A 121,896-nucleotide genomic window follows, 5' to 3' on the forward strand; every position below is an offset into this window, starting at 1 on the left:
CAAGAACCAGTGGAAATTTATTTTTTTCAGCACCATTGCAATTTCAAGTGGTCACTAAATGAATGGTTGTAACTTGGGGATTACCTGTACATGCATTGAGTAGCCAAGCTATGTATCATCAGTAAAATCAACTTTTATTGGAAACATTTGCTTTTCAGAATCTCTCTGTCCAACCTTATAAACATAACCATCCATAAAGTTTGGTATTAAAAATAAATACCCAGTTGTTCCAATTAAAGAAAAAAACAAATGAATGTGTTTCTTTTAAAAGGAAAAGGAGAGAGAGAAAAATACATAGAGGCTATGTGGAAAAGATTGCAGAGTAATTGAAAATTAGAAGAAAATACAAATTACTTCTTCACCAGAACAAACTTCTCACTTTTATACTCTTATATCATTTTTATTTTATGTAAGACATCAAAAGTAGTTTTTTTTTTAAAAAAAATTGTGGTTGGATAGAAATACATTAAATAATAAATACACTCACTATTTGACTTTGGGTTAGAACAAATACAAAGATTGCTTTGCTAAAACTGTTGTGAAACTTTTATTTGCTCTACTCTAAATCATCTGGCACTTTCACAATTCTTATATTTAACTTATTATAGAATCACATTGCAGAAACTCAGAGACCCGTATAAGGAGTGCAACAAAGCGCTGTTATCATGTGATTTTCTATTCCTATACTATGCCACAAATAAGATGAGTCTTAAAGTTTCCAACTTGCATTTTTGTTTTCTGTCAACTCTGCATCTGATATCTTTTGCAGTGGAATTTGAACAAGCTAATTTAGAGGGATAGAACCAAGATCACATGACATGTTATTGCTGCTTCATAAAGCCTTAGTAAGGCCACACTTAAGAATAAAGTGTAAGGCTACATTTAAGAATAATAACTGCATCCAGTTTTAGTCACCATATCATATTAAAAAAAAAGATGTAGAGACTCTGGAAAGAGTGCAGAAAAAAGCAACAGATGATTAGGGGGCTGGAGGCCAAAACATAAGAAGAATGGTTGCTGGAATTGTGTATATCTAATCCAGTGAAAACAAAAATTAGGAGCGACATGATAGCAGTGTTCCAATATTTGAGGGGCTGCCACAAAGAAGTCAATCTATTCTCCAAAACTCCAAAGAAGGCAAGACAAGAAAAAATGGATGGAAATTAATCAAGGAGAGAAGCAACCCAGAACAAATTAGAAATTTCCTAACAGTGAGGACACTCAACCAGTTGAACTGCTTGCCCCCAGAAGTTGTAAATGCTCCAACAATACTAGAGGTTTTTAAGAAGAGATTGGATAACCATTTGTTGGAAACGGTATAGGATTTTTTTGCCTAAGCAGGGGGTTGGACTAGAAGACCTCCAAGGTCCCTTCCCTGGATAATGTGGCAAACAGCACACAGTAGAAAGACTGAGGGATATAAATAATAAATAATAAAAATAATAAAGGGAGACCACCTTTCTTCTGAATTGGTTTGAAGAGGAACTGAGCAAATGCAGAAATGTTGCTTCCTTTATTTTGTTCCTCTTTTTTTGCTGTAGTAAACAAATTGTAATGACCTCCTTACATCCCTAAAGCATTTGAACTCTTATTCTACATTTAAGTCAAGACTGAGGGGGTTTCATCAAATTAAATGACTCACAACCTCCCTGGCCTGTTTTGGAGAGAGTTTAAGATTGAAAACAATGTGGAATAAATACAGCTTCTTCTGTCCTTTCATTATTTCCAGGTAAAATTCCAAGGCACTACGTTCTTCGGCTATGTCGGTTTATGGACAGGACAAAGTCCACACAAGTTTTCCATCTCTGGGAATGAACGAGGTAAAGCAAATTTTATTTTTATCCACATAAGCTGATAATTTGCTGACTCACTTGCCTGATTCTGATAACTAAGACCAGTTTTGTAGCATTTGTAAAGGAATGTCTGTTAGATCAGGGGTCTCCAACCTTGGGAACTTTAAGACTTCAACTTCAACTCCCAGAATTCCTCAGCTCAGCAAAGCTGGCTGATGAATTCTGGGAGCTGAAGTCCACAAGTCTTAAAGTTCCCAAGGTTGGAGACCCCTGTGTTAGATCATTCTTCCAGAGAAGGCAGGTTGAAACTTTGGAGGGAAATTAAGAGATGCAGCACTCCTTAAAACTTCCAGAACAGAATAACAGAACGGGATTTGGGGGTACAGAATAGAATATAGAATAACAGAGTTGGAAGGGACCTTGGAGGTCTTCTAGCCCAACCCCCTGCACAAGCAGGAGACCCTATACCATTTCTATCCAACCTCTTCTTAAAAACCTCCAGCGATGGGGAACCCACAACTTTTGGAGGCAAAGCCATTCCACTGGTTAATTGTTCTCCCTCCCTCCCTGGAGATTCCACCATATAACATATAAATATGACCCCTGGTGGCGCAGCAATTAGAAATACAGCGTTGCAGGCTGGTCGGGAGAAATCCATTTTGATCTTCATATATATGCTCCTTTAACATTCTTTTTAGTCTACTTGCTATAATAGAAGTGAATATTTTGTAATCAGTATTTAACAGTGAAATCAGCCTATAATTATGTATATATCGGGGATCCGAATCCTCCTTCGGGATCAGCGAAATCAATGCCCCCCTCCATGAGTCCGGCATCCTGGCTGCCAATAATACGTCATTAAAAACTTCCACCATAAGAGGTCCTATTTGTTCTGCTATTGCCTTGTACAGCTCCCCTGGAATCCCATCTGGTCCCGGGGATTTATTGTTTTTCTGGTTCTCTGTTGCTGATTTCAATTCAAACCAAGTAATGTCTTTGTTTAATAATTTTTCCATTTCTTCCCCAATTGCTTTATCCTTCACTTCATCTAAATAGTTTCTTATTCTATCTTCGTTAACTTCTTCCTTTTTATATAACTCTTCAAAATACTTATGGGCAATTTCTTTTTTCTGTTCTATCTCCTGTTGTATATCCCCCTTTCCATCTATTAGCTGGTATATCAATCTCTTTTCTTTCCTTTTTTTTAGTCTATATGATAGCCATCTCCCTGGCTTATTAGCATGCTCCCTGGCTTATTAGCATGCTCAAAATAAGTTTGTCTAGTCTAGTTTCTCCCGACCAGACAAATCAGGAACAACTTAAGAATAGTACTAGATGAATAGTACTAGACCTGGGGCGCAGCACAAGCAGCTGGGAAGGACGCCAAACTCAGAGAGGAACAATAAACGAAGATATTTCCATGCTTTGTTTCCAGTACTTGCCCGTACGCATGTCCGTCCTCTTATCCAGTTGTCACAGCTGCAGCCCATGAAAAGGATCAGGGCCCTCTCCTCCCCAGTAGAACACATCTCTCCCTTATCCTGTCCTCCCTGCATGCCCTAGGATGGAGAGGGGATGGGCCTGGGTCCTCCTCTGACTGCTCAGTCGGCCTCTGCCCTTCCCCAGCCTCCTCCACAACCTCCGGAGCCACATTTCCACTCCCTGTCAGCTGTTCCTCCTCTCCCTCAGAGTCAGGCTCCACCAGGGGCATGACAGTCTGCTCCAATTCCAGCTTGCCTTCCTCCACAGATTCGGGCTTTGACGGGCGGCATGACAGGATGCTGCAATGGTCATAAGTGTGAAAAAGGTCCCAAGTCACTTTTTTTCAGCACTGTTGTAACTTTGAATGGTCACTAAATGAATCCCCACAGTCACGGGATCAAAATTTGGGTGCTGGACAAATGACTCACTTTTATGACAGTTGTAGCATCCATGTGATACAAATTGAGGCCTTCCCAGCTGGCTTCTGACAGGCCAAGTCAAGGAGAGAAGCTGGATTTGCTTCACAATTACACAGTTCCCTTAGCAACCACAGGGATTCCTTTAACAACCATGCCAAGACGTTCGTAAAATGAGGCATGACTCCATAACCCCCAAATTCTGGATCCTATTGTGGCTCTAAGTGAAGGATTATCTGTAGTCTTGGCGTTAATTTAGTGATCGAATCTACATACGTATCTTTGATTTTGGGGATTGGTTTTACATTGGAAATAACTGGTTTCTCTAAGGCGTTTTTCATGTTTATATTCTAAAAGCGTGTTGAGATTCTTAGTTCCCCAGGTCATGGTTTGTCCCCAAAGTGCTTTTTCAAGAGGCAACTGGACTTTCTTGTTTTTTCTTTTGAAGACGTTTCACTTCTCATCCCAGAAGCTTCTTCAGCTCTGACAGGATGATGAGGAAGATTTATATTCCTTGCAGACAGCTGGTCATTTGCATCATTTTAGAGGGTTGTTGAAGCACCTGGAGGTGTTAGGATTCCAGCAACCCCAATTAAATCTTGAGCCAAACTTCCAAAATTTCAAAGGATTTATTGGGAGTTAACATGTCGGCATGACCTGGATCTAGCCGACTGTGAGACACATAATTCACTGTCACCCTTGACCCTGGTTTTCCCCCCAGCCCTCTGGGTGTATCATAATTCATATTCCCCAATGCAACACATCCATAGCCAAGAGTCATCAATCATGTGGGATTCAAATTTTTTTACTACTGGTTCTGTCGGCATAACTTGGTGGGCGTGGCTTGGTGGGTGTGGCAGGGAAAGGATACTGCAAAATCCCCATTCCCTCCCTACCCCGCTAGCCTGCTTTCCAGCTCCGTTCTCCTGTGCAGGGCAACCAAAGAAGACCCAGCCGATCAGCTGGGACTCAATGGGAGGCAGAGAAGAGATGAGGTTGGCGGGGCCAGTCAGAGGTGGTATTTTGAACTACTCAAAATTTCCGCTACCGGTTCTCGGAACTACTCAAAATTTCTGCTACCAGTTCTCCAGAACTGGTCAGAACCTGTTGAATACCACCTCTGATGTTCTCCAATTAGAGCAAGAGTCTTCAAACGTGGCGAGTTTAAGACTTGTGGACTTCAACTCCCAGAATTCCTGAGCTAACATGACCGGAGGAGGAATTATGGGAGTTGAAGTCCACAAGTCTTAAAGCTGCCAAGTTTGGAGACAGTCTGAAAAATATGAATGAATGCACTTTCGATTCCAAAATGCTGCGCTGCTGTTTCCAACTACTTCCTCCCCACTCCGCTTTCCGTTGGCGACTATAAAACAGGCATAAAAATGTTTTTTTGAGTTGACAGGAAGGTTTATCTGTGTCCTCGGGGTCACCTGAGTAATGCAAGTGGTTCCTGCAGTCTGTTTATAATTTATATAAATTATGTTTATATTCTGTTTTACAGATGTTGGCTACTGGTGGGAGAATGCCATGGCAGCCTTTTTGGCTCGATTCAGTCCAGCCAGCTGGCTTATCAGAAGTGTATGTAACTTTTTTAAAAAAATATGTATATACATGTGGTCCTTGACTTACAACTGTAATGGAGCCCAAAATTTCTGTGGCTAAGTGAGACATTTGTGAGGTGAATTTTGCCTCATGGCATGACCTTTCTTTCCGGGGAGGCCCTGCGGGCCAGATCTAAGCACCCCGCCGGCCAGATCCAGCCGCTGGGCCTTGAGTTTGACCCGCCCTGTACTACAGTATGGCTAACAGAATTTTATCTAAATTTGGGAATAATTCATGCAATCTTTTTTTTTTTTGTAGACTCTAAGCGAAGCGGAAGACTTTGAAACGGCTTTCTATATGCTCGCCAAGATACCCATTATAGCCAATGTGTATTATATCATTGGAGGCTCGACATCCAAACAAGGGGCAGTAATTACAAGAAAAAGAATAGGCCCAGTAGATGTTTGGCCTTTGGATCCTTTAAATGGGGCGTAAGTTGCACAGAATCTGAGTTTTATAAGGCAAATGGCAAGCAATTTACCAATTGGTATGGATGACGGGAGCATAATTTGTTGTTGTAAGCTGCCTTAGCTATCCCATGGTCGGATAAGTGGCAAATAAATTTAGCAAATATATAAGAGCTTTATGGGAGTGGGGTGGGGGGGTAATGATGGCTCAGTGGTTAAAGATGCTGAGCTTGTCAGCTGGAAAGCTGACAGTCCGGGTTCGAGACCCAAGCGCCACGTGATGGGATGAACTCCCGTTCCTTGCCTTGGCTCCCGCCCACCTAGTTGTCCGAAAGCAGGCAAATGTGAGTAGATAAATAGGTACCACTTTGGTGGGAAGGTACGAGTGTTCACTGCACCTTGGCGTATAGCAGGGGTCTCAAACACAATTTACCTGGGGGCCGCTGGAGGCAGAGTCTGGGTGAGGCTGGGCCGCATAATATTATACTTTATATTATACTTTATATTTATATTATACACTAATATTATATTTTCATATCACGGTGGGGGCCACAGGATATCGTCCTGCGGGATGCAATTGGCCCACGGGCCGCGAGAATGAGACCTCTGGCGTATAGTCATTCTGGCTGCATGGCCACGGAGAGATGTCTTTGGACAATTATGGCTCTCTCGGCTAAGAAACGGAGATGAACACCACCCCCCAGAATCAGACACGAAACCTTTAAGTTTACCTTTAAATGCTCCTTTATGACTTTTAACTGGGATTTGTAGCAAAATAGCACAGACTGGTGCTGTGTGTTACTTAATGATACAAAACAAAAATTGAACAATAAGAAAGTGGGAGATGGTGAGTTCTAGTCTCTCCATAGGCGTTAAAGGCCCCTGGGTGGTTTTGGGCCAATCACCAGGAGACAGTGAGTTCTAATCCCACCTTAGCCGTGAATGCCGCCTGGGTGACTTTGGACCAATCACCAGGAGACAGTGAGTTCTAGTCCCACCTTAGGCGTGAAAGACAGCTGGGTGATTTTGGGCCAATCCCTAGGAAACGGTGAGTTCTAGTCCCACCTTAGCTGTGAATGCCATCTGGGTGACTTTGGGCCAATCCCCATGATCCCATGAGGTCTACTCCCACCTTAGCCACGAAACACCTGTCACTCTCTCTCAGCCCAACCCACCTCACAGGGCTGTTGTTGTGGGGAAAACTGAAGGGAGGTGTGCTAGATACGAGTTATTTGTAAAAACAATAAAGGTGGAACACAAACAAATAAATGTTCTAACATGGCAGCTTTTAAATATATTTTCTGTTTGAAAGGTGGTACCGAGTGGAGACCAATTATGACCACTGGACCAACCCACCGATTTATGATGATCGAAGGTATGTTTTTCTGGAAAGGTGCCCCTATCAAGGTGGTTTGTTTTTTTGTAGAAATAAAAACAGTGTCACAATGTAACCCACTTAGGCCTGAAACCCGCTTAGGCCTGTGCTGGGGTAAATATAATGGCTAAAAATAAAAAAATAAAAAAAAAATAGTTTAGGATCAAGCAGGGTTTTGGTGAAGAGGACATAGCCAGGGTGGACTGCTACGGGTTCGCACGTGTTCGGGAGATTCTCTAGCTAAGATTGTGCGCAGTTTGGTGAACCAGTAAATCCCACCCCTGGCTGGCCCTGCCCACCCCACCCTGCCCCTCCCGGGAGTCCCCACGTGGCCCGTTTTGGATCCCAGGAAAGTGCAAGGCCTGCCCGGAGGCTTGGGGAGGGTGAAAAACAGGCCTCCCGGAGGTTCTGGAAGCCCAGAAATGGGCCCGTTTCCAGCCTCTGGAGGGCCTCCGGAGCCCGGGGGAGGCCATTTTTGCCCTCCCAGAGACTCGAGGAAAGCCTCCGGAGCCCGGGAGGTCAAAAAACAGGCCTCCTGGAAGTTCTGGTAGGCCAGAAATGGGCCCGTTTCCAGCCTTCGGAGTCCTCCGGAACCCGGGGGGGAGGCCGTTTTCACCTTCCTGGAGGTTCGAGGAAAGCCTCCGGAGCCCGGGGAGGGTGAAAATGTCCCCCCCTCATGGTGCAGGAGGCTGTCTAGGCCACACCCACCATGGCCGTGCCCACCCAGCAACCAGGCAGAGAACCAATGGCTGAAACTTTTGAAGCCCACCCCTGGACATAGCTGCTTTTAATGTCACGAGTAGAATCAGAGAATCCAGGCTAGAAACTAGGAGACTGTAAATTCTATTTCTGTTAGGCAGGGATCTCCAACCTTAGCAACTTTAAGACTAGCGGACTTCAACTCCCAGCTTTGCTGGCTGAGGAACTCTGGGAGTTGAAGTCCGCTAGTCTTAAAGTTGCCAAGGTTGGAGACCCCTGCTCTTAGGCACGGAACCAAATGGGTAGCCTTGCGCCAGTCCCTCACTCTCAACCTTAGGAAGAACGCAACGGCAAGACACTTCTGAAAAACTTGGCCAAAAAGACCTTCAGGGATTTGTCCTGGTATAAGCAGTCCTCGATTTATGACCACAATGGAACCCAACATTTCTGTTGCTAAGCGAGACAGTCGTGAAGTGAGTTTTGCTCCTTTTTATGATTTCTCTTGCCGCAGTTGTTAAATTAGTAGCACGGTTACTAATCCGGCTTCCGCATTGATTTTGCTTGTCCAAAAGGGTCACAAAAGGAGATCACATGATCCCGGGATTACTGCATCTGTCATAAATACGAGTCAGCTGCCAAGCATCCGAATGTTGATCATGTGCCCATGGGGATGCTGCGACGGTCGTTAAGTGTGAAAAACGTTCATAAGTCGCTTTTTTTTCAGTGCCGTGGTAACTTCGAACGGTCGCTAAATAAATTGTTGTAAGTTGAGGACAAACTGTAGTGGCCAGGAGTCAAGACTGACTCAAGGGTACACCCGTACGCACCCCCACAAAAGTATAATGGGCTCTACAGCAGGGGTCCCCAACCGCCGGTCCGCGGACCGTGCACCGGGCCGCTGAACAAGCCTTACCGGGCCGCTGGTTGCTGGCGCCGCCATCTTTTTTGTAAAAAAAGCAATTTTTCAATCAAAAAGATGGCGGCGCCAAGCGCTGGTGAGTTTTTCCGGTAGAAAGCCATTTCTACCCGAAAAGCTCACCAAGCGCTGGCGCCATGATTTTTGACGAAAAATCACTCGTGACGTCACTGGAAGTGATTTTTCGTCAAAAAGATGGCGGCGCCAGCTGACGCGGAACCGGGCATGGCGCCCAGCTGACGCCGGAACCGGGCCGCGGCGTCGAAAAGGTTGGGGATCCCTGCTCTCTACAGGTTGTTTTAAACCGTATGTGTGAATCTGGAGGTTCATACATCAGTTTTAATCTACAGTGATAGGATCAGGGGTGAGCTACTACTACCAGTTCGCCCCGGTTCAGGCAAACCCGTAGCTAACCGGTAGCTAATTTTATGGCCAGTTCGGCGAACCAGTGGTTCCGACGACTGGCTGGCCCCGCCACGCCTATCCCTCCCCTCTCAGGAGTCTCCACGCGGATCCCAGGTAAATGCAGGGCTCGCGCAGAGGCTCAAGGAAGGTGAAAAATGGGCTCCTGGAAGTTAGGGAGGGCCGGAAATGGGCCCGTTTCTGGCCTCCAAGAGGACCTCTGGAGCCTGGGGCGGCCATTTTCACCCTCCCGGAGGCTCAATGAAAGCTTCCGGAGCCCAGGGAGGGTGAAAATGTGCCCCCCCCCATGATGCAGGAGGCCGGCTAGGCCACGCCCACTTTGGCCACGCCCACCCAGCAACTGGGCAGAGAATCGCTTGCTAAGACTTTTGAAGCCCACCCCTGGATATGATTCAGTCTAAAGAAATCTTGATATCCCTCCCAGTATGGATTTAGCTTTGGTTCTGGGTAAACCATAAAAAGCATTCAGTGATTTTTCGCATAGTTTTGATAACATATCATTTTTATTTTCTAACATGCAAAACTCAAGCCAAAATATAGTTTTTCCTAAAGAGAAGAAAGGGGGGAAATTCTTGAGAGGGAAGTATTTTTGGAAGCCCGTGTAGGAAGTAAAGAACTGTATTTTCTATAACTGGGAAACATGGATGGGGTGCGGAAGGGAAAATATGTGGACTTCTACCTACAGTATAAAATAATTCAGCTCTGTAAAATCTTGGTGTACACAGCAATGGACGCAACTTTTTAAAATCCAGGTTTGCACACTTGACTTGTGAAATCGGTTATATTGGTCCCACTAATATTTTCTTTTTTTGTTCTGCAGGACTCCAGCTATTAAAGCACTAAATGCGACAGGACAGGAAAATATCAATCTTAATTCCCTATTTAAGGCAAGTTTAAATCATGCTCCTTTTTTCTGTTGTCAATGAAGGAAGCTGGATTCGCTTAATGACCATATGATTCACTTAACAACTTCAGTGATTTGCTTAATAACCGTGAAAAAAATCAATTTTCCTTTTTATAATTTTATAATTTTTAGAATTATAAATCCCTCTCCCACCTGCAAATTTACATATCAAGCTTTCAAACTTTTTTACTTATAAAAAGCCATCGTAGGACAAGATAGATTTTAAAAACTTAATTATTGCTCTTAGCCATGGTACGCCTTTAATTTACAATGTCACGAAATACCCCTACAATACATGACAGCATTACTATCCCAATGCATCTTTTCTTCATTTGAAGTTTCACACTTATTGCAGTTAACTAGATGAATGAGTGAGTGATTGAGTGAGTGAGTGAGTGAGTGAGTTGGAAGGGACCTTGGAGGTCTTCTAGTCCAACCCCCTGCTTAGGCAAGAAACCCTGTACACAATTGTTCTCACTGTTAGGAAGTTTTCCCTTAATTTCCTATTACTTCTCTCCTCCTCCTCCTTCTGAAGGCAAGGAAAAGTGTCCCCTCCCTTAGCAAACCTGCCAGCATGCCACGATATGAACACCCAGAAGCAAATGCAGAGAGAGGGAGACAGAGAGACAGAGACAAAGACAGAGAGACAAAGACAGAGAGAGAGAGACAGAGACAGACAGATAGAGAGAGACACACACAGAGAGAGACAGAGAGAGAAAGAGAGACAGAGACAAAGACAGAGAGACAGAGAGAGAGACAGAGAGACAAAGACAGAGAGAGAGAGAGAGAGAGAGAGAAAGAGAGACGGATACACAGAGAGAGAGAGAGAGAGAGAGAGAGAGAGAGACAGAGAGAGAGAGAGACACAGAGAGAGAAAGAGACACACACAGAGAGAGACAGAGAGAAAGAGAGGGAGGGAGGGAGAGAGGGAGAAAGAGACAGAGACACACACAGAGAGAAAGAGTGGCACACACAGAGAGAGACACACACAGAGACAGAGAGAGAAACACAGAGAGAGACAGAGACAGAGAAAGAGACAGAGAGAGGGAGAGACAGAAAATAGACACACACATACAGAGAAAGAAAGAAAGAGACACATAGAGAAAGACGACAGAGAGAGAGACACAGAGAGAGAGAGAGAGAGACAAATACAGAGAGAGACAGAGACAGACAGACAGAGAGAGAGAGACACACACACAGAGAGAGAAAGAGACACACACAGAGAGAGACAGAGAGAGAAAGAGAGGGAGGGAGGGAGAGAGGGAGAAAGAGACAGAGACACACACACAGAGACAGAGAGAGAAACACAGAGAGAGACAGAGACAGAGAAAGAGAAAGAGACAGAGAGAGGAGAGACAGACAGAGAGAGAAATAGACACACACATACAGAGAAAGAAAGAAAGAGACACATAGAGAAAGACGACAGAGAGAGAGACACAGAGAGAGAGAGACAGAGAGACAAATACAGAGAGAGACAGAGACAGAACAGACAGAGAGAGAGAGAGAGAGAGAGAGACACAGAGAGAGAAACAGAGAGAAAGAGAGAGAGGGAGAGACAGAGAGAGAGAAAGAGAGACGGATACACAGAGAGAGAGAGAAACAGAGGGAGAGGGAGAGACAGACAGAGAGAAAGAGACACACACACAGAGAGACAGAGAGAGAAAGAGACACACACAGAGAGAGACAGAGAGAGAAAAGAGAGGGCGGGAGGGAGAAAGAGACAGAGACACACACAGAGAGAAAGAGTGACACACACACACAGACACACACACACAAACAGACAGAGAGAGAGACACAGAGAGAGACAGAGAGAGGGAGAGACTGAGAGAGAAATAGACACACACATACAGAGAGAGAAAGAGAGACAGAGACACACAGAGAAAGACCAACAGAGAGAAAGACGACAGGGAGAGAGACAGAGACAGAGAGAAAGAGCACCAGCTGCATGGCTCTGCTGTCAATTTCTGAAGGACCCTAGTCCAACCAGGTCATCTAGTCCAACCCTTCGCCCAACAGCAACAGTAACCCGGTTGTTAAGTGAATCTGGCTTCCCCATTGACCTTGCTTGTCAGAAGGTCGCAAAAGGGGATCACGTAACCGTGGGACAGTGCAACCGTCATAAGAACGAGCCAGTTGCCAAGCATCCAAATATTGATCATGTGACCATAGGGATACTGCAACGGTCATAAGTGTGGAAAAAACAGTCATAAGTCACTTTTTTCGGCGCTGTTGTACTTTGAACAGTCGCTAAATGAACTGTTGTAAAACGAGGACTACCTCTATTCTGCACAGCTGCACTGGTTAATCTTGGCTTAGTATATTTGGAGTCTACTGGTATTCATTGTTCAAAAATCTAAATGCATGACCATCTTGTATTTTATTTTTTTCCAGGTATTCTCGACCAAACCTATATTAAACAAGTAAGGGTTTGTTTGTTTGTTTTTTAAAGTAAAATGCATTCATTTTGGATTTCACACAGTGGCCCCCAACCTTTTGGGCACCAGGGACCGGTTCTGTGGAGAGAAATTTTTTTCGTGGGCTGGAGGGGCCGTGGTTTCACATGTTGCTGCTCTGACCTAGCTCCCAAACATGACAAACCCTTTGAAGTTAAACAATAATTCCTTTATTAGGAGCCCTGACAAAAAAAGTTCCTCTCACACAGCAGCAGGCTAACTGTCATGCCCTTGTTAGAGTCGGACTCTGAGGGAGAGGAGGAATAGCCGTCAGGGAGTGGAGGTGTAGCTCCGGAGGTTGTGGAGGAGGCTGGGGAAGGGCAGTGGCCGGCTGGGCAGTCAGAGGAAGAACCAGGCCCATCCCCTCTGCATCTAGGACATGCAGAGAAGGAAACAACTTGGCATATGAGAGAGGAAGCGGCCATGATCCCCCTCATTGGTTGCAGCTGGAGAGAATAGTATATAAGAGAGACGGTTAAAGCACAGTGTTGCCAGAAGCAAAGCGTGTTTTATTTTGGGTTGAAGTCATCTTGGTTGGCGTCCTTCCAACAGACTGTGCCTTGTTATCTCCTTGAATTTGGTTATTACTTATCCTGGCCCCTTGTGGAATTTCCTTCATTGTGGTTTGTTTGGTTTTTTTATTTCACCTTTATCTGCTCATTAAGTTCGGACTGTGTTGCTTTCTTTTGAAGACTATTTTTGAATAAGTTTTATCTCCAACTGAGAATTATTGAACAGTGGGGCCAAGTTGGAGGCATTAAAGGACATTTATTTACATTTTGGATTTTGTTACGTTTGGGTTACACTCCAGATCATCACACTAACAAGTGTGGGATCCAGATTTCAACTCTAGGAAATCCATCGCTAATTTAAATATATATATATATATATATGAATCCCTGAAAAATCCAGTTGTCCTTTGCAAAAAATGGAATTCGGCTGAGTTCACACATCATCATCTTCTTCTTCCTAGTATATTCCTACAGGTGCAGGGTCTGCTTTTTGGATCATGGAACTCCACTTTGCGTGGTCAGCTATGTCTCCATGGCGCAGGCCTGCAGCTTGCATATCTTTGTTGATAATGTCTTGCCATCTCTGTTTTGAATGCCCGCGAGGCAGGGGTAGGATGCTGCCGGTATAACAACTGGTTCAGTGATCACACGCTTTGTCTGTGCACGCACCTGATGCATGCTTTGCACATGCGTGAACATCAGTGCAAAAATCCTTACCTGCTATGGGGAAGCAACACAGCTGAGGAGCGGCAGTCTGCTCTTCCACGCTGATCAGCTGGGACGATAAAGGTCAGTACAGCGCAGGGGTAAACAGGCGGGGCCAGCTGATCGTTGGAGCAAACCAGTTTTCTCCCAGCTGGTCTTCGGAGCTAGGGGTTCACCCGAACCGGTCCAAACCGGCAGAATCCCACCCCTGCTGCGAGGTCGCTGGCCATTGACTTCTAGTTGGTAGGCAGTCTTGGCCATGGTGTAAAGTGTTGCTCTCAGGACATGTCCACGCCAGCGGAGTTGGCCTTCTCTCATCTAATTGGTGCCACACCAAAACGTTGTTGAATGGTGTCATTTGTGATGTGGTCAAGAAGGGAGATGCCCGATGTCCAACCGAGCATTTGCATTTCCATGGCATGCAGAGAGCTTTGGGTCCCTGTTATTGCTGCCCAGCATTCAGTACCATACACTGCAACAGGGTGGATGCTTGTCTTGAAAATCTTAGATTTAAGACGGGTTGGCATTCTCCTGTCACATAACACACCGGCTGAATTTGGTAACTTTGTGATTTATGGCATCACGTTTATTGCCCAAATAATTGTCAGACAAACGCAGACACCGTCATGAATCTGATTTTTATTCTCTTCCAGTCAGGTTGGACTGAAAATTTGATCCACTCCTGGATTTCATTATTGGTTTCTGTGTGTGTGTTTTCTTTTATCAGGATCACCATTTATACCACTTTGATGAGTAATGCAGATCCAGACAAGTATCAGACTTTTATCTGGACCCCAGAGTGAAAATGTGTAAGTCCTGAGCATTGTGATGCTAATGGCCATTTGTTGACTCTTGGAAGTTTTATTCCAATTCTACTTTCATGTCTTCTAAAAATATTAAGGCCTCCATCCTCATTTCTTTGATTCCCTAAAAAAACAGCGAAAGAAAAGAGATCCGTTGGTAGACTGTGTAGCGGAAGAGCAGGCAGAACTAGGGGTGGAATTAAGTGAGTCATCAAAATAGAAACATTACGTTGCCACAAACGGTCTAAGTGCAACCTCTCTTGAATTCCGCCAACCTTTATCGGGTGTGGGATGGACTTTTCTAGAGTTGTTGATAGAAGGCTTTCTTTTAATGTACAGGAAAAAACTACATTTTGAATTCAGCAAACTTTAATAAGTTTTATGTTAGCCACTTACAGACTTTTTAAAAAATTATGGTGGGTAGCATGATATCAAATAAATGAATAAAAATTAGAGATAAAAGGAGTATAATGCCAGTAAGTGACATGGCTGATTTTTTTTTTTTTTACAAATAAACCTTAAAATGTTTTTAAAATATTCATTTTCTCTCTTTTCTTTTTCTCTCTTGAACCAGAAAATGAAGGAATGAAAATCTTTGAAAACGCAAAGGCAGGGGCTGTGTTTATTAATTGCATATGCACAATAATTAACTGGTGTATAGTATTCTCTTCGGAACTAGCAGTTTTAAAGAAATTACTGCCTTCCAGTCCTTAGTATGTGGGCAGTGGATATTGAAATAATAGGCATGGGATAAGAGCCAGCTTCCCAGTCTTAGAGACAATATCTCTATCCCTGCTGTTTTTGATTAAACATCATGTCCTATGGGCTATTTTAGCCATTATTGCAAAAATCAAGCTTCCCTGTGGCTGTATAACATTGCTGTGCCTGATTAGATGCATTTTTATTTGATCTTCCTGAGAAAATGTATTGAAACCATAAGATATTTGTGGATCATATCAAGACTTGGATGGACTTCCTTGGATCTACGTATCTGGCCAACAGCAAGACATCCTTGTTAGATATTTACGGTGACTCTACTCTCCTATCTTGTATGGAAAAGTCTGGAAAAAATGAGTTTGGACAATCTGTTAATTTCTATGATGGACAAGGTGCTCCCTGTATCTCCAGCTTTGCAGAATGGGTCTTAAAAAGGTGAGCCCTTGGTGCTCTCTTTTGGAAAGCATCTCTGGGTGCAACAAAAATCAGATGGGTTTAATTCTTGGGCGGGAAGCCATCAGCATATTCCAGGCTGTACACTAGAGCAAGGAAGTTAAAATAATATTACGGAGGAATTCCTAGAAGCTACAGTCGGTGCAGAATGTGGCGGCACAGGTATTTATGGGTGTAACTGGGTACACCCAGGTCATGTCTTTGCTTTATGAGTTCCGCTGGCTTCTGGTTGCTGATTGTCACCTGTAAACCCTTCACGCACGAGGCTGCGATATCTGAGAGTCTGCTTTTCTGTTTGTCTCTGTGTCCTGTCCATTAAAAACTGTCCTCTTCTGAGACCCAGGAAGAATGCCTTTCTATCGCTATATCCACCCGTTGGAACCCAAGATTAGGCTGGCCCCAACCCCAGTAGCCTTTCAAACAACCCTGGAGAATTGCCTCTTTTCCCCAAACGTGGAAGCTGGAGTTAGAAAGGTTTTAACTGTTTGAGTCTTGTTATTATACACCTCTGTCTGACTTCGTATCCTTTTGCTTGTCCTCGAAAGTGTCCTGCACACATTCCTTCTGATTGGACAGAAGTGTAGGAATCCAGGAAGGCTGAAGATTGGAGACCACATGGGGAATTAGATCTCAGCATTCATACAGTTTGGTCTAAGGGTTAAGGCACCGGGTAGAAACCAGGAGACCGTGAGTTCTAGTCCTGCCTTAGCCATGAAAGCCAACTGGGTGATTTTGGGCCAATCAAACAGGAGATGGTGACTTCTAGGCCCACCTTAAGCATGAAAGCCAGCTAAGTGACTTTGGGCCAACCACTCTCTCTCTCTCTCTCAGCCCAACCAACCTCACAGGGTTGTTGTTATGGGGAAAATAGGAGGAGGAAGGTGCATTTAGATATGTTCACTGCCTTGAGTTATTTGTAAACATAATAAAGGTGGGAGATACAGCGAGAGAGAAAGAGAGAGAGGAGAAAGAGAGAGTATAGAATAATAGAGTTGGAAGGGACCTTGGAGGTCTTCTAGTCGAACCCTCTGCCTAGGCAGGAAACCCTACACCACTTCAGACAAACAGAGACAGAGAGACAGAGACACACACAGAGAGAGACAGATGATAGAGAAAGATACACACACTTAAAAAGACATCCCTACAATTATTGTCTTCCAGAAACCGGGTTGTTACTTAGGACAGAACTGCTCACTGCAGCTGATGGATGGCCTACTTAAGCAAATTCCCTACATTATGTGTCATCTTTTACCTCAGGAGGTAATGCATATGGATAAGATGTAAGTCATATTACAGGTTGAAGAAGTACAGTAGGCATTTAACAAAGCCAATTATAACATCCATGCATTCTCTTAGACTTGGCTCTAATCCAGCAGAGGACGTTTGTTGAATTATAAAAGCTTTGTAATCCTGTTTTCGTTCCACTGCTTTCTAGGTCGATATTTTACACTAGTTCAGATTTGCTGATACAACCCACACCTGATATAATCACTAATGACGATCCTCTGAATTAAACTCATACATGATACTTCAGTCATCTCCTTCCTCTCATAAATATACTACTATAATTGGTTATGACAGAATGAGCGATGTAAGCAGATAATTGGAAATGATGTAATAAATCTAACAAAAAATATATATGATGAGATCGATGTTTTCCAAGGAAATAAACTTGACTGATGAGAGTTGCATGGAAATTGCACGATAGAGGTAATCCTCAGCTTGCAACTGCCTTAAAGTTACCATGTGTGATCACAATGGCGCTGAAAAAAGTCAGCGTCAGGAAGCCATATTCATTTAACAACCATGTTCCTAACTTAATAACTGCAGTGAGTCACTTAATAATTGTTTCAAGAAAGATCATAAAAATGGGGCAAAACTAATTTAATGATTTTCTTGCTTAGCCCCAAGGTGCTTTTTTTTCAAGAGGCAACTGGACTTTCTGGTTTGTTTTTTCTTTTGAAGACATTTAGCTTCTCATCCAAGAAGCTTCTTCAGCTCTGACAGGAGGTTGGGGAAAAGAAGGATTTGTACTCCTTGCAGACAGCTGGTCATTTGCATCCTTTCAGAGGGTCATTGAGGCCACTTGGAGGTTTGTCTGTGTCCTCAGCGTCACTTGAGTAGAGGTCCTGGTTCCTGTAGTTTGCCATTTTTCCTCTGGAAATCCATTCCTACTCCCACATCATTCAAAGGGCGCTCATCCCAAATTGTGTAGCTAAAAGTCTGTAGAGATTCTCAGCCAACAATGCAACAACCATGCCCTGGATGTCTGAGAATCTCTACAGACTTTCAGCAATGGGGCTATTTTAAAGATGGAAAGATCTAGTCCAACCCCCCACTCAAGCGGGAGACCCTACACCATTTCTGACAAATGGCAGTCCAATCTCCTCTCGAAAGTCTCAACTGATGGTGCTCCCACAACTTCCGAGGGCAACTTCTGTTCCATTGGTTGATTGTTCTCACTGTCAGAAAGTTTCTCCTTGTTTCCAGGTTAAATCTCTCCTTGTTCAGTTTCCATCCATTATTCCTTGTCTGGCCTACAGGAGCTTTAGAAAATAGCTTGACCCCTTCCTCCCTGTGGCAGCCCCTCAAATATTGGAAGACTGCTATCATGTCTCCCCTGGTCCTTCTCTTTACTATACTAGCCAAGCCCAGTTCCTGCAACCGTTCGTTGTATGTTTTAGCCTCCAGTCCCCTAATCATCCTGGTTGCTCTACTCTGTACTTTTTCTAGAGTCTCAACATCTTTTTTATAGTGTGGTGACCAAAACTGGATGCAGTACTCTAGGTGTGGTCTTGCTAAGATTTAAATGACTAAAATCAATCGGGTGGTTGTTTAAAAGTGTTTAAAATGGCATCACTTTTAGAAGAACTGAAAATGGAACTTAAAAAACAGAAAGAAGATGCACAAGAAGGAAGAGGTTATTTTGGCTTTTCAATTTTTAGAAATGGAGATCTGAAACTATGAGAAACAACAAGAAGCGCTTGTAGAACAAGAAGATCGGGACAAAGAAGAAGCCATCTTTAATGATCAAGTAACTTTATGTGTGGGGAAAAAAGGAAAGGGGGGAAAGAGAGTGAAAAGTTTAAGATTTGAAAAAACAACCTAAAAAGAAAAGTTTGAAAAATAATTGCAATATTAGGAAGCAACAGAAGAGAGGATTACAGAAGAGAGAATTAGAAGTAGAGAGACAAGGGGGCAAAAAGGGGAGGGAGAAGAAGAGGGGGAAGAAGGAAAGGAAAAGAAGTTATAAAAGATAGAAACAAGATATAGAGAAACAGGGAAAATGTTTAAGAATTGAAAGTATAAGCCTATTTAGAGATAATGGGTGAAAATTTAATTGAAAAAGGGATTCTGCAAAGGTACATAAGATAGTATTGTTATATTAGAAATAGAAATAATTTTAGAAAATATGAAACAATGTATGATTAAAATGATGGATAAAATACTTATGGGAATGCAGTGGAATGTTTGTCAATAAATAAATGAAATAAAGAGAATGAGAGAATGAAAGTGAAGAGAAATATGAAAAAAAAGAATTAATTATGGAAAGTTTATAAGTGTTCCCAAGGAAGTATGATATTCAATTGAAAAGAATTGTTAAAGACGTTAAGATTCTAACTAATATTAATGATAGAGTTGAATTGGATAGAATTGAATTGGAATGGAATGAGTGTTTTATTTAATATGTATGTATGTATGTATGTGTATATATGAACATATATATGAACATAGTGTGTATTTTAAGAATGTACCAAGCAGAATTTGACTGGAAGTTATGTACTATATTGAATGTTATAATTTTAAAGGCATAACTTGAAGTTTAAATAAGAGTTGAATGGATAAAATTAAAAGATATAAAGGTGTCATACTCCAATTAGTAACTACAGGGGAAAATTTGCTTAATAAGAAAAGATAATATGAAATTGAAACAGGACAGACAAAAGTATAAATATAACGACTGGAAAGACATTGAAACTTAGAAAAAGATATATAATTGAATTTAGCTATGAGATAATTAAAAATAAAGTTGAGAAAACCAAGGGAGGGGGAAATTATGGAGGAAATGTTAAAATAGTAATAAGATATGAAATGGAACACAAAGATGAATATGAAATTGAGTTTGTGTCTGTTTGGAGAAGTGATAATCCGGGATCATGCTATTCTCAAAAAAAGATGTTTTATTTGTGTTATGTTTTTGTGAAAACTCAAATAAAATTTATATTCAAAAAAAAGGTTCGCCATCACTGCTATATATGTTGATAGCAGCAAAACTATTGTTATGTGTAAAAATGGAAGGACACTTCAGTTCCTACTATGGAAGAATGGTTGCAGAAGTTTAATGGAGTTGGCTAAAAAGGCAAAATTGACTATTTTGATTAAAGAAAAGAACACAAGTACTTTTTTTTTTCCACATGGAAACCACTTTTGAACTTTGTGCTTGATGTGAAAAAGAATTAAAATTTGACTTTGGTTTTTATAGATTTGATTGACAGATTTTTATACAAAAGACTTGTTCATACTACTATGGAAAAACATGTTAATGCCTTATTCTACTGTAACAGAAGTCAATGCTTCTTTTTCTTTCCCTATCCTTTCTCATTTTTCTTCCCCCTTTTCCTTTCCCCCTCATTGTCCTGTTCTTTGCTTTTGTATTTTACGATACCTTATAACTTAATAAAAATGTGAAATAAAAAAAGAAGAAGGGTGCCAACATTGTGCTGTAATTTGTACAGTGACTCATTTTTTGTCTTTGAAATGTAACAGATCAAAAGAATACACACTGTGGTTGTGCTTTGGCCCTTAGCCATCTCAAACCTTTCATTAGAGTGTGGCTAATGGGAGTTTGGTCTATATAGTCTTTGTCTGAATGCTTAATAAACATGTTATATTTTCAAAGTGATTTCATTGCTTTAGGTCAGGGGTGGCCAGTCTTGGTGTAATGACCAAGGGCATGGCACAAAGGCAACACAGTCAGATAATCCGTAGGAGTCCTTTTATTAGCTCCAACTTTGCCCCCAATTTCCTGGTTACCTTCTGGCTGGAGAAAAACTCTCCCAGGAACAGCCTTTGACTACAGAGAATCAAGACCAAAACGTGGTCAACAAAAACTGTAACTATAAGTCCAATCAAGGCAAACTGAGGCAATTAGTTCGGCAGGGCAGGAGCAAGAATTCCAGACGTGAAGGCATAGCAATAACTCAGCACAGTTTGGAAGACGCCAGGAACACAGATAATCAAAGTCAACATAAGATAAACTCATGTTTGCTCCCAGCAGCTGCCGCACTCAGCATGCATTTCTCTTAAACTCTCTTCCCAGCTGTGGCTAATGAAGGGAATCAGGGCCCTTTCCTTCCCCGTAAGCCACACAAACCACATTGCTCTCTTCTCTGTTCCTCCCTGTGTGCCCTAGGATGAAGATGGGGTGGGTATGGGTCTTCCTCTGAACTCCCTCTCCCTTGTTCTACCTCTTCCCTGCTCTGCCCAGCCAGACTTTGCCCTTCCCCAGTTTCCTCCACAGCCAACGGAGCCACACTCCCACTCCCTGTCAGCTATTCGTCTTCCTCCTCGGATTCAGACTCTGACAGGGGCATGACACTTGGCAACTTTAAGACTGGTGGACTTCAACCCAGCATGGCTGGCTGGGGAATTTTGGTAGTTGATAGTCTTAAAAGTTGGTAGTTTGGTAGTCTTAAAGTTGCCAAGGTTGGACACCCCTGCTGTAGGTGATCCATGTTCTGTCCACAAAATATCCTACAGCTTTCCTTAAACCTGGCCAAATTCAATGGTTTGTAGGCTCCATGGGGATATCGGATGATAGTTTACTATCTTCCAAAATCATGTCCATCATGTCTCCTAAGGAAGCAACCGTGGAGATGATGTAGTCTTCCTATTCATGTTTAAGAGTGCCCTGAAAGCAACTTATTGGTTCATGTGTTCTACAGAATGCTAGATTAGTTACAACCCTAGTTTGATCTATCAAGGGGCTGGGGTGTAAAAACATATGAAGAACCGTTGCAAGAATTGGGTATGTCTAGTTTAATTAAAAGACAGATGATGGCAGTCTTCCAATATTTGAGGGGCTCTCACAAATAAGAAGAGGTCAACCTTTTCTACAAGGCACCTGAAGGCAGGACTCTCAGCCAGTCCTTGAGCATGGAAGATTTGTCTTTAAATGAATCGAAACACCAACTCCTCTTTAGGACAATGATGGTTTATTCAGCAAACAACAATACTCTAATCAGGAAAGAATGGCTAAAACCGAGGCAAGGTTAGCATTGGGTTTGAGTTTGCTCTTTTTCCTTTTATTTATCATTATCATGAGACACACCTCACCACACCCAGGCCTATACGCAGTTCTATTTCTGGGCCACGCCTAACCTATTATCTCTTTTAACCCTATAACATGTCTACACCCCTAACCTATTCTGACCCTCACTAACTGATCCCTACCTGGAGGCAACTGGTTTTTCCTTGAAGACGTTTTGCTTTTCATCCAAGAAGCTTCTCCAGCTCTTCAAGGAAAAACAGAAAGTCCATTTGTCTCTTCAAAATGCACCTTTGGGACAACCATGATCTGGATGACTGAGACTCTCCATAGACATTGGATGGAAACTAACCAAGGAGAGAAGCAACCTAGAACTAACTAAGGATAAATTTCCTGAAAGTAAGAACAATTAATCAGTGGAACAGCTTGCCTCTAGAACAGGGGTGGGCAAACTACGCCCGCGGGCCACATCCGCCCGCTGGTCTGTCCAATCCCGCCCCCCGAAAAAAAATCGCTGGGCGTGGCGTATTGCCCTGCGCCGCGTGGCCCCAAAGCTGCAAAACAGTGTGGAGCGCTCTCGGCAGGAAAGAAAAGAAGAACTTTGCAAAGGCCTCAGCTGGGAGTTCGAAATCACCTTCGAGTGCGACCTCTCCGAAGGTGAGTCCCCGCCGATCCCCTTTTTTTCCAGGGCTTCCAGGCTTAAACTTTGCAAAGGCAAAGTTTGCAGGCGGGAGCGTCTTCCGGCCGAGGAGCGGGAAGGGTTCCGCCTGGCGGGCGGGCGGGCTGCTTGGAGCGGGCTGCTTGGAGCCACCTAAAGCTAGGCCGCTGCTGGTGGAGCCTTGCCCTGCCTTGGTGCCCCGCTTCCCGGCTCGGCGGTCCTGCTCGGGCGGCACTTTAAAAGCCTGCTCCCAGCACCCGAGCAACTTCCCAGCAACTTGCAGCTTCCTTTTTCCTCGCTGGCTCTCGCGCCTGGCCCCGAGCCGTGCGGCGGGAAACCCGAGCACCGCCGGGTCGCCTCCTCCTCAAGCAGCCCGCCCGCCAGGCGGAACCCTTCCGCTCCTTGGCGGGAAGACGTTCCCGCCTACAAACTTTTGCCTTTGCAAAGTTTAAGCCTGGAAGCCCGGAAACCCGAGCAACTTCCCAGCAACTTTTTGGCTTTCTTTTAACTCGCGGGCGCCGCGCCTGGCCCCGAGCCACAGCGGGAGGGAAGCCCGGTGGGCAGGCGGGCTGCTTGGAGGAGGCGACCGGCGGTGCTCCGGCAGCAGCAACAGGCAGTTCCGCCCGGCTCCGCGCTCAGGTGTCCGGCTGGGACTGTCAGGAGTTGCTACCGCCGGCGCAGCTCGCGCGCTCAGTCCCGCGTTGCCTTGGGAAGGAAAAGGCAAAACCAGGAGCCGCTGAGCCTGAGCCTCCGGTGCCGCTGCTGCCGTTGCAAAGCATCACGTGGCTCTTCCTTTTTGCCTTTCCCTTCCCCAGGCAACGCGGGACTGGAGCCCGGAGCCGCGCCGGCGGTAGCAACTCCTGACTCAGGGGCCTCCGAGGGGAGGGGAAGGAGGAGAAGAGGGGGGAAAGGGTGGGGGGCGATTCCCAAAAAATCTTGTGCTGACCCGGCCCGTCTGTCAAATTTTAAAAGTCAATGCGCCCCCGAGCCAAAGGTTTGCCCACCCTGCTCTAGAAGTTGTGGGTGCCCTATCGCTGGAGGCTTTTAAAAAGAGATTGGACCACCCTTTGCCTGAAATGGTATAGGGCAAAGGTCCCCAAACTTGGCAACTTTAAGACTTGTGGACTTCAGCTGGCTGGAGAATTCTGGGAGTTGAAGTCCACAAGTCTTAAAGTTGCCAAGTTTGGGGACCCCTGGTATAGGGTCTCCCATTGAGCAAGGGGTTGGACTAGAAGATCTCCAAGGTCCCTTTCCAACTCTGTTATTGTCTGAAGTTCTCAAGCCAAGCTTCAGAATGGACCCCTTCTCCTATCTAAGATTCCGGCCAATGGAAGCCAAGAATGTTTCTTCTTTCCTCTCCAGTTTTTTCCCATTGGGTGATTTAAGACAATGGGGAAGTTGACCGCAAATCAGGTGGCTCGGTTTGTTTTAGGTGCCCTAGAATGTCCTTGGGTACCGGTTCAAACAATGCAGTTATAAAGCATGGAAAAGAAGCAACAGAAAAAGGATGGAGCTTCGGACAAAAGTTCCAAAGATGTTGGTGCGGAGAAACAAACGGTCCGGAAAGGTAAGTTCAGAGGCATGTTAGAACTGCCAAAATGGCCGTAGTGATTCAAATCCACCCCATTCTGGTCAGTGGTGGGATTCAAAATATTTTTACTACCGGCAAAAAATTGAGTGTGGGGCGGGGGGCGCACAGCACCCCCTGCCCTCCTCTGCCCCCCCCCCACCCCTTTTTGCCTCCTGGGCCTCAGGGAAGCCTCCTGGGTGAAGCAGTAGACAGCAAGGGGGATCCCAGCACCGCTGATCATCAGAACAGCTGATCGTCGGGAGGGGGGGAAAAAAGAAATACCTTAAGGAGTGACTGGGCGGGGAAGAATGCAGTCAGCGATGTTGTACATGCGCGATAAGGACTGACTGGGCGGGAGGCGAGGGGCGGGGCCAGCCAGGGGCACGATTTGCTGGTTCTCCGAACTGCTCAGAATCGTAACAACCGGTTCTAAAGAACCGGTCCAAACTGGTAGAATCCTACCTCTGAGAAACACTAAAAGTAGTCCTCGACTTATGACCTCAATTGAGCCCCCAATTTCTGTTGCTAAGCAAGACAAGTTAATTTTGCCTCATTTTACGACCTTTCCTGCCACGGTTGTTAAGTGAATCATTGTTAAGTTAGTAATGCAATGAGGAAATCTGGCTTCCCCCTTGACTTATCAGAAGGTCGCCAAAGGAGATCACATGACCTCAGGACGCTGCAATCGTCATAAACATGAATCAATGGCCAATAGTCTGAATTTTAGTCCCATGACCATGGAGATGCTGCAAAGTGCGAAAAGAACTCAGAAGACACTTTTATTGGTGCTGTTGTAGCTTTGAACGGTTGCTAAATGAACTGTTGTAAGGCGAGGACTGCCTGCAACTGGCTGACTAGGGAATTCTGGGAGTTGAAGTACTCGTAGCCAAAATGGTGTCCCTTTTTAAAAGTATTGCCAGAGGAACACAACCCAAAAAGATCTGAGGAATTTCAACAGTGATATGGTGGCCTGTCGATTGCCGGCCCCTCCAGCAGCCAAATCAGAGGAGGAGGAGGAGTAAAGGAGGAGGCGGAATGGGAATCAGGATCAGCATCAAGGCAACCTGAGAGCTCCGAGGGGGAAGAGGGAATGGAGCTGGCAGAGAGAGAGAGATGGAGCCTGGGCCATCCTCAGCCCTCAGATGGACAGTCAACAGCCCCCAGGTCTGGAGGTGGCTGATGAGGAAGAGGAGGAACAGCTGGGTCCAGTGCCTGATGTGTGGATGTGCAGAAGGCAGAGGAGAGGAGAGGAGAGCAGTGGAAATCTATAGGCTGGTCCTTGGGATGGAAGAGCCATGCTGCTAGCAAACCCCACCCTAGCTCTGGGAATAAAAGGGTGGAGATGAATCGATGTGGCAGACAACTATTCATCTCCCTACCGGACGGACTTCTTAGCTTGCGGTGAGAGAGAATTTTTTTTGCCGGGGCTGTTGGCGCTCCTAATAAAGGCACAATTGATTTAAACGTTGTTGTTGTTAGTTGCGAAGTCGTGTCCAACCCATCACTACCCCATGGACAATGTTCCTCCAGGCCTTCCTGTCCTCTATCGTCCTCCGGAGTCCATTTAAGCTCACACCGGCTGCTTCAGTGACTCCATTTAGCCACTTTCTTCTCTGCCATCCCCTTCTTCTTCTTTTGCCCTCAATCTTTCCCAGCATTCGGCTCTTCTCCAGCGAGTCCTTCCTTCTCATGAGGTGGCCAAAGTATTTTGAGTTTCATCTTCAGGATCTGGCCTTCTAAAGAGCAGTCAGGGTTGATCTCCTCTAGGGCTGACCGGTTGGATCGCCTTGCAGCCCAAGGGGCTCACAGGAGTCTTCTCCAGCACCAGAGTTCAAAAGCCTCCATTCTTTGGCACTCAGCCTTTCTTACAGTCCAACTTTCACAGCCATACATTGCAACTGGGAAAACCACAGCCTTGGCACTACATACTTTTGCTGGCAGGTTGATGTCTCTGCTTTTTAGTGTGCTGTCTAGATTTGCCATAGCTTTCCTCCCCAAGGAGCAAGTGTCTTTTAATTTCTTGGCTGCAGTCCCCATCTGCGGTGATCTTGGAACCCAGGAAAATAAAATCTGTCACTACCTTCATTTCTTCCCCATCTATTTGCCAGGGATTGAGGGAGCCGGATGCCATGATCTTTGCTTTCTTAATGTGGAGTTTCAAGCCAACTTTTGCACTCTCCTTCTTCACAGGCTCTTTAGTTCCTCTTCACTTTCTGCCATTCGAGTTGATTCAAATACAGAGGGTTTGCCTTGTTCGGAGAGCTGGGTCAGAACAGGGGACTTTTTTGGAGAGGTAGCACAGCTGATTAATCATGTTTTCATTATTCATTACAACATACTCCAATGAAACTGTGTGTCATGCCCCTGTTGGAGAAGGACTCTGAGGGAAAGGAGAAACAGCCAACAGGGAGTGGAAGTGTGGCTCCGGAGGTTGTGGAGGAGGCCGGCTGGGCAGTCAGAGGAGGACTCAGGCCCATCCCCTCTCCATCCTAGGGCGCACAGGGAGGAGAGGTTAAGGGAGAGATGTGAATGGCGTGGTCTACGGGGGAGGAGAGGGCCTTGATCCTCTTCATGGGCTGCAGCTGTGAGAACTGGTTAAAAGGACAGACGTGCGTATGGACCAGTGTTGGAAACAAAGCATGGAAATATCTCTAGTTGATTGTTCCTCTCTGAGCTTGGCGCCCTTCCCAGTGTGTGTTCCGATATCTATGGACGTCTTCAAGCCCTTATCTTGCCTGGTTCCCTTAATTGCTTCAGTGTAGTTTGTGTTGTTTTTACTCTTTATCATTTATAGGCATTTTTAGTTTAAATGGCGTTTCCTCCTTTTCGTAACTGCTTGTGGGGGAGTTTTTTGTCTCCAGTCAAGGATATTTGGAGCTTTGAAGCAAAGTGAAGGAATAAAAGGGGCTTCACCTGTTTTCGTGACTGTGTTTATTTTGTATCCCATCCTCGGTCATCACACTGTGCCTTTTAAATATAGCGATTGCTTCATGATACAAATGCTTTCAACTTTGCTCTGAGTCTTTATCATATAAGTATAATACAGTAGTAATGATACGTTATAATTGATTATTATAGAAGGAATTATCATATGAATTAGAACTTGTAAAAATTGAAGTTTGCTCAAAAAGAATAATATGAATTTGCAATTAAAGTCTAATGATGATGTAATAATAATATAATATGACATGGAAAGTTGATTAGTATAATATGAATATAAATTTAAATTTAAGAGGGAAAGTCTACTGATATTGTGCACAAGAAATATGTACCAGCCGACACACTGTACAACTGAAAGAAGGTTTTGTTTGTTGTTTTTGTGTTTGTGTTTGTTTATGTTTGTTGTTAAAAATAAAAAAAAATGGTTAAAAAAACCTTTGCTCTGGGTCTCTCCTTTTTTCTACCTCAGCCATTCAATCAGCTGTTCTGATCCAGCGGTGGTATCGACGCTATGTCGCCCGGCTCGAAATGCGTCGGAGATGCACCTGGCGCATCTTCCAATCCATAGAATATGCAGGAGAACATGATCATATGAAGGTATGGTGGGAGCTGGTGTGTGGATGTCAAGCTTGAAGCTGAACTGGCTGTGGCCGTTTTCTTTTCTGTGGGGGCTTTTGTTTCTATCGGGGTTTCTTTTCATATGGCTTCAGGTTGTCACAGCCTGGAGCTGAAGGGGGGAGGGTAGAGATAGTTGGGGTTTTGTAGCCAAAAGAAAATAACTCTCTTATGAATCAGAGACATTCCAACAGCTGGCTGGCCAGAGGAGGAAAAGTCATCAAGCAACCAGCAATTCAAGCAATTCAGATTGGACAGAGTGATTTATTGTTTTGAGAAAACAGCAAACAGCTTACTTTTAATGTGGTGGAAAGCGCGGGAATCTTCAGAGTTGGCTTTCCACCAGTTTGTGCCAAGACGACATCTCCTAATAAAGCTGTTCTTTGAGGCACCAACTGGCCTCGGAGTTCTGTAACGAAGTTGGAAGGGATCTTAAAGGTCTTCTAGTCCAACCTCCTACTCAGGTGGAAAACCCTACACCATTCCAGATGAATGGTTGTCTGATCTCTTCTTGTAAACCTCCAATGATGGAGCATTCACAACTTCTGGAGGAAAGTCGTTCCACTGATTAATTGTTCCAACTGTGAGGAAATTTCTCCTTAGTTCTGGCTTGCTTTTCTCCTTGAATTAATTTCCATCCAGTGCTATAGAATAAGAATGGAATGGAATGGAATGGAATGGAATGGAATAGAATAGAATAGAATAGAATAGAATAGAATAGAATAGAATAGAATAGAATAGAATAGAATAAGGGATCTTGGAGGTCTTTTATTCTAGTTCTTTGTTCTGTTTTCAGATGCTTTGGAGAATAATAGCTTGACTCCCACTTCTTTGTGGCAGCCCCTCAAATATTGGAACGCTGCTATCATGTCACCCCTAATTCTTCTTTTCTTTAGACTAGACATACCTAGACATAAACTAGATATACTACACATAGTTGTGGTGAAGGAGGGTAGCCCAGGAGGATAAAAATAAGGAAAAAGAAAAAATGTTTCCCCCCCTCTACGTTTTGACAATATTCTTTTGATCTTCTGCAGCTCAACCATTTCTTTGACTACCTCATAGAGAACGTCACACCCCAAAACACAAAAGACAGTAAGTGTATGTATCGGTTTAGGTATAGGACTACACAGGTTGTCTTCGATTTATGACAATACAGCTCCAAATTTTCATTGCTAAGGAATGCAGTGGTCAAGTTTTGTCTCATGATTTTACAACCTTTTTTTGCCACAGTTGTTAAGTGAATCGCAGCAGTTGTTAAGTGAATCTTTCGGTCATTAATTGAATCTGGCTTCCCCTCCCCCATTGTTTTTGGTTATCAGAAGCCAGTTGGGAAGTGATCGTATGACCCCGGGACAGTGCAACTTTCATAAATACATGCCAATTTCCAAGCATCTGAATTTTGATCACGTGACCACAGAGATGTAGCAATGGTCATAAGGGTGAAAAGCATCTGTCAAGGCTCCAACATCCACCCCCATTCAAATCATAAGTCTCTAGCCACATCTATCAGAGTAAAAAAAGATTGGTTTATTAGGAATTAACATGTCGGCGTTTCCTGGTTGCAGCCGACTCTGATACATCATCCATTTCACCCTTGACCCCTGGTCTTCCCCCCACCCCCTGGATGTATATTCTCCAATGAGACCCATCCATAGCCAAGAGTCATCAATCATGCTCTCCAGTAATAATCTTGCGTGCCAACAGCTTCGGCTGCCAAGGCGATTATCTGAAGCATTTAAGGAATGCACTGCTTTCCCCCAACTCCCTTTCTGCTGGCAACTAAAAAGACCAAAGGAGTATTTTTTTAGTTGACAGCAGCCATATATGCATGTTTTTTGTGCCATCACAACTTCAAATCATCACTAAGCAAAATGTTGTAAGTCGAGAACTACTTGTAAAGAACTCTTACTTTTGATTCTTAATTTAAGACTACAGAATCTATGTTTCGTCCCATTTTATCTTTCTTGCCACAGTTGCTAAGTGAATTTCTGCCATTGATAAGTTAGTAACCAGGTTGTTAAGTGAATGTGGCTTCCCCTCTGACTTTGTCAAAAAGTTGCAAAAAGTGACCACACGACCTCGGGACCCAGCAACTGTCGTATATATGAATCCGTTGCCAAGCACCTAAATTTTGACCACGTCACATGTCACGTTTTTCAGTGCTGTCTTAACTTCGAACAGTCACTAAATGAACTGTTGTATGTCGAGGACTACCTGTATAGTAGTGGCCACGTTCTTCACTTTTCTGATGCCTGAAAGAAAGGATCATGTGCATAATATCTGAAAATATCTTTCAAATTTTGCTCTATTCTTGCCAAGGGGAGTTCATTAACCGTATCCTGTCAGACTCGGATACCGCGAGGCAGGTCAAACTGGAAAAATCAATGGAGTCTACAGCGGTACCAGCCAGTTACAAAGGGCCTCGCCTTGGTTTCCCCCTGACGCCAGACGATGCGGTAAATGTCCTAGAAGCCTTCAGAAACAATCAAGTAAGTAACTGAAGAACAACCGTCTCAATAGCAGTAGCGCTTAGACATATACCGCTTTATAATGCTTTACAGCCCTCTCTAGGCAGTTTACAGAGTCAGTCTACTGCCCCCAACAATCTGGGTCCTTGTTTTACCCACCTCGGAAGGCTGGAAGGCTGAGTCAACCTTGAGTCTGGTGGGATTCGAACTGCCAAATTGCAGGCAGTCAGCAGAAATAGGCTGCAGTACTGCACTCTAAACACTGCGCCACCACGACTCCTCAAGGGAATGTATCAGAGGTGGTATTCAGCAGGTTCTGACCACTTCTGGAGAACCAGTAGTGGAAATTTTGAGTAGTTTGCAGAACTGGCAAATACCACCTCTGAGTGGCCCCACCAATCCCATCTATTCTCTGCCTCCCATTGAGTCCCAGTTGATTGGCTGGGTTTTCTTTCTGTGCCCTGCACAGGAGAACGAAGCTGGAAAGTAGGTTAGTGAGGTGGGGTGGGAATGGAGATTTTATAGTATTCTTCCCCTGCCACGCCCACCAAGCTACGCCCAGCAAGCCATGCTCACCAAGCCACACCACACCCACCAATCCATGCCCACAGAACTGGTAGTAAAACAATTTGAATCCCACCACTGGAATGTATCAGAGATTCCTAAAAGAGGAGGCAACTATTTACAGTTGTCCTCTACTTACAATCCTTCTGTCAACTGTCCAGTTGGCGAATCCAGAAAAAGAAACTCCTGGGACATTATTTTACCAAGGGTATAAAACTTTACTGAATAAACCACATTGGCACAGAAGAAGCAAAATGTCATGTCCCTGGTGGAGGCTGACTCTGAGGGAGAGAGAGCGGAAGTGTGGCTCTGGAGGTTGTGGAGGAGGCTGGGGAAGGGCAGGACAGTCAGAGGAGGAGCCAGGCCCATCCCCTCTCCATCCTAGGGCATGCAGGGAGGAGAGGATAAGGGAGAGATGTGGTCTAGTTGGGAAAAGAGGGCCTTGATCCTCTTCATGGGCTGCAGCTGTGACCACTGAATAAGAATACGGACTTGCGTATGGGCGAACGCTGGAAACAAAGCATGGAAATATCTCTAGTTGGTGGTTCCTCTCTGAGTTTGGCGTCCTTCCCAATGTGTGTTATCTTGGACGTTCTCCAGCCCTTATCTTGCCTGGTTTGTGTTGCTTATTCCCTTCTTCTTGTAACTGTTTGTATGTGGGTTTTTTTTTTTTGGGCTTCTGTCAAGAATATTCAGAGCTTGGAAGCAAAGTGAAGGAATAAAAGGGGCTTCATCTGTTTTCTGTGACAGTATTTGTTTTGTATCCCACCCTGGGTCATCACACAAAACCAGCTCTGTATTTTCCGCCCAAAAGCCAGCATAATTCATTCTCCCTTTCCCTATATGGGCCATCCACAGTCCATTACATCCACCAATCACTTCTGTTCATTTTGTTATGGGAACCAGCCGGCCACGCTGGGACACCTGTTCAGGGTGTCCTTGAGTGGGGAGCAGTGTCTCCCGGGAACCAATGATGCTTGGATGCCATTTCCTTCACCCTTGAATTCGCCACCTCCCTTTGTCAAGCGGTGAGAAGAGCAGAATATCGGCGAAAGTGCGACGCCAGTCTTGACGCCTTTGTTTAATGATCCTTCGAGGTTGCAATGGCACTAAAAAGGTGAGAGGATTCCCCGTGATCATGTGATCAGAATTTGGAAGCTTGATCCTCAACGTGTATTTATGATGGTTGTATAGCATTCTGGAGTTAACGTGGTCGCCATTTGCAACTTTCTCAGCTGCCTTCCCCCAGACGATGGGGGAATTCAGATTCACCTAATGACTGTTGTGGCTAGCCGGCAGCAGGTGCGGACGGCTGAGGAGAGCGAGGATTCAGATGAGGGGCCAGGACCATTAGGGAGTGGACTGCTGCCTTCAGAGATTGTGGGGGCTGGCCTCATCTGAGTCCTCGCTCTCCTCAGCCGTCCGCACCTGCTGCCGGCTAACCACAACAAATGTCTGGTGTGAATGGTTTAAGAATAAAAATAAATCAAAATGACAATTAGGTAAAGAATAAGAAACTACTGTATATAAATACTTATATCTATATTCGTATCTTATATCTATTTATATATTAAGTTGAAATTGTATAATGAAAGAAACGTATATGTTGTGACTGAAAGGATCGATCCTGCTGTAAGTTTTGATTCTGATGACTCTGAGGATGAAAGGCTGGAGCCTGCTGAGAATTTGGAGTCTGAATTGTTAGTAGACACAGATGTGAGCCAGGGGGATGAGAGGTTATCACACAGACATTCTTCACCTGAACCCTCGACCTCATTCATGCCTTAAATTGAAGCACAACATGAGTTAGAAGAATCGAGCGAAGAAACAGACAGATCGTGGCTTGATGCCAGAACTAGAAGGAGGCTAAAACGTCAAGCTGTGGGGAGGCATCAAGCCAGACGTTGATTTAGGGAGATTGACACGACCATCTAGGTGTTTTACGGAGGCAAACTCAGTAATTAGTACGTTGCCTCAAGGACTATAAAAAGACACAGCTGTGGGAGGAAAGATTGTCAGGAACAAAGTGTCTGTTGGCGTGATGAGGTTTACAGCAGAGGCTCGGAGCTTTGAGGATTTGTGCCAGAACTGTTTTGCTGAACAGGGCGTGTATATAATTGATGACAGTCGTTATCTTGTTAAACTCCTTTCTTTTGGACTTAAGTTTTGGAACGGCTGCTTTTGGTTTTGTGTTGTTTGAACTTTGAAGGGGGAGCCATAACACGTATATATAGAAAGATGATAAGGAAGTGTAAAAGATGTCTTGATGTTGATATAGTGATGTATAAAGTTTTATTTCATGTTTTTAAATTTTGAAAACTAAATAAAATTTAATAATAAAATTTTTAAAAATGTGGCGAATCTCACTTAACAAATGCCTCGCTTAGCAACACAAATGTTGGGCTCAGGTGTGGTTGTAATTCGAGGACTATCTCTAAATGAAGGGCAATGCTCAACTTCTCTCCAAATGCCTTTTCTAATTTTTTCCCCTTTATTCCCAGTAGCAGCTTCATCCTTACTATGTACTAAAACTCTTCCAAGAGGTGGAACAGCATCTCAGCCAGCTGCCAAACATCAACAGAATTTCTACCTGCTACAGTGAGGAGATCACTGTGTGTGGTAAGTCTACCTTTTGTAAAAAAGGCGGAGGTGGAGCCCTTGGCAAAGTTGCAAGAAAGAGAATAGCAGTCAGTCATGGGCCCAGCAAAGGAAACCTGGTCCCCATGGATGGGTGGCATATAAATTTAATAGATAGATTAGACAGATGTAGTTGGATGATTGAGAGAGAGATAGATGGATGGATGGATGGATGGATGGATGGATGGATGGATAGATAATAAAAATAAAAACAAATATTTAGAGATGCTAGATAGATGAGAGAGAGAAAATAAATAAAATAAATATAAATATTGATAGATGATAGATATAGATGATAGATCAATAAATAGAGATGCTGGTAGGTAGATAGATAGACAGACAGACGGACAGATAGAGATAGATAAATAGAGATAGATAGAGATAGAGAGATAGATAAATAGAGATAGAGAGATAGATAAATAGAGATAGAGATAGAGAGATAGATAAATAGAGATAGAGATAGATAGAGAGATAGATAAATAGAGATAGATATAAATAGAGATAGACAGATAAAAAAGATAGACAAAGATAAAATAGAGATAGATAGATAGATAGATAGATAGATAGATAGATAGATAGATAGATAGGCAGACATACAGACAGACAAATAGAGATAAATAGAGATAGATAAATATAAATAGATAGATAGATATAATAGAGATAGATGGACAAATAGATAAAATATAGATAGATAAATAGATATAGATAGATAGATGAGAGAGACTAAAAATAAAAATAAATATTTATCTATTGATGATAGATAGATGGATAGATAGATAGATAGATAGATAGATAGATAGATAGATAAGAGAGAGAATAAATAAAATATATATAATTATAAATATATAAATATATAAACATAAATATAAATATTTGTGTAAAGGTCTAAATGAGGATATCAACCTTGGCAACTTTAAGACTGGTGGACTTCAACTCACAGAATGGCTGGCTGAGGAATTCTGGGAGATGAAGTCCACCACTCTTAAAGTTGCCAAGGTTGGGGATATCCCTGCTGTAAACTGTTGCAACATGCAGTGAAGTTTTGCCTCTTAAATGAGGGATAGGAGGCATCAGTGCGACCATTACTCAAAACTTTAAAATTAGCAGGCACAGAGATTCAACAGTCCAGCCAAGATTGACTATGTACCACTACCTGCTATGATGGTAAATGGTGTACCAGAGGTTATACCTTCCAGGAGTTTATAGATAGTCCTCAACTTACGACTGCAATTGAACCTGTTGCTAAGTGAGACAGATGTGAAGTGAGTTTTGTCTCATTTTACGACCTTTCTTGCCACAATTGTTAAGTGAATCCTTGCAGCTGTTGAGTTAGAAACCCAGTTGTTAAGTGAATCTGGCTTCCCCATTGACTTTGCTGGTGAGAAGTTTGCAAAAGGGGACCATATGACCCCAGGACACGGCAACCGTCATAAATATGAATCAGTTGCCAAGTGTCTGAATTTGGATCATGTGACCTTGGGGATGCTGCAATAGTCATAAGGGTGAAAAACGGTCATAAGCCACATTTTTAGGTCGTTTTAACTTCGAACGGCCGCTAAAGAAACTGTTGTAAGTCAAGGACTAAATGTAATTTAAGTCCTGACCTGTCCATGTTATCTTGGCAGCAATAAGGAAATATTATGGGATGTTGACTCAGTGGTGGGATGCGGCTGGTGTAACAACCGGTTCAGTGATTGCATGCTTCACTGTGCACGTGAACAGCTTTCCGAAAAAATATACCTGCTATGTTACTACTGGGGAGTAACACAGCTGAGGAGCAGCAATCCGCTCTGCCGTGAATCAGCTGTGAGGATATAGATAAGTTCAGCACAGGGGCGAGCATTGATTGTCGGAGCGAACCGGTTCGCCTAAACCGGTGTGAACCGGGAGAATCCCACCCCTGTGTTCATTCTTTAGTCTTCTCTCAAGATCAGGAATGCCCTGTGTGATATTCCTCCTGCACTATGCAAGGAGCTGGATTAAATTGACTTTAAAGATGCTGTCCAATTTCCATATTCTAGGATCCTATCAAATTCTTTCACTGAGATAACACGTTCTCCCTTTCTTTTATTTAGGAGACTTACATGGGCAAATATTCGACTTGTTTCACATATTTTACAAGGTAAGCAGAGAGCTTGGATCACAATATGTCAAAAGCAATTGAAATAAACTAACCTTTGTTTTTTTTAAAAAATACCCTTAATTCTAATTTTCCATGCAAGAAAAGACACGGTAACTCTTCCTAGCCAGTGTATAAGAAAGTAATTACACATTTTGCTGGTTGTTAGATTTTGCTTCGGTGAAGCAATAAAACACACAACATTCCTTGGCATCAGTGAATCTGTTTTGGCCAATTTTTTTCTCTTTGTAAAAAAAAGAAGAAAAATAATCTATTCAGGCAAATGAAAAAGAATCAAAACGGCCATTTTTAAAAAATGGTGGTTCTTCCACAGCATTTCACTTTGAAGTGTGTTAGCTTCAACAGAGAGTTATTTTCTCTTTTTTTTTTTTCTTACACACCTACATTGGTTTGTGCATTTGCACGAGTGTTTCTCATCTGCACCCCATTTTTTTCACTGAACAAAAATTGTCCAGGATTTTAAGCCTTCCCTCTGTAGAAAGGGAAGAATGAAATATTTTGAGGAATATTTAAAAAGGCAGAATATTATATTTCCCTAAATGAGAAGTGGAAAAACATGTTTTTTTAGAGGCAGGAAGCAGACTCAATTTCTCTCCCCACAGCAGATTTTTGTGTTCATTGAGATTCATTATCTACAAACCAAAAGACCTTCAGCTCCAGGGTGAAGGGATTAAGACATGGCCCTCCAGGACATAATAGGATTATCTAGCTGCAGAGCGCACTGCATTGCACAATCTCCTAAGGACATTGCATCACCCAGCAAACTTCAACCAAACTTATCTCAGACAAACATGACCCCACATGGCCCCATGGGAGTCTGACAACAGCCAATAGAATGCATGTTCTTGCACAGGAACAGGAAGCTCAAGTGCAAAGCCTAAGAGAAGGTATAAAAAAAATCCCTCACTCTCAACTCCATGTGGTCAGCTACCCAGAGCCCATGTGCTTTGTGGTTCTGCTTCATCATTAAACCATCTTTCCAATCACCCTCAGTGTTTCCAGTGTCTTTCTCCCAGCTTGGAATTGAACCAGATGGAGATTTCTCCCAACACCTTGTCATAAAAAAATATCAGTAGGAAACAGACAAAAATTCTTACTTTAAGATCAGAGGTTTATTGTTTCTAATAATTTGGAACATAAGAAATGAATAGATATAAAAGATATAGTAGCAGCAATACACTTATATTAATAAGCCATTGCAATGGGGTCCAATGACATACAGCAGGTTCTGCAAGGACGGCCATAAATCAAAGGGCCCCGAGCTGATCTCCAATCCTATCCTTTATGCTTTTCTTCTAACCACATACACGCTTCACAGCTTCACTGTCACTTTCCTTAAACACCTGTGTACATTACTTTCAGTTCCTCATTTCCAACAGTTTCATTCTTCCTGTTTTAAACTTAACCGTCCAAGTGTGTACTTTGTAAAAATATGTTTTCACAGTTAGCAATGGCTCAGCAGGACTACAAATAGTTCTGGTATATTTTGAAACCATCCTAGTTGTTTCACGTCTCTTTCTTCTGGGGCCAGCTATCACCCATAGGAGTTATTGAATCTAATAGATCCACAAGCTATACCCTTGATTCTCACAACCTCTATGAGCTCATCCTAATATCCCATACACTAGTCACCATTTGTAATGGAATGCGTGGATAATCTTAAGGGAAAAGGAGAGACTGCCTAACATATCGTCAGATAAGAGAGAAGGGAGCCCTCGGTCACTTAAGGGCCAGAGGAAGAAATTTAAGAAGGACCTCTACTAATGAATCTAGCAGTTAAAAAGTGGTGGGAAGGAAGTTTGCATTTTGAGACTTGCAAGATTCTGTTAATGTAGCCTTTCAATAAAGTAAATTTATTTGATCTAGTTATAGTTCCTGTCTGATTTATCAGAAAAGGCCAACATCAAATCTTGCAAGTCTGAAAGTACAGGTAGACCTTGACTTACGACCACAATTGAGCCCAACATTTATGTTGCTAAAGGAGACACTTGTTAGTGAGCTTTGCCCCATTTTATGACCTTTCTTGCCATAGCTGCTAAGTGAATCATTGCAACTGTTAAGTCAGTAAACACGGTCGTTAAGTGAATCTGGATTCCCCCATTTGACTTTGCTTGTCAGAAGGTCGCAAAAGCAGATCACGTGACCCCAGGACACTGCAACCGTCATAAATATGAGTCCGTTGGCAAGCGTCCGAATTTTGATCACATGACCATGGAGGATGCTGCAATGGTTGTGAGTTTGCAAAAAAAAAGGCCACAGGTCACTTTTTTTCAGTGCCGTTGTAAATTAGAATGGCCACTAAACGAACTGTTGTAAGTTGAGGACTCCCTGTGCAAAAGTACTGTCTGCCAGTGTTAATTGGCTCGCTCGGTCGATGTTGGCGGAGTGAAGGACACTGCTGCCAATACTGACAGGAGAAACCACGAGTACAGGGCAGGGGTGGGATTCAAATTTTTTAACAACTGGTTCTGTGGGTGTGGCTAGGTGGGCCTGGCTAAGTGGGTGTGGCCATGTGACTGGGTGGGTGTGGCTTTGGGGGGCACTTCTGGACCTCGGGGAAGCCTCCTGGGGGCGTGTTTTTGCTCCCAGTAAGCTTCCCTGGGGCCCAAGAAGGCAAAAAATGGAGTGGGGTGAAGCAGTAAAACTGTGAGGGGAATCCTGGCACAGCTGATTATAGGAACAGCTGATCATCGGGAGCGGGGGAAAAAGAAATGCCTTAAGGAGTGACTGGAAGGGGGGAAATGCAGTCAGCGATGTCGGGCATGTGTGGGATGCTGCGCATGCGTGGTAAGGACTAACTGGGCAGGGGGGGAAGGGATGGGCAAAGAGGGGTGGGACCAGCCAGGGTCATGATTTGCACAGAATCATAACAACTGGTTCTATAGAACCGGTCAGAACTGGTAGAATCCCACCCCTGGTACAGGGGGTGTCAAACACAAGGCCTGCGGGCTGCATCCGGCACAAAATAGGATCGGATCCGGCCCGTGGGGCCATCCTGGAAAATGTAAGGGGCCGATCCACATGGCTTCGGCCCGTCTATCCAATGAGAAGAAGAAACATGCCAAAAATTTGGGAGGTGGCATCAAGCTGGCCACACCCACCCAGTCAGCCATGCCCACCCGGCCCCTCCGAGGTCAACCATGGCCCTTATGCGGTCCTCAGTGAAATTGAGTTTGACACTGTAGTGTATTCAAATATAGACTTCTAATACTACATTCCTATTGGTTAGTTAACACAGCGTAATGATTGGTTAAGAACAACAGGTTCCGATTGGCCGCAATAAGCGGCGGGAAGTTTAAACACATGCCATTGGTTGCGAGCCGCGAGCAGCCGCTATAAAAAGGGCTGCCATGGCTCGACTTCAGTTGAAGTTACTGGTTGCTAATAAAGAGCTGATTTCAACTCCGGTATTCGAGTCTGCTTTGTCCTGGCGATAGAACAGACACCCTGCACTAGTACATAAACAGGGAGGAAACCCCACTCTCTTCTGGCACTGATGATGTTACATAGTTAGACCATGAAACGTCTGCAGGTAAATATCAGGCTCAAAGATCACCAAGGGCCCCACCAATTGAGTCTCACTTGGGGGCTTGTCTCCTCATCTTGCCGTCCTACTGAAGTTTAATTTTAGGGATCTATTTCTTCCTTACAGAACGGACTTCCTTCTCCGCAGAAGTTGTATGTCTTCAATGGGGACTTTGTTGACCGAGGCACGCATTCCATTGAGATCCTCATCATAATCTTTATTTTCCTCTTGATTTACCCCAAAGAGGTCCACCTGAATCGAGGAAACCACGAGGACTACATGATCAATTTCCGGTATGGAATCCAAAACATTTGTAGAAGCATAGGGTTGCACGGCTCTCTATTTTTATTTTATTTAGCTTTGTAAGTCACCCAGAGGTACTGCGAGTGAGTGTGTGTGTATTATATGTATATATATATATATATATATATATATATATATATATATATATATATATATATATATGTATATATGTGTGTGTGTTTTAAAGTGTGTGTGTGTGTGTGTGTGTATACTTACAGGTTTCAATTTGAATGGGCATATTGCTGTCCAATGGTCTTCATCCTGTTTGATTCTTTTTAAGAAACAATATATATTTATAATATATATAAAAAATATATATATATATATATATATATATATATATATATATATATATATATATACCAAGCCGAACACCATACATGAATCCAAAACTTAAGAAAACAATATATATATATATATATATATATATATATATATATATATATATATTCATTTGAACAGTCAGTAAACAAACTGTTATAAGTTGAGGACTACCTGTAAAAGCTATAGGAAATAACCTGGATGAACTGTTAGCAAGCTAAGTGGTAACAGATAACAGATAATCAGAGTTGGAAGGGACCTTGTAGGTCATCTAGTCCAACCCCCTGCCCAAGCGGGAGACCCTACACCATTTCTGACAAATGGCAGTCCAATCTCTTCTTGAAAGTCTCAAGTGATGAAGCTCCCACAACTTCCGAGGGCAACTTCTGTTCCATTGGTTGATTGTTCTCACTGTCAGAAAGTTTCTCCTTATTTCCAGGTTAAATCTCTCCTTGTTCAGTTTCCATCCATTATTCCTTGTCTAGCCTACATGCGCTTTAGAAAATAGCTTGAACCCTTCCTCCCTGTGGCAGCCCCTCAAATATTGGAAGACCGCTATCATGTCTCCCCTGGTCCTTCTCTTTAGTAGACTAGCCAAGCCCAGTTCCTGCAACTGTTCATGGTATGTTTTAGCCTCCAGTCCCCTAATCATCCTGGTTGCTCTTCTCTGTACTTTTTCTAGAGTCTCAACATCTTTTTTATAGTGTGGTGAACAAAACTGGAGGCAGTACTCTAGGTGTGGTCTTACTAAGGCTTTACAGCGTGGTATTAGTACTTCCCTTGATCTTGATTGTGTCCCTCTGTTAATACAATTTAGGATTGCATTAGCTTTTTTGGCTGCTGCTGCACACTGCTGACTCATATTTACCTGGTTGTCCACTAAGACTCCAAGATCCCTCTCACAGTTACCGCTATTGAGCCTGGTTTCACCCAATCTATATGTGTACTTTTGGTTTTTCTTGCCTAAGTGTAGGACTTTACTTTTCTCTACATTGAATTTCATTTTGTTAGATATGGCCCAGTGTTCTAGTCTGTCAAGATCCATCTGGATCTTGAGCCTATCTTCTTGGGTGTTAGCTATTCCTGCCAGCTTAGTATCATCTGCAAATTTGGTAGGTTCCCCTTCTGTTCCCTCATCTAAGTCGTTAATAAAGATATTGAAGAGTACTGGGCCTAAGACAGAACCTTGTGGCACCCCACTGCTTACTTCCCTCCATGTAGACTTAGACCATGTAGACCATTAAGGACTACTCATTCAGTATGGTTTGCCAGCCAGTTGCAAGTCCATCTAGTGGTGGTGCTATCTATTCCACTTTTTTCTAGCTTACTAAGAAGTAGGTTGTGGTCTACTTTGTCGAATACCTTGCTGAAATCTAAATATATTATGTCTACAGTATTTTGCTGGTCTACTAATTTAGTCACTGTGTCTACTAATTTAGTCACTGTGTTCTTGAGCCCTGGTTCTTGAGCCCTGGCCAAGAAAGTTACTGTGAAAGTGTTGGAATATATGTTAGAATGTATTTTGTATTGCAACAACTACATAATTATTCAGCCAGTAGATGGCAGTGTTTTGTGTGCATCTATGGTTATCATCCATGGTTTCTTTATTTTCTGAGGAAAATTTCTGGTTTCCTGTTACAATAACACAGTTGAGCAGTAAAACACATGGTGACTGTCCTCTTTATTTGCTCTATGTGGTGCATTACAACTTTTCTTGTCACAGTGTCCAGTGAATCACTTCAGTGTGTAAGATAGTAACCCCCATTGCTAAGTGAATCTGGCTTTCCCATTGACTTTGCTTGTCAGAAGGTCACAAAAGGGGATCAAATGACCACAGGACACAGCAAAGGTCATAAATATGAGTCAGTTGTCAAGCATCTGAATTTTGGTCACGTGATCATGGGGATGTTACAAAGGTTGTAACTATGAAAAATGGTTATGAGTCATATTTTTCAAAAATTTGAACCATCACTAAATGAACCATTGTAAGTTGAGGACTACCTGTGCCACTTTTAATATTGTCATTGTTGTTGTTTTGCTCTCCTTCCGAGGCATCTATTTAAAACCTTCCCTTCTCTTCTGCCTCTAGCTACGGGTTCACCAAAGAAGTCACACGGAAATATAAGGTACTCCAGTTTGCCTACCTGTTGCATCTTCTGTGTTGTCGGGTGACCCCAGACTGTCCATCACAGTTTTTGCACTCTGCTCCTATTCCTCCTAGGATCATGCCCACAGACTCCTGGCGGTGATCAAGAACATTTTTAGCAGCATCCCCTTGGCAACTGTGATTGACAGGAAGGTCCTGATTGTACATGGAGGCATATCTGATAAGACCGATTTGGAACGGCTAGCCAAAGTTGAGAGATGTAAGGTATGGCATTAGAAGAGAACTTGCTTTTGTTTGTGGCAGAGCAGAACTTGGTCCTCAACACCAATAAGACCAAGGAGGTTATAGTGGACTGTAGAAGGAACAGATCAGACATCCATCCCTTGCTTATCAATGGAGACCGAGTGGAGAAAGTGGCCAGTTTTAAGTTGTAAGTTTCCCTAAAAGAGGACCTGACCTGGGGTGCTCACATTGCAGTCCTGGTCAAAAGGGCCCAGCAGAGATTATACTACCTGAGACTTCTCAGGAAACAACAACTGGATGAAAAACTCTTGGTGACCTTCTACCGCTGCACCATAGAGAGTATCTTAACATACTGCACCTCTGTATGGTTTGCCAATTGCACAGTGGCAGATAGGACAACACTCCAGAGGGTTAACGTCATTGCCCAGAAGATCATTGGTTGCCCTCTCCCCACTTTGGAAGAGCTTTATAGCTCCCACTGCCTTAAGAAAGTCCTAAATATTCTCAAAGATCCATCTCATCCTGGGCACCCCCTTTTTTTTTAACTACTACCATCTAGCAGACAGTACAGGATAATTGTTCTGACCCAACCCGGTTACCAGCAAGAAAATCTCAAACAAATGCAGCAACTCAAACCTTCACAGCTTTAATCTTCAAATAAACTTTGTAGATAAAAGATGGCTTGCAGCCAATTAGTCCAACCAGAAAAGCCTTGACAGAATTCTTCAGATAAGGCAGAGTCTCCACACACAATGCTGAGTCTTCAGAACATTTTTGCTTTCTGCAAAAGCAAAAACCTTTGAAACCAGGCTTATATTCCCTGGAGGGAGGGGCCATTACGTTGCATCCTTGCTCCTGAGTCGCCTGTGCTGCTCCAGCTGTTCTCTTCTACGAATCATCCTGCGCTCACGGCGCGCACTTGGCCAGGCTCCTCAGGAACCTCCTCATTACTGCTGCCAGCCCCACAATCCCTGAAGGCAGCAGTCCACTCCTGATGGTCCCGGCCCCTCATCAGAGTCATCGCTCTCCTCAGCCATCCGCACCTGCTGCCTGATAACCACAACAATAATAAAAAGAAGGACAAATACGCTGAAAAACAGCTTCTATCCCAGGTCAGTAGCTGTGTTGAATTCTGCTGTATAGTGCAGCGTTGGTGCTGTGTTGGGGGTTTTTGGTTCAATGTGTGGAGCGTGAAGGATGTGTGTTTGTGTTTATTTTCATGGTCATGATATGCACTGAAGATGGAGAGAGAGAGAGACAGAGAGAGATAGTCCCGTTTTAAGGCCTTCCTTGCCCGAGTTCTTACGTGAATCACTGCAGTTCTTAAGTTACTAACAGGGTTGTTAAGTAAATCTGGCTTCCTCGTTGACTTTGCTCGTCAGAAGGTCGCCAAAAGGGATCCCATGACCCCGGGACAATGCAACCGTCATAAATATGAATCCGTTGCAAAGTGTTCGGATTTTGATCACGTGACCATGGAGATGTTGCAATGGTTGTAAGTGTGAAAAACAACCATAAATCACTTTTTTCAGCGCTGTTGTAACTTTGAATGGTCACTCCACAAATGGTGGTAAGTGGGGGACTACCTGTGTCCTTCCCCCCCCTCCAATATAGTTCATGATAATTTATTCAAAAAACAAGAGAAAATACAATTGAATGTTGTCAAGCAACAGATCAGACGAAGAGATATGATTAGGATGGTTGTACTAGTATAGAGCCGTGATGGCAAATCTATGGCACGTATGCCACAAGTGGCACATGAGCCGCAGGCAAACTTACCTCACTGCACATGTGCACGCCTCACAGCTCGGGGTTTTTGTTTTTTTTTGGTTGGTTGGTCTGAGGCCTTTTTCGGCCTCCCAGATGCTTGGAAAAAGCCTCTGCAAGGCTTCTCAGGCTGAATTATAGGCCCGTTTCATCACTTCCAATACTGGAAGTGATGAAGGGCCTATCAGGACCTGCAGAGGCTTTTTCCAAGCCTCTGGGAGGCCGAAAAAGGCCTCAAACCAGTTGAAAAATCAGCTATGAGGCACAGTGGCAGTAAGGGGATGGTGTGGGGGGAGAATTGTGCATGCATGCGCAGAGGGCATATATAGAGTTTAGTCTATATAAAAAGACGTTACACAAAGAAAATAAATACTTGAATTCCTTTCCAGAAAATTATATATTTTAGATTTGATATGCTTTAAAAGGACATTGAAGTATTATTTAGAACCACTTCTTTTAAATTTGCTAAGCAAAATGCAATTTCATAGTTTTACTACGGAAGATTTCTATGGAGAATGCTGATCTTGTATTCAATTTACAAAACATTGGTAAACATTTGTGAGCAGCTAGAAATTTTTCATGTGTCCTTTTTGTGTTGTAGTGATCGGAACTGAGCACAAGATTGAAAAGAGACATTCCAAGATGACTCACTTTGTTCTTTCCAATTCCATAACTGCAGTTGTGGGATTCAAATTTTTAACAACTGGTTCTGTGGGCGTGGCTTAGTTGGTGGGCATGGCTTGGTGGTCATGTGACTGGCTGGGCGAGGTCAACTCAACATCACTCACATCGAGGCACGCATCTCCTCGCTTGGCCTCTCATGACTGTGGGGATGCTGCAACAGTCATAAGTGTGAAAAATGGTCATAAGTCACTTTTTTCAATGCCATTGTAACTTTGAATGGTCACTCTATGCAAGCAAAGTACCAGCAAAGGAGGGGAAAAGAACTCCAGAGAAGTTCCTGAGACAGGAAGTCTAGTCCTGCCAAGAATGTAATAAGGGTTAACGGAGAGGCAGTTTCTGTAAGCAACACCAGAATGTTTCCTTCCTGCCTTCCTTACAGGATTAGGCCAGTAATTTCTTCTAACAACCGGTTGTCCGAACTGCTTAGAATGTTAACAACCGATTCAAGTGAATAGGTGCGAACCTGTAGAATCCCACCCCTGCATAACTGGATTGAGAATCTGGTTCTAGAAAAGATCTGATTGTAAGTCACATATATCCTTTTCGTGTCTCCTTCTCAACTTAGATTCTCTCGGTGCTAGTCCCAAAGCGAAGAAAAACTTTGGACTATACTGCCTCTGAAGGTGGCCCACTGATCAGGAGTGGTTCCACAATCAATGTCTCCCAAGGAGGACAACAGACAAATTCAAAATCCGCCGGCAAGTCACCTGGAACCCAGAAAAACTTAGGACCCAGTCCATCTCTGGAATCGGAAGACTCAAATGATTCTGAAAGCTATGAGGATGATGACATTGAACAGGTAAGCATTTGGAGAACCGCCAAAATTCCGGCAAGCGGAAAAGTAGAAATGAAAGAGAGGAGGTATTCTGCCAGTTCTGACCAGTTCTGGAGAACCGTTAGCGGAAAGTTTGAGTGGTTCAGAGAACCAGCAAATACCACCTCTGACTGGCTCCGCCCCCATCTATTCTCTGCCTCCCGAGTCCCAGTTGATCGGCTGGATCTTCTTTTGTTGCCCTGCACAGGACAACAGAGCTGGAAAGCAGGTTAGTGGAATGGGGAGGGAATGGGGATTTTGCAGTATCCTTCCCCTGCCACGCCCACCAAGCCACACACTCCTGCCAAGCCACGCCCACAGAACCGGTAGTAAAAAAAAAAATTGAACACCACCACTGAAATGAACCAAGCTTAAGGTAGCAACAGCCGACCAACCTGTAGGAGAAAAAGGGCAGGCCCTATGGGTGGAGTCAAGAGAGTCATCAGCCTAGAATCATTACACTCTCACCAGCAGTCTAAGGCCGACCTTTCTTGAACTCTGTTAATTCTTATCTGCTGCCAATTAAGTGCTGACTGTTAGTTGACCAGATTCTTGTGCGGAGGCAGGAACAATAAATCAACTTAGCAAATGATCCTGATTCTTCGCGCCCAATACAACCCACAACTAAGGGAGTCACAGAGTAGGTAATAAAAAAAAAAATCTTTCTAAGAAGTTGAAACAATCTCTTTACAATGGAGGAAATCATGCTGATGGGGTGGATCAACATCTCAGGGCATATGACAATCCTGCACCAATCTGAGTTTAGGTTCATGTCACACAGATCTGAGCCATGATTTACTGTATGCTGGTAGTCCTCGACTTACGATCCCGACTGAGCCCAAAATTTCAGTTGCTAAGTGAGACATTTTTAAAGTGAGTTTTGTCCTGTTTACGATTGACTTTTGTCTCAACATACGTCCACACAAAAATCATCACAACGATGGAATCCCCAATTATAACTTCAAAAAAGGCAGCTATGATCTTATAAACAACGATCTCTCATCCCTTGATTGGCAATTTCTATTCTCTGGATGCAATACTGTAGAAGACCATTACAACATATTTTTACTTGAAGTCAAAAGAGTCATCAAACTATATGTACCATTAACAACTCCCAAAACCAGAAAAAACAAATTACCCAAAACAATAAGGAAGCTTCAATCCAAAAAGAAATCACTTTGGCGGAAAAACAAATCTGGTCACGTTGCCAACTTCAAAAGCCGATACAAAAATTTATGCCACCAGATAAAGACTGAATGCACCAATTATCACATTAAACAAGAGGAAAAACTTTTACGCACAAATTCCACTCGCACTTTTTACAATTTTGTAAACAACAAACTGAAAGACTCAAGGTCCATCCCACCCCTGAAAGGACCTAATGGTAAAGACTGCAACGACGACACCATTAAAGCCAACCTCTTTAACACGTTCTTTGGCTCAGTATTTGTAAACAGCAATGGATCATGCCCAGTATTTCCTAGTCGAACCACAGACAACTACAATGATCTAATACATATCTATTTTACAGAAGACAATGTTGAAAAAGTACAATGCAATCAAAAACCATCTCTATCTATTGGACCAGACGGAATATGTGCATACTTCTTAAAAAAGCTATCCACTGCCATAGCCAAACCTCTAAGCATAATCTTTGAAAAATCTTTCAGGACCGGCTCCTTGCCATAACTATGGTCACAAGCCACGGTGATCCGCATCTTCAAAAAGGGAGACCCCCAGCCTAGTTGAAAATTACAGACCAATCTCCTTATGCTGTGTCACCTGTAAAGTCATGGAATCAATTATTAATCAATCCATCATCCTCCACTTAGAAACAAACAACCTACTCTCTAATAAACAATTTGGTTTCAGAAAAAAAAAATCCTGTAATCTGCAACTCTTACACTGCAAAAACATATGGACTACACAACTCAATCAGGGAAAAGCAATAGATGCAATCTATATAGACTTCTGTAAAGCATTTGATTCAGTGGTACACGACAAATTACTCCTAAAACTAAAATCTTACGGTATCTCTGGACACCTGCATAACTGGATAGAAGCATTCCTGTCAAACAGACAACAAATGGTCAAAATTGGGAGTGTCCTATCAAATTATGTACCTGTCAACAGTGGTTTCCCCCAAGGCAGTGTTTTAGGACCAACTCTTTTCATACTCTACATAAATGACCTCTGTGATCATATCAAGAGCAACTGCGTTTTTTTCACTGATGATGTAAAGCTATTCAACACCACAGACAATACTGCTACCCTTCAAAAAGACCTTGACTATGCATCAGAATGGTCAAACAAATGGCAACTTCAAATCTCAACAAATAAATGCTCTGTCCTACATATTGGCAAAAAAAATATATCAGAAAATAAAATACAGGCTGAATAGTCAAGACCTTGTTGATGATCCAAACTCTGTCAAGGATCTTGGAGTACTCATCTCAAATGACCTAAGTGCTAGAGCCCACTGTAACTACATAGCCATAGGCATTAAGAGTTGTTAACCTAATCTTATGTAACTTTTTCTCTGGTAATATTACACTACTAACTAGAGCATACAAAACATTTGCTAGACCAATACTTGAATACAGCTCATCAGTCTGGAACCCACATTACGTATTAACACAGTTGAGAAAGTCCAGAAATATTTCACAAGAAGAGTTCTCCACTCCTCTACTCGTTGCAGAATACCTTATGCCACCAGACTCGAAATTCTAGTCCTAGAAAACCTAGAACTATGCCGCCTTCGGTCCGATCTAAGTATAGTATATAAAATCATACATTGCAATGTCCTACCTGCAAATGAATACTTCAGCTTCAACCATAACAACACAAGAGCAAACAATAGATACAAACTCAACGTTAACCGCACCAAACTTGATTGCAGGAAATACAACTTCAGCAACAGAGTGGTCAATGTCTGGAATACTCTACCTGACTCTGTGGTTTCTTCCCAAACTCTAAAAACTTTAACCTTAGACTGTCTACTATTAACCTCACCCCTTTCATAAGAGGTCTGTAGGGGGCGTGCATAAGCGCACCAACGTGCCTACCGTCCCTGTCCTATTGTTTCTTTTATATATATTTTTTATTTTTCTTATATGTATCCAAGTATTCATAACTATGTTTTTACTTATACCTATTATCTTGTAAGCAATTGACAAATAAAAAAAAATGGGATAACTCCAGAGAAAGACAAGTGAATTGCAGTGGGCCTTGGGATTCAAAAAAAATTACTACTGGTTCTGTGGGCATGGCTTGGTGGGTGTGGTGTGGCTTGGTGGGCATGGCTTGGTGGGCATGGCAGGGGAAGGATACCAGAAGTGGTATTCATCCGGTTCTGACCACTTCTGGAGAACCAGTAGCGGAAATTTTGAGTAGTTCGGAGAACCGGCAAATCCCACCTCTGACTGGCCCCACCAACCCCATCTATTCTCTGCCTCCTGAGTCCCAGCTGATCAGATGTGTCTTCTTTGGTTGCCCTGCACAGGAGAATGGAGCTGGAAAGCAGGTTAGTGGGATGGGGAGGGAATGGAGATTTTGCAGTATCTTTCCCCTGCCACAGCCATGCCCACCAAGCCATGCCCACCAAGCCACGCCCATAAAACCAGTAGTAAATTTTTTTGAATCCCACCACTGAAGGTTACTGTAAAATCCCCCTTCCCTCCCCACCCCACTAACCTGCTTTCCAGCTCTGTTCTCCTGTGCAGGGCCACCAAAGAAGACCCAGCCAATCAGCTGGGACTCAATGGGAGGCAGAGAATAGATGGGGTTAGTGGGGCCAGTCAGAGGTGGGATTGGCTGGTTCTCCGAACTACTCAAAATTTCCGCTCCCGGTTCTCCAGAACTGGTCAGAACCTGCTCAATACCACCTCTGACCTTGTCTTGCTTTAGGTTTGAACCTTCTCAAGTTAGAAGTCCTCAAAGCTGAAATTCTGCTTGTCCCTTTCTGGAATTATCCCATGTTGAATTGTCAGTTGGCAACTTGAGTGCAGCGAGTCAGCCGGGGAGAGACGCCTGGGGCGAGTTTTCCCGTTCTGATGCTAGACTCCCAAATTAGTGTATCATGGTTTCTTTCCCATGTTCCTGGCTCCAGGTGAACTGAATTCTGAACAAGGGAACCTTTCCAGAGTTTCAAATGTCTGGATAAAGAATTTGAAAATAATAATAATGTTGAGGTAATTCCCCGTTAGGAGAATGAGCTCACGCAGGGAGACGTAGTGAGAGTGGTGAAGAATAACACACAACCAACACACAGATACACTGTATAGTAAAATGTAGGTTTTTATTTCCAGTAAAACGGTTAAGCAAAGTTCAACAAACAGTCAAAGTCATTCACGGTTAAAGCAGTCAGTTTTCAGTCCAGGGATAATCCAAATCAAAAAACAGTTCAGTAATAGACTCACATCAAATCCAAGAATAACAATGATCAATAACAGTCAATAGGGAAAGGCAGGAACGGCAACACTCTCAGCAACAACAGAACAAAACAACCCAGGTTTCTGGCTCCATCTTATGGCCGTTTGAGGAACCACACCCAATTACAATTTTAGCATTCCCTTAAAGAGACAGTATTAAAATATCTATCCTGGTTTATATATTTTCCAACCCAACTGTTTGGTGACTTACATTCCTAACAAATAATAATAGAACTTTGACATTATGTAATCAGATGGCGGCAAGAATATTCTGTGCACAAAAATGGAAAGGTACTTTGATTCACTCAATGGACGAATGGCTGCCTAAACTTGATGTAATTAGAAGAGAAGGCAAAACTGATGGCTTTGTTTAAAGAAAAGAATGCAATTAACTTTGTTTCTGCTTGGAACCGCTTTTGGATGCTGTGCTCGAGGTAGATCAAAATGAAACTTTAATTTTGAGTTTTGCTGATTTGATAGGATTGTTGTTAGGATGTGCCGTGTTTCTCACAAAATAAGGCCGGGCCTTTTTTTTTTTTTTGACCCCCCAAAAAACCGCTAGGCCGTCTTTTTTGGGGTGACTTAATTTCCTCCCCCACCTAGAGCGGCCCATGTGCAAGTACCTCTCCACGAGGCCGTTTCTATCGGCCGATGAAAGCTCCCCAAACGCAGAGTCCCCAGCCGCTTTGGGGCAAGGCGTGGCTGCCCGTGTCCCCTCGCCATTAGGCACTGTCTTTCGGGCGATGGAAGCTCCCAAGGGCAGTCACCAGCCACTTCGATCAGCCGGTAGAAGCGGCCTCGGGCGAGGGAGTGTGTGTGTGTGTGCTCGCCCGAGGCCGCTTCTACCGGCCGATTGAAGTGGCTGGTGACTGCATTTGGGAAGCTTCCATCACCCGAAAGACAGTGCCTAATGGTGAGGGGACACGGGCAGCCACGCCTCGCCCCGAAGCGGCTGGGGACTCTGCCTTCAGGGAGCTTCTATCGGCTGATGTTCTATTGGTAGTAGATCGGGGTATTCTAGCCTAGGCTACCTGCAGGGCACTCCTAAAGGTAAGTTTTCTCCCCATCCCCCCTGCCCTTCCCCCCCCATTTCTCTTTTCCTCGTGTAGTTCTAACGAACGATGTGAGAAATGGCAGGGAAATGCATGGTTTAAATAGGCCTAAATTTGGGGGGTGGGGCTTAATTTCACCTCATGCCTAGAAATCATGCTGGGCCTTCCTATTGGTGGAGGCCGTATTGTTGGAGAAACACGGTATTATTACATAGAAGTAAAAAAGTTGAGGTTGTGTGTAATTACCTGGTTCTACTGTGTCAAAAGGAGTTGGAAGTCAATGCTTTTTTCTTTCTTTCCCCTCTTTATCCTAGTTTTTTTTCTTTTTTCCCTTTCTTTCCCCTATTTTTCCATTATTTTCATTTTTTTTTCTTTGTAGTTTTGCATTTTATCTGTTGATAAACTAATACAAATTCAAAACTCCCAGAATTTCAAATGTTGACGCTATTCCTTGCCGACATTTGTTTTGAATGTGGACTTACCTACCTGACTCGTGCACAAAATATTAAAAATAAAGCAACTGTGACTTTGCTTGTAGGTTATAGATATTTTATGGAGTGACCCCGATCCTAAACCTGGATGCACAGAAAATGAAGAAAGGGGTGGAGGCTGTTACTTCGGACCAGATGTGACGGATATGTTTTTGCAGAAGCATCGCCTGCAGTTCATCATCCGCTCTCATGAATGCAAGCCAGAGGGCTATGAAGTTGATCACAATCGGAAGGTAGGCTCAGCCTCTAGGATGCTGCTGGAGAGATGCAGGCTATCCACAAAGGCTTCTGGAATGCAAAAGCGCACGGGGAATAGAGTCATAGAATCACAAATCAAACAATCATAGAATCACAAAATCATAGAACCACAGAATCACAAAATGAAAGAATCACAGAATCACAAAATGAAAGAATAACAGAATCAATCAATCAACAGAATCACAAAATCAAACAATCAATCACAGAATCACAGAATCACCAAATAATAGAATCACAAAATCATAGAATCACAGAATCACAAAATGAAAGAATCACAAAATCAAACATAGAATCACGGAATCATAGAATCACAAAATCATAGAATCATAGAATCACAAAATCAAACATAGAATCACGGAATCACGGAATCACAGAATCACAGAATCACAGAATCACAAAATCATAGAATCACAAAATCAAACCATCATAGAATTACAAAATGAAAGAATCAAACAATCACAGAATCACAATATCACAGAATCATAGAGTCATCACTAAATCATAAACTCATAGAATCATAGAAAAGGAGCTTGGAGATCTTCTGGTCCAACACTCTGGCCAAGGAAGGACTCCTTATACCATCCTGGACAAATGGTTGTCTAATCTTTTCTTGAAAACCTCCAGAGGTGGAGCACACCCACAACTCCAGGAGACGAGCTGTTCCATTGATTAATTCTTCTTACCGCCAAGAAAACCCTCCTTATTTCTAGGTTGGATCAGCCTCTGACAAGCTTCCACCCACTGCTTCTTGTTCTGCCCTTGGGTGCAGAGTAAATTGAAGCTCTATCCCCTTTAAGTATTGGAAGATAGTTATCCTGTCTCTCCTAAACCTTCCTTTGCTTGGTCTAAACATAACTAGACCCCTTAGCTTTTCCATCATATGATTTTTGCCTTCGGATGCTTGTCATCTTTGATAGTAATAGCACTCTTAGACTTATATACCACTTTACGGTGCTTCACAGCCCCCTCTAAGCAGTTTATACAGAGTCAGCATATTGCCCCCAACAATCTGGGTCTTCATTATACCCACCTCGGAAGGATGGAAGGCTGAGTCAACCTGAGCTTGGTGAGATTCGAATTGCCGAATTGCCAAATTGCAGGCAGACGGCAGTCGGCAGAAGTAGCCTGCAGGACCGCACTCTAACCACTGCGCCACCGCGGCTCATGCAGTGATTCTCTTCTCTGTCAGGCAGGGCTGCCATTATGCTACGCTGCATCTGGCTTGCTGTTGGCAACCTGCTATTGAAGGAGAGGGAGAGGGTATGCATGCAAGGGAGGTTTGCCAAGGGATACAATGAGGAAATGGACTCAAGCCTCTGTCCTATAAGAAGTGGTGCCAAGGACAGGCAAAGGAATGCCAGCTGTAGACTGGGACTGTTTCCCAAAACAATTTGCTAGGCCTAATTGGACACTTCTTGAAAACTGAGGTGAGGCTGCGTGGAAGGAGACGGGGCGAAGTTAACCAAATACTGCTTTGCTGCTTCTGTAAGTGCTTGGCTTTAGATAACATATACCTTTTGGCTGATTATGGGCCTTAGAGTTTTCCTTTTCTAACTGACCAAGCTGGGACAGCTGACACATTTCTTTCTAGGACCTCAGCATCTGTTTCATAGGACCACTCCATTCAGGGACCACTTTGGTGGGAAGGGAACAGCATTCCATGCGTCTTCAGCATTTAGTTATACCGGCCACATGACCAGGGAGACATCTTTGGGCAGTGCTGGCTCTTTGGCTTTGTAACGGAGATGAGCATCGCCCCCTAGAGCCTGAAACTACTAGCACATATGTGCAAAGGGAACCTTTACTTTTACCACATAGAAATAAAAACATGGGTTGTATCATCAGCATGGAGATCAGTAAAGCTCCATAGGCCACCCCGTTTCTTCTGGTAGTAATTCACTAGCAGACACCATGAGATCCAACTACTGTAGTCAATGGGTGAGTTTCTTGCCAGAGTTTCTTGTTATATCCCAAGGGGCACGGGATCACTGTTATCTTCCCGCCAAAATGGTACCTATTTATCTACTCGCATTTGCATGCTTTTGAACTGCTAGGTGGACAGGAGCTGAGGGTGAGGAATGGGAGCTCCCCCTGTGGCATCTCGAATCCTGGCTGCCAGCTTTCTAGCTGACAAGCTCAGCGTCTTTAACCACTGAGCTTCGCGCTCCCACAAATGTGCATTAAAACAAAGATTAACATGTGGATTTTGGAGACTTTAACATGTGTTCTGCTCTAAATCTGTTGTGCTCGGTTTTGTCTTACCTAGGTCATCACTATATTTTCGGCTTCAAACTATTATGCACCAGGCAGCAACCGGGGCGCCTACATCAAACTGGGACCTGACCTCATCCCTCATTTTGTCCAGTTTCAAGCCACCAAAGGAGTCTCCCGCCAACTGAACATAACCCAAAGGTCAGCCAGTTGTTGTAGCCCAACCACTATTGAAAAGATTACAAACCAGCAAGGCATATGTTGGTCTTGAAATGTAGTACAGAGCAAACAAAACTCCAATGCGGGTGGATTCCTCAAAGAAAAGTTTTATTGGATATATCATATTGGCACAGACTGGTGAAAACCGACTCTAAAGGTTCCCGCCATTTTCACCTAATTAAAAGTAAATGTTTTCCCTCAAACAATTAGTCACATGGTCCAATCACGACGCTGTCTGGTTGCCTGGTGACATCACTCCTCCCTCCTCAGGCCAGGTGTGAGAATGTCCTTGGTTCCCAAGAGAAAGTATTTGGTGGCCTAGAGATGGAGCTCTCGCCTCACAATCGGGAGGCTGTGATTTCGATCCTAGGTAGAGGCTAATATTTGGAATAGACTCTCTTGCTCGAGCAGGGGGTTGGACTAGATGACCTCCAAGGTCCCTTTCAACCCTGTTATTCTATGTTCTGTTTTGTTTTGGCTACAAAATCTCATCTATCTAAATTTCCCCCCTCCCTATCCCTCAGCTCCAGTGTGGCAACACTGAAGCTCCAAGATGGCTTCGGCCAGGTCAGCTTCAGGGTTGACAGATACTCCTCAATTTACAATAGTTTGTTTAGTGACCGTTCGACATCCCAATGGCACTGAAAAATGACTTATGATCATTTCCCACCCTTATGGCCACTGCAGCATCCCCGTGGTCACATGATCAACTAGCTCATATTTATGATGGTCTCAAGGAGGTACGATCCCCTTTTGCCACATTCTGACAAAACAAAGTCTACGGGGAAGCCAGATCCACTTAACCACTGTGTTACACAGGGGAGCTGTGTAATGTAAGCAGCTGGAGCCGGTTCTTAGCCTGCGCATGCACAGAGCTGCCAAAAGAAAAGAACAATTACGAACTAAGAGTCGACGTGGGAGTAAGGCCATAGGTGGACGGTGAATGGCCCCTCCCACAGGGATTAAAAGAGGAACAAAAGGAGAGGGGGCTTTTGCAGGAAACAATTTGTTCATTGTAGCAGTGTGAAGATCTGCCTGTGCATCGCAGAGACTCTGTGCTGAGCCCTTCCTTGTCAGCACTGCGTTTGGAAATATTTACTTGGCAGCTCTCCAAGCTAGATAAGGTCTGTGCTCCTAATTACACCCTTGAAAGACTGTTTGCCAGGCCTTTGGCTGAATGTAAATGCAAGAAATTCACCTTCGTTTAATGAAAGGGGTTTTGCCAGGACAAAAAGTCTGCTTGGCGCTTTCTGGGGAAACCTAGGTCAGAACAGATTCTCTTAACACCTGTGGTGGCCAAAGGCGCACGGAATGCTGTTACCTTCCCACCAAAGTGGTCCCTATTTTTCTACTTGCGTTTTTTACGTGCTTTTGAACTGCTAGGTTGGCAGAAGCTGGGACAAGTAACGGCAGCTCACTCCGTTACGCGGCGTTAGGGATTCGAACAGCCGAACTGCCAGCCTAGTAAGGGAGAGCAAATCCATTCCCTTCTAGCACTGATGATGTTACCTAGTTTGGGTGATGAAACGTCTGCAAGAAAACAACCAAACTCAGAGAGCACCAAGGACCCTTTTTAGGACTTGATCATAGCTAAGTGACCATCGGTAAGTCGAGAACTATCGGTGGAGAAAATTAAATGATAATTCAGGTGAAGGAAAAGGATTTCTTTTGTTAAAAAAATCCACAATCCAGCTGATCTATTCCAGGAAACAAAGGACAATTCTGTTCTGTGATCAGTCTCTCAAAGCCAGCCATCCCGAAAGGGCACAGATTGAATGTTTTTGTTCTGCGATTTCACATGGCAGAAATTTCTCTTCTTCTCGCAGGACCAGCCGAGTGGAGGAGTCAGCGTACCAAATTTTAAAGGAGCAATTGTTTGCTCACAGGTCAGAACTCATCGCAGCGTTCAGGGGTTACGATAAGAGGAACACAGGTAAGATTAAACAAGAGACTTTTTTTTTTGGACAGGGAATGAACGTGGTCAGAAAGTTGAGAATTTAAGCTGAAATTTTTTCTTTTAGGAATGATACCAGAAAGATATAGGAAAGATTTAATTTATCTATAAGTACATATGTTGATGGCGGCTAGAATAATATATGCGCAATACTGGAAGAAGGAAAGCATACCACCAGAAATAGATAATAACAAAAATTATGGCCTGTGCAGAATCGGTTAACCCTAGAATTAAAAAACAAGGGAGAATCTGAGTACTATGAAACATGGAATAAATTCTATCAGTGGTTGCATAGAAGAAGGCAAGGTCAGAACATAAGTAGCAATGATGATTAGAATAATTAGTAAACAATGTGTCATACAAGAGGATTGTAAATGGTGAAGTAAAATGTATATATGTATAACAATTGTAATGCAAGAACGGTTGCATCGTGTATTCTTATAATTTAAATAAAAAAATAAATATTTTTAAAAAAGAAAAGATTATTGAGATGGGCTTTCTGCCCATAAAAATGTGGCAGAGTTTTGATGGCACTATGATAGAAGCTTATTTTCTTTGAGAGATACATGTAGTCCTTGAATTAGGATCAATTGTTTAGCGACAGTTTAAAATTCCAAGAGACTTACCTGGGGGGGTACTTATGACCCAGATTCAAAGCTTTGATGGTCACTTTAGGTGCTTTGTAACCATACCAATACTGCATCTAGTTTTGGTTACCACACTATAAAAAAAGATGTTGAGACTATAGAAAAAGTGCAGAGAAGAGCAACCAGGATGATTAGGGGACTGGAGGCTAAAACATACGATGGACGGTTGCAGGAACCGGGTGTTCTAACCAAGGCTTCCTGAGACACCAACAAACACACGTTAAATCCAAAACCCCTTTCATTTTAGTTCAACGGCTGTGAATTATCGTCATTCACAGCCCGTAATGAGTCTCAACCAGTTATAAATAATCCCATGGAAGTCTGCCAAAGTCCTTCCGGAGAAGTCTGATAAGAATGCACCTTTATCTTTACTTGAAGTGCTGCCAACGACTAAAGTCCCAATTAGTCTTACAAAACCAAATGGAGCACAAATTCACCAGGTTCCAAACCGACCAGAGTGAACAATGTTGCTTCCTGCAAAGGTTCCTGTCCCTTTGCACTTCCTTTATATCTTATAGGAAGGGCAATCACCTCCAAGCCTTACTCCCAAGTCACCCCTTTTGTCTTAACTGCTCTTGCTTTCAGGCAGCTCTGCTCACAGGCACACTGGGAACAGGCTCCCCTGGTTCCTCTGCCTCGCTGCTGCCAGATTCTGGAGACTTCGGAGTCAGCACGTAACTTCCAGATGGCCCTGGCCCCATTTTTGTATCGGACACAGGACCATCGTCTGAGTCCTCCCCAGACTCCCGGACTGGTCCCCTTTCTTCCCCACTGTCCAACTCTGCTGCCGTCTCTGCAGGCTGCCGGGAGACCACAGTACTGGGCATGGCTAGTCTAGTGAAGAGAGGGACCAGGGGAGACATGATAGCAGTCTTCCAATATTTGAGGGGCTACCACAGAGAGGAGGAAGGGGTCAGGATATTTTCTAAAGCACCCAAAGGCCAGACAAGGAACAATGGATGGAAACTGATCAGGGAGAGATCCAACCTGGAAATAAGGAGAATTTTTTTGACAGTGAACAATCAACCCATGGAACAGAAGTTGCCTTCGGAAGTTGTGGGAGCTTCATCACTGGAGGCTTTTAAGAAGAGATTGTCAGAAATGGTGTAGGGTTTCCTGCTTGGGCCGGAGGTTGGACTAGATGACCTACAAGGTCCCTTCTAACTCTGTTAATATGTAACCAGGCAGATTTACAACTGTCAGAGGCATCCTGCAGTCATGTGACTGCATTTTACAACAATTTTGCCGAAAACTGGGTTACTTTTGGTTTTTGGCAAAACTGTGGCCCGCAGTGAACCACCGATTCACTTTACGACTGCCGCACTCCCTGAACAACCCTTCTACTTAAAAACCACCGATTCACCTAATGGCCACCAAACCCAGGATCCACTACGGTCATAATTCAAGGACTACCATACGTATAAGGCTGGTCCTTCACGAAGTCCTTCTGAAACAATTTTATTTTTGTGTTCTCACAGGCCTCATCAGTGTAAACGACTGGGCAAAGGCCATCGAGTCAGTCCTCCAGCTGGGATTGCCATGGCGGATGCTGAGACCACATCTGATATTGCAGCTGACCAATGGAAGAGTGGACTACAGGACGTGGCTGAAAGACATCGTGACAGAAGAGAAATCTTCAACCCAAGAGGTATTGCACTAGACTAGAGCAGAGGTCCCCAAACTTGGCAACTTTAAGACTTGTGGACTTCAACTCCCAGAATTCTCCAGCCAGCATTGAAGTCGTAAATTTGCCAAGTTTGGGGACCTCTGGACAAGAGGGTCTCTGGGAATGAAGATAACCAGCATCACGTACCAATAGTCACGTTCCTTTTCTACACTTAGGCAAGGAAAATCAAACGTACAGATACAGATGAAGTGAAACTTAGCTTAATAGCAGTAACTGTGAGTGGGATCTTGGGAGTCCTAATGGACGATCACTTAAATATGAGCCAGCAGCGTGTGGCGGAAGCCAAAAAAAGCCAGTACAACCCTAGGCTGCATTAACAGAGGGATAAAATCAAGATCGTGTGAAGTATCAGTACTGCTTTATAAAGACTTAGTAAGACCATACTTGGAATACTGCACCTAGGTCTGGTCACAATATAAAAAAGATGTTGAGACTCTAGAAAGAGTGCAGAGAAGAGCAACAAGAATGATCAGGGGTCAAGAGGCTAAAACACATGAAGATTAATTACAGGAATTGGATATGTCTAGTCTACTGAAAATAAGGATTAGGGGTGACATCAGTGGTGGTATTCTACCGATTTGGCCCGGTTCAGCTGAACCGGTAGCTCCAAGGATCATCTGTAAGCCAACCGGTTTGCTCCAATGATCAGCTGCTGGGCCCACTTTCCCGGGCTCTATTCTGACCTTTATTTCCTGGTTTTGAAGCTCAGCTGCTTCACGCAGCTATCAGCTGTTGAAGACACAGGGAGAGTGCAGGATTGCAGGTCGTCAGTAATAAACTCTCTGCGCACACGCAAAGCACACAAAGCGCACCCAACCAAGCCACGCCCACTGAATTGGTGGTAAAAAATTTGAATCCCACTACTGGGTGACATGCTAGCAGTGTTTCGATATTTGAGGGGCTGCCACAAAGAAGAGGAGTCAACCTATTTTCCAAAGCACCAGAAGGCAAAACGAGAAACAATGGATGGAAACTGATCAAGGGGAGAAGTAACCTGGAACTATGGAGAAATTTCCTAACAGTGAGAAGAACCATCAGTGGAATAGCTTGCCTTCAGAAGTTGTGGGTGCTCCATCACTGGAGGCTTTTAAGACAGCCATTTAGCTGACTTGGCATAAAGTCTCCTGCTTGAGCAGAGGGTTAGACTAGAAGACCTCCAAGGCCCCTTGCAACTCTGTTATTCCCTTTCTCCTTCTCTTCCTGAAATTTCTTGCCAACTATGGAATTTGGTGACAATGTGGGAACCAGGGAGACTGAAGAACCATCATTCCATAGACGTTCACAAAACATAAATTTGTTTTCTTTCTTTCTTTTTTTTTAAACAAGTTTTATTTTCAAGACAAACAATACATAAATACACATAAACACAAAACATAAAAGCATAAAAAATCTCTTTTCTGAAAGTTGCTTAGTCCCGGGTTAAAACTCTTGCTACAGACACAAGTTCAGTTTCATATTCATTTTACATATCATTTCATATCTTATTAACATTTTCAATTTTCTATATAACTTCTCCTCTCCTTTAAATTTTCTCAATTTTTCTTTCCTCCTCTCAATTCATATCCTAATATTTATTATTCTTTGTCTGTTCTATTCCAGCCAATCATTTATTTTTCTTCTTTAAGAAAAGAAGAAATACTTCTCCTGTACACTATATGGAGATGATGCCTTTATCTTTTTCCCTTATATTTATAGTACCTAATATAAAATACATAACATACATTGGGATTCTGTCTGGTACATTCTAAAATTATACTATATTATCAAAAATAATGCAAATCTATTCATTAATATTGATATTCATTCATATCTTAAACGTTTAACTCATTACTTTTCAATTAAATCACATACTTTTATGAGAGCCCTATTTTCCATAATTATCCCCCCCCACATCACATATTATAGCTCAATATTTCATTGAAATGTTCCTCCTTCTTCTACTTCAAATCTCATTTCACAAATTTTTTTGCTAGTATACCATGTTCTAATCATTAATTTTAACAATCATTTATATCTTAAACATTTTATCCATTTCAATTGAATATTATGCCTTTGTGGGAACACTTATGCTTTCCACGATTATTACCCCCCACATCACAATCTTGAATCATATTTCATTACAGTACTCTCTTCTTCTTAACAAAAATTTCACTTATTTATGTTAGATATTTTATCACATTTTAAGCTACATATTATTTATAATTTTCTATAATTACTTCTAAATACAGATATAAAAATGCAATCTTATGTACCTTTCTAGAATCCCATTAACAATAAGATCTATCCATTATCTCTGAAAAACTTTTGCTTCTTAATATCCTGCTCCCCACCATTAGAGCTTCTCATCCCTTCCTTTCTCCCTTGCTTCTTCTTCTCCTTGTCCTCTTTAACCCCTTGTCTCTCCACCTCCCTTTTATTCTGCTTTCCCCCTTTCTGTTGTTTCTTAACATAATATCCCTTTTTCACCTTATTCTTCTCTTTTTGGGCTGTTTTTTCAGATCTTAAAGACCTCTTTTCCTTTTTCTCTTGCTTTTTCCCATCTCCAATCAAAGTCCTTTTTTCATCAAAGATGGCTTCTTCTTCTTTGTCCCCATCATCCTCATTCTGCTTCGCATAAATATAAACCACCATTTCTAAGTATTGAAAAATAGTGCCAAGTCCATCTTCCCCTCCTTGTTTTTCTCTTTCATATTTTTGATATATAAGTTCCAATCCATCCACAGGTGATGCCATTGTGTAGAGAAAAAGTTTTTCCAAACAACCACCCAGATGATTTAATCAGAAATAATTTCCAAAGGTTCCAAAATCACCAAACAATCCAAACAGACTGTTTCTTTTAAATACCTTCTTCTTCTTCACTTTTTCTTTCTGAGGTTAAAGTAATCACAAATCCTTTTCAAATATATTTTTTGGAAGTTTTTAAACTCTTTGCAATTCTAGGCAATCTTCTCCTTATTTTCAAATTTTACTCTGATTTTTTTTTCACTCTCCCTTCCCACTCACAGCCAAAAAGATTTTTTTTTCCCCGCTGTCACTTTAGGAAGGAGAGTAGAACAAAGAAAAAAAAAACTTTCCCCTTTAGGGTATTCGCAGCTTATGGCTCTCACAAGGAACAATATATCCTTAACAGCTTTCAAGGTTCCAAATCACTTTCTCCCATCTTGTCTTGTCCCGGTTAAAAGCACCTTTCACTTTCTCCAGCTTTCTCCCTCCTGCACTTGCTTACCTGGCTGCAGCTTTCTTCATGGCGGCCATTACTGACCGCCGTTCCTCCGCCTCGGGAAAAGGGAGTTTAGCCGGCTGGGGAGGGGGTTTGCGGCACCCCCAAACCCCTTGCCGGATCCCCCGTCTTCAGCTGCCTCTATGGGGCAGCTATATCCCCCAGATCCAAATGGATCGGGGGAACCTTGGCGGAGAACGCAGCAGGGATCGCGCGGTTGCAAATCCCTGCTGCCGCCGAAGGCTAGCAAACCGGAAGTCATAAATTTGTTTTCAAGGTCATATCTTTACCCTATGTTAAGCCTATTTGACTAATTCTAGCCATGTTTTGAAAACAGATTAAGGGTTTTTTGCATGCTTGTTTCTTTCAGCGCCTTCAGTCGAGTTTGCTGGAAAGCATTTACCGAAATTTATCCAATTTGGAGACGATCTTCTCCCTCATTGACACCGATTGTTCAGGTAAAAACCATTTATTATCTGCCAATTTCCTTTTTAAATAGCCAAAGTGATCATTTGTGTACAAAGCTAAGTGTTATGGTTTTATATGCACATGGAAGGTACAATAGTATTAACTTCTATCCCAGCATTTTATAATACACCGGCAGAGGCCAGAACAATGCTGTTGCTGATTTTATAAGGAACTAAATAACCAGGGGATTCTTGAATCACAGTTTCAGAGGCATTTCCTTACCTAAACAGAGAAACAAGATGACCCCAGGTGCCGAGTCAAGATGGCCGCTGCAATCTCAGAATCAAGACTCTTTTTTGCAAATCAAGTACATTTAAAAAGCGGCAGACCTTTTTTTAAAAAAAAATCACATAATTGGGAGACATAGAAGTGATATTACTGTTATTTCCGACCTTCCCACCCCAAGAAAGATTGTGCTTTGTTCTCGTCCTGCAGGATTTATTTGTCTCGAAGAGTTCCATCAAATATGGAAGTTGTTCAGTGCCCATATGAATATTGATATCTCCGATGAAAACATCCGTGATTTGGCCCGCAGCATTGATTTCAACAAGGATGGGAAAATCGACTTCAATGAGTTCCTTGAGGCATTCCGCCTAGTCAAACAACCACCTTCCTAGTGAAAATCAAAGCCACCGTGAACTGGGCTAGTAGGGTAAAACCTGCTGCCTCAAAACAAGGTTGCTAATTCTGTACTCATCTTTTACTCCAAAATCTGCCTCTGAACTAACTCCAAATTGTGAATTATTTACTGCTGCAAATGGAGCTATTTTTACTTTTAATTCAACAGGAAAAAAAATATCTGAATTTTTTCCCCCTCAGTAACTTTCAAGCATTGAAGCTTTTTTTAAAGTGCTTGAAAAAACTCAAAGCCACATTGCTTTTAATGTCTTACTCCATTTTAAAGCATAATACAAATAAAGTTTTATCAACAGTATCCAATGACCAGACATTTCCTTTATGTTAGTTTCAACGTGGGTCAAATAAAAAAAAAATGTTATCATTGCCAAGTTTGGCTGATTAATACATTAGCAAAAGAAAGGTTTAAAATTAAGTCTTACACAATCATGTCTAATCCAAAATCAAAAAGTATCTTTGTTTCAGGTCTGTTTCATTTACATGTTGATTTGTCAGACAGTTTGAGATTTTTCCAAAACTACTATAGTATACAGTTATTTAATTTTTCAAAACCATTGTGCAGAGGCAATAACATAGAATGGTAGAAACTGGGTTCTAACCATAATTGCTCATCTAAATTTCAAAAATACAGTTTTTCATTCCAGTTGGATATGGATCAATTGCATTTTGGAGTGATGCCAAGATGACTTAGTGCAGCCAACTACTTGTAAGCACAGTCCAGTTTGACAGTCTGCCTTTATTCTCCCTGGTGCAATTAATAACATAACAAATGGAAAAACACTTATAACAGGAGCTGCTGTTTCATTCTGCCAAGAAATCTGAAAGGTCGGCACTAGGTAAAGTAAAGCAATACTTAAAAAAAAAAACTTTTCGCACGCAATTACTGTAAGGATTTCATTTTCACCTTAGGAAATATAACACAGAGGGCACAATTCCTCCACTGTGCCATACCTTAGGAGAAGGATGTTAAAAGGTGGGAGGGGGGGGATTGTGTGTCTCCAAATAAGATTTGTGGACTTCAACTCCCAGAGAGGCATGGCTGCCTAAGGAATTCTGGGAGTTAAAGTCCGTAAGTCTTAAAGTTGCCAGGTTTGGAGAGTCCTGGGTTAAAGCTACAGGCACTGCTTCAAATACAGGTTTCTGTTGTATTACTTGAGAGCAGAAGGTGGTGGATAGGGATGTTGGTAGCTCCAAATCTCATAGGATATTTAGGCCAACAGATTAATTAGTGATTGGGCAAGATTAAGACTCCAGTTTCCATCTGTAGTAATCTTGAAAACAAGTCATCCACTACAGAGAGCATATGGATAAATAACAGAAAGAAAGCAGATTTCATTACCTTTCAGTAACACTGTAAATTCTGATGAACTGATATAAAATTATAAGAGTTTTGTTATTGTTAAGCACAAGGGGGGGGGGGGGAAACACACCTTTGCCCTGTGTTTCTTTCCCAAACATTGGCAGATGTATTTCACCTTTAAACCAGTTGTTTTGTGTTGTTTCTCATACAGAGAAGGTGTGTTATTTTCCCCACCAATAATTTAACACTGGAAGTGTTGTTCGGAAAATCAAGAAACAAAACCGAGACATAGTTGAACATAATAGAAATGCAGGCTTAAATCACAGAGCGGTTTCTGAAGTATCCTTCCACCTTAAAATCAAGTGCAGTTGGTTTTTCTTCCTAGAACCTTTATCCCTTTTGACCTTCAGGGTAGAGTGCCAAATACCTGGCACTCTCTCAGAACCTTCACTAAGATTTATGGTCCAAAGAACCACCTGGTGAATTTCAGTGAAGGAAAACAAGGTTTTTTCTGTGCCCATAGAGTCAATGGAAAGGACCAGTCGATCAACTGAAGATGCCCCCTCTAACCGGAATGCTCTCATTCAAGCCATGCTCTATCAGCTTTGTGTCTTCCAGGTCATCTTTTATAATACTGATCAGGTGACTCAGTCCTTCCTGCTGCTGCTTCAAATGCTAAAAAAGAGAAAGAGAAAATTGCATATAGATTGCTTCCTTTGAGCATTTATTTATGTTATTTTTATCCTGTCTTTATTCGTTTTATAAATAACTCAAGGGGGTGAATGTACCACCTCCTTCCTCCTATTTTTCTCAATGACCACCACCCTGTGAGGTGGGTTGAAGTGAGAGAGAGAGAGTGGCCAAAAGTCACCCAGCCAGCTTTCGTGTCTAAGATGGGACTAGAACTCATCACCTCCTAGTGATTGGCCAAAAGCCGGCTTTCATGTCTAGGTGGGACTAGAATTCATGGTCTCCTAGAGCAGGGGTCTCCAACCTTGGCAACTTTAAGACTTGTGGACTTCAACTCCCAAAGTTCCTCAGCCAGCTTTGCTTAAAGTTGCCAAGGTTGGAGACCCCTGTCCTAGCGTGATCGGTCCAAAGTCAACCAGATGGCTTTCATGTCTAAGACAGAACTAGAACTCAGTCTCCCAGTTTTTAGCCTGATGCCTTAACCCAGGGGTGTCCAACCTTGGCAACTTTAAGACTTGTGGACTTCAACTCCCAGAATTCCTCAGCCAGCACAGCTGGCTGAGGAATTCTGGGAGTTGAAAGTCCACAAGTCTTAAAGTTGCCAAGGTTGGACACCCCTGCCTTAACCACTGGATCAAACTGGCTCCAAAGTATTCCAAACTTTGCTCAGATTTTGAACATTGCCACTTGGCGTTTTATAAGCACACTGAAAAAAAAGCCACAAATTTCACCCTTCTCTCTGAAATCTCAAATGGGGGTGATAGAGGAAAGATGAGCATGTAATCAGAGGAAAAGAATCCTGGAAAGAGATTAGAGGAACTCACACAGAAACTTGTGGTTTTTTGCTCTCATTTTGAAGCAATTATTTCCGGGAACTATTCATATATTTCACAACATTTCCAAATTAGAATTTATTCATGCAAACATGTTTCTGTAATTAGTTACAGAATTAATCAACATTAATCAACATTCTGCCGCTTATGTTCATTTTAACAAAATATTATTGCCGGCATTTCTGGTTCTGAATGTAACTCATTCCAGCAAGGTTTCGTTGTAAGATTTTATTTGACAGCAGGATGGTTCTATTTTAAACACCCTACCATAAATTTTGCTTCTCAGTTTCCTTAAGCCATTTTATCAAAAATGAAAGTACTGTTACCACATCATCCTTCACAATGGTGGAACAAAAAAAGTGTTGGCTCTTTTCTTTTTATGCAAGAATCTAACGGTTCTGCTATTATATTTTAAATCAGACATTCCCAGTATAGATAGCCTTCATATATATATATATATATACACATCAATTCCCTGAATTCTATTCCTGAGTTTTTTAGGAGTTGAGGTCTGTATAACTGGATGCAGAAGGCGTGAAATGGGAATTCTGGGAGTTGAAGACCAAGCTTCTTAAAGTTGCCAATAGTGAGAAATATTACCATTAAAGGCACAACATAGCTATTTTAACGATGGAACTCTAGAATGAGTCCCAGTATAACTCATAGTAGATTTTGTATGTGTCTGATGTTTACAGAGAGTTACAATTCAGGTTTTTTTTTCAAAATCAATGATAAAGAATCTAGATAAAGTCACTAAGGAAGGTGAGCTCATTGATTCAAGCAGAGATTTCAGCCCCATGTTCATCGATTTGGTTCACAATAAATACCAGCCACTGCACACCTGTCTGATTTCCCCTAAGAGATCTGCGTCAATATAGTATCTCTCTTCGGATCTGACAGCTCCAAAGTGGTTCTGCATTCTGATCTGTGACATCAGCTCATTCAGCCGACCCTGGAAAAGATAGTTACAAAATTCAAATCTAGTTTAGGCATTCATGAAGTAAGGCAGAAGAGCGAGCGGTGTTATTTCGTTTGCATTTTCCTACCTGCAAAAAAATCTGTTCTGTGTATAAAATTAGTGCCTCAGATGGAAGGGATCTTCACTGTTGTTGTTTGGCATGGAAAAGCATTCAAAAGTGTGATTTCATCGCTTACAATTTAAAAGCGTTTGGGTACGGTGAAAGATGATCTAACTCATTAACTTCTCACTAAAGTTTCAATCATGGTTAGGTAATGTATATTGGAGGTGGAGACCCTTTGAGAGCTGTATGCAATGAAAATTTATTTTTAATGTACGCCGATTAGCGTACATTCAAAGTGACCATAAAGCTGTTCTGTTCTGTTCCTAATCTAATCTAATCTGAAACAAATCCATAGGTGTTCAAGGACCACAGTCTTAATCTGCTACTCAAGGTTTTCAAAGAGGAATTCTGCTATTAAAACTGGATGCATCTCTCTGGAAACCCTCAAGGGAGCTTCAGAAATAGCAGAGGTCTTTTCCCAATAGCTTAAATGCAATTTAAGACTGATATGGCATGTAAACATTCATTTTGAAGGCTCATACAGGTAGACCTGAGCTTGCAACCATTCCTTTAGTGACTGAAGTTACAATGACACCAAAAAAGGTGAGTTATTGCTGCTTTTCACACTTATGACCATTGCAGCATTCCCCCGTGGTCACATGATCAAAATTCAGGCCCTTGGCAACTGGCAGGTATTTATGTTGAATGTCCCTAGGGTCATATGACCATTGTTTGTGGCTTCTCAATGGGGGGAAGCCGTATTTGCTTAAGAACTGCAGCAATTTAGTTAACAACGGTGGCAAAAAAAAGGTTGTAAAATGAAGCACAATTCACTAAGCAACTGTCTTGTTTAGCAATGGGAATTTTGGGCTCAATTGTAGGTCGTAATTTGAGGGATACCTGTAGGGCACCAGGTGTGCTGGAATATCTGGGAGAAGACACCCTGACTGGGGTATGTGTGTGTTAAAGGTCGCTCCATCTTAAGAGTCCATTTGGTAGGAGAAACCAAAGGTCTATCGCTTAGGTCTGCCGTTTAACAAGGGAAGGCAGACAATCTAGCAAGATTCTTGTAATATGGTAATCAACAATACAGAAATCTATTTGATCCATTCTTGGGAATCTGTTCTGATTAGTTTTGTCTGAGGTTGTGAGGGGTCTCACTGCAACCTTCTGAGCTGCTCACCTTGAACTGGGTAGGGGCGTTCAGTTCGCACTGAATTGTATCCAGCTGCACCCGGAGTTGCTCCTCATCCGCTTGGATGGCATACCCGCTTTTCCTCTGGATCTCCTGCTTGATTAACACCTGCAACAAATGTTTTTAAAAATTATTACACGTCTCAGAAGCTGCATTCTCTAAAGAAAATTAATCCTTTGGGAAGCAGGGAGAACCTGCCCATGTTTGTTCCGACGGAGCTCCATCCCACAGCATTCCAAGAACGTTGTGGTGGAATCTCCAGCTGGGGGAGGAGCGAGAAGACTGATGAGCTTGGAACCTTTGCAGGGAAGGAAGTGTCAAAGGCGAAATGTCTGCAAGAAGACAACCAAACTCAGAGGGCACCAAGGATCCCAAAGTTCAACCCTGAGCTATAAATATTCTCTTCTACCAGTAGAATGTAGTCAGCCTGGCCAGATTCCTGTAAACAGGCAAGCAACAATAAAGAAGCAACTCTGGTCAGTTCACAATGTTGTTCTGGTTCTCTGTGATTGGTGAGGGCTGCTTACTAGCTACTTTTAGCCTCAAGGACAATGTGAAGGTTTCACAGTGAGATGTAAAACCTGTAACATATATACTGAGAGAGAAAGGGCATAGTTCACTTGGCTAGCTATATTAAGGTTGCAGAACTTGGCACCATTTTACCTTATATATAATAGATGGGAAGAGAGAAAAGAATGGATTTGTAGCAGACCTTAGCAATTAAGTCTCTATTTAGCTAATTATTTTCCCATTCTTACACCGATTGCAAAATCTTGCCAAAATCTGGAAGTATTTCTATGTATATTTCTCTTAATATAAGCATTTCCCTTTACAAATGTTTTGTTCATTTCTCTCCTCATCAAGCAATTTTCTACTATATATTATATATCCTATTTTTAATACATACATTAAATTATATTTATGAATATTCTTGTTCCCAATACATATATTTTTGTAGGTTAGCAGATGGACTACATATAACTTTAATAAATGGCTAAAACAGCACTGCAACCTTTGGAAAATGTAACTCTAAGAGTACAATTGCATTTCTGAACATTTATTAGACTAGAACCATGATGGTGAACCTATGGCACGCATGCCAGAAGTGGCACGCAGAGCCATTTCTGCTGACACGTGAGCCATTGCCTGGAACTGATTCACTGTGCATGCGCACGCGCTCCCACCAGCCAGCTGATTGTCAGGTAGCTGCCGCGCATGCGCGGGGGGAGACAGGCACGTGGGAGACGTGCGTGCATGCCGGGGGGGGCAGGGGAGGTCACACGCGCATTGTATTATGGGTGCAGGCACATGTGCGTGCGCACTTTTGGCACACGACAACGAAAAAGTTAGCCATCACTGGACTAGCATATACTTTCTTCTCCAGCCATCTCATCAGGTTGACTTCCTGACTGAACTAAAGTTTTCTGGATCTTTTACATTTTTAAGTTTATGTAGTGCAAACAGGCTCTATTTTCTTTTACTGAAAGGCAAAAAATAAATAAATCTGCAAGCACAGGCTTACCTGCAACGTTCGATGGGAAAGATCCATTAGCTTTCTCTTGTACTGAGCTATTTTGGCCATGGTTGTAGTCTGGTTTTTTTGAAGTTCGCTTATATCTTCTGATATTATCTACAGATAAAAAGATTGGCTCAGATGTACAGACAAAGAAACCCACTTTGAACAATCAATTTGGTTCCATCCCTAGAATCTTTTCACCTTTTCCATTTTCTCTTGGGTACTTCTGGAACTGGAAGCAACTCCATTTGGAGTCACTGTCATTTTAGAAATAAATGATCGCTCTCAATTCTTTTTCTCTCTCTGTCTAGCTACACATGCATGCACACACACATGCACTAAAACTCATCTGTGACAAACCCCACACTTGATATTGCCATAATTATTACATTTATTTGCTACCTATTTCTCCATGGGATTACTTTAGGCGGCTTACAATAATAAAAAAAGGAAGTTTAAACAAAGCGAAAATAAAATAATAGAAAGAAGAAGAAAATGAAGAAAACACATCCATATGACTCGTAAAAAAGATGGACAAGTGGGGAGCAGAGAGCAAGGGGGGAGGAGGAGGTGGAGTCTGCTCTCAATCTAGTAGCCCCCTCCAGAGCTCCATCTTAGAGAGGGCTGTAAGGCACTATGAAGCGGTATACAAGTCTAAGTGCTATTGCCATCTCCACCATCCGTGGTCAAGCCTTAAGTACTTCAGAAGAGAGGGATGGGGTCAAAGAGCAGACACTTACATCCAGTCGGCTCTGATGCTGCTTTGTCATTTGGTCTTGAACTTTCAACCTCCTTAAGAGTTCCTTGAAGCCAACCATTGGGACTGGAATCAGCCTGCGGAAGTTAAGAGCATGGATTCAGCAAAAAAATAGATGAATGGCAACCGTTGCCATCAATCCCTTCTTCCCAAAGGAGCCCTGGTGTGATACACAGAGAGCAATTAAAAAACCAATTAATAAAGCTATTTATCCTAAAATAAGATGAACATAAATGCAAAAAATTAAACACACACTTTAAAAGGCGGGGCAATTATTACCTTGCAGATCGTAGATTGAACAATAATTTTAGCCAGTGTTTCTCAAACCAACCATGGGGAATTCTGGGAGTTGGAATCCACGCCTTAAAAAGTCACTGAGGTTTGAGAAACACTCATTTACATGAAATACTGTTGGTGCCAGGGGAGAAATAGGAGTGCTATGAATCTGCGGAGTAATAATGTTTTTGTACATCATAAAGGAGTGGGAAAAAAAATACAAGATTTCCTACAGAAATCATTAGGAGCCTTTGATTTACTTTATAAAAATAGATGTTTTTCATTAACAAAAAGAAGAAAAATGAAGACCGACTAAGAAAGAAGGGAAAAGAAACGGAGAACAAAACTGCGGAGATGAGAAGAGGTAATTTAATATGGGAGAGAAAAAAGCTTCTTCCAAACAACTAATCATCAAAGCAGTCGCTTTGCAGCAAGAATCTTGTTTTGTTTTATTTTCTGAACCAATTATTTCAATTTCTCCATCCCTCCTCTGGAAAATGTTGTTATTCTTTTCGCAAATTACTCCAAAGGTAAGCTTCTTATGAGTCATCTTGCAAGCCCGCTTACTTTTCAGGATCTGGGTTGTCCACTTTGGCCTGTTCCCAAATGATTGGATCAACACCTGTAAAAGGGAGAAGAATAGAGCTGATTTCTTCTCCATCTTTTATTAGTATAACAAAGGATTTAAAAAAAAAGGTTTGCCTTTCTTTTGAACAGGAAATATCCCTTATGGTTTAATCCTCAGGGCTTTAAAGTTTAGGTAAAATACTGGAAATTCTAGCTGAAATAATAAACATACCATGCCAATTAAGATCTAAGAGCTTTTCCTTTTAAGTTAGCAGGTAAACCAATTTAAACCAGACCCTCGGGGTTATGTAAAGATTCTCTTTTCTCATACAAAGGAATGGTGTGTATATAAGCAAATGTAGTGCATATAAATGTCTCGGGTGAGATGGGCAGCTATATAAATTTGATTAATAAGTAAATAAATAACATAATCATATTTCTGAGACTCGTTCATGTAACAAACCCCAAATCCTTTAATATCAGGGGTTACATTAGTATGAGTGTGTGTGTGTGTAGTTTTAGTCTTTGTAGGCTGCTTAGCGGCACTTATGTGATATGAGAAGCCATACAAAACATGGATGCAAGGAAGGAAGGAAGGAAGATTGTGTGAAAAAGAAGAGAAGGGCAGTTGTGTGAGAAGAGAGGGAGGGAGGAAGGTTGTGTGAGAACAAAGAGAAAGAAGGGAAGGAAGCTGAAGGAAAGGAAGGAAGGAAAGAAGAAAGATTATGTGAAAAAGAAGAGAAGGGAAGAAGGGAAGCTGTGTGAGAAAGGAAGGAGGGAGGGAGGGAGGTTGTGTGAGAAGGAAAGAAGAAAAGGAAAGAAGGGAAAGAGAAGGGAAAGAGAAGGAAAGAAGGGAGGGAGAGGGAGGGAGGGAAGGAAGGCAGTTTCTCTTTAATGGGTCAAAGACAACTGAATGATAGAGTTTCCCTTGCTTAAATGTAACACAAACACAGGAAATTGTTTTTTCTTAAGTAGTGGCCTCTCACTGGTTTCATGTTCAGTGCTGACAGACTCAACAAATATTCTTTCCTTCCTGTCCTAATGCGGTATCTTTTGAAACTGTAAATACTGTCCAAACAACCTCACAGGAATTTAGTGAAAAGACCATTTACAATCAAAAGTACCGAGTCCTCATCCTTGTTTACAAAGCTAGCTCTTCCTTTATAAGGCATTTGCTCCAAGAATTGCTCAAACACTCACTTCCTTAAAAACACCCATTCATTCACTCACTTGTACGAGAGGAATACTTGATTATCCACCCCAAGCCTGGTTTACCTGCAGGAGGATGCTGCAGCAACTGCTTAACCTGTGCTGGAGAGAGCTCCGTCCTGGCCATGCTGAGGGTCACGCCAAGCTGCTGCAACTGGGTTTTGATGTTGGCTTGTTCAAAGTGCGCATACAGGGTGGTGGCTGGAACCCGCCTGGAAGTCCCGTTGGGTGACCGTTCAACCACATAGATCACTATTTCTGTCCTAAAAGATCAGGGAAAAGATTCAGATTTGACAGGCAGGCAGGCAGGCCCTGACTTACGACTGGTCACTTAGCAACTGTTCAAAGTTCTGATGACTGCCTCTCTGTAGTCACATGGCTGCATTTTGGGTTGTAAAAATCTGATGGGGTCACATGGCAGCCTGCTTAATGACCATGACTTATGACCAAAATTATGGGCTCAATTATGTTTGCAAGTCAAGGATTAACCTATGAAAGATTTTTGAATTATGTAGTTATTTGGCGTCAAGTGGCACGCCGCAAACTTCAACCAACTGAATGTTTTAAGGAAGTAAGATGTCCCCGTTCCTGTTGTTTTCAAAGGAAATTCTCATAGCACCGAAAATCAGAGTGCAGGAAAAAGAATCCATTTTCTGTTGGGTCTTATTGGATTATAGTACGGAGGGAAAAGGTACAGGTGAATTTCCCCAGGATGAAAAACCTCTGGATGAATTTCACTGTTTTTGCTACCAGGGAGACCAAGAGGTCAGAAGTAGCACTCCACACATCTGCAGTTTAGTTTAGCCAGCATTTACTGAATAAACTACAATTCTCTTCATACAACCCAAATCTAAGCCATTGTTTAAAAATAATGATGATGGAGTTCACCCGATGCCTTCAGGGGGGGAAAAAACCCTCCCTCTTAAAGTGTGTGGTGTGAACCAGACTACTGAGCAGATGGGCATAGGACAAATGAATGAGAGTTTTATTGGAGGCCATCTAAACACAATAAATCTTAAGTTTAGCCTTGGTTTGGGAAACTTTTTTGGGAAAGGCTGTTTATAGATAGGATAAAATATAGCAATAGCACTTAGACTTATATACCGCTTCAGAGTGCTTTACAGCCCTTTCTAAGCGGTTTACAGACAGCATATTTGCTCCCAACAATCTCAGTCCTCATTTTACCCATGGTAAAATGGAAGGTCGAATCAACCTTGAGCTGGTCAGAATCGAACTCCAGGCTGTGGGCAGAAGTGGCCTGAAATGAAGGGTCCTTGGTGCTCTTAAGCTTGCTTGTTTTCTTGCAGATGTTTTCTTACTCAAATCAGGTAACATTATCAACACTCATGATGTTACCTAGTTGGGTAATGAAACATCTGTAAGAAAACCGCCAAGCGCAGAGAGCACCAAGGACCCTCATTCCAACCCTGAGCTACAAAAAAATCTCCTTTCTTGTTAGTCTGAAATACTGCGCCCCCACAGCTCTTTCTGGGTTTATATAGAGTACCCAATTGTCTTACTGGTCATCTGGCATTGTCTTTACACCTTCTACATTGACCATAAGCGTCTGGTTTGAACCCAAGATTTTGTGCAACGATTCCACAAGCTGCTGCTGCTGACCACGAATCTCTGTTTCTTTTCTGTTGAAGACTAGTGCCACCAAGCCATCTTCGTCCTTGTTGTTGGACATGCAGCTGTAGCCCACGGCCTGTAAAAGAGACAACGGTCTTTTCAGTTGCAGATGCTCATTCTTTTTCTGTATCAACAGAAGCACTAAAGAGGCATTAAAAGTGGACACTGAGCTGACACAGATTAAAGCTGATTATCTTTAAATTCCCATCAGACGGAACAGCTCACCCACAGCCAGCCAACAAAATGTTTCAATCCAGTTTTAGTGTTTTAGTTTACTTTATTGTCACTGCACCTCATACAATGAAATCAAACACCATCTTCAGTGCACATCATGACCATGACCATGAAAATAAACACAAACACACATCCTTCACCCTTTCACACATTGAACCAGAAACCCCCGACACCACACCAACACTGCACTATACAACAGAATTCAAAACAGCTACCGCCCTGGGATAGAAGCTGTTTTTCAGCCTATTTGTCCTTGTTTTTATTATCCTGTACCGTCTGCCAGATGGTAATAGTTCAATAGTTCAGACACAAGGATGAGAGAAAGACCTCCTACCTTAAATCTGCAGAATGGGTTCTCCTGCGTAAATTCCACTGGGGCAATGTTGTTGTTGAAATACCCTTTGCCTGTGCCCCAAAATGCCTGCAGCTGATTCCACTTGGCCAGAATGGCATCTCGCTCATCTCCCAAGAGGGTGGGGGCAGAAAGCGCGCTGGCTGTGTTGATCAGCTGGTTGGACTGTGTGGGGGCTTGAGCAGGCTGGCTGAAGAGACCTCCCAGTGCTAAAGTTGGATTAGAAGATCCGCTATTAAAAGGCAGGTCAAGTCCACCAAACGGCCATAAGATGGAGCCAGAAACCTGGGTTGTTTAGTCTCAGAAGAGAGTCTCAATCTCAGTGAGTTTCTGTTCCCTTCTGTTGGAGAGTATTGCCGTTCCTCCTAATTGACTGTTATTCTTGGATTTGATGTAAGTCTGTTACTGAACTGTTTTTGATACTGGACTTTGTTATTGGATTATCCCTGGACTGAAAACTGACTGATTTAACCGTGAATGACTTGGACTGTGTTTGAACTTTGCTTAAACGTTTATTGGAAGTAAAAAACTACATTTACTGTACAGTGTATCTGTGTGCTGTGTGTGTATTATTCAACATTACTCTTACTATGTCTCCCTGTATGCGCTCATTCTCCTAACGGGGAATTACCTCAACAACTTCAATTCTTTAGTGGCTGGGGAATTCTGGGAGTTGAAGTTCACCTGTCTTCAAGTGGCCAAGGTTGAGAAACACTGATCTACAGAATTAGAGAGCCAGTTTGGTCTAGTGGTTAAAGGCACCACTAGAAACCAGGAGATGAAGAGTTCTAGGTCTGCCTTAGGCATGAAATACAGCCAGGTGATTTTAGATGATTAAATACCACAGGCCATAATTAGGACCAGAATTCCCATTGCTAATCAAGGTGGTCATTAGGTCAGTTCAACCTGATTTTTATGACCTTCTTTGCCACAGTGGTTTAAGCAAATAACTAGAGTTCTTAAGTGAATCACAGTCATTAAGCAAATCTAGCCTCCCCTATTGACTTTGCTTGTCAGAAGGCTTTAGAAGTGATCACATGTGCCTGGGATGCTGCAAACATCATAAATATGTTCCAGTTGCCAAACACCTGGATTTTGCTCCTGTGCCCCTGGGGATGCTGCAAGGGCTGTAAGTGCAAGAACCAGTCACCTTTTTTCAGTGCCACTGTAACTTTGGATGCTCGCTAAATGAATGGTTGTAACTCAAGGACTACCTATACTGGAAACTTTTGTTTCAGGCATTACCAGTTGTTAAGACTGAAATGCCTTATGGACTTTTCATTTTTCTCTGAAAACTCCAGGGAGCATGCAAAGTTGCTTTAAAAAGTCCCATGACTGTTTAAGTCCCAGATTCAAAAAAAACCCCACAAATTTAAGAGCAGCTAGGAATGAGCATTGGGATGCCTCCGACAACGTAATTCAGCTTTGTCTCACCTGGGACAGCCCCAAATGAATTGGGACATTTCCCAGAATGCTCCTGCAGTAGGTCAGGTTTGTATTGTCTGATCAGTGATGATGATAAGCTCTATGTGATCCTACCTTTTCATCAAAAACACTTCCAGCGTCTTTTTTTATTATTATTTCAAAGTCCTGTTCAGAAATAGCTGTGATGACTTCTGGAAACAGCTGATTGGAATATTGATTGCGGATATTGTCTCTTTGCCCACAGAGCACTCATTAGTTCACAAAGGGGTGGGAGAACAGTGGCTTCGCCCCTGCTAGCTGCAGGTTGGTCAAAAGAAGACGAGAAAACTATCCTTTTGAAGAGGGAGATTTCTCCAGCTTAACACAGAGAGTTTACATAAACTCTTTGAAAATAGTTAACCTCTAGCTATAGGTAGTCCTCGACTTAACAACAGTTCAGTTAGTGACCATTCAAAGTCACAACAGCACTGAAAAAAGTGACTTATGACCGTCCTTCACACTGATGGCCGCTGCAGCATCCCCAGCGTCATGTGATCAAAATTCGGACACTTGGCAACTGGTTCATACTGATCATGGTTGCAAAGTCCCGTGGGTCACGTGATCACCTCTTACCACCTTCTGATAAGCAAAGTCAATGGGGAAGCCAGATTCATTGAGCAACCGTGTTACTAACATAACAACTACAGTGATTCCCTTAGGTTGCAAAATGATACAAATCTTACATAACAATTGTCTCGCTTAGCAACAGCAATCTTTGGGCTTAATTGTGGTCGTTAAGTCAAGGATTACCGCTACTTACTTGGTTGCTGCTGAGTGTTGAAACCACCAAATCCCAAACCGGTTCCCAAGCCGGTGCCAAGCCCAGTTCCTGTAGTTGGTGCTGTTCCAAAGGTGGTACCAAAACCAAAGGTTTTGTTCTGGGTAGCTCCAAACAACCCTGGAGGAAGGAGAAAAAACGTCAGCCAAGAAGCAAGCTAATTTCCCTTAATACGCATGTATTTTAATCAGAAAGCCATATCTATACAGGTGTTATGACCCGTCTGCCAGCAGAGATAGCTGCAGTCAATGAGGAGCAGGTGGAGGGAGAGCCTGGGCCAGTTTTGGAGCCTTTGGAAGGCTCTGATAAGGAGACAGCATCAGAGGTGGGGGGGGGGTTTCCATCCTCCCCAGGTGGAGGCGCAGATGCCTTTGGGGCCTGAGCTGGGTGAGGGGGAAGAACAGATGGGGCCCAGATACATGTGGAGGGGAGAGGAGAGGAGCAATGGAAGACAATAAGCCGGCTCTCAGGGAGAGGCAGACGCAAACAATAGCCAGCCCCTCCCTGGCTGGAAAATAAATAGGAGGGCTTTGGGAGTGGCCAGTTGTCACAGACAACCGTTTGTTTTTAGCATACACCAAAATAATTCAGAATTCTTGGATAAACCCAGGTTTATTGGGACTACTTACGTTTTGATTTTTTGTTTATCCCTGTGAATAAAAGACTGTTCCCGCCCTGTTATCAAAATGTTTGTTTTACTCGCAAGTAAACATCTTATCACTACTTGCCAAGGCTGGGCGAGAAGAATAGGTGACTTTCGGCCACTTACCTGTATTTGCAGGAGTTGAGAAACTGAAGGTGGACCCCGGGGTGGTGGTGGTGGTCCCGAAGCCCCCAAAAGCTCCTAGGAAACCAAATTATGTAAATTAAAAGGAGGATCACTTCTTGCAAGGCAGTCAATTGTTCAATGACAGCATGCTGATTGGAGAAGAGAGATGGTGACAAATGAATGAGGCTGATGTGATCTGATACTCACACAAGATCCAGTGACAGCAGAAAATAGCCAGCATTAGTTCATCGTTAGAGAAAATATACATACACTTGTGACCCTTTTTTAGGTGGAAGGAGAAAATCTAGTAAAATATATATATTTGCTCACAATTCAGATGAGGAGGAGACATATTTACTGAAGGCCGGTATTTCTCAGCCTTGTCTGCCTGAAAATGTGTGGACTTCAACTCCTAGTATTCCCCAGCCAACCATACAATGAAAACATTTTTAAAAATAATCATTGTAATTATTTGAAGGATCGTCTTTTCCCAGTCACGTATACCAGACCCACTAGAGCAGGGAGGCAAGGAATGTTGTGGGTTCCCACTTCTAAAGAGGTATACCCAGTGGGACCCAGAAGAGCCTTCTCCGTGGTGGCTCCTCCCCCCTTTGGAATATCATCCTTGCAGAGATTAGACAGTCCCCTACTTTGACACTCTATTGCAAGACCCCAAAGACCTGGTGTTGCCAACAGACCTAAAGGAACCCACAGCAGGATGAAGCCCATCAAGCAGCTTTTCGGTTGCTGTCAGGCTGGGGGTGTTATTATTCTTATGTTGTATATTGGCGGGCTGTGATGCTAGTTCGCCTCATGGTGCACCCTGGATTGCATGGTAGTGTGAACCAAACGACTAGCAACAACTGGCAGCCAGACTACATTGAAGAATTGGCAGTTAATGACAGTTGGCAACCAGACATCTTTGCAGAACTCCTGGCTCTCTAAATACATGGCAACTGATACAAGACAGATTGGGCCTAACAGGACATATCGAGGCTGGTTTCCAGCAAGACTTAAAAGCCACATGTGTTCATCGACTTTACGGCAGCATACGATACCATCCAGTGTAACTGTGGTGCTCCTGAACAAAATACATTGTGTCCAAATGTCCATCAAGGGCTTACTCTGGCCCAATGTCTGATAAATCCATGTATTTGCCACACACTAAATAAATAAATAAAATTTTGTAAGCCGCCCAGAGTCACTGAGAGTGAGTGGTAATGAAAAAGAAAGAAAAAAGGGAAGGAAGGAAGTGAACTTAAGCTCAATTCCTAGAAACTTTTTGAACGCACTCATGTAGTTATCTTGACAAGAACACGATAGGGATTAATTATAACTTTCTTGCAGAACTTTTGTTTTCAAACTTTCAGAGTAGTCTACAGTTTTCCAGGTTAACCTGCATCTAAATACTAACCAGATCAAATCCTGTTAAACTTCTTTTCCAGATTAGCTAAAGTATGCTAGGAGAGAGAACATGTTAATGAAGTCCCACCATATATAAGTGGGATGGATTAATAATTCTGGGACTCTCTCAAGCACAGGGAAAAAATTTAGTAAATATGGGAAGGATCAGAAGTGGTTTGTTATTGCTATTTGGATAGCAATAACTGCTGAACCATCTTTGCAAGTTCTATGAGCCTATCTAAACAAGCAGTACAGTTTCTACATGAATTGAACTGATCAAATCACATTTCTGTATCCCTTCTTCATTTTTCCTTGCAAACCAGCTCCACAGAAAATGCATACTGAGAAAACAAGTCCAATGAATCACAAAACAGTGTTATTAGGATTATTACTTAAGGTGGTGATTGTTTTAACAGTGAATGTGAATTTACAATGCATTGAATGTTGAAATGTCTGCATACATAGCACAGAAATGATGGGAACTATGAAATGAAGATAATTTCATATACGAGCAGCTATAACAATTAATACAAAAGAAATATACAAAAAATAGAGGTAAATACAGAGATAATTACTATTAAAGTCAGCAAAAATAGATTTTTTTTAAAAAAAAGTCTTTGTTGTTGAATGTTTTGAATCAGAGCCAGCCGGGAATTTTTTTTTTTTTTGGGGTGCTGATCGTATACAATTTATTTTTCCACAGAACCTTGAGAAAAGCATGGTGGATTCATGATTGAAATCCAATGAAGAGACATAGGAAATGGAAAATATATATAAATGTAGCAGAGTCCAAGAATTCAAGAAACAGAAACAAATACCTTTAAATTATGAAATAGTTTTGGCCCTTATGCCATAGAATTACAACCCTGTATCCCTGCAAGTATTATAAGATAAGGTTCATCTTGTTTGGGCAAAAAAATCATATCCCAATCTTGATCCATATGATTTGAAAACATGCTCATATACACAGACTCAAAGACATACACTAGAAGTATAACTGAGAATATTTGCCAGAACACTATATACCTTACATGTACACACATATTTGCACAAGTGTTTGTGTATATATGTGTGTCCCTTCCATCAGCAAGATTGTGTACCTTCTTGCTATGCATTTATTATGTGAGTGGAAATGCATTAAAAATCAACTTACAGCTCTGTGCAAATTTTACATTAGCTCTCAGTTCATCATGCTTAATTTCTTGGCCACTGAGTTAACCTGATTTCTGCTATTTTTTATGCAGCTACTGTTAGAAATGAGAACACTTATTCATGATAATTCCTACATCTCTAAGCACAGCTGAATTTTTAGTTATTATCACTGATAAAACAATGAAGAAATCTGGCAAATTTCTGGAACTATTTAGTGCATCCTTAAGACCTGGCTATAACTTCAGACCTTATGCTTGGATGATGATCCCTGAACAATGTTCTGCTTTTGACTGTTATTATTCTGGTCTATTTGGTAATTGTACTTTATTATTATTTATTAATCTTGCTGCCCATTTCACTGTAAGGCAGACTATTTTTCCAATATATTTTGTAAGCCACCCAGAGTCATAACAGATTGGGGTAGTCTATACATTTTATTTATTAAATGTATAGGCTGTCCATTTCATAAACTCTGGGTTTTCTTTTATAAATAAAGCATTTCAGGTAGAAAATCATATGTAAATTATTTTTTAAATGAATAATAAAAGCAGAGAAATGTTTTGTCAAATCTTGGTTTGAAGGACTTTTTACAGATTTTAATGCAACTCGTTCATGGATGAACTTTAAAAAACTGGCAAGTATAAACTGAATTCTTGGATCCCTCCAAAAACAAAATAATTATGAGCATCACATTAATATTCTCTACCTGCGCTGGCCAGACTGTTACCAAAATTAAATGGTGGCGCCGAAGTAGTAGAGACACCAAAATTCCCAATATTAAAGTTCACTGCAGGATTAGCAGTTAATCCAAAACCCCCAAAATTAAACCCAGTGGCAGTGGAATTTGCTGCTTCAAGCCCACCAAATCCTGATGAGTGGGAAGCATAAAGAAAGCAAGGTAGAGTCAGTAAGAAATCAAACATCGAAGCAATAAATCCATTTCTTTAGTACTAGAAGAAATACAATAATATCAATAGCAGGAATTATAAAACACAAGAGTTTTTCTGTTCCTAATTCTTTAGGACAACTTAATTTTAATAACCAACATTAGGCACCAAGCAGGCCAACCCTCTCCTCTCTGTGGCAACTCCTCAAATATTGGAACACTGCTATCGTGTCAGCCTCAGTCCTTCTTTTCATTAGACTAGACATATTCAATGTCTGCAATGGTTCTTCATATGCTCTAGCCTCCAGTCCCCAATCATCTTTGTTGCTCTTCTCTGCACTCTTTCTAGAGTCTCAACATCTTTTTTTAATCATGGTGACCAAAAGGGAACATAAGAAATTTTTCAGGGATGTAAGAACATGTGTTCCTATCAGCCCCAATCAACAGAACCATGGAAAGTCACTGCAAGGCTCCTCAAAGCTTGGTGTTAGGATGTTGATTTCTAATAATTTTACAATCTTTTAAAAATTAAACTTTTGAATGCTCATATGCCATTTTATATTTTGATACTGTACTGCACACTGCCCAGAGTCCCCATCTGAGGGAGAGAGGCAGTCCAGAAATGCCAAATACAGGTAGTCCTTGACTTACAAACACAATTTAGCCCAAAATTTCTGTTGCTAAGCGAGACATCAGTTAAGTGAGTTTTGCCCCACTGTATGACCTTTCTTGCCACAGACGTTAAGTGAATCACTGCAGTTGTTAAATTAGTAACATGGTTGTTAAGTGAATCCGGCTTCCCCATTGACTTTCCTCATTCAGGTCACAAAAGGGGATCACATGACTCCGGGACACTGCAACACTCATATGTATGAACCTGTTGCCAAGCATCTGAATTTTGATCACATGACCATATGGATGCTGCAATGGTCATAAGTGTGAAAAACAGTCATAAATCACTCTTTTCAGAGCCATCATAACTTTGAACAGTCACTAAGTGAACTGTTGTAAATTGAGGATTACCTGTATAAAAATAGAATAGAATGGAATGGAGTAGAATAGAAAATATGGAGTAGAATAGAATATATGGAGAATAGGAATAGAATAGAATGGAGTAGAATAAAAAATACTGAGAGTAGAATAGAAAATATGGAGAGTAGAATAGAATAGGAACAGAATAGAATAGAATGGAGTAGAATAGAAAATATTGAGAGTAGAATAGAAAATATGGAGTAGAATAGAATAGGAATAGAATAGAATGGAGTAGAATAGAAAATATTGAGAGTAGAATAGAAAATATGGAGAGTAGAATAGAATAGGAATAGAAAATATGGAGTAGAATAGAATAGGGACAGGAATAGAATGGAGTAGAATAGAAAATATGGAGAAGAATAGAATAGGAATAGAATAGAATGGAGTAGAATAGAAAATATGGAGTAGAATAGAATAGGAATAGGAATAGAATGGAGTAGAATAGAAAATATGGAGAATAGAATAAAAAATATGGAGTAGAAAATATGAAATAGAATAGAGACCTTGGAGGTCATCTAGTCCAGCCCCTGCTCAACACCATTTCAGATAAGCGACTGTTTCTATTCTTAAAAACCCGGAATTCTAATCACGTGACCATGGGGATGCTGCAAAGGTCCTAACTGTGAAAAACGGCCATAAAGTCTCTCTTTTTTTTCAGGGCCGGTGTAACTTTGAACGGTAATTAAGTGAATTGTTGTAAGTCGAGGGCCGCCTGTATAAATGAATAAACCACATTTTTGTACAGGTTTTCTTCCACTCCTTCGCCAGGGCTGGTAGGTAGCTGGTTGGGGGTCCCTGCCTGCTGGAAGCCGCCTCAAAGAATTGGCTCTTGACCCCCTCCTCCATTTTTCTTGAACAGCCCCCCCCCCCCCCATTTTCCGTGAGGTAATTTTATTTTCCTCCCTCTTTGTGGTTTCCAAAGCGAGCCCAAATCGCAAAAACCGCCCAGAATCCTTCAGGTAAACTATCCGGCGGTTTAATAAACCGACAATATCACCTCACGTAGACCCCGGCGGGTTCCCTCACTCCTTCCTCCTCTTCCCGCCATGGTTTCCAAGAGCAAGGCAGGCATTCAACGGGTGGAGCTCTCCCTCCCTCCACCCTCACGGCCCGGAAACTCGTCCCGGCAAGGCCTTCTGGCCGCCCTCCTCGCCTCCACACTCACCCGCCGGGTTTGGGGCGGCCGCGGCGCCAGCAGCCGCCCCGAAGTTGAAAGCCATGAGGCAGAGGCGAGACACGAGCAACACCCCCACCAACACCGGCCCCCACCAACAGTCTCCAAAAGGTCCGGTCACTTTTTCCGTCCGGGCGGAAACCGTGACTCCACAGAGAAGGCCCGAAGGCGGACTATAGATCTACGAGAAATTAGAATAGAGCTCGGTTTACACTTTCTGATTCTAAACTCTTTATATATAAAAGAAGTCTGCCATAGAAATCCGTCGGCTACATCAGAGGTGACAGGCTCGATTCATGGTCGATTGAATTTCGGAAAGAGGAACGTGTTGAGGTATATACGCTACATGCAAAAATCATTGCAGAGGTGCGACTCTTATTTTCTAGCTCTATGAACGACAACGCTCGTTCACCAGGGCATAAAAACTGGTTGCACAGTTTTGATGGTTGCTCCAGCAACTGGGCGGAGCGATTGGCCTCATCCGCGCGGTGCTCGTGAGTGACGTCATCAGACAGGCGTTATCCGAGATCCAAAATTGCAGAGCTGCTCATAACCGGCTTCCTCAAAAGGGGAGCGCTGCGCCCCCTTCAGGATTGGAAGAGGATCGCGGATCTCGTCCTCTTAACGCTTTCAATTTGCAGGCGGTCCTCAACTTACGACCGCAATTGAGCACAGTTTGTTGTGAAACATTTCTTAAGTGAGCTTTGCCCCATTTTAGGACCTTCCTTGTCCCATTTGGCACGTGAATCACTGAAGCTGTTAAGTTAGGGACCCGGTTGTTAAGTGAATCTGGCCTCCCCATTGACTTTGTGTCAGGGCTCCAGCAAATCCACCCCCATTCAAATCAAAAGTCTCTAGCCGCATCTCAGAGAAAAGAAAACTGATTTATTAGAAGTGGCCATGTTGGTGCGTGGCTGGGTCCAGCCGATACTAAATTACATCATACATTTCCCCCTTGACCCTGGTCTTTCCCCCACCCCCTGGATGTGACTTCTCCAATGGGACACATCCACCTCCAAGAGTCATCCGTCATGCTCTCCAATAACCTTCTTACGCTCCGACAACTTTGGGCTGCCAAGGTGATTATCTAGGCATTTAAGGAATGCCTTGTTTTCCTTTTTAGTTGACATTCAGCTCCCCTCACTTCCTGAAGGTGACCAGGGTCAAGGGGGAAATGTATGATGTAATTTAGTATAGGCTGCACCCAGTTAAACGCCAACATGGCCACTTCTGATCAATCAATTTTCCACCCCCATTCTTGTGAGAAGGTCGTAAAAGGGGATCACGTAACCCCGGGACACTGCAACCATCATAAATATGAATCAGTTGCCAAGCACCTGAATGTTGATCACGTGACCCTGGGGAATGCTGCAATGGTTGTGTGAAAAACAATCACTTTTTTTCAGTGACGTCCCTTTAGTCATTAAATGAACTGTTGTAAGTCAAGGACTACCTATATTGTATTGCTCCGTTTGTATGCATGCACGTTTATTTTTTAACTAGATGGTTACTTCTGAGTCATTTTAAGAATATTAACCATCAATGATCTTTCTTGAAATCTTAATCTTAATTTACTGGGATCTGCTTGGCACACACGCCAAATAGAATCTTCTAACAGAAGCAGTTGTAGAAAACTGTGCATTCTGCACCATTCAGAGCCTGTTCATAAATCACGCTGGTTATCTACCTTCCAAAACTAATGGTGAAGTGCAGAAGTCATTTTTTTTTAATGTATGTGAAATAATATTTACGATGTGCATCATGCTTTTAGAAGTGCACTTATATTTGGGTTAGTTATGATTCAGTGTCAACATATGAAAGTCTTCCTCCCTCCCTCATTTCTTTCCTTGTTATTTCCTTCCTCTCTCTCTTCTTCCTTATTTCCTTCCTTCCTCCCTCTCTTCCATTATTTCCCTCCTGTTCTGACCAAGGCTTCTTGAGACACCAACAAACGTATAAAATCCCAAACCCTTTAATTTTAGTTCAATGACTGTGAATTATCTTCATTCACAGCCCGGAAGGAGTTTCAACCGGTTATAGTCCCAGGAACGTCTGCCAAAGTTCTTCAGAAGAATTCTGATAAGAACGCACCTTATCTGACTTGATGTGCTGCCAACAACGAAAGTCCCAATTAGTCTTTCAAAACCGAAATGGAGAACAAATTGAACACAGAGCTTTCAGAGTCCAAACTGATCAGAGCGAACGACGTTGCTTCCTGCAAAGGTTTCTCTGCCTTTGCACTTTCTTTATACCTTATGGGAGGGGCAATCATCTCCAAGCCTTACTCCCGAGTCACCCCTTTTGTCTTAGCTGCTCTTGCCTTCTAGCAGCTCTGTGCACATGCACACTGGGAACAGGCTCCCCTTGTTCCTCGGCCTCACTGCTGCCAGATTCTGCAGGCTACGGAGTCAGCACATAGCTCCCAGATGGTCCTGGCCCCATCTCTGCATCGGACACAGGACCCTCGACCGTCCTCTCCAGACTCCCTGACTATTTCCCGTTCTTCCCCACTGTCCAATTCCGCTGCTGTCTGCACAGGCTGCCGGCGAACCACACCTCCTTCCACCCTCTGTTATTTTCTTCCTTCTGTTATTTCCTTCCTCCCTCTCTTCTTCCATTATTTCCTTCCTCTTCTTCCTTCTATTATTTCCTTCCTTCATCCCTTGTTATTTCCCTCCCTCCCTCCCTTCCATTATTTCCTCCCTCCCCTTCCATAATTTTTTTCCTTCCTCTTCTTTCCTCTATTTCCTTCCTTCCTCCCTCTTCTTCTGTTATTTCCTTCCTTTCTCCCTCCCTCCTTCATTTTTCTTCCTCCCTCTCTCCTTCCTTCTCCTCCCTTTCTTTCCTTCCTTCCTTCCCCCCAGCCCACCTGAGCATGAAATGCATTTCCTTGTTTTGGTCTTCCCTTTTAAGACACAAGAAAACAAAGAAACTAAAGAACAAAAACATATTTTACTCACTGCTTGGTATAGTTCCATCATGCCGTAAAAGTGTGTTAGACTTCAGGGTGACACAAAACTGTTTTTAAGGCCAGCACTTGTCATTAACTCAGTAACACAACCTTGGAAAAGCAGCTATGGCACAATCTTAGCTTCCCATCTTCTAAAAGGGTTAATATTAGTGTACCTTGTGCAACTTGTAGAATACAGAGGGATCAGAAGCTTTTTTTGAGTTAAGAGAAGCATTAGATAAATGTGATTTAAACCCGACCCTGTCCCTTACAACTGAACGAGGGCTCGAATCTTTCTAAAAGAGAGCAGTCTATGGTTTCAGTCCAAGATAGTGGGTCAGTGCACACATCACCACTTGTGCAGCTGCAGGGCAAATATTGGGATGTCCAGTTGGCTTACAAGGAACCTGCAGATTCCTGGGGACTTGGTGCGAGAGCCTCCACGTCAAGAGCGGAAACAATGGCGGGCAACTTACAAAACGTGCCCATTATTTCTAGATTTGTGCAAGAGAAGCCACTGGGCTTTAAGTACCAGCAGCGATTGGCTTTGTCCAGTTAAATTAGAAAAATATGTTCAGGAAAAGGCTGTTTGGGGACTGGATCCTGAATTTATCCATCATCTTCAGCAACGGATAAATTTGCCAGTAATATTGGTTTCAAGAGTAAGAAGCCTTTATCCTTGGGGTTTTTTTTTTCTTAACAAGAAACCTCAAATCATCCATCAATTATAGCCAGCTATAAAAGATGCTTAAAATTAAACAAGCAACATTGCAAGCATGTTTAGTGCCTTGAGAATTGATTGCAGTTCCGACTTCATAAGCAGCTCATAGTTCCGTACTGAAATCCAGTTGTGGTTCTCCCTTCCAAATTGTCTTAAATTGAGTAATTTTTGAGTAGAGGAGAAACTAGCCCTTTGATTTATTACTAGCTATTGCAAAACCTTTGTGTATTTAAAGCTGCTACCCAGAGAGTCAATTGCTAGTCCTACATCTGGCCACATCTACTTTTCAACATGTCAAACAAGAGACCAGCAATAGAAAAGAATATTTATAGCTTAAGGTTCAACTGTGGGGGTCTTTGGTGTTCTCTGAGCTTGGAGGGTTTTCTTGCAGATGTTTCGCTACCCAACAAGCCAGTTGTATATAAACAGAGAGTAAAACCCACTCCCTTTAGCACTGATGAGGTTACCTAGTTGGGCAATGAAACGTCTCCAAGAAAACAGCCAAGCTCAGGGAGCACCAAGGACCCCAAAGAGACTAACAGGCCAACTTTTCAGAAGACCGACCAATCTATTTTTGTAATTGTGACAAGAGAACTCTCCTTTGAAAGCAAAAGTGATTTCACTTTGCCTATAATCTGTTATAAGTTATATCAGTCCTAGGCTAAAAGCTATCCATGCAGAATAGGCCAGAACTCCACCATCTTGACCTACAGTATTGTGTAGTACAACTCCTGGGCTCCTAAGACTTCGATATATTCTTTTCTTTTTGCTTTTTTGTCTCTGCAAATATTCAAAACTGTCTCTCTTTTTGCAATCAGTTGATGCACTGTAATCTGACATTTTCATTTCTGAGCTGAAAAAGGTTAATATTCAGATTTTAATCTAATTGGCAGAATTTGCCCAACCTCCAAGGAAACCACTATCATCACCTGTCACAGGTTTGCAAACCGTGTGCCTCTAATCTCTTAGATTAATTCTACAATAGAGGGCACCTTCAACCTTGGTTAACTTCCCAGAACTCTGCCTGGCACAACTGGGGATGAAATGCCCAGGCTAAGGGACATTCGGTGGGATCCAGCAAAGCCATTTTTAAGATGAAGTTAAAGTAATACAACCAGGCACAGCAAAAGCCATGGGAATCCTTCCTAACCCAACAGGATAATTTTAAGATTGCAAACTGAAGGAACCACTTCATTTCTAACAATAGGATTCTAACAATAGGACATTTGGGGAACTGAGTATCGTGGTGAGACTTCAGGCAATAAAGTAATAGATACACTATAGAAAAGAAGCAGAGGAAAGTATCAGGAACATTTTTCACTGCTTAGTTAGGAGGGAAAAAATAGTGTTCAATTTGAGCTTGACTCCTGGTGCCTTCATGGACATCCATGTTGTTTTCTTGGCAAATACAGCTTTCTTCCAGAATTTTTTTTTCAACTTCCATAATGTCAGATGTCTTGGGCTTTTCCTTCTCCTCTCCTCTCCGAATTATCAAGCAAGCAGGATTAGCCAGATTACTGGCTACCAACAAGATTACTGGCTACCATCTTACTTTCAGGACCATCTCAAAAAGGATTCCAGCTTCCCTTCATCAAATCAGTGCAATCAAATCACTCGACAAAGACGGCACATCCAATCAATCAGAATAGAGTTGGAAGGGACCTTGGAGGTCTTCTAGTCCAACCCCCTGTGCAAGCAGTAATCCCTTCTCATTCCCTCCAGTGCAAATGAATGATCCTGTAAAACTTCCCTTTTTTTCTCCCCTCAAAGCAATCACATTATCTTGACAAACCGCAGGCTTCGGCCTGCAGGGTTTAAATTCTATGTTGGCTGTTAATTGTGAAGACTCCGATCCCTTCTTTTTTTCCTCCCAAGTTGAAGGAGGAAATGACGGCCACATCTGGATGGATGTCTCGGAGGGAAGAGGCCTTTAGATCTTGACAAAAAATGTGTGTTGGATTTAAAGAAGAAATCTGTTATCCCCAAATCACTTTTAAAGGAGATGAGAGAGAAAGGACGAGTGAAAAAACCTTCACACATGAAGTTGTGTATTCTTGGAAAATATGTGTGACATGTCCAGTTTGTAGAGATGGCGCCTTCAAACATACTTTGTGTGTGTACTTTTTAAAAAAATAAAATAAAATAGTTAAAATCCCAGTAAATCTTTTGGGTCCAGGGGCTGGATCTTTTAAACTCTATTTCCACTCTATTGCCAACTCTATTTCCATAGATACACAAATAGGAGAGAATTCACTAGCAAACACCTGAGGCAGCCTTCCTCAATCTGGTATTCTCTCAAAGAGTTGGCACTGCCACAGGGTGCCAAGTTAATAAAAGCTGGTCTGAGCCTTTTACTCAAAAGGAAATTAAAAAACAAACCAACACCGAATGGGGCATTTGATGGCCTGAACAAAAATAGGCATTTTCCTTGGATGTATGTAAAATTCTTCTTTTTTCTTTCCGGTGCAAAGATTTACGCTATGGGAAAAATGAAACTCCAAGTAGATCTGACCCGTAAGATTCACCAAGAAATCAAATTATGGCAGGACGAGGGCTGGACTAGCAAATCTCCTAAACTAAATAAGGATGTCATCAAAGGCTGACGTCATCTTTCATGACACCTCCAATAAACACCAAGGGAAACCAGGTGCAGTTGCAACTCCACAAGTCCAACAAAATGATAGAAGTGTAGTGAAATACTACTGCTATTTTCACACTCTGGGAAAGCGGTGGCAAATGGCGTCCAACCGACCCCTTTAAAAAGCCTGTAATGCTGCCCCCCTCCGTTTAGGTTCCGTTTACAAATGCCCAACCTTCCTCGGAAGCAGGTGGTTACTAAATGCTAGCAAGAGGACGACTTCAAGGGTGCCATTGAAGTGGTAGGTTGTGGTGGCAGTTTAAAAACGCTTGCCCTTTACAGTCATCATTGTGAAGCTCTCTCTTTTTTTCTGTAAACCTGGCATGGTCGGGGGAGATGGAGTTAAGTCCGGATAAGTGGAGCTCGCTCGTCAACGTTACCCTGTTATTAGGGGGAGGCAAAAAAGAAAAGAAAAAAGCAAGGAGTTAATTTAGGAGATTGTGTTTACGCGACTCGTTTCATCTATCGACTCCTGCAACTTTGCTGGAGATGGCAAAGAATCCGAGTAGATTTTTCTCAAGTGCTGTTCACAGATAAATTGTGGATGAGTGGACTCTAACCAAGGGCTGATCTGATAGAATAGAATATTTAGCAGCTCAGAGTGAGGTCCTTGGTTGTTTTCTGGCAGATGCTTCGTTACCCAACTATGTATCGGTGTTAGAAGGAAGTGTCCCACCAACACTGGCAGGGCAATAAAAACATAGGCTGCTTTTACCATAATTTCAACTGGGAAACTGTGAGACCAAACTAAATCCAAAACCGCTAGAGAATTCCTGGAAGCCTGATGTGGAATATTGAAATAAAGGAGTGAAGCCAAGAAATGAAGGCTTCACTCAGATCTGCCATAACAGTGGGGAAAAATAGTGTAACCTGATTGGCTGAGCCATCTGACAGCTCCCTATAAAAGGGTGAGCTGTCAGACAGATTGTTCTTGTTCTTGTTGTTACTGAATAAAGAGCTTGAAGTCGAATATTAGCCTCTGCCCCTTCCTTCTGATATAGAATACCTGGCACTCCGACAAATCAGCCAACAACAGGCACATAGAGGTAAACAACGTCTACATATCGTTCAAAAGAAACAGTCAAAAAGCTAAAAGGCCACCATATCTCCACCCCAGCAATCGACACCCAGATAATCAGAGATTAACGCCAAGATTAATACAAGATCATCAAGCAATAAACAATTCCCCAGTCAAGGAACTACCAATTCTGACAAACAATCCAACCACAAACAATAATCTAATCGAGGAACCATCCAGAACACTCCATCAATATTGACAGGGGAAGCCACTTTTATATAAACAGAGAGCAACCCCACTCCTTTCTAACACTGATGGAGTTTCCTAGTTGGGTAATGAAACATCTGCAAGAAAAACAACTGAACTCAGAGAACACCAAAGACCCCACAAGTACCCTCTGAACTATTTGAGCAGATCGATCTAGTGGCATTGAATTCCTAAGACAGTCCTATTTCAGAATGCATGGGAAGGATGCTATGTTCAAACGTGTTTTTAATTCAATTTCTCCTTGCTGGTGAGAAATGGGTCTAGCAGGGAGATGTTTTCAGTCAAACTGTATTTTCCTAAGCTGTTTTATTCCTAGGGTCAAAGAAATGTGTTGGGTTGGTTTTTTTCCTCCAATTTCCATGGTTTCTACTCAAGCAATGAATCTGAATAGAAGATTACATTTGCAAGAAGCAGCAATATTAGATAGCTGAATTCACCTGAGCTGCAAGGTTTAGTGAGCCTTTTAATCTTTAAGCTCTAAAAACATTGGAATAGAACAACCTACCTTTGGGTGCCAATGCTGAGGAGAACATCTGTGTAAAAACGTACCTTGTTGGTTTCACAAGACTATGTAAAAACAACCAGGTGTTTAAAAAAATAAATAAATCCAGCCCATGAAGTACCTTCACCAGGATCAAATCTCACCAAATCCATACCATCCCTGAAGAGCAGTATTTATATATTCCCTCTAAGATCAGAAAAGGGAGCCGAGCAATTCGAGTTTATTGTATTTTTCAGAGTATAAGACACTCCGAAGTATAAGCCGCACCTAGCTTTTGGGGAGGAAAAAAAAAATCTGCCTCTTCCTCCCAGGAATTTGCCTCCTTGCAGCAAACAGCAAACAGCCTGTTTCAGCTTCAGCACAGCCTGATTAGCACAAGCAGATGATTGTCGGTTGGCTCGGCCTCCTGACGATCAGCTGTTTCAGGCTGCAGGGATTGCCATCGCCTATTGCTGCCTCCGCGCGTCCCATTTTCGGCCCGTTCTGGGCAATGGGGATCAAAACGGGCCGAAAATGGGACACACAGAGGCCGAAAATGGGGCGCACTCAGGCAGCAACAGGCAATGGCAATCCCTGCAGCCTGAAACAGCTGATCGTTGTGAGGTGGATCCAACTGGCAATCAGCCGTTTGTGCTAATCAGGCTGTGTTGAAGCTGAAACAGGCTGTTTGCTGTAAGGAGGCAAATTGCTGGGAGGCAGAGGCCGAAGGGTGGGGGCCGGTGGGTGGCTTTGGCAACATTCGGTCTATATGACATACAGACATTTCCATCCACTTTTTGGGGTGGAAAAAGTGCATCTTATACTCTGAAAAATACGGTAATAACATCCCTTCTCTCCACACTGCAGACCAATGAAAGCCCTACAGACCCATAGATCAGAACCCAAGAGGGATCCCCAACACAGAAATGTGGGGTCATTCTCAGAGTTTAGGGTCCCTGTTTAGAAGATGCAGCACCCAGAAGCCAAAGCAGGAAGTCCTTTCCTCAAATGTTCCTCTTCGCCGGCACTGTGCGAAGAGGTAGCCCTGGACTTACGACCCTCACTGACTGAGCCCAACATTTCCGTTGCTAAGCGAGACACTTGTTAAGTGAGCTCTGCCCGCTTCACGACCTTTCTCGAGCCCCGTTTTGAAGGGATTCGACGCAGTTGTGAAATTAGCAACATGGTGGTTAAGCGAAACTAGCTTCTGCATTGACTTTGTTTGCCCGAAGATTGCAAAAAGGGGTCATGTGACCTCCAAACATTGCACACTGTTGTAAGTAGGAGCCAGTTTGCCAAGCGCCTGAATTTTGATCACCTGACCCCGGGGATGCTGCAACGGTCGTTAAGTGTGAAAAACGGCCGTAAGTCCCATTTTTTCCAGTGCCGTTATCACTTTGAACGGTCACTAAACGAATTGTTGTAAGTCGAGGACTACCATACTGTGGGGGCTTGATTTAAGACTGGCAAACCCTTTGCACCGCTTAGTCTTTCCCCTTTTAGCGTTGAACCTACAAACGGGCCACAGAGTTTATGGATTGTCATTTTAGTAGAGTTGCACCGCGCATAATTGACAGACAGGATTTTATTACAGATTTTAGTTGCAATTTATTATTTTATAGCAGAATTTTAAAATGTATATTTACTGAGTGCTTTTATTTGTTCTGGTCTCTGGTTTGAGGCTGTAATAAAATGATTGACTGATTGAAGACTGGGGGGGATCCAGCTTCTCCCCAGTCTGTGCAGGGGCCCACATAATACCGCACTTCCCCAAAAATAAGACCCTGTCTTATATATTTTTTTTGCCACCAAAAAAGGCACCAGGTCTTATTTTCGGGGGATGTCGTCCACTAACTACCCTCACTCGCGCGCATCACCCCCGGCCTTCTTTTCACTCTCAGAGGCTTTCAGGAACTACTACTTCTGCGGCTGGCAAGGCTTTCCTGAAGGCCTCTGCAGCCAAAAATGGAGCTTTGTTATATCAGCTACAGAGGCCTTCAGGAAAGCCTTGCCAGCTGCAGAAGAAATGGGCCGGCAAGGCAGGTGCCGCGGTGTGTGAGGCCTGGCTACAACTGTCCAAAGATAAGTAGTAAAACAGTTCCACCCCTCCCCCATCCTCCCCAGCTTAATTTTTACCTGCGCACTCTGGAGTGGGCGGGATCTTAATTAGGGCTTATTTTGGGGTAGGGCTTGTATTGGGCTCACATGTAAAAAAAATCAAGCTAGGACTTACTTTCAGGGTAAGTCATATTTTGGGGGAAACAGGGTAGTTATGTAGCGAGGGGAAAGGGGATAACTTCCAAGGTATATGTTGGCTCTTCAGGGTGAAGCTGACTAGAAAGCCAAGAGTTATTGAATGCAAACGTGACATTTATGATAAAGTTCACCTAAGAGAACTTTGCAAGTCTGAATGCTCTTTTTCTCTTCATCCCTTTTTCTTTGTGAGAACTACAGAGTCCCAAAGGTGCTTTTTTCCCAAGAGGCAACTGGACTTTCTGATTATTATTATTTTTTTTGGAAGACATTTCGCTTCTCATCCAAGCAGCTCAGAGCTCATTAATCAGATTAACAGAGTTGAGAGGGTCCTTGTAGGTCATTTAGTCCAACCCCCCCTGCCCAAGCAGGAGACCCTACCTACACCATTTCTGAGGAGAAATGGAGAAGCTTCTTGGATGAGAAGTGGAACGTCTTCAAAGGAAAAATCAGAACGTTCAGTTGCCTCTTGAAAAAAAGCACCTTTGGGACAACTTGGATGACTGAGTCTCCATAGACATACAGAGAGAGTCCTGTTTAAGATGCTTTCTCAAATTACACCTCTAGCCCAGACTCAGGTTTCTTTTATCCGACCGCCATCTTGCTAACAGCTCTTTCTTCAGTGCCTCAAAATTACTCCTGTTCTCCCTTACAAGCAATCCTCGAATTACGACCGTTCCTTCAGCAGCCACTTGAAATGACAAAGGCTTCCTGGTGTTTGGCCCTTGGGGGAGGGTGACTGCCATATGCCCCACTGGGGAAGCTTGCTGACTGGGGAATTTTAGGAGTTGAAGTCCACACCTCTTCAAATTGCCCAAGGTTAGCAAACACTGTTCTGGGTGGCCTTATCTCTTTGGCACACACAAGAGAATGGCTTTCATGGCAAACTATACATGAACTACAATTTTTATGCAAGCACCAGCATTAAAAAGTAATAAACTGCTTGATTAATCTAGGATATCACTTTAGTATCTTTTGTTTTGTTTTTAAATGGCTCCAGCTAACCTAGGGGTCCCCAAACTTGCCAACTTTAAGATTTGTGGACTTTAACTCCCAGAATTCCTCAGCCAGCTATGCTGGCTGAGGAATTCTGGGAGTCGAACTCCACAAGTTGGCAAGTTTGGAGACCTCTGAGCTAAGCCATCCCAAAGCTGTTGCAATCTACCAAGAGTTGAGAGTGGGTAACCCGAGGCCTAGGTTACTAAAGCAGAACAATTAAATCTCAAAACTGGTTCACACATGTATATTTATACTTCATGATGCTCAAAGTTTCATATAGTCCCTGCTTGAGCCCATCGTAAGGCAATAATATTCATTTATGCAATACGATTTTAATTAACCAATAGGAATTTCCGCGCCCATAATGCCAATAAGTGGCTGGTACATGTGTAAAACTAAGCTTTTAAGATTTCAGAATTCCTTATTCAAGCTCCTTGTTGGCAGTTTGGAGACCCCAGGAAGAGACAAATTTTGCGTGGTCTTACCATGTGATACAAGTCAGCATCAGAATGTTGCTGAGACGCATTTTACTGTGGGTCTATTAAACCTTTCCCCTAAAATGAACAAGTAGGTAGGTGAGGAAGGAAGGAAGGAAGGAAGGAAGGAAGGAAGGAAGGAAGGAAGGAAGGAAGGAAGGAAGGAAGGAAGGAAGGAAGGAAGGAAGGAAGGAGAGGAAGGAGAGGAAGGAAGGAAGGAGAGGAATAGATGGATGGATGGATGGATGGGAGGGAGGGAAAGAAAAGGACGGAAGGGAGGGAGGAAGGGAGAGACAGGATGAATAGATTGATGGGTGGAGGGAGGGAGGGAAGGAAGAGGATGAATGGAATGGAGGGAGGGAGGGAGGGAAAGGACGGAAGGGAGGGAGGAAGGAAGGAGGGACAGAATGAATGGATGGATAAAAGGAAAGAAGGAAGATGAATGGATGGAAGGGAGGAAGGGAAGGAGGGAGAGAAAGAAAAGGAAGGAAAGTAGGAAGGAGGGACAAGATGGATGGATGGATGGATGGAAGGAAGGAAGGAAGCTTTTAAAATAAAATAACAGGGAAATAAGGAGACCTACAAACAACCTTACCTCCTCTTTTTTCCCTTTGGGCCAATAGGTGACTGCCAGAAACACTGCTCCACAAATAATTCCCAGTGCCAACATGATGAATGGGACAGCCTGGACCAGATTGGATTCAAGCAGAGCCGCCCTGAGTATTCCTGCATTTACATCGTCAAGTGCAAAACTCTAAGAAGGGAAAGAATGAACAAGGAGGTGGAGAAGGAGACACAACTTGGGTTTATCTGCCCATACCACGGTGGCCAAGTATTGTTTTAAGAGGGAGAAGGCCGAGCCTCAAAATTTGCATTGAAGGTCAGGAGGTTTGGGAAAAACTAAGCAAGCGTACTCTTAACCTTTACTCATGACTGAGAATATGGGAGGGGGTGAACTCTGTGAGATGTTGTTTCCTCCTTTTTTTGGACTTTCTGATCAGACTGACCAGACTGATGCCTCTTCTTAGAGGTAAGGCTGAAATTGTCAGATCTGCCAGCACTTAACCCTCTAAATAGAAACCAACCTTGGCTCCATGTGTTGAGAGAGGTATAGTTCTATTAGCAGTAGCATTTAGACTTATATACCGCTTCACAGCTCTTTACAGCCCTCTCTAAGCGGTTTACAGAATCAGCATCTTGCCCCCAACAATCTGGGTTCCTCATTTTACCCACCTCGGAAGGATGGAAGGCCGAGTCAACCTTGAGCCTGGTGGGATTTGAACCGCCAAATTGCAGTCAGTTGGCAGTCAGCAGAAGTAGCCTGCAGTACTGCACTCTAACCACTGCGACACCACAGCTCGTATTGCAGTCATGCATAGCCAGAACTGAAAATGACGAGCCCAAATCCCCAAGTTCAACTTTTGCCTCCCTTAACTGCTTCCCATCGCTGACCCACTGTGACCAATCAGGCGCAAGCAAGATGTTTTCAGAAGAGTTGATATGCAGCTGCCTTCTTCTCCCAGCCGGATGACCTTGAGGCAGCATCTCCGGGAGATACAGCCATTACTTTCGCTTTCCCCCAGCATTCTTCCTCCCATCCACCCTCCCCAGAGTTCATGACAGACTGTCACCGTCACTGCATGGTAGTGAAGCACAGAAGCAGGTGTAAGGTGGCAGCTGACAGAAATGTCCAATCTGTTCCTCATCTGCCATGCATCAAGTCTCCGCTTCCCTTCCCAGATTCATAGAATTTCCTTATGATACCAGGGGTGAAGGTGAGGATGTCTCATCAGTACCTACCTCATTTACAAACATCACTGGATAGGGCATTGTCTTGATATTCCCTGTTTGGCTGAAATGAGACAAAAATATAGAGAAAACCGGAGAGTTTTCTAGTGATTCTCAAGAGGATGATCCTTCTTCAACAGTTACATGATGGAAAATGAAATAAGTTATAACATGAATTGGAATTGGATAAGTTTAATATTTAATACTAATAAGGATAACGTGACATGAAACTGAATACATAAAATGAATAGGTAACTATGGTCATGTTTGTATTGAGATGTGAAACCTGGAACCATATTGCTTGCCAAATGAAAATTTCTCATTTAAAAAAATTGGGGAGGAAATTGAATAATGAAATTACTAGGTATGTTTAATTGATATGGTGGTTGGCATTAGGAGAGAGTACTGAAATGTTGAAAATAAGCAATGAAGGATTATGATTTAATGTGAATATGTGTATTAAGAGATATGATTGGTATTAAGTTGGCCTATACTAAATGTATGCTATATTGATGCCACACTGTTAATGTATTGTTGTGTACGTGTAACTTGAAATACGCTCAGGGAAATGGGATACAGGTTGTCCTTGTCGAGAGACCACAATTGAAATAGGCAATCCAGTTGTTAAGTGAAGCGGTTGCTAAGGAAACTGCAATTGTGTTGGTAACTGTACTTCAGCTTTCCTTTGCATTATAACAGAATAACAGAATTGGAAGAGATCTTGGAAGTCTAGTCCAACCTCCTAGTTGTCCAATCTCTTCTTAAAAGCCTCCATCAATGGAGCACCCATAACTTCTGAAGACAATTAGTTCCACTGATTAATTATTCTCACTATCAGGGAATTTCTCCTCAATTCTAGGTTGGACGTCTCTTTGTTAAACTTCCATCTGTTACTTCTTGTGCTTAGGAGAATACACTGACCGCCTCTTCTCTGGGACAGCCCCTTAAATTACTGGAAGACTGCCATCATGTCATCCCCTTGTCCTTCTCTTCATTAGACTGGACATATCCTGTTCCTGCAACCGTTCATCCGATGTTTTAGCCTCCAGACCCCTAGCAAGCTTGGCGAAGTGAGGATTGGTGGAAAAATTTATTTTCCATCACCATCATTAACTGTGGATAGCTGTTAAACAAGACAGTCATTAAATGAGGCCTACTTGTAGTCACGCAAGCATGAACCTGTTTGGAGTGCAGACCGGAGGCAAATCTCGGGCCTGTCTCTTTATAGCAAGGCCCTACCCCATCCCGTTGTCCCCTTAGCGCCCCCATGAAATGGAACATAATGCTAGAATATTTCCAGAGAGGGTGAGGTTGAGATTTCCAGCCCCCATTTTAAATGTATTTTTCCTCAGAGATGGAGTTTAAATCTAGTGAACCATCTTAAAAGTGGCTGAGGCTGCAGACTACTGACTTATCTGGTGGAAATCCCCCCCGCAGCCTCAAATCCAATTTGACCATCTTATTCACAGGTGTCAAACTGGATTTCTTTGAGGGCCGGATCAGCACCGTAGTTCTTCTCCTCAGGCTGGGGGAGTGGGGAGGACACCTCCTGTAGCACTTTGCTGGCCAAAATGGGGGGGGGGGCACACACACAGCCCCTCTGCGGCCTGTTTTCGGCCTAGACAGCCTCCTACAGCACTTTGCTGTTTGGGGTGGTAGAATGTTGCAGGAGGCCATCCTGGTGCATACAGGGTGGAGGGGGCCATGCACGCGCCCCCCCCCGCCAGGCTCCATTTTGGCTGCCAGAGGCAACGCAGGCCGGTCCTTTGCTATTTCCAGGCCGGCCCTTTACTGAAATTATTTTTTCATACATACTTTTTTGATTTTGGCTGCCCGTTTTGCTGAGCTCAGACCGTAAGGAGAGATGCTGTAACCTAAATTGCCTGTCTATTTCATAAGCTGGTTTTTCTGCTGAATATCTTTCTCGCTGCTTAAATATATCAATGCATGATTTGCATGTATACGATTCCTTTGATTTATACATACGTTATCGTTCCATTTGTACATGCATTATTCTCCTGCTTAATGGATTGAATAAATGAATGAATGAAATACACACAAACACACACACACACACATATACACACTCCACCACCAGCCAGGTTCTCCACAGAATACTTACATAAATCCAGGTATCGTTTCAACATAAACATTGATTTGCATTCGTTTGTTCGCTCGCACCAAAACTCCCGTCAGCTGAAAGGGAAAAAGAAGTGTGCTTTCACTTCAAAATCAAACGTATTGTTTCAGCCACATTCACTCTACCAATCCAGTGCAAATCTAGTGCAGGTAGTCGTCGACTTACCACCAATCGTTTAGTGACAGTTCAAAGTGTTACAACAACACTGAACAATAAAAGATTTATGTCCGTTTTTCAAAATTAACACCTTTGCAGCATCCCCATGATCACCTGATCCAAATTAAGACACTTGGCAGCTGCTTCCTACTTATGACCGTCACTATGTCCCAAGGTCATGCGATCCACCTTTTGCGAGTTTCCGACAAGCAATGTCCATTGGGAGGCCAGGTTTACTTATCAACCAGGTGACTAACTTATTGTTTACAGCTGGGTTGTTGGTCTAGTATTAACCTTTGTGTTAAATCTTTGCTGATCTGGGTGTTAATTGCTAACGAGGTGATTTTTTTGGTTTCCTTTTTAGCTTTTTGATGGTCTCTTTTGAATGGTATGCAGAAGTTGTGTATCTCTGTGTCTGTTGATGGGTGATTTGGCTTCCAGGATTTTGTTATTGTACAAGTCCCATCTTCATATTTTATCAACTTGTGAGCACGACCCTTTAAGAGGGGGGTCAGAAAATAAAAACTAGATGTGAAAAGTGACAAAAGATGGATGTGTTTAGTTGTGAAAAGATAAAAGACAACTGAGAAGGAATGGGTGCATTCTTTAAATACCTAAAAGGATATCGCAAAGAAGGCAGCCAATATGTGTTCTCTTCTCGTTCCAGAGTACAAGACACAGAAATGTGGATTTAAGTTACAGGCCAGGCAAATTCCAACTGAGCTTCGGAACAACTTCCTAGCAGTCAATATAGTTTAAGCTTGGAGCGAATGACTCAGGGGAAATGCTGGATTCTCTTTCTCCTTCATTTGTTTATTCATGTGCCTGGGAGACTTTAATTTGAATTCCTAATTCACTAATAGGAGGCTGGCCTGACTTTCCAACTTCATTAGTCCTTTCCGAATTCCATTAACAATCATACACTGATCAGATGAGTCAGGCATTTCCAAAGCCACCATGACCAAATGCAGAGAATGAACAGAGCTGGGAAGGACCATCAAAGCCATGAACTCACAAAAGAACCATCACAAAATAAAACTCCGAAACCAGATTCTGTGACCCACTACGCAGAGTTTTTGCATCAGAGGTGGTCTTCAGCAGGTTCTGGCCAGTTCTGGAGAACCAGTAGATGAAATTTTGAGTCGTTCAGACAACCGGCAAATACCACCTCTGACTGGCCCCACCAACCCCATCTATTCTCTGCCTCCTGAGTCCCAGCTGATTGGCTGGATCGTCTTTGGTTGCCCTGCATAGGAGAACGGAGCTGGAAAGCAGGTTAGTGGGGTGGGGAGAGAATGGGGTTTTGCAATAACCTTCCCCCAGGAGTGGGGAGGGAATGGGGATAACCTTCCCCTGCCATGCCCACCAAGCCATGCCCACCAAGCCATACCACAACCACCAAGCTACGCCCACAGAACCAGTAGTAAAAATTTTTGAATCCCACCACTGTCAAAATTTGCATTACATAGAAACCAGGATGTTGCTCATACTTTTTTTAAAAAAAAAGCTTGACTTAGTACTCTATGAGCATGCAACCAATGAAATACAGGTAGTCCTTGACTTACAACAGTTTGTTTAGTGACCGTTCAAAGTTACAACGGTGCTGAAAAAAGGTACTGAGAACCATTTTTCACACTTATGACTGTTGTGACATCCCTGTGGTCACATGATCAAAATTTAGATGCTTTGCAACTGACTCCGATTTATGATGGCTGCCAGGGTCCTGTGATCCCCTTTCGCGACCTTTTGACCAGCAAAGTCAACGAGAAAGCCAGATTCACTGAAAGAACCATATTATTAACATAACAACTGCAGTGATTAACAACCTTGGCGAGAAAGGTCATAAAACAGGGCAAAGCTCACTTAACCACCATCTTGCTCAGCAACAGAAATGTTGGGCTCAATTGCGGCCGTAGGTAGAGGACTACCTGTAGATGATTTTGAGGTTCACCAAAACAAAGAGACTTACTGGATTAATATCAAGAAACGTGTCGTGGTTCTGTTTATTTGGGTGCATGCCGTCCACCGACTTGACGTACTTCTCCTCAGCATGAAAGAAATGGGGGAGCGATAAGAATATCGGGGCCCCTGTAACAACAGCAACAGTAACAAAACGGTGAAAAATGAACAAATAAGGAATTATCATGTATCCATGTATTTTAAAATACCTCCTGTACACGTCATGCCCTTGTTGGAGTCTGATTCTGAGGGGGAGATTGAGCAGCTGACAGGGAATGGGAGTGTGGCTCCGGTGGCTGTGGAAGAAACGGGGGAAGGGCACAATCCGGCTGGCCATTCAGAGGAAGACCCAGGGCCATCCCCTCTTCATCCTAGGACACAGAGGGAGGAATGGAGAAGGGAGCAACATGGCTTACGGGAGAGGAAAGGGCCCTGAACACTTTCATTAGTTGCAGCTGAAGGAACAGGATATAAGAAGGGCATTTGCACACAGCACCTTGCTGGAAGCAAAGAGTATATTATCTTTGTCAAGGCTTATCTGGGTTTTGGTGTCCTCCCAACTGTGGTTGCTGCGTTATCCTTTGGAAGTCTGCAATTTATCATCCTGCCCTGCTGTGTTAATTACTTCAGTGTGGTTTGTGTTAGTTTTTTTTATTTTGAATTATCTTTACTTTGGGTTGGACTGCATTTCTGCCCTTCATAAACTGTTTTTTGAAGGGTTTGATCTCCAGCCGAGGATAATTGCACATTGGGGGCCAAGTTGGAGGCATTAAAGGGAATTTATTCTATTTGTGACTTTGTTATTTTTGTGTCACGCCTCAGGTCATCACACGACCAGATTTCAGAATCTTTTTTCAAATGCAACATGTTGTCAATTCATGTTATCGTGCTCATTCATCCATCTGTTAAAACTCAGAAACCGATTGCTATCAAAAATTCTGTAATACTGGCAATTATAGAGCACTGTCTATGGAGATTCTCGGTCATCCAGGTCATGGTTGTCCCAAAGGTGCCTTTTTTCAAGAGGCAACTGGACTTTCTGGTTTTTTCTTTGAAGACATTTCGCTTCTCATCCAAGAAGCTTCTTCAGCTCTGCTAGGATGGTGTGGAATGGAAGGATTGATACTCCTTGCAGACAGCTGGTCATTTGCATCCTTTTTAGAGTCATTGAGGCCACTTGGAGATTTATCTATGTCCTCAGGGTCACTTGAGTGGTACAAATGGGTGTGGAGGGCTGTTCAATTTTGATGTTCTCTGTCCACAGTTTGGACAGAGAAGACCACTGGTTTGAAAGAGGGGGTCAAAGAGGCTATCTATGTCAAAATTGAACAATATAACTATAGTTAAATAAAACAATATGCAGTGTAACTGTAATAAAACAATATTGTTATAAGTATATAACAATATATACTTATGATCTGGATTCAAAATTCTGATGCCCTCCCCCAGCCGTGGTCACAGGATTGCGTTTTGCGTGTTCAGCAACCAGTCTGCATTTACGGCCATTTGCAGCATTCCTCAGTCATGTGACTACAGGGGCGGTTTTTTTGGTCAGAAACCAGCATTTGATTGTGATTTCCAGCCAAAAAAAAAAGTCCATCGTGTCCACTTCATGACCACGGTGTTTATTTAATGACAGCTGCAAAAATTGTCACAACATTGGATCAGTCATGTGGTTGCCTTGACTTACAACCCTCATGACATATGAGGAAACTTCTGGGCTCCGTTGTGGTTATAAATTGAGGTAAGGTAAAGATAAAAGTTCCCTTCGTACATATGTGCTAGTCGTTTCCGGCTCTAGGGGGCAGTGTGCTCATCTCCGTTACAAAGCCAAGTAAGAGCCAGCGCTGTCCAAAGACGTCTCCATGGTCATGTGGCCGGCATGACTAAACACCAAAGGCACACGGAACGCTGTTACCTTCCCACCAAAGGGGTCCCTATTTTTCTACTTGCATTTTTTACATGCTTTCGAACTGCTAGATTGGCAGAAGCTGGGACAAGTAAGGGGAGCTCACTCCGTTACGTGGTGCTAGGGATTCGAACTGCCGACCTTTCTGATCGACAGGCTCAGCATCTTAGCCACTGAGCCACCGTGTCCCTCTCGTAAGTGAGCAGTACCTGTTAAAAGGACTTATAGAGACGGGTACTCGACTCCTTCTGGTTTGTGACTGACTCACCTTGTTTGCAACCTGTGACATTTAGGATTCCAGACCCCATACAGTGTCCGGCAGGGACACAGAATCCAGCATTGTCTGGATTAACCGAGACATTGGCAAAGATTTTCAAAGGAGGTGTAAACCGGTACGTTGGAATTCCCAAAACGGTTAACTCTTCCTCGAAGGTTAGATATATGGATCTGGAAAAGAACAAAATAATATAAAGAGTCCGCTTTGGTTAAGGCACGTACATTTCCAGAGATAACCCAGGTTGACACCTTATGCAGGTTGTTTATATGCTTGCGTGCATGCCATGCCCTTAATCGGGGCAACCTTAAACACTCAAAGAACCATTTGGACCTGTTTCCCACAGAAAAGAAAACACCGAGAGCCACAAAACTTGGATCGGCGTGGTCAACTCAACGTCACTCCCACCCAGTCACATGACCTGCCCCAGCCACGCCTACCTGGTTTTTGTGGCTCTGGGTGTTTTCTGTGGGAGGTGGGTCTCTCTCTCCCTCCCTCCCTCTCATTTCTGTTTTTTTGTGTTTTACCTTCTCAGGACAGGTGAGGAGTGACTGGGAGGGCAAGGGGCAGGGCCAGCCAGTGGTGGGATCACCCAACAGGGAGCCACAGCAGAGGGCCCAAAGAGCTGCATGCGGCTCCAGAGCCCCCTAAGTGTTTATGTCATGTTTTACAAGCCACAAGCACTGAGGGGTCCTCGGTGTTTTCTGAGCTTGGTGGCTTTCTTGCAGATGTTGCACTAAGAAACTAGGTATCATCATCAATGCTAAAAGGGGGTGGATTTGCTCTTATTTTTATACGCTAGTGGCTTGCGCCCTGGGAATGTTCTTGATGGCTTGCTGTGAGCTTGTTTCTCTGCATTGGTAGTTTCTTCACTGGGGTATTTTTTTATTGTTAGTCTAGTGTTAATCTTGGTTTGAATTTCTGCTCATGTGGGTGTTGGCTGCCAGTGAGGAGGGGTTTGGGGTCTGTTTGTTTCATTTAGGATTATTTGATTGTCTCTTTTGAGTGGTATGTAAATGTTGTTTATCTGTGTGTGTCTGTTGATGGCCGATTTCTCTGAATGCTGGGCTTCCAGGAATTCTCTGGTGTTTTTGCATTTGGCTTTGTTTAGGATGCTCAAAGTTTCCCAGCTGAAACTATGGTTAAGTCTGTTCATATTTTGTGAAATTAAGAAGTTTTTATCAAGTCTTTGACTGTTAGTTGGGGTTCATGGATGCACACTTCTAGTTTTCTGCCTGTTCATAATGGAACATCAGCAAGAAAACCACCAAGCTTAGAGAGTATCAAGGATGCCACAGTTCAACCCTAAGTAACAAATATTCTCTTCTATTGATACCACAATGGCTGTGTTCACTAGACACAATACAGGTAGTCCTCAACTTATGACCACAATTGAGCCCAAAATTGCTGTTGCTAAGTGAAACACTTGTTAAGTGAGTTTTGCCCCATTTTACAACCTTTCTTGCCACATTTGTTAAGTGAATCGCTGCGGTTCAGTATTAGTAACACCGTTGTTAAGTGAATCTGGCTTCCCCACTGACTTTCCTTGTCAGAAGGTCACAAAAAAGGATCCCATGACCCCCGGGACACTGCAAAATGTCATAAACATGAGTTGGGTCACCCAACATCTGAATTTTGATCCCTGGACCATGGGAATGCTGCAACAGTCACAAGCGTGAAAAATGATCATTAAGTCACCTTCTTCTGCGCCGTGAACGGTCACTAAACAAACTATTGTAAGTTGAGGACTACCCCAGACCGAGGTGGGAAAAACCTTTTATTGTAATGGGAAATATGACACTGAGAGTTCAAGCAGACCACAAACAATCCAAGATGAGTCAACAGGCCAAAGCTATGATTCAGTCTTGAATTCCAGCCAATGCTTCCCGTTGTTCTTACCTGCAGAAGTCTGTAGAGAAGATATAGATCATTTCATCTTTGTTGATCAGTGAGTGGAACGTCCCTCCATCGGTTCCGTTGATCATGTTACTGCTGGGTGTTGTCCACCAGTCTAGCTTGCTATCAGGAGAAGAGATCAGAAGGAATCAAGAATTAGTTTTAGACATAAAAGAGAAATCCTGCTGGGTCGAAGATCAAAAGGCCTCTTTCACCCAGGATCTGGTATTTCTCCACCTCTTTCAAAACAACCCCAGGCAACATCTTGTGAAAGCAAAGTCTAATTACGGACTTGAGTTTTTCAAGATAAGGAAAATAAACACAGGCAATCCCTAACACAAACCCACCCAGAATAAATTCTTTCCCAAGCCGCCTTCTTTCTTAATGGGTTTTCCTGAAACTCAACTGGCCAAAAGATAGAGGCGATGTTCCTTGAAGCATCCCCCCTACTTTTTCTGTACTTAATCAGAGACACCGAGGAAGAAATAATTCTTAAATTTTTATCAAGATTGAGTCTGAAGAAGGGAAGTTTATCCCATGGAGACTGAACGGCAGTATCCAAAACCTTTTTTTTTAATGCAAACTATTAAGAATTTTTTGAGAAGGATAGGGAAATCCACTGGATCTAATGGATCATTTTTACAATAGGGGGTTTGATCTATGGGTTATAGGGCTGGGCCTAGAAACCAGGGGACAGTGAGTTTTTAGTTCCACTTTAAAGCACGAAAGCCAGCTGGGTGACTTTGGGACAATCACCAAGAGACGGTAAGTTCTAGTCCTTCCTTAGGCATGAAAACCAACTGGATGACTGTGGGCCAGTCACCAAGAGGCAGTGAGTTCTAGTTCTGCCTTAGGCATGAAATCCAGCCGGGTGACTTTGGGCCAATCACCAGGAGACTGTGAGTTCTACTTTTGCCTCAGGCAAGTAAGCTGGCTGGGTGACTTTGGGCCAATCACTAGGAGATGGTGAGTTCCAGTCCTGCCTTAGGCATGAAAAATGGTGAGCTAACTTTGGGCCAGTCACTCTCCTCAGCCCAACCCACCTCACAGGATGGTTGTTGTTGAGAAAATTAGGAGAAGGAAGGAGTATTAGGGATGTTCTCCCCCTTGAGTTATTTAAAAACAATAATGAAGGCGGGATAAAAATCAAATGAATGAGTTAAAATATAAGGTGAACATTACAATGTGCACTGCCACAGAGATAAAAAAGCACCAGTGGAGAAGAAAAAAAGAAGGAACAAACATTACTCTTTGCCATTCCATTCAATTACTCTTGTGAAGTCCAGGTAGTTCTTTTCTCCAGATAACATGACATATTCACCATCATCTGTTGCATTCATCTATATAGGGGGAAAAAAACAGCAAGAAAGGATTTTTACTTTCAGGCAGCTTTTCCAAATGGGAATAAAGTATACACATATCAGACACAAACAATCAGGATAATTCCTGTAGGTGGCAGCATCAATGATTTATTGAAGCCTATATACAAGAATCATCATCATCATCCTCTTTGAATGACCCCATAATTCCTTGCGGGGTGGAGACGGGGCAACTGAATGGAGCTGAGTGTTTTAATGGCTGGATGCTCTTCCTATCGCCAATGCAGAGGTTTTTTTTCCCCCAGATATATTCTCAGTGTGCCCAGAGAGAGAAATATCTGCCTCTACCTAGGATCAATCTCCCCGCCTCCTGATCGTGAGGCGAGAGCTCCACCTTTAGGCCACCACACCACTCAAGCCTATATACAAGAATCTGGCCAACTAAATGGTCAGCACTAAATTGGCGCTGGATAAGGGCCAATGAAATTCAAGGAGGGCTGGTTTTGGAAAGGGCTCTAAACTGATGACACGTTTTACTCCACCCTCTAGTTCTGCCAGCTCTTCTTCTACATCCCAAGCCTTTATTTGATGCCTCTTCCTATTATAAGGAGGAGCAAATATATTAACATTCGGAATCCTCCACAGACGGGCGCCAATATAGAACCATTCTTCTTGTGCTGTTTTTTTAAAATTAACTTTTGTTTTAAAAAAAGGGAAAACTTGCAGCCTGTCAAATAAACAATCAACCTGGAGCACAATCTGTATTCTCACACAATGATTCCAGACAATTCTAGCTTATCTAAAGCTGGGGAACTCCAAGCAAATGATTTATTGGTAAGCACCTTTGCCTGGGTGAAGAAGGAAACTAAGACCACCATGTGATGCTGGAGGGAGTAGCAGGGACCCCCCTCCCCCATATATTTTGCTTCTTGGACCAATTTGGGTGGTTGGCTGTCACCTCCAAAGTTCTACATGGCTTGGAACCAAGTTATATGAAGGACTGCCTCTTCCTGGTTATATCTACCTGACCCATCAGAGCGAGGAGGCAGGGAATGTTATGAGTCCCATCTCTTATGGAGGCCCATCTAGCGGGACCAAGAAGAAGGGCCTCCTCTGTAGTGGCTCCCTCTCTTTGAAACGACATCCCTGAGGAGATAAGATTGGCCCTCACTTTGACTTTCTTTCACCAGGCCCTGAGGTCATGGTTCGGCCAAAGAGTCTGGGGACTCCAGAGTGTTATGGAGCCCAAGAGCCACGGTGGCACAGTGGTTAGAGTGCAGTACTGCAGGCTATGCCTGCTGCCTGCAATTTGGCAGTTCGAATCTCACCAGGCTCAAGGTTGACTCAGCCTTCCATCCTTCCGAGGTGGGTAAAATGAGGACCCAGATTGTGGGGGGCAATAGGCTGACTCTGTAAACTGCTTAAAGGGCTGTAAAGCACAATAAAGTAGTATGTAAGTCTAAGTGCTATTCCTATTGCTATCAAGTGGCTGGTCTGACTTGTCACAGAACTGGGCCTCAAGACTATTTTTCCTCTTTTTTTTAAAAAAAACAACCCTTAAAACTGTCATAAACTTCCTTGAAGTCTAATGCATCTCTTTATTTTGCTTCCCCACAATATACCCTGTGCTGAAAAGAGACTGGCAAGCTGTCAATTACCTTTTTTCTGCCCTCTTTTTCTGCCTCTTAAGGGCAAATTATATATATATATATATATGGAAAAAAAGACAATGGCAATCAGCTGTCTGAAAGGGCAGCTGTTAATCTCATTTAAAAGAGTCAGGGAGCCATAATGAGATGCTAATAAGCAGAACACCCAGGAGATATTGGAGTCTATAGGATACTGGACAAGCGCAGCATATTTTAATCACTGCCCTGTTTAAAAAACAGCAGGGGTAACAAACCTCATGCAATATTCATCAGGAGCACACAAGACTGCCTAGATAAGCATTTCCATACTCTCTGACCTAAACTTCCCCAAAAGCACGAAGCTGACTCCTTGCCCCAATAAACTCCTTTTATTTAGTTTACAGCGAATTCCACTCCAGCAAAGTCCCAGCCAACAGCCTTTCAAGATATTTCACAATTATAGACCTTTATCAGGCTTGGAGAGTTGCCAAGCCAATATCTTTCAGAGGCCACACTGTAGCAGGCCATACTTGGCAAGAATGCAGGAACAGATGTTCACCCAAATGAACTAATTGTTTCCTGCAAAACCCCACTACCCTTTCGCTGTTGATTCCCTATGGGAGGGGCCATTCACTGTCCACTTGTGCTTTTACTCCCAAGTTGACCCTTGTTCTTTAAGTGTTCCCTTCTTCGGGTAGCTCTGTGCATACACACACACTGGGAACAGGCTCCAGCTGTTCTTCTGCCTCACTGATGTCCAACTCTGAAGGCAGCTGATAACTGTCAGAGGGCCGTGGCCCTATCTCTGCCTCCGACGCAGAGCACTCATCAGACTCCCCAACCTCCTCACTGTCCGAATCTGCTGCCAGTTCTGCTGGCCGCTGGCGGGCCATAACAGAAGGAAAAACGGGCTGCACAAGCGGCAAGCAAGCAAACCGCGGGTGCAGGAAAACGTGCATCAACTAAAAGCAAAGACACGAGAAGGGCAGCCCATCTACCCTCGGCGACAAAAATGTTACCTGTTTAAAATAGCCAAAAACCGGATCGACGCCGGGTAAAAATTTGTGTACCGCCTGCAGAAACTTATCCGTGTACCCCCATAAAATCTCTTCAACTGTATGAATGGTGAACATGTCTTCTTGGTAAGCCAGCAACAACAGCTCTGCAGGAAAACGGAAAGGCGAATTCCGAGCCATATTCATTGCCGTCTGATAGTAAGGAAGAAAAAAAAAAGAGACGTTAAGACATATATTATCATGAAATTGTGATCTGCAACAAGAGGTATTTATTGGTTACTGGTAGACCCCAACTTACAATTGTTCATTTAGTGACTGAAGTTGCAAAAGGCGCCGGAAAAAAAAGCGACTTATGGACATTTTCCACATGTTCACGCGGTCAAAATTTCCACATTCACCTGGTCAAATTCTGGACGCTTGGGAACTGGTTCATATTTATGACAGTTGCAGTGTACCTGGGATCATGGGATCCCATTTTGTGACCTTCTGCCCAGCAGAGTCAATGGGGAAGCCAGATTCACTTAACCACCACTAACCACTGCAGTGCTTCACTTAACGACTTTGGCAAGGAAGGTCGTAAAACTCACTTCACAACTGTCCTGCTTCAGAACAGAACTTTCGGGCTTAATGGCGGTCAAAAGCGAATGTCTACCTGTATTTATCAGGTATTCAATAAAAACACAAAAAATGTACTTGATGGACAGAACGGAAGTTATAAGGGTTAAAAAAGTACCCATTAGCCACAGTTTTAAAAGTTACAGTTCACATCAAGAGAAGCAAGCTGTCATGCCCCTGTTGGAATCTGATTCCAAGGGAGAGATGGAACAGCTGACAGGGAGTGAGAGTGTGGCTCCGGTGGCTGTGGAGGAAACTGGGGAAGGGCACAGACCGGCTGGGCATTCAGAGGAAGACCCAGGGTCACCCCCTCTTCATCCTAGGGCACGCAGGGAGGAATGGAGAAGGGAGCAACGTGAGTTGCATGGTTTACGGGGGAGGAAAGGACCCTGATCCCCTTCATTGGCTGCAGCTGGGAAGACTGTTTAGAAGGGCAAACTGCGCTTTTAAAAGTTGCTGGAAGCAAAGCGTGAAATTATTCTGGTTTGTCAAGTCTTATCTGAGTTCTGGCGTCCTCCCAAGTGTGTGTGGTTCGTTATCTTTTGACGAGTTGCGTGGTTTACGGGGGAGGAAAGGGCCCTGAGTTCTGCCGTCCTCCCAAGTGTGTGTGGTTCGTTTTCTTTTGATGTCTTCAATCCCTTATCCTGCCCTGTCTCGTTAATTGCTGCAGTGTGGTTTGTGTTGGTTTTTATTTATAATTTATATCTACTTTGAGTTCAGACGGAATTTCTTCCCTTTGAAAACTGTTTTTGGGAGAGTTTTTTCTCCAGCCAATGATAACTGTACATCGGGGGCCAAGTTGGAGGTATTTTTGTGACTTTGTTGCTTTTGTGTCACCCCCTGGGTCATCACACTAACTTTAGAATTGGAGCGAAGATGTTGACCTCATTGAGTGGCTTCAAATGTAATTGCATTCTTTCATTTTGATTCATTTTCAAATGATGCCAACCAATCACAGAATTGGTTGGGGTTTTTTCCCCCTAGGAGCCTTCAACTACAAGATTCTCCTTCCGGCCAATCCTTATCACCTAATCATTCAAGGTCAGTCCAAGGATGCAGCTTGTAGCAATTGGCAGAACATCTACAGATAGTCAAGGAGAGAAGCAACCTAGAACTAAGGAGAAATGTCCTGACAATTAGAACAATTAACCAGTGGAACTGCTTGCCTCCAGAAGTTGTAAATGCTCCAACACTGGCAGTTTTTAAGAAGAGATTGGACAGCCATTTGTCTGAAATGGTATAGTTTCCTGCCTGGAGGTTGGACTAGGAGACCTCCAAGGTCCCTTCCAACTATTCTATTTCTATTTCTACAGTATTTCTATTTCTATTCTACTCTATTCTTTACCACTACAATTGAGCCCACAATTTCTATTGCTAAGCTAGATGTAAAAAATTGAATTTTGCCTCATTTTTACGAGCTTCCTTGCCATGGCGGTTAAGCGAATCACTGCCGCTGTTCAGCGAGTAACACGGTTGTAAAGTGAATCTGGCTTCCCCATTGACTTTGCTGGTCAGAGGTTCGCGAAAGCCGATCACATAGCCCCCCGGGGACACTGCAACCATCATAAATATGAGTCAGTTGCCAAGCACCCGAATTCTGACCAGGACTATCTGTATAATACCTCAACGCCGCCTCTGGAAACCCACTAACAAAGATGCTGAATTTCTAAAGCTGGAAACAGGGGGGGGGATGATTTCAGGAGGCAAGGGCATTACAAGAACTGTCTATGTGCTCTTGCTACTTAAGAGTTGGAAGAGACTTGGAGGTCATCCAGTCCAACCTCTTGTTCAAGCAGGAGACCCTATACTATTTCAGATAAATGGCTGTCCAATCTCTTCTTAAAAACCTCCAGTGATGAGGCACCCACAACTTCTTGTGGCAAGCCGTCCCACTGATGAACTATTCTCACTGTTAGGAAATTTCTCCTCAGCCCCAGGTAGGACTTGTGTCTTGAATGAGCTTCCACACGTTACTTCTTGTCCCCTGGTGAATAAGTCCACCCCTTTTTCTCTCTTTTTCTACTTAGAAAAAGGCCCTCTACAGCTTTGAGGGACACAAATTACAAACCATTTTTATTCCAATTTCAAACACACCAGAGCAGAGTTTTGAATCAATAAGCTCAGCTCTTCAGACAGATCCAGATGTTAATGAAATACTGCGGGATCCTACAGAACAAGGGTCCTCATTTAGCCCAGAATCAAACCCAATAGATCAGGGGTCTCCAACCTTGGCAACGTTAAGACTTGTGGACTTCAACTCCCAGAGTTCCTCAGCCAGCTTTGCTTTGGGAGTTGAAATCCACAAGTCTTAACGTTGCCAAGGTTGGAGATCCCTGCAATAGATCACACAAAGTTGTTGTCGTTGGGTACCCAGTAAATTTCAAGACTTACCACCGCGGGCAAGTTTACTGTCCGGATCCGATCCACTTCTGGATCACCCACGGAGAGCTCTCGCTCAAAATAGTAAGTGCTTGGCTGAAAAGAGGACACTTTTGAGCCGTTCTCCAGAATGTGTACGTCCCGTCGAGATTTCCACTCCCTGACAAAAAAGAGCAAGAGAACAAAAAATATATATATGCAGTTTTCTGCCACAAACCAAAATCATGTAAAATGCAACTCTTAAGGAAAGTCGAGGTTTAAGGCCTTCTCTGCCCATTCTATCTCTATGCACGTTTTAAATCAGTATACCTCAAACTCGGCCGCTTGATTTGGGCCAATCACCAGGAGACTGTGAGTTCTAGTCCTGCTTTAGGCATGACAGGCAGATGGTGATTTTGGGCCAATTACCAGGAGACTGTGAGTTCTAGTCCTGCCTTCGGCATGAAAGGCAATTGGTGACTTCGGGCTAACCACCCAGGAACTGTGAATTCTAGTCCCGTCTTAGGCACGAAAGGCGGATGGTAACTTTGGGCCAATCACCAGGAGTCTAGGAGTTCTAGTCCTGCCTTAAGTATGACAGGCAGATGGTAGCTTTGGGCCAATCACCAGGAGATTGTGACTTCTAGTCCCGCCTAAAGATGAAAGGCAATTGGTGACTTTGAGCCAATCACCCAGGGACTATGAGTTCTGTTTTATGCATGACAGGCAGATGGTGACTTTGGGCCAATTACCAGGAGACTGTGAGTTCTAGTCCTGCCTTCGCCATGAAAGGCAATCGGTGACTTCGGGCTAACCACCCAGGAGACTGTGAATTCTAGTCCCATCTTAGGCACGAAAGGCGGATGGTAACTTTGGGCCAATCACCAGGAGTCTAGGAGTTCTAGTCCTGCCTTAAGTATGACAGGCAGATGGTAGCTTTGGGCCAATCACCAGGAGATTGTGACTTCTAGTCCCGCCTAAAGATGAAAGGCAATTGGTGACTTTGAGCCAATCACCCAGGGACTATGAGTTCTGCTTTATGCATGATAGGCAGATAGTGATTTTGGGCCAATTACCAGGAGACTGTGAGTTCTAGTCCTGCCTTCGGAATGAAAGTCAATTGGTGACCTTGGGCCAATCACCAGGATACTGTGAGTTCTAGTCCTATTTTAGGCATGAAAGGCGGATGAGTGACTTCGGGCCAATCACCCGGGGACTGTGAGTTCTGCTTTAGGCATGACAGGCAGATGGGGACTTTGGACCAATTACCAGGAGTCTGTGAGTTCTAGTCCAGCCTTAAGCATGAAAGGCAGATGGGGACTTTGGGCCAGTCCCTCTCTCTTAGCCCAATCTACCTCCCAAGGTTGTTGTGGGGAAAATAGGAGGAAGGAGTGTTATGTATGAGTGCTGCCTTAAATTACTTGTAAAAGTAATAAAGGTAGCATGAAAAAACCTAACAAATCCATAAGAATTAAAAGGGAGCCTTGAAGTTGCCGTTTTTTTTCCAAAGGAGGTCACCTGTATTAAAAAAAATATATATCTCTGCTCAACTTTGCAAATAAAATACAACAGTTAACAAGCCCAGGCGCTTCCTGTAAACACAGCAGTCATTTTAAAAGAATGTAGCTTTCCAAGCCCGGAGGTTTTCCAAAAGGAAGAACGGCAATGCTGGGTTAAAAGTTTGTGGGTATTTGTGGAGCAAATTATCAGTTAGTGAGATTCCAGATGGGTTTATTCTCCCCATCCATAACTTTTGCTAGAGGCAAAAGAAAAGGTTAAAAAGAAAACAAACAGCATAATGTTCCTGTTTTGTCTATTTTGCATAGCTAACAAAAGCAATTTTACTTAACAAAGACTGCAGTCATCTCAGTTTTCTGCCCAGCAAAGCAACCCAAGCCAAAAACAAAAAAAAAAAAGCTACATAAAAGGACTATTTAAGCGTGCAAATACAAAGGGAACTTCAGTTCCCTGCATTTCTTATTGAAATTCAGGCTCACTCTATCTTGGCAAGTCCGAGCAAACCAGGATAACCGAACAAGGTAGAGGAAAAGTCTACAAAAGAAGATTTTTGCCAGTGCTTAAAAAGCTTTTTTCCAATTGCAACTGGTCATGTCCTTTTAGGTGGCACAGTGTCCTGTACCTGAAGAAAATTTGCACAGATGTCCAGCAGGCAAAGCTGGCTTAAATTTAGACCACTGATCCGGAGAACGAGAAATGCTGAGGGATTTAGTAAAGTCTTTAATAGAATTATTTGCTTTTTTCCCCTCCAGGAGGTCGCCAGAGATGAGTAGCAGCTGAAGCCATACTAAAAGCAAAGCCCTGCCATGAACAAAAAGTATTCTACAGGCAGTCCTCAACTTACAACAGTTCGGTTAGTGAACATTTGAAGCCACAAGAGCACTAAAAAAAGTAATTGAGGACCATTCTTCACACTTACGACCATTTCAGAATCCCCATGATCATTCAGACGCTTGACTCATACTTATGACTGTTGTGGCATCCCAAGGGTCTTGTGATCCCCTTTTGCGACCTTCTGACAAGCAAAGCCCATGCGGAAGCCAGATTCATTTAACAACGATGTTACTATCTTAACAACTGCGGGGATTCACTTAACAACGGTGGGAAGAAAGGTCCTAAAATGGGACGAAACTCACTTAGTGAGCGATGTCTTGCTGAGCAACAGAAAAATTTGTGGTCGTGAAGTTGAGGCCTACCCGTATTTCACCATTTTGCAGCTAAATTTCGGCAGCGTGATTTCAGGAAGCTCGGTCTGCCTGTGCAGGTAGTCCTTGAGTTACGACCACAATTGAGCCCAACATTTGTGTTGCTAAGGGAAACGTTTGTTAAGTGAGCTGGCCCCATTTTACGACTTTTCTTGCCAGAGTGGTTAAGTGAATCATTGCATTTGTTAAGGGAGTAACATGGTTGTTAAGTGAATCTGGATTCCCCACTGACTTTGCTTGTCAGGTCGTGAAAGTGGATCACATGACACACACACACACACCCACGGGGCTACCGCAACCATCATAAATGTGAATCAGTTGCCAGGCATTTGATTTTGGATCGTGTGACCATGAGGAGGTGGCAATGGCCATGAAGTGTGAAAATTGGTCCTAAGTTGCTTTTTTCAGTTGTAACTTTGAACAGCCACTAAATGAACTGTTGTAAGTCGAGGACTACCTATATGAGGGAGGTAGAAGGGTGCTAAAAGTGCATCCTCTCCTGTGCTAAGCTATAAACCATGGCTTATGAATCTCGATAAAAAAGCAAACTAAGCTACAGACAAACCAGCCGCAGAATCCACAAACTCAAACCGGAGTGCAAGCAACATGTTACACACATATATGCACACGCCCTTGATTTGCATCTGGAAGTTATGACGGCTATTCATAAGGAACCGCCAGATTAATTCACAATGCATATCGCAACATATTGCAAAGCATACAGGCCGTGATTCCCAGGCCTGAGGAAACTGCTATATAAGCAAGGGAGAGATTGCAAAAAAATAATATATATTCGTGGTCAGAATATTCTAAGCAATCAAGCATGGGAACGTCTGCTTTGCAACGCAGAATGGGAAGAGGGTTGAATCAGTGGGCGGGCAGGAGACTTAAAGGAACCCAGGGACATTCTGCACATTTATTTTTACAACTGAGAGTGGCTGTTATTGGTTCCTCTCTGGCTCCCACTGAAATCACAACCAGCTCTGAAAACATGGCGTGGGCCTCTCTCCCATGACTAAGACTAGCGGTAGCACTTAAGACTTATATACCACTTCACAGTGCTTTACTAAGCGGTTTACAGGGTCAGCCTATCGGCCCCAACAATCTGCGCCCTCATTTTACCCACCTCAGATGGATGGAAGGCTGAGTCAACCTTGAGCTGGTCAGGATCGAACTGCTGGCAGTGAGCAGTGAGTTAGCCTGCAATGCTGCATTCTAACCACTGTGCCTCCACGGCTCTAGAATCTAGTCCAGAATATTAGAACCTAGAAAGATAGGTCTACAAAGAATTTCTGTCTTTGAATCCCCTGCTTGTACCATACCACAACTGTGGGAGGCAAGCCATTCCATTGATTAACCGGTCTCACTGTCAGAAAATTTAATTAACAATCTGACTTGGTCTCTTCCTATGTTAGTGTGAAATAGTAAAGTGTGTAAATCAGTGTTTTGCATTTCTTGCATCAGATAAGGAGAGTACATCTTTCTCCTTTTGTCCTGACCACTTTTTACAGAGGCATGACTGAGAGTGTTTTAACTTAACTGTATCACCGTTTGGTTTGGTGGCTACAGCGCCTCAAATAGAAAGTCCATACAGAGAGTGGTAAGGACAGCGGAGAAGATTATAGGAAGCTCACTTCCTGTTATTCAGGATATTGCTTATAAGCTCTATGTGCTTACAGTTCAAAGCATCGTTAGAGACCCCACACACCCACTTTATGGTCTGTTTCTGTTGCTCCCCTCTGGGAAGAGATTTCAAAGTATTTCTAGCAGGGCTACCAGATTCTGTAACGGCTTTGTTCCTTATGTCATCCATAAACTTACAGGATTCTTTTTTCCGTCATGTATATGTATACATTTGAATTAGACTTTGATGTTTCACTGTGTCATATATGTGTGTGTATGTGGGTATATGCATAATGGTTATCTTTTGGGAGCTGAATGCAATGATATGTCATTTTAATGTATGCTGATTAGTGTCCATTTAAAATGACCAAATTCTATTCTATTCTATTCTGTTCCGTTCCATTCCATTCCACTCCATCCCATATATTCTGTTCTGTTCTATTCTATTCTAATTCTATTCCATTATTCCATTCCATTCCATTCCATATGTTCTGTTCTGTTCTGTTCTATTCTATTTCTATTCTATTCCATTCCATTCCATATGTTCTGTTCTGTTCTGTTTTATTCTATTCTATTTCTATTCTATTCCATTATTCTATTCTATTCTGTTCCATTCCATTCCATTCCGTTCCATTCCATTTCACTCCATCCCATATATTCTGTTCTATTCTATTCTAATTCTATTCCATTATTCCATTCTATTCTATTACATTCCACTCCATATGTTCTGTTCTGTTCTATTCTATTTCTATTCTATTCCATTATTCTATTTTATTCTATTTTATTCTATTCCATTCCATTCCCTCCCTTAATTCTTCTCTTCAATAGAGATACCTAGCTCCTGCAACCATTCATGATACAGTTTAGCTTCCAGCCCCCTGATCTTCTTTGTCGCTCTTCTCTCTATACTTTTTAGGGCGTCAGCATCTTTTTCATATTGTGGTAACCAGAACTGGATGCAGTATTCCAAGTATGGTCTCACCAGTGTGGTATAAAACGGTACTATCACTTCTCATGATCTCGATGCTATCCCTCAGTTGAGGGATAGTCTCCACAATCTATTCTCTGCACCTTCACCACGTGCACTCATGAGGGCTAGAAACATGCCTTTTACAAATCCCAGCTCTACAGTTCTACAGCAAATTGCAAGCTCTTTTCTTTGGGGAAGAGAAATTCACAACTACCTTCACATTTTCCATTCTTTCCTGGGAACATTCCGTTGGAAATCTTTTCTACTGAATCCCCAGTAATAGTTGAAAACGAAGCAAGTTACTTTACCTGTAGGTGTAGGGGCCAACTTCCTTGACAATCGGATTTTCCCCTTGAAGCACTTCTAAAGGATTAGTCAAGTTAAAAAAATAGACCTGCAGGAGAAGGGGTATTGGAGGATGCTCCCAGAATTTAAAAGCTTCCGAATTATTTCTTAAGACCGTTCCCTAAAGAAGAAAAGGCAAAAAGAGGGGGAAGAAACAATAGACTTTTAGCAAAAGCAGAGCATGCAATTGTACATGAAGGTAGAATAACAAGAGTTGGAAGGGACCTTGGAGGTCTTCTAGTCCAACCCCCTGCTTAGGAAGGACACCACATGCCATTTCAGTCTCTTCTTTAAAAACCTCCAGTGATGGAGCATTCACAACTTCTGGAGGCAAGCAGTTCCACTGGTTAATTGTTCTAACTCTCAGGAAATTTCTCCTTAGTTCTAGGTTGCTTCTCTCCTTGATTAGTTTCAATCCATTGTTTCTTGTCTTACCCTCAGGTGTTTTGGAGAATAGATTGATCTATTCCTGTGCCACAAAGAAGAAGGGGTCAACCTATTCTTCAAAGTACCTTAAATTTTGGAACACTGGTAACATTTTGATAATATCCCTATTTCTCGGACTCACTGTCATGCAGCAGTGAGAAATGAGATGTATGAAAACTACAAATTGTGACTCTATGTACAAACCTCACTTGGGAATAAGCTTTTGTGGGGTTCTTGGTGCTATATATATATATTTTGCAGACATTTCATTACCAAATTAGATAACATCATCAGTGCTAGTAAGGGTTTGGTCGTTTAATCATTTTATATATAATAATGGTTTCTCCTGACGGTGTTGGTAAAAATGGACTTGGTGATTCCTTTTTGTCAGAAAACTGTAACAACCCAATCAAGAAACTTATCAAATTCACTCCCACCAACACTAACAGGCCAAGCCACTTGTTCATAAAATGAGAGCAAACCACACTCCCTACTAGCACTGGTGATGTAACCTAGCTGAGTCATGAAATGTCTTCAAGAAAACAGCCAAGCTCAGTGAGCATCAATTCAACCCTCTTCTATTGGAAATACGGTTTTTTTTCTTTTTCTTCTAGATACTTTAATTTTCTGCCTCTGAAAGTCCCACTTCTCTGCATACAATGGAGCACTCAAAAACAAATTATGCCATTTAATTGGAATCATGTACTCAGCCAAACAACCATTAGTGGCTTCACTATATGCTGAAGCATCAACTAAAACAGACATTGTTTGTTTTAGCAGGGGTGCGGGAAAGAGGGACATACACAGCCCTTCCCAATCTTGTGTTGGTTCAGCCACAGCAACGCAAACACAAGTTGTAGTTTACAATCTCCGGAGAAAATCATGTTTCAGGTTTTGTGAACTATTTGATAAGGTTACATCTCTGGAAAGCTCGCTGCCGCCCTTTACTTATACTAAAAAAAATAATTATGCCCTCATTTAATAAATGACATAATATCATGGATGAGGCAGACACAATTAACTTCAAAACTGAACCATTTTTCTCACCACAAAATGCTGTTTGGGCCAATCAGGCACGTTTGCACCTGAAACTATAAATTCTAGACTGTTTTGTTCAAAGCTACATCCAACTCCAGGATTATCCTCGACTGCCTACCTGCATTTCCCATATCTTAATTTAAACCGTTAAATCTTCGGAGCCTGTTTAGCAAACTCAAGGCCTGGCTATGTATTGCAACTGCAAATTAAACGATGCTTTGCTTGAGCCGAGGTCAAAACCCAGCTCTTTTCTCACTCTTGCCCTAACCCTTCACCAGATGTGCTTCCCTCCAGAGGTGCATCAATTTGAAATTTTTTTAAAAAACTTGCATTCACAAGTTCGGCTGCCTTTTCGGTCTTTGCAAGCGGGCAACCCTTAATGGGAGAGCAGCGGATTGAGAAATTCAGGGTGCAAAGGGTTACGAAGCCCTCCGCGGGGGAGGGCTTCCACCCAGGTGCTGGACACTGTGCCAGGATGGTGGGGCACGAAGCTCAGGGCCTGGATGGGGTGCCCCAGCCACGATCTGTGGCATGGGCGGGCACAGGATGGGTGCCAGGGGGCTGGGAAGGAAGCCTCCCCACCCAAAGTGCAACCGTTCCTTAAGCCCCCACGATCTGTGGCACAGGTGGGCACAGGGTGGGTGCCAGGCAGCTGCAAAGGAAGCCTCCCCACCCAACGGAGACGATGCAACCATTTCTTAAGTGCCCACGATCTCTGGCACGGGCGGGCACAGGATGGGTGCCAGAGGGCTTGCAAAGGAAGCCTTCCAGGCCCCTGGCACCAAAGGAGATGGTGCAATTGTTCCTTAAGCGCCCATAATCTGTGGGCCAGGTGGGCGCAGGATGGGTGCCAGGCAGCTGCAAAGGAAGCCTCCCCACCTAATGGAGACGATGCAACCATTTCTTAAGTGCCCACGATCTCTGGCACGGGCGGGCGCAGGATGGGTGCCAGAGGGCTGCAAAGGAAGCCTTCCAGGCCCCTGGCACCAAAGGAGCTGGTGCAATTGTTCCTTAAGCGCCCATAATCTGTGGGCCAGGTGGGCGCAGGATGGGTGCCAGGCAGCTGCAAAGGAAGCCTCCCCACCCAACGGAGAGGACGCAACCGTTCCTTAAGCGATCCTTCCTCCCCGCCACCAGCACCACCACCATCGGCCGGGGATGGCCACTCGGGGCAGATGCGCGCCTGGCCGCTTCTCACCTCCTTGATCTGGCCGTCCACCAGGTTCTCCATGATGTGGGCCGCCAGGAGGGCGATGCTGGCGATCAGGAAGGCTGGCGCCGCCAGACCCAGCGTGACAAGGCAGAAGCGCTTCATCGCGGCCGGGAGAGCCGAGGACTCGCAAAGGAGGCCGGAGGAAGGAGGGAGCGCAAAGATGATACCCAGCCCGAGAGAGCGCCGGAGGGGATGTGGCAGCGCCTCCTCCTCCTCCTCCTCCTCCAAACGGGCACCTCTTGGCTCCGAGGGGCGGAGGGAAGCCGGGAAACGGAGCGGCGCTTTCCCCCCCGCCCGATGCTTACTTTCGCTTTCCAAAGCGGGCTTGGCGCCTGCTCGGAATGAGCTCAGCCCGGATCAGCTGATGTGGAGGTCCCGTGTCCTCCTGGCTTCTCGCCCCCTTTCTCTCCTTCTCCCTCCTTCTCTTCCTCTTTCCCTTTTTTCTCTCTGTCTCCCTCTTTTCTCTCTCTCCCTCTTCCTCTCCCTCTTTCTTTCTCTCCCTCTTTCTCATTCTCTCCCTCTCTCCCCGACCAGACGCCCAGTTTGCTTCTTCCTTGCCCCGCTTTGTTATAGTTGCACATTGCCGACAAAGGAAAGAAAGAAAGAAAGAAAGAAAGAAAGAAAGAAAGAAAGAAAGAAAGCCAAATGTTAAAACTTTCTCCAGCTCGAAAGTGAGGAAGCTGGGCTGGAGCGCCCTGGGAAGTCGACGAGCGAGCGTTTCTGCAGCGGCGGGTTGGGGTTTCAGCGGGTTTCCCCCTACAATTAAGGAAAGGGCGGGGTTTTTTTGGCTCAGGGGCGACTTGCCTGCAAAAGGGGAGGCTGGGGGGAGATGCATGTGGGTGCGGGTGTCTGCTCAGAGGAGTGGGAATGGGTTGCTTGCAGGGAGGCCGCTTTGCTGAAGGTTATAATCCCTGCCTGCCTGCCTGCCTGCTTCCTCTCTTCCTTCCCATATTCTTCCTGCCTTTCTCTTTCCTCTCCTTCCTTCCTTTTCCTTCCTTCCTTCCCTCACATACTCTTTCTGCCTTTCTCTTTCTTTCTTTCTTCCTTCCTTCCCATATCCTTCCTTCCTTCCTTCCTTCCTTCCCATATTCTTCCTTCCTTTCTCTTTCCTATATCCCTTCCAGTTTTCTTTCTTTCTTTCTTTTTTTCTTTCTTTCTTTCTTTCTTTCTTTCTTTCTTTCTTTCTTTCTTTCTTTCTTTCTTTATTCTTTCCTTCCTTCCTTCCTTCCTTCTTTCCTCCCTCCCTCCCTCCCTTCCTTCCTTCCTTCCTTCCTTCCTTTCTTTCTTTCTTTGCCTTCCTTCCTTCTTTCTTGTTCTCATGTATACCACCAACTCTGAGCAGCTCCCAATCCCAAGTGTAAACATACAAAAACCCATATTAAAACTATAAAATTAACACATTAGCATATTAAAAACAGTACAAACTTCCCATGTGCAATTCTCCAATCTTATCTTCATTGCTGCGGGGCAAAAAGCTAGGTTTTCCACAGTATGATTCAGTTGTTTGTTGTCATTAAAAATCAGCTGGTTTCAAAATGTTGAAAGAGAAAAGACAAAACAATACTAGAGAAAGGAGAAGCTGACTAAAAAACATTAAAATGTGACCTAATGCTATGAAAGCCACACCTCCCCAGAACAATCTCAAGGCTGTAAAGCAGGACCCAGACTTCTGAATTCTCAAGAATTTGGCAAAATGATAAAATAGTAAAGAAATTGAGGGCCTGACTCATAACTGCCTTTGCTCTCAGATGTATGTGTGGTGCCGAGTGAGCCTCAGGAGATGCAGCAATGGTATCTGGAGTCTTTTAACAGGTTTTCGAGTGGAGAAATTACACTTAGGCAAGAAAAACCAATAGTAGCCATATAGACTGGGTGAAACCAGGCTTAATAGCAG

At 43.0% G+C, this 121,896-nt stretch overlaps 4 protein-coding genes and 1 long non-coding RNA gene across 7 annotated transcripts in view; 3 read left to right on the forward strand and 2 right to left on the reverse strand.

The window, feature by feature from the left end:
* NAAA (N-acylethanolamine acid amidase) overlaps window positions 1–17,298 on the forward strand; it is a 25,883-nt gene extending 8,585 nt beyond the window's left edge. The window contains exons 4-12 of one of the 2 annotated variants that reach the window (XR_015749149.1): window positions 1,730–1,820; window positions 5,193–5,269; window positions 5,552–5,724; window positions 7,013–7,075; window positions 9,934–10,000; window positions 12,409–12,437; window positions 14,415–14,496; window positions 15,065–15,642; window positions 16,822–17,298. Coding sequence is in view for 1 of the 2 variants with exons in the window: in XM_026676470.2 (XP_026532255.2) it covers window positions 1,730–1,820; window positions 5,193–5,269; window positions 5,552–5,724; window positions 7,013–7,075; window positions 9,934–10,000; window positions 12,409–12,437; window positions 14,415–14,490 (576 nt within the window). In the remaining variant the exon portion in view is untranslated. Of the gene's footprint in view, window positions 1–1,729; window positions 1,821–5,192; window positions 5,270–5,551; window positions 5,725–7,012; window positions 7,076–9,933; window positions 10,001–12,408; window positions 12,438–14,414; window positions 14,497–15,064 lie in introns of both variants that reach the window. The other variant, XM_026676470.2, reaches the window with a different exon arrangement.
* Window positions 17,299–19,177: 1,879 nt separating this feature from the next.
* Window positions 19,178–20,559, forward strand: LOC148130648 (uncharacterized). The gene is made up of 2 exons (XR_015749150.1): window positions 19,178–19,357; window positions 19,396–20,559. It is a non-coding gene; the product is annotated as an uncharacterized LOC148130648 (long non-coding RNA).
* A 7,010-nt stretch (window positions 20,560–27,569) lies between these two features.
* On the forward strand, window positions 27,570–63,427 carry PPEF2 (protein phosphatase with EF-hand domain 2). The gene is made up of 15 exons (XM_026676520.2): window positions 27,570–27,693; window positions 28,749–28,806; window positions 30,034–30,203; window positions 33,251–33,365; window positions 35,459–35,505; window positions 39,176–39,342; window positions 41,763–41,799; window positions 41,895–42,044; window positions 45,040–45,273; window positions 51,309–51,494; window positions 53,786–53,931; window positions 55,776–55,882; window positions 58,029–58,198; window positions 61,828–61,915; window positions 62,361–63,427. The coding sequence occupies exons 1-15, from the start codon at window positions 27,625–27,627 to the stop codon at window positions 62,540–62,542; spliced, it is 1,926 nt and encodes a 641-aa protein (XP_026532305.2). The 5' UTR covers window positions 27,570–27,624; the 3' UTR covers window positions 62,543–63,427.
* NUP54 (nucleoporin 54) lies at window positions 62,860–82,937 on the reverse strand. Of its 2 annotated transcripts, XM_087962735.1 has the most exons (13): window positions 82,795–82,913; window positions 80,418–80,579; window positions 77,156–77,230; window positions 76,369–76,506; window positions 74,127–74,353; window positions 73,447–73,634; window positions 71,993–72,189; window positions 70,718–70,772; window positions 69,858–69,951; window positions 69,124–69,231; window positions 67,590–67,709; window positions 66,226–66,336; window positions 63,936–64,536 (listed from the first exon to the last, which is right to left on the reverse strand). In XM_087962735.1, exons 1-13 carry the CDS (start codon window positions 82,847–82,849, stop codon window positions 64,408–64,410), a joined length of 1,659 nt encoding a protein of 552 aa, XP_087818861.1. In that variant the 5' UTR covers window positions 82,850–82,913; the 3' UTR covers window positions 63,936–64,407. The 2 variants fall into 2 exon arrangements, with proteins under 2 accessions (XP_026532254.1, XP_087818861.1); XM_026676469.2 differs by lacking the exon at window positions 80,418–80,579 and having other exon boundaries at window positions 62,860–64,536; window positions 82,795–82,937.
* Window positions 82,938–85,736: 2,799 nt separating this feature from the next.
* On the reverse strand, window positions 85,737–120,340 carry SCARB2 (scavenger receptor class B member 2). The gene is made up of 12 exons (XM_026676466.2): window positions 119,988–120,340; window positions 117,289–117,446; window positions 111,698–111,845; window positions 108,695–108,883; window positions 105,977–106,068; window positions 104,732–104,851; window positions 102,827–103,005; window positions 100,660–100,778; window positions 98,517–98,590; window positions 96,407–96,458; window positions 95,202–95,360; window positions 85,737–89,493 (listed from the first exon to the last, which is right to left on the reverse strand). The coding sequence occupies exons 1-12, from the start codon at window positions 120,102–120,104 to the stop codon at window positions 89,455–89,457; spliced, it is 1,446 nt and encodes a 481-aa protein (XP_026532251.2). The 5' UTR covers window positions 120,105–120,340; the 3' UTR covers window positions 85,737–89,454.
* Between the last annotated feature and the right edge of the window lie 1,556 nt (window positions 120,341–121,896).

Source organism: Notechis scutatus, chromosome 4 (genome assembly GCF_049901735.1).
Source record: "Notechis scutatus isolate UNSWTSFEM ecotype Mainland chromosome 4, rNotScu1.2, whole genome shotgun sequence".
Lineage (NCBI taxonomy): Eukaryota > Metazoa > Chordata > Lepidosauria > Squamata > Elapidae > Notechis > Notechis scutatus.

Coding starts and splice junctions, on each gene's coding strand:
- SCARB2 (XM_026676466.2), bottom strand. CDS start 120,104: ATGAAGCGCTTCTGCCTTGTCACGCTGGGTCTGGCGGCGCCAGCCTTC. Junction 100,779..102,826: donor TGTCACAGGTTGCAAACAAG/GTGAGTCAGTCA, acceptor CTGTTGTTACAG/GGGCCCCGATATTCTTATCG. Junction 95,361..96,406: donor CAGTGATGTTTGTAAATGAG/GTAGGTACTGAT, acceptor TTCCCTTCTTAG/AGTTTTGCACTTGACGATGT.
- PPEF2 (XM_026676520.2), top strand. CDS start 27,625: ATGCGTCGGAGATGCACCTGGCGCATCTTCCAATCCATAGAATATGCA. Junction 53,932..55,775: donor CAACTGAACATAACCCAAAG/GTCAGCCAGTTG, acceptor TTCTTCTCGCAG/GACCAGCCGAGTGGAGGAGT. Junction 61,916..62,360: donor CATTGACACCGATTGTTCAG/GTAAAAACCATT, acceptor CTCGTCCTGCAG/GATTTATTTGTCTCGAAGAG.
- NUP54 (XM_087962735.1), bottom strand. CDS start 82,849: ATGGCTTTCAACTTCGGGGCGGCTGCTGGCGCCGCGGCCGCCCCAAAC. Junction 80,580..82,794: donor GGCCGCCCCAAACCCGGCGG/GTGAGTGTGGAG, acceptor CCCACTCATCAG/GATTTGGTGGGCTTGAAGCA. Junction 76,507..77,155: donor CTCAACTCCTGCAAATACAG/GTAAGTGGCCGA, acceptor TCCTTCCTCCAG/GGTTGTTTGGAGCTACCCAG.